A 144,179-nucleotide genomic window follows, 5' to 3' on the forward strand; every position below is an offset into this window, starting at 1 on the left:
CTTGTCCGAAGTGTTGACCCTAGGTATTTGGTCCAAGGTATTGATTCTAAGTGGTTTTTGACCATGGTATTGAGTAAGGCCTAAGAATATCTAATGAGGAGCAAGATCATTAGGCAAAGTCACTCATGAATTGAATATCTAATGAAGAGCAAGATCTAGAATATAGGTTATTGGGTTATGGTGCACAACTGGATCTGAATCAAGGATGAACCTGAGCGCTTGATGAAGGATAAGTTCTATTGATGGGTCGATATCTTAAGGCTTGAAGAGAAGTATATTTGTGTGGTTTTGATCTTTTATCTGAATAACTAGTGCATGTTGTAATCTGTAAATATGATGATCTGGGTATAAATGATGTCTAGAATTGTTGTAAAGTTTAAATCATCATTTATAGATCTGTACGTAGGTTCACTTTAGCAGAGATGCATATACACGCTAGTTCTGCATATCAAAACAGTGTATACGCAGGTTCGCCTTGAGAAAATGGAGTATGTACATAGATTAGACACATTGAAGTAACGTATACCTAATAAAATATGCTTTAGCTACTTCTGTTTGCTGTTGTAGTGTTCTGGGTTCTAGCTTGGGTTCTGGTTACTGTTACTGTATTCTGGTTACAACATTTTGAGAAGTGATTGATTGATTCAGTTTTGGTTGGTGCAAAGGAGATTGATTGATGCAAATATATTTGATGTTTGATTGATGTTATTGATGGATCCAGTTTGAAAATTTATGAAATGTGGTCCCTGGAAGAAAAGAGAAGGTTGTATCCTTCTGTAGGCTAGCACCTGCGTACTAGTAAACACATTAGCTAGTACAAGAGCTAGGGGGTTGTAGCTCCCTTCCAGGAGAAGCTGGAGAACGAGATAAGATTGTAGCCTTCTGCAAGTAGAAGCTTGCGTACTGGTATAAGATGGAACCAGTACAAAAATTGTAAAAATAAGTTTCTTATTAAAAGAAGATAGAGACGATTGTAGTAGGTGGTTTTCACCCACATTGGGTTTCCACCTTATATCTTGTGTTCATGTGTGTGGTTGTCTATTCTGTTTTTACTGCACCTGGTTACTGTTTATATGGTTTTGATGCATAGATTAAAGATCAACATGTGATGAATTAACTAAGTTATAAGTTTCAAGGGTATATGCTAGTTGCCTTAAATACAGTTGCATATACGCACAAGTTTGATTAACTGAAGTAGCATATATAAATCTGAAATGAAATATTATTGACTTGCTAATACTGATTCACCCCACCCTCTCAGTATTATTTCCAACACGAAGACAAGAAGGCGAGAGATGCAACTTCCTCTTCAAAGACATTGAAGAAGGAGAAAGGTTAAGGCAAGGTTGATAAACCTCCTTCACCTCCATCATCTCCATCATCCCCTTCTTCTTATTCTTCTTCCAGTACAGAATCTGAAACAGAAGAAAATCTCTCTTTTGAAACTTGATGTAAAATTTTAATTACCTATTTATGATGATGAAATGAATCCTAAAAGGTTAGATAACTGGATTAAGAAGATAGAAGTGTATTGTCGTATTAAGAACATATTTGACGATAAAATGAAAATTTAGTTAGCTACACTTAGATTGGGGGGAACAACTTTAATCTGGTGAGTAAAACTCAAATAGATGTAAAGCGAAAAGGAAAAATCATCTCTTCATGGTCTAAGTTTTTAAAAGCTCTTAGGAAACAATTTTATCCTTTAGGATACATGTAGCAAGTTGCTATTGATTGGCAGCATCCGAGGGAAGGTAAAGGGTAGAGTGTTCAAGATTTTACTCAGGAATTCAGAAAGAAAGTATTGGCACTTGACATTTCATTTTATACACATGAAACTTTATCAAAATACATCGGCAATTTACATTCATATTTGCAGCATACATTATTGATGTTTAATCTTGATGATTTTGATGAAGTGTGTGTTCAGGCCATATATATTAAATCAGGTGGTAGACCATTCAAGTTTTCATTGCAATCATCCAAAGAGTTGGAAATCAAAGATTCCAATGACAGTAAGGGGAAGAAAAATTCGAAGAGAAAGAAACCATAAATAGCTCAGAAGGAAAGACCTACTTGTTCTCATTGCCAGAGAATCGGTCATGATGAATCTAAGTGTTGGAAAATTCATCCAGAAATTAAGCCCAAAAGGTTCCTTAAGGAGAAGGATGAAAAGAAGGCAATTGCAGCAGTCCAACAAGATCTAGGTTCAGATTCAGGTGATGAAAGGAGGATAACTGCTATGGTTACGACAAGTAAAACTTCTGACACTGGTTCAAGTTCGAAAACTATTGCATCTTCATCAAACATAAATCCTTCAAATGAGGATAAAAGAGTTGAATTGTTTAACATAAGGATAACTTCTAAGCATACAAAGATAGATACAATGTTTGACAATGGATCATAGGAAAATTTAATCTCTTAATATTTAGTGAAAAGTTTGGGTTTGGAAACACGGAATCATGCAAGACCTTACCCATTAGGATGGCTAAATAAATCAACTCAGATAAAATTCACCAAACAATGTCGATTAAGATTTTCCATTACAACTAATTACATTGATGAAGTGGAATTAGATGTGGTTCCAATAGACATATGTGGAGTTGTATTAGGCAGTCCTTATCTTTATGATCGTGATGCAATATTTTACAGGAGAGAACATAAATATCACTTAAGAAAGATGGGGTTGAATTATTGTCAGGGAACATCAAAATAAAATCATTTGAATAGTAATGCTAATCAGATGAAGCAATTAATAAGTTCAAATAAGAGATTTGTAATCATGTGTGTGAAGGAACAAGATAACAATAAACATGATGCTTGTTCAGATTATGAGTCTCAGCTTAAATATAGTTTGATCAAAGAAGTAGAAATTTATCCAGTTCTATTTAAAGGAACCAAACATCTTACTCATAAGCAGGGAATACAACATGAATTACAGTTTGTGCCTAAATCTCCTCTTCTTAATGTCAGAATGAATCAATTTAGTCCAAGTTTGGAAATCAACAGTTATAGGGATACAGGTCAGTATTGGGGAAAGTCAGTGTTCAATTTCTCTTATGTTGTGTCACCATTTCATGTTTTGAATAGTTTGAAAACCTCTTTTCAAGTGGAGATGAAACCTATTTGTTTTCATATCAAAGCCTTTTCTAAAGCAGTGTCAAAGTGTTTAAGGGAAACTTATGCATCAGGGGAAAGTGTTCATCAATGGAAACATCATTTAATAAATGAAGAAAAAGTGGTTCAAACAAATCAATAGCTAATTCAATACTTTCAAAATCAAACTAAGTTGCAGCAGTTTTCACCTTACAGTTTGATGGGTTTATGGCAGCAAGTTCAATTAGTAATCAAGAGTCAGGAAAGTATGTCAAGTCAAGTAGCTAGTTTGATGTAAAAAATATCTTTGATTGTCTCTGTCATTCCACAAAATAGATTGTTAATACATGTCAATGGTATTAAACAATATTTTGTAGAGACTATTTTCAAAGATGATTATAAATCACTAACTCATGGTTCTTCATGGAAAGAAATCAATTGCCATGTTTATAACATGTTGTTTGACAATCGTCGCAAGTTTTTCATACTGCAGATGGATGGAACATGTCACCAATCCAAAATGTGCCATGGTCAACATCATCAGGGTCATCACTTTCAGGTGATTGATCGAACGTATTGTTACATCATCAGGGCAAGGTGGAAAGTGAGGGAGCTCTACCCTCATCAACTATTTGTTTAGTCAAACTTTTGTGGTCCAAAAGTTTTCAAGTGGAGAGGATTGATCCAAGAGGATCTCGTCAGAGCAGTTGCATAGGTTCATCGTCATTGTTCAGTGTTGTCACCAACATTCAGTGTACAGTGTCATCATCAACAATTCAGTCCAGTGTCATTCAATTTCGATAGTGTTGATTATGGTTCAGGTTGTTTAGGTGATGTTAATGGTTTTCTTGGTAATGGTTTTGTATCTGGTTGTCGACAAGTGTTCCTCAACAGTTCTTCCAGGGTTGATCATCAACATGGGTGTGTCATTCGTTGCAGGGGTTCGATATGGGTTGTCATCATGGTGTTAATGAATAAATGTCATATTGTGACAAAGATGTTTGTAATGGCCCTAAGCCTAAGTCTAAGTCCTAACACTAAGCAATGGTGTCAAACCCTAGTGCTAAAGCTATGACGTAAAACATTATTCAAATGCTAAAAACCTAAGTCTCGGACCATAATACAACACATTACAAAATATATTAACACATTAAAACCTAAACCTATGTGTTAAACCCTAAGTTCTAAACCCTCGACCTATTGCAAAAACATTAAAGCATTGCAAAAACAATACCACTGTCTTAACCGCGCGGGAGGAGACCGCGAGCGGTGGTAGCATGTGAACAACGTTGTAGGAACCGCCAGTGTTTACCACATTTCCTAATTGCGACACTAAACCGCATCAGAACCGTAGACATGTGAGTGGTGTGTTGACAATGACGAAGGTTAGCATTGATCGTTCTGGAGTTAACCGTCAGCTTGGATATAACCGCAACATCAAACCACAACAGATCCATGAAACATGTGAGCAGGTGTAACCGCAGTGAATTGAACGCCGGAACCACAGGGGTAAACTATGCAGGTGGTCGCCAAGGGTTAGATCACTTGGTCACATGCTAGGGGTCCACCCAATTCGTGCTGATAGTAACTGTTAACAGTTCGGAGCTAACCCATTGTTATTTATGGGTTTTTTTGTTGGAGTTTTGTGAAAACTAATTTGAATACCATGTAAGCTTATCCCTAAGGTGGCAGAACATGGTTAGAATGAAACCTAAAACCCTCAAATTTAGTAAATTCATGCCATGTTTTATCCAAAGGAGTTCACATGTACCTGTAGGGCTATAAGAGGCAGTTTTTGTTCATTGAAGTAGGGGGAGAGTGATTTTGGTTTTTGTATGTAGATTCTGGAGGTTAGAGGCTGTTTTGTTTTTAGTGTAACAGGAGCATCCAGAGTCAGAATTAGGAACCGTGACAGGAATTGGAAAGCTAGTTCAGAGAGATATCCTTTGACAGTGACTAGAAGTGCATGCATGCACATTCAGTTTAGTCAGATATCTATGTAATCGACCTCTTCTATTTCAATCCTAATAAAGTTTTCACCCATCTTGAAAGTGGACCCCAAGACGTAGTCCATCATGGATGAACTCGTAATCAATTTCCCTATTTGGTATCGCTGTGTTTTTGCTATTTTCACTTCTAATTTGCATCTTACTTATGTTTTATTAACTGTCGTAACGTCTTCTTCTCAAGCAGTTCTATTGATTTTCGCACTTTCAGTTAACATTCAAATCATTAATGGCCAATCAATTCTACATCAGTTTTAACTTATGATCATTTCAGATTAGCGACTGAGTACTTGACCAGGTGGGTGGAGGCACAGCCTGTGAAGGACTGTACAAGCGTGATAACAACAAAGTTTATTTATGAATATGCATTGACAAGATTTGGCTATCCAAAGATCTCGATGAGCGATCACGATACACACTTTCTTAACGAAACAATCATCGCATTGACAGAAGAATTTTAGGCGTATCATCAGAAGAGTATGCCTTATCACTCGTAGGCCAATGAGACAGTGGAAGGATTTAATAAGATACTAGAGAACGCACTGACGAAGGTTTGCAGCTCTCAGAGAAATTACTGGGATGTGCGCATACCAGAGGTACTATGGGCCTACAGAACGAATTGCAAGAAGTTGACTGGGAAAACACCTTTCAGACTCGTGTATGGCGTAGAAGCTGTGATACTAACGGAATACTACCTAGTCTGCGCATAGTGGCACTCATAGGAATGATGGATGGTAGAGCTCTGGAAGAGAGGCTCACGTAGCTAGCAGAGCTTGAGGAGGACCGATTTCTAGTTGGATTTCATCAACATGTTCAAAAGGAGCGTGAAAATGCATGGCACTATCGGCATATCAAACTGCACACCTTTAAGGTAAATGATCTGGTCTTGTTATATGACAGTAAATTTGATTAATTTCCATGGAAATTTCAGATGCACTGGCTAGGGCCATATGCCATCAAGGAGATTACCAATGGTGGAGCAGTTCAGTTGGTTAAATTGAATGGAGAACCCTTCCTAGGGAAGGTGAATGGTAGCTGATTTAAGCCATACATCGGTGATCCATCTAGGTGACTATACGATGGAAGCAAAGTCTTAGCGCTTCAAGTAGGTGAAAGGAAGCGCGGGACTCTAAACTACATTACCCAAGTTCGAGAGCTACGTGAACGGGGAACTGCGCAGAACGAAGATATGTCACAATGCACACAGAAGCATGCAGGGGGCTGTGCTACCAAGGAAGCAACAACGCAAAGCAGCCGGAACGTGACCATTAAAGTCATTGTTCATGATTTAACGATGAAAAAATAGCCAAATGGAGCGGGGGGCTGACATTTAAATTAGAATTTATGGGCAAGATTTTGGGAAATCTGCCACCAATCTAGCATTAATGAACCGATTTTGGGGGGAATGGTCAGATTTGAATTTGAAAGTGCCTATAAATTACAGGTGGTTTCCCAACAAAAAACACGTGGCGTTTTGAGCATTGAGTTGTTGAGATCTCAGGCACACATGAACCATGAAACCTTAAAACTTTTGCTAGCAAGTTATGTGTTTGAGACATTGCCACAGGCGAATTAAGAGTTATTACATAGCATTATGTCGACACCTATTGAAGCTATGAGCGCGAAATTTGCGACAACCAAGGGAGTTGTTCCAGATGTGGCTATGGCAGCAAAAGGAGCTGCCCCAGAGGTTGCGCCTACAAAAATACCAGCTCAAGTATCCAAGTCTCCACGGATGCCTAGGCCAAGGCCTACCTTGACCATGGAGGGCCCCAATATCAAGAAGGTCAAGCAGGCTGTGCCACTGTAGCCGGTGCGCACATCTCCCAGAAAACACCCACAGAAGGATAAGCCCACCGCATAGGAAAAGGGCAAGATGATTGACCTGAAGTCGAAAGAAGAGGAGATTGAGGATATCCCAATGGATGATGATGATGTTGGGGTGGAAACAGAGGATTTTGAAATTGTGGGGTCTGAACCCATCATTAAGCTGCTTGAGTATGTTCCTCCACGCAAGGGAAAGACCAAGGTGTCGAAAGACATTGATGAAAGTAAGGTCACCCTGCATACACCCTTCTTTCCAGACCAAATTGTGGTTGAAGGACCGTGCTTGGGGCGTGTCCCCCTTTTGAAATTAGAAGAATGGAATTTAGCGGACACAAAGTGGTTCCTTCACTTAGCAACAGACCAACTTATACACTGGGTCCTCCACAAAAACACTGGAGTGATCATGTTGGAACCGCGGAAGTGGCTAAGAGGCGTGGATAAGGCAAGACTGCTCAACCTACTATGGGTGCCACATTACAACCGCGCACCCATCACAATAGTGGTAATCAAGCAGCTGTTGTGCTTGGTACATGATGGGTGTCTGTGGCTGGAGGAGCCAATACCCATCACTGATAGGCTGATCCACAGGATCACGCGACTGCTGCACATAGCAGAAAATCCAGGGATGGCATTTGGTGGAAAGGCTGGTGAGCATGTCCTCCTCATGGAGGCCATGAAGTAACAGTTCAAGTTAGTGAAGAAGCCGCGTAGCTACACCATTTCATGCATCTGTGACCCTGCAGTCAAAGTAGCCACACAACTCTTGGTAGGGAAGGCTATGCAGAAGTGTCGTGCAGATGAAGTGTTGGCACCAGTCGTAGCTTTGGTAGCCCAATGCATGGAGGGAGTTCAATTTAATTAGGGTGCTGCTTCTACGGTGAGTTCCTCGTGAACTGCCATGAGGCGCAGGATGTCAGCAAGCCATTCTACTATGCATGGCTCTTGCTATCTATAATACTGGTAGCATGGGAGCTACCCAAAGATAGTCAGTTCCCTCCGGTCGCACCAGACCTACCGGAGGCAACAAAGTACGCTTTGCTGTGGCGGACCAAGGATCCTCAGCGGATAAAGGACAACAAAATATTTTGGACCTTGATGGAGATGAACATGCACATGGCCATCAACCACAAGCCGCAGTTGTCGCCTACCAATTTTGACAGATTACAGGAGTACGTGGAATTCAAGGCTAATTTCCACCATGTCTCAATAAGGGCATAGAAGGACCCCAATCAGAAGTTGCATGAATTTCCCTACTTGGCGACAAATGACATGATCGATGTGATCCTTGATCACTGGCCAGTAGAATGGTGCACTGCCTCAGACTTGGCTGCAAGATCTAGCAAGACCGCCGCGCAGTGGAAGAAGGAAGAAGCCAAGCTGAAGATGGAGCAGCTGGCTGTGAAAAGGAGAAAGGAGGCTGACGCTAAGGATAAGGCAAAGCGCACTACTATGCAGGAGACAAGTGGATAGGTAGGAGGAGAGGAGCACAACTCTGACAAAGAGAAATCGCCCTCACCAGAGACAAAGGAAGAAGAAAACAAATAGACATAGTAGGGAGGATCGGACCCAGAGACGACTTTGTTCCATATCAAGCACACTAGGGGTCCAGAAAAGATAGGGTCATGGAAGAAGTCCAAAGCGAGCAAGACGTCTTTGGATCCGATCACCCTGACAGATGAGGATCTGAATGATATAGGGGATATGGTGCGGGATGCCACCACATAACTGCTGCAACAGTTCGAGCAACAACAATAGTAGGCGTTGGGCGCTATTCAGATGGGTCTACGCGAGCTGTAGATCCATGCCTCACACATGCAGACTAGTGTGGTGCCCACTAGTGTGGCCATTGGCACCTCAGAAGTTGCGAAGATGCTGCGCGCTAGGGACCCTCGAGCCATAGTGTTTCCAGACAAAGCATTGATGACGACGAATGACGCTGATAGACTCACTGCCAGCACCCTCAAGGGCATGGGACTTAATATGGCAACACTTCCTAGCGAATTTATTTACCTTTTGCAGGATGGTGTGATCGTCGAACTTTGAGCCCGCGATCACTGCGCTTTGCAGGTGATAAACAAGAAAAAGGTCAACAATGCTCAAATGGATGTACAGTGCGACTTCGCCATCAACCTTGTGACCGAACTCACAGATAAGAATCGATGCCTCACCAAGGTTGTGGATGAAGCATGCTAGACTATCCTAGAGTTGGAAATCCCTAAGGCTGATCCAATCGATGTGCGGGTTTGAAAACTCGCTGCGGTAGTGTGCGATGCACACACAAAGTTGGCCAAGGTTTAGCTGGAGATGAATATCAAGATCATGGAGTTGCAGTTGAAGGCCCAACCTTCGACTTTTCCAGAAGTCAGGGAGCAGTGCACGACTGCTGTGTGGAAGATGCGGTAGTAAGTGCAGTGACGGACTGTATGACACTTTTTGAGTAGTCACTCAAGGTCCTCACCAGCCTACAAGAGGACCCCAATGTACATAGGATTGGGAAAGAAGTGCGAGAACTACAAAAACGCTACGATGAGGTTAAGGCAACAATGCAAAATTTTGCCATCACGCAGAGGCTCGCGAAGCTATAGGAGGCAAAGGCACTGAAGGAACAGGTAGACGCAGTGCAACACAAGGAAGTTGTGCTGAAGGATCGCTTAACGCCTTGGTTAGATGAGGCCTATGAGATCACGACCACCATTGAAGGCAAGTTGGCCAGTCTACAAGAGACACAACAGAAGATACAGGCTAATAGCTTAGGGCTAGTGACAGAATAGTTGGTCGAGGAGCTGAAGCAAGCGGCAACGCAGTGCGCCGCCGAGGTAGCAGTTGTCCAAGTCGAGATGGGGGGTCTTCGTGATAAAATCTCTGTGCCATCTGAGTGACTCGAGGGTGAGTCACCATGTTTGTTTTGGGGGTCTATTGGGAACAGGTCCCCTGGGGGTCAATTTTGGGTTTAAACACCCAAGTTTGAGGGTAGAAGGCCCAAATTTTGTGTAAATAAATGTAAAGTCTCTGCATTTTGTGGTCGTGGAGTGTGAGGATGTCTAAATTTAAAAGGGTTTTCTGCCCTTAGTCTAGATAAGTTGTGTCAGTTTTGGAGATATACCCATGGTTCTCGGACCATGGGATTGTATAAAAAGGGAAGTATTAGAATATCTAAGTAGACAGTATAGTAAGTAAGTTAGAAATCATGAGTCATTGGTAAGTTTGGGTGAGCTAAGAGCGAGAGTCTTAGCATAGGAAGAGGCTCTACAGCTGAGTGCATAGAGGCCTAGGGTGGAGGTCTGCAGATGAGTGCACGAACCCTTGCAGCTGTGTGCATAGGGCGGATAGAGTCTATACTGGGAACTTGAATCATAAATAAAGAGAAGTATTCTGGAATCATTGTGTTTTTTGTCTCTGATTATTGCATCCAATTATGATATGTTAAGTTCTAGGTTTACATTATAATGTTAAATTGATGCACGAATGTATATGTTTCTATTCGTTATTCGAATGCAAGTAATAATATATGTTTACATGAGGGTAACTGTAATTGCATGATAAAGTTGGCTAACCACTAAGATAATTAGGGAAACATGATAGTAACATAGTTACAGAGGCGCGTAAGTGCCTGAATCATTGTTTCAGGTTGCTTGAAGGACAATCGGATACCTTTGCGGAGGTTCTGAAAGACGAAAGAGGGAATACATCGATAATCCCTAAAGGCTTATCGATCTGCACGAAGATAGGAGTAAGGGTATAAAATCAACATCAATACTATCTTAGGGTGTGGAAACTTAGCTCCTACATCCCCCCATAATGCTTCGGGTGAGACTTCAGTCTGTGCTCTGCAGATTGATGCCGAAATGGCCAGTAGTGTAGGGATTTGCTTGGCTACTTAACGCTAAACCTGGGTCAGGGCCCATCAAGCCAAAAATGACCAATTGGGAATTTCGTCATAATTTTGGGGAAGAATGCATACACAAGTCTCAGAGTAGTGCAGGATTCTGGCGGACAAGGAGGAGGGTTGATGACTGTGCTTGAGAAATGCGTAGTTCAGTTGAACATGGAGGCAATTTCTGCACAATTCTGGGAGGTAGACAAGTTTCCCACCTTCAGGATTACATAGTGAAGCTGACTTGGAGGACAACCTCAAGCATTATCCAGTTCTGAGTAGCATAGATGGGTCACTGAGGGCTGAGACTATGCAATGCATCTCAGTCGGGGTTTGATGGAAGAGAGTTGTCTGGTCAGGCATATTTTCAGGAAAATGGCTAAGTGTCGAAAGAAAGTGAACTTGTGTAGACTCACATTGTGATCATACACTTAGCATACTTGATGACGGGATAAAATAGACCACCATGACAACAACACAAAACATGCCCTCATTGAGATTGTGTTGGAGTTGAGAGCACCAAGCGCAACATTTGTGATAGATATTGGGACGAATGTGACGACACTCATGCGATAATGCTTACAACTTTGTGTGTGAGTACGACAGTTGTTTACATAGTGAAGACAACCCAAACACACAAAGACAAACCTTCAAACTCACTAGAATTATATCACAAGCATGAAAAAGCAATCAACATGCTGAAAGACAACCGTTGGTCAAACAATCAAAAGGTGAAAATACTTCACAAGAGCTCATTGGGTGAGCTTGATTGTTTGCAACTATCAAAGGAAAAACCAAGGAAGGCTCCAAAATTTGGATGCAAGCCAAACTTTTGGAGGGTATTGCAGGCACTACAACACATCCTTAATAGATCACTTGAGATCCTTAGTGAAGAGAAGAAATGAAAACAAAATGAAGAAGGGGATATTTAGATAGATGAGAATGGTGAGAATGTGAATGAAAATGTGAAAAAATATAAGAGGGGGAAATATATTCAAGAGAAAAATCCCACCAATGAGGATGCACTTTAACAAAGATAGGAGAAAGCATGGGTGAGATTCAAAGTTCAACATCAGAAGAAGTTGTAAGGAAGCATTTGAACTCTCCAATGCTTCCAAGAGGCAAGAAATCCAAAAGGAAGACTTAAGAAAGGGAGGAAAAATAAAACAAGGCAATGGGATATCAATGCTTGATATAGAAATATAACCACACCCTAGGAGTTGAAGAGGAGGCTTAGGTATGTGCTTTCAATTTATTTTTCTTTGCAATGATTTCATGAAACAATTCATAGTCACTAAAAGTACCCAGTGTAAGAAGTTAAGAAATAAATAATTCTCATATCAACCAAATATCAATATGAATTGGGGTTGGGAGTAAGAGAAGTCAGGAGAAAAGCTCATTTTTTTTTTAGATGGTTATATATCTATGGTTGCTTAAAATGCCTTGATTTTATGTAATACAACTCATAATGAATTTCATAAACAAGAAATGGTGTATTTGTTAACTACATCATCATAATGTGTTTCATTATGTGGATCTTATGCATATAATGAGATGTTAAACTTGTGTTGGACCAACAAGGTGCATTGAATAAATATTAGTGTGTTGTGGATCATCCATCCCGTATAATGATGCATGCTCCTATCTTCATTTTCCTACTGTAGCTAATCACCACATCTCCCCCATAATAGCCAAAAATCGAGATGCTTAAGTGGATGCACACCAAATTAAAGATGGAACCACCTCATAATAAGGGGATATGGTTTCTATTTGTGTTTTCTTCATTACATACCATTTTTTTAAGAGAAGTGGAAAAGAAACATGAATAAGATGAATATTTTCAAAGGAAATCCCAAAGTAATAATTTCAATTCCGATCACTTCATCGCACTAGTTAACTTGAATATCATGTATCAAATTTCAATATTGTTCTGTTTTATCTTTGTTTAAGGGTTTATGGAGTTAAATAACCTATATTATGTTGCTAAATTGGTTTACGACATGAAAAAAAAGGATTTAGCTAACAAAAAAAACAATGATAAGAATTGGAATCTTCTATAAAATTCATTGCCAATTTCATTTAAAAAATCATCCAACTAAGTTAGATTTACCCTTGAATCACCATTGATAAGAATTTTTGGAATTGTTACAAAAAATGTGGGCATTGACACAGGAAAGTTCAACAAGAAGAGCACTAATAAGGATAGTGTCTATGAGTTGTTTGTTAACAAGGAAAGTGTCAGCAAGGTGGATGTCTTCAAAAGGGTTGTTGACAATAGAATGATTAAAAAGGGTTATCAATAGAGTGTTCATAAGCACAATTATGTTTGACCCAAAAATATGATTGACAAAGAGGTCATCGATGTAGAAAGCATAACCGTATGTGTTGTCAATGTTGAAAAGATTTAGAGTTGAGCATAGGTTTGTTGATGATGATGGAGATGCTGTCGACAAGGAAAATGGTGGAGTGTGAGCATCAAGTAGTTATTGAACAAGAAGTTCATTTACAAGAGGTAATCCTTAACAATAAATTCATTGATATAGGATGGTCACCATAAAATGAAGTTGTTGACCATGAAAATGATTGATGGAAAGGTTGTATAGGGGATGATCATTGACATAAAAACTAGCATTGATAAGGTGAGAGACCATTAAAAGGGCATACCAATAAGATAGTGGTTTACAAGGAAATGATTAATGGGGCCAAATAAGGGAAATAAGCCCTTACTAGTACATGTGGTAGAATATCATTAGATGAAATGAAAAGTGAACTTAATGATAAGAATAAGAATGGTAAAGGATAATAACTTGAAGAGTAGAGATATAAGTGGCAAGAAACAAGAGTAAAGGAAGATGATAGATAGTCTACAGATAGAAATGTATTCTATAAGAATAAGATAAGGCCACAATGAAGTATAATAATTTGAAGAGTGGAGGTATAAGTGGAAGTAACGAAGAGTAAAGGACGATGATAGATAGTCTAGAGATATGTATTAACCCTATATGGGGCCCCAAAATTCTGCTCTAACTTTTTCTTTTCTTTTTATATTAAGACTAAATAGTTGACATGTACTTTTAAAAAGAAAAATTACAATTAGATCAATTTCAATCATTTTCATTATATATATTGCTATACATACATCTATAAATTGTAATAACAACAATTCTATAACTTCAATATGTAATGTCCCTTTCCGAATGATTAAATAATTTAATTATTTAGTATCAGTTGGGTGGAAAAGTAACATTTCTAAGGTGATGTAATTAAGTAATAATAATAAAAAAGGGTGTTATTAAGTGACTATGGATAAATAAGGGGAAACATTTATAAACTCACTTTATATTATTATTGAGCAGGAAGAAGGTAAAAAGTGGAAATTCATGGTATTTTGATGACCCATCGTATTAACTCATGATATTGTAATGACCCATGGTATGCTAATGATAATAGTTATAAAAGGGGAATTGGAGCCCACTTTTGGGTATGCATTGACGATTGTCTTTGATATTGATTTTGAGCTCTTTAAGCTTGAATTTAAGGGTGTGAACTAGTGTAAGGAGGATAGTTTTGGTTGTGCGAGATCCACCCTAGCTAATTTGACCAAATTGGTCTCGGTGCGGCAACGATACACCCTAGCCAGTTGACAAGGAGGGACCACTTCAAATCTCTCAATTGTGCTTTAGACCAAGGGATAAGGAGGAATTACATAGTTCCACTCACAAGAATTTAGTGGAGAAACTTATTTGCAAGTGTTCATAGAGATAAAAAAGAGCCTTTATTTCTCTCATCCATTGGGGCCAAACTTCCTATTGCAGCAAAATGAATTGTCAATTGGAAGGAAAAATTTACAGTGGCAATAATTGTTGAAGGTATGAAGGACAAGGAGAGTTTTGAGTTTATTATTTGCAGCAGACCAATTTTCCAATTAAATTGAGGAAGTGTCAGATTTTGTAGCCATATGAGTTTATGGGAGTTGAAACCCCTACAATGTTGGACCATGGAATAGATATGAATCTTGCAAAGTTGTATATCCTTTAGAAGAATATTAAGGATTTAAATGGTTGAGTCATTTTCTTAGAGCACAAAAGAATAACAAAAGGTTGAATACAAGACTTCTCAATTAAGTTATGGTACTCTCTTTTTCTTTTTTGGGAAGATGAATTCTTGCAGCCAAGCTAATGGCATGTAATTACTCGTTATCCTCTTAATAAAAATAGCAGGTGGTTTGATGTTCAAGCAACCAATTTAATGTGTCATTTCATGAATATTATTGAGCAAGGGTCTTATTTCTTTGTGTGTCAAACATTGAATACAAATATTGGTTATAGAATTAACTCTGAAGGGAAGAGTACAAAATTTTCAATTGCTTGAAGAATTGCCTCCATTTTAATCGTTTTATTTATTTTCTTACAAGTGGTTAATGAAATATAGGTGTATTAATTGTTTGATGAAACTCATAAACAAAAACCTAGTATTTTGGGAAGATAAATGTGATTTTCTCATAAGGGAACATTACACAATAGTCAATGTACATTATCACTTTAAATTTTCTACAATAATTTACAATATATAATATATGTAATACAATATAGATTGATCAAACATTTTAATTCCAAATATATGGTATTGTTTACCAAATACAAACAATTGTAGGGAAGTTTATAAATATTATATTGGTGCTACTCTATGGTAGTAGAGGACAAGATTTCTAGACTCTATGATGTCTAAGAGGCTAAGTAATATGAGATATCCAAAACCCGGAAAAGGTTTTACGAGATAAGACTTATAAATGCCTTAATTAAATTAATTAGCCAATAATTTAATTATTTTTTAAGTCTAATTTAGGGAAGTTGGTTAATTAAGGTTAATTAATTAAGGTAATTTGATTTTTCTATAGAGACATCTATTAATGGACAAAGTGATCTAAGCCATTTATCATGATTATATCTTGACTGTTGGATGCCTAAAATAAGATTATAAGAGCAAGTTGAGGGCTTGGAGAAGAGACATTAGTTATCAATTATGTTGTGAGTAATTTGATTACCCAATTTGCAGTATTCAGCAAGGGCACAATTGAACCTAGGGAAGAGATAGTAGTGGGGTGTGCAGTAGTGAGAATTTATGGAGAAATTATCATGAGGTCTAGGGTCAAGAAAAGAGGTTGAATTATCTAGCAGATGAGGTCATATTTTGCAGAGTGAGTTAACCAAATTCCTAGTGCAACCTACTAGAGGAGACTTTGTTTTAGTTTCTAGAGGCAAAATCTATTTATGGGAGACAAAGCAAGTGGATTCAATAGGCAAAGGGAGGTAGGAAGACTTGCTAGGAAGGGTTCCTAAAGGTTGAACGAATTTCTAGAGCAAGCAATGTGCATTTCTAGCCAGGCTATGTGAATTGCCACGAAAGTGCGAGTTTTCCAAAGATGAGATTTTGTGAGGGAAAAGGATTTTCCCAGTATATTTCCAGTTGAGATAAATTACTGGAGCTAAGATAGAAAGGATAGAAATTTTAATTCTCTACTTTTCTACATAAGAATAAAACCCTCATCTACTACACTGGTTTTGCCCTTATAGGTTTCTCTAGGGACATTTGTCCAAAAACAACGATGTTATTTTTTGTGTGTGTGCATCTATTTATCAATTCCATATCTTTATATTTCAAAAACCTTTTTTATTGTGAAAAATGCATCAATGTTTTAATCATTATTTTCCGAATAACAATTCAGAAGATAAATAAACTATTGACAGTTAGAATACTAAAATCTTGTTGTTGCATTCAAGGAATTATCACATGGTATTAGAGTAGAAAATATTGGATCAAAGGATCTAGGCGAAGGAAGAAAAAATTGTGTAGATTCAGAGGGAGATTTGAACCACAAATTTATAGATCAGTGTAGGCCAATGAGGCAGTGTGAATTGTTGGAGGAATAAATTCAATTTGCAGATCCAGTGTGGAGGAAAAGTTTTATTTTCCTTAGGACCAATAGCACTAGGCAATATGATTGTCGGAGAGGGTTTCTAGTGAGAAGTTCAATTGATTCATAGAGAAAATCTAGCGCAATGATTTTTCATAAAGGATTTTCACAGCAGGAAATCAACACAAGGCAAGGAAGAGGAAAGCACACAAAGAGGGAATTTCTAGAAATTCTCAGAGGGTTTCCAGTTTTCTAGTAGAAGGAAAGGAGGTCGTGATTTCTAGTAGAAGAGACCATTGGAGATAGTTTAATTTCTAGTTCGAGTTACACAATCAACTAGTGTGTGTTGCAGAGGTTGCATATCATGTGCTAGCACTAGATCGAAGGTAGAGAAGGCATCTTCATTGTTCACTAGTAGGCAGTGATAATGTCGAAAAGGTTTCTAGAGGCAAGATCAAAGATTGAGGGTAGTGTTAGGATTCCAAGAAACTCTCATAGGTTGTAGCTTGAAGATGCCTGGTAACATATAAATTCAACTATTGTTGCAAGTTGAATGGAAGGAATGAAGGTTTAGTTCAAGCCAGATGTCCACTTCTACTTTGTTACGCTACAGACATGCATGAACACCCTCAAACTACAAGGCTTTATACCACCAATGTTCATAGTTTTAGATATTAGGTGAATATGGAGAATACTAACCACACCAGCAGATACACAAGACCGTGTGATGGCCATATGCAAATAGTAAAGAAACCTGTAAATATAATCTATTAATGCAAAGACATGATGAAAAATCTCCTGCATTAGATAGAAAGAAACCTGAGAAACTTATTCAGTGATGCATTCGAGATTCTAACACAGAGATAAGATGACAATTATCTAGTGCTAAACATTAAGAGATCAAGAAAACAACATATCAAGCACAAGCTTAGAACAGAGGAAAAAGGACAGTGAGCAGTTAACAACAAAAGAAGCTTGTATTTGCTGAAAATGAAGATGAGACACTGCAAGTGAAAAAATGTCTACAGTCTCAAGAAGTTGAACCTTACATCAAATGCCAACCTTGATTACATCTTGCTTCTGGATATTTAAAATTTTACAATACTAGGGCACTTGGCCGTTTAGGTATGGAGGGGTCATAATTGACCACCAACTGCATTTAATTGCCTAATGGAGTCTCTGGATGAGGTTGCTTGATTCAGTGGGTGAATATGATCTGTTTAGGTGTTGTGCTGTCCTTTAGGTGGTTGGAGTGCTCATATCGGTGGAGTCTATGACTGATAAATTCAGTTACAAGGTCGTGCTGCATCTTTTTCCCCTTCGGCCATTCTTTCTGTTAAATATGGTTGTTGAGGGTTTGACTGTGACTCATACTGGTAGAGCTGGTCATCTCCTTCTTCAAGCAACAGAATGGTCAAGGACATGGGATGCATGGGCAAATGGATAGTTGGGATGAGAGAGAAGGATGACCGTCAGATAAGGAAAATGGACGGTGAAGATGGCTCGGCGGAGGCTATCGACCGAGATGGGAGTGGGGTGCGTTAGGGTCGTTGGATCTTTAGTGGATATATCGGATGGTCATCGGGCTACGGAGCTGCACAGATGTTTAATGGGCGGGGCAGATTGGTAGGGAAGTAATGGTTTTCAACGCACCGCTTTCGGGCATGAAGTGGTAAAAGCCCAGGCTCGAGCGATTCCATTCAACGATCGACACGTAGCAGCGGATGAGAGAGAAAAACCACTCTCATCATGCGCTATCGCTCGATCAAGTTACCAGCGTGATGAAAGCGAAGACTGTCAGATCTTGGCGGAGATGATCTGACGGTAGGGAGTGGTAGAGAGGGTCACCTTTATCGGATGCGACGGGAGTCGTTGGATCGGCTAGGGTGATCAACGGTGGGAAACAGATGAGGGGCTTACGAGCACGTGAGGGTGTATGGGTAAGGTTTTATGGTGGGTTTGGGGTTTTACGCTTGGGGATAAAGCCAAAGGGGGTTACTCTGTCGGGTTTAGGAGACAAATAGGGGAATGAAGGTGGTGGAGAGTAAGCGGGGTAGGAATAAAAGGAAGAATGACCAATTGTGAGACCTCTTTTGGACACAAACCAATAGACCATGCTTCTATTTGACCTTAGAAAGTCAGAATTGCGTAGTAGAGCTAACACTGGCACCTTCTGGGGATGAAATCCTCCCTGTGAGGTTTCACGAACCGTAGACCATTGCCTTTCATACAAAAACAAGATCGACAATATTTCCTAGTGTTCCATTGGGCATGGAGTCTAATTAAGCCTACACTAAAAATTGTAAAAAGAACATATTTACAATGTTGAGGCCTGAAGGCCTTAGACAACATAAAACTTCAAAAACTGCCCATTGACTGGGCCATCAAAAACTGTTTCTCCTTGCATACTTTGCAGCATGAAAGTGTTGTTCCCCTGGACCTGAGTAATGACAAAAGGTCTGGTCCACGGAGCATCGAACTTCCCATGATTTCCTTTCTTTTCCTTCAGTGCATCCCATTTAAGCACCAAGTCCCCAACTTTAAAATTGTCCATCTTTACCTTTTTGTCAAAGGCTTCCTTGATTCTCTTTTGATGTGCTACAGACTTTTCAATCAATTGATCTTTGATTTGATGCACTTCGGCCAAGTCACTAATCCTCTTTTCCATGTCATTTTCCTCATTCTGCTCTTCCTGCAAGAACTTGGCCACAGGGAGGGTCAACTGGATTGGAAATACAACCTTATTTCCATATACCAGCTTGAACGAAGAATTCCCTGTGGATTTCTTGGTGGTCACCCTGTCAGCACACAATGCAAACTTTAGTTTGGAATCCCAGTTCCTCTTGTTGTCTTCCAACAGCCTTTTGATTATCCTTATCAGGCTCTTGTTGGATGATTCTGCAAGACCATTTCCTTGAGGGTAATATGAGGTGGAATGCACTAGCTTAATCCCCATTGAGTCACACATTTCCATCAACTCTTTTGCCTTGAAAGCTGCTGCATTTTTTGTAACTAATTTGTGTGGACAACCAAACCTGGTGAAAATGTTTTCTGTCAAGAACTTCATGACCACATGGTGATCATCTTTCCTAGCAGGGATGGCCTTAATCCATTTAGTGAAGTAATAAATGGCTACTAAGATCCATCTGTGCTGGCCACTAGAATGTGGATTAATTTCCCCTATGAAATCCAAGCCCCACTGCTGAAAAGGGCCACTGACATGTATTGGCTTCAAGGGTAAGGACTTCAACTGTTGTTTTCCTTCAAACCTCTGGCACTTGTCACAAGATTTTACAAATGAAAAGGCATTATAAAACAAAGTGGGCCAATAATACCTAGCCCTGAGGATCTTGTGGGCTTTGGTTTTCCAGTAGTGATGTCCTCCACGGATGTTGGAATGAAACTGATGTATGACCTCCATAGATTGTTCTTTGTCCAGACATATTAAAAGGATTCCAGAGGGATCCCTCCAGTAGAGCAAGTTTTCATGAATACAGAGCTTAATAGTTCTAGCTTGGCTTGAACTAAGGCCTGGAGGAACTTCTAGCTTCAACAAAAATTGAGCTATTATAGAATACCATTCACAAGAAGCTAGATTTTCAACCAACAACTGGTCATGTCCTACTGTTGCTTCTTCTGTTTGTCCATCCTCTGAATTTGTATCCATGCAATTTATGTCCAGCCTCCTACACTTTTCTTCAGCCATCAGCTTGGCAAGGCCCTGACCCTTGACAAGCTTGGTGGGCTTCAGTTCTATGTTGAATTCAATAAGCTTTGCAATCCATTTAGCCCTTCTTCTATCAACATCTAGCTGTGTTAGTACATATTTTACTAAAGCAGAGGGCATGTATGCAATTAACTTGGAGTGCATAATGTATATGCGGAAAGCTTTCAAAGATTTGATAAGGGCATAGGCCTGTTTTTCAATAATATCATACCTTAGTTCAGCATCCATTAAGGTTTTTCTGAAAAATTCCACTGGATGCTATGAACCCTCCTCATCTTTCTGCAATAAGACTGCTGTAAAGGTGTCACCAGAAGCAAAGGAGAAGATATGGAACTCCTTGCTGTAGTCTGGGCTGATCAAAGTGGGAGCTTCCATAATAGTCTCTTGATGGCTTCAAAAGATCTTCTTGCTGCATTAGTCCATTTGATCTCTGATCCCTTTTTTAGCATGGAGGTGATGTGATTTACTAGTTCTGCAAAATTAGGAATAAACCTCCTTAAAAAAATTATTTTGCCCAAAAGGGATTCAATGTCCTTTTTTGATCTTGGGACAGACAATGTCTATATCGCTTTCACTATTTGTGGGTCAATCTTGACACCTGCAGCAGAAACAATGTGTCCCAGAATCTTGCCCTCTTGTAAAGAAAATTGTGACTTTTTAGGATTCACTGATATCCCAAACCTTCTGCACTTCAGTAACACTTTCTTCAAATGCTGCAAATGATCTTGATGGCTACTGGAGTATACTGTTATATCATCCAGGTAGACAAGGACAAATTTATCCTTCTCTCCTACAAATGCTATATCCATGGCTCTCTGAAAGGTAGCCCCAACATTCATCAACCCAAATGGCATCTTGGAGTACATAAAAGTGCCCCAAGGAGTGGTGAAAGCAGTCTTTTCTTGGTCATTTGGATGTACAGAAACTTGGTTATACCCTGAAAATCCATCTAGGAAAGACATAACTTTGGCTCCTGAGACTTTCTATAGCAAATGCTCCATCTTGGGCAAGGGATATTTGTCTTTCTTAGAGCATTTGTTCAGGTTCCTGAAATCAACGCATAACCTGATTTCTCCAAGTTGGCTACCCACTTTGAATATCTCATAGGAACTATGATTTTTGCAGCCAATAACTTCTTGATTCCTTTTTCAATCAGAAGGAGGAACAAATGATTTATGGGTCTCAGCTTCTATTTGAAAGGAATGGTGTCTTTCTCCAATGGGATCTTATGCTGAATGATATTTTTGTCATAAGTTTTAAGGTCGCTGTATTCCCAGGAAAAGACATCAAAAAATTGATTCATTAAGGTGCTGTACTCAGAACTTTGGGCAGCAGACAAATGGGTGGATAGATTTATATACTTTGGATGATCTAGACTCCCTATGTTGTGCCTATGGACTGCAGACTAATTTTCTTTTTGGGAAATATTATGAGGCACATCATTATGGTCAAACAGCTTCTTAAGAGGCACTATCTGTTTAGGTATATGATTGCTAGGCAACTGTACAATACTGTCTTGGCCAATTCTGTTCCTTAGCTGGGGTTGGGGAAATTTCTCCAAGGTTTCATTCTCTTGATCAATTTGTATTTCAGAGAATTCATAAATGACTTACGGAAACCTATTTACTTCATCATCATCCTCGAAAACTTTCCAGTGCTGGACATTATCAGGCAAGGATGGTCTATATTTTATCTGGACTTCATAAGCCAATTTAGGGGGCATGAGAGGGGTGAACATGCTAGTAGACACAGCAAGGGAATCAGCAAGCTGATTTTTTACTCTAGGGATATATGAGATACAAAAGCTATCAAAAGATTCTTTGAGTCTCCATACCTCATCTCTGTATGCTTTCATCCTTGGGTGCTTTGCCTGGAACGTTTTGTTCACTTGTTGACTGATGAGATCAACATCTCCAAACACCTTTATGTCTCTAATTCCCATGTCTTTGGCCTTGTTTAAGCCCAATATCAGAGCCTCATATTTAGCTATATTGTTGGTGACCTAAAAAGTCAGTTTGAAAGATAGCTGTGTGCTTTCTTGTTTTTGAGACACTAGCACCACTTCTGCTCCTGCAGTTTCCTTTGAACAGGCTCCATCAAAGAAAATATCCAAAGCCTACGTCCCTTCCTCTTCTATGGCTTGGCATACTGGTTTCTTGAGTTGCACCAAGGCCCTATGGGATTCTTAATTTGGAGAATACATGCTCCAAAATTAGTGTCCACAACGTAAATGGGATGATTAGTGGGATTCTTCTCATCACTAATGATATAGGTCAGATGGGCTTCCCTGTATAGTATTCTGGTTTCTCCTCCAAAAACTGGGACAGTGGCATAAGATAAGTCATTTTGTAATGTCCCACCCAACCTCTTAATCCACCCTCTGGACAGTAGCATGCCAAACTTAGGGGGGACATCTGCTACCACAATATCCATCATCATGCTTTTCATGGGCAGCTGAGTTAGGGTGATAGCCAAGTCTTTGATTAACCCCAGACATTTCACCTTCCTCGAATCAAAGGAGAACAATTCATGATAAGGTCTTGTTGTAGGGAAAAGTATCCGACTCGGATGACCCTATCCCACTCTAAGGGTGATAGTTCCTTAGCAACAACTGTAAAACAAACTACTTAAGGTTTACTTCTTTATGAAAGCAAAAGAGAATGGAGAAATGCACTAACCGTTGCCTTGCGCTTAATGTCGAATCCAAACTCTTCTCTTTGGCCGCTTGCTCCTAGCTCCTTGTTCTTTTGCTTGCCCAGCTACAATGAAATCCTGCAAAATAACAAAGAAGGAAACTACAAGAGGCATGCAATCATAACTGGTTCATGGATTAGTGTAAACCAAACATGCAATCATCACAATATATTATTGAAACAAGAGCACATAGAAGAACCTCAATAGCTTTTATTAATGAAGAAGTAAAGGTTCTGAGAGTATTACAACCATTGAAGGCTCCAACCCAGCAACACCTCCCAGCAGAAAGAATTGCTCCTCTTCACCTCTCTCAAACAATCACCCAATAGCTCAATAGTGAAACCAACAGCATATCATTACTTTGCACAAAATTCCAGCCTCCTGAGCTCATAGGAGAGAGCTCAATATATAGATGAATTGAGAAAGGATGAGTCAGCTTGCAACTGATGTGTAGCTGCCTTGTGTCCTCTCTCTCTTCAGTTAATCTTTAGTTGATCTTCAGTTCTTGAGTCCACTTGGTGAACTTTGCTTCCACTTGGAGAAACAGAGCCTCTGACTCATCACAAGGCGAAATCCCTGATCCAAGTGTCATTTTTGGAAGATTCCAAAACAATGACTCATTGTGCCACTTGTCCCATCTCGCTCAGCGCAGGTGGCCTTTGTTCCACTTGCTTTGCAACGCAGGTACACCATGGAGCAACTGAGTTTCAGCGCAGAAACCTAGTGGAGCACCTGCTTTGATTTCAGGATTGCTTGTTTTTGAGTGTTTTCAGGTGGAGAACTGATCTGAGAGCTGTTGGTTTGCTGACCTTGTTCCTCTAGGGGTAGGAACATCATGTTTAGGGAACTTTGGATCCCTTGGATTATTGACAATTCATGCTTGTTGCTGTAAGGCACAAAATTGTCTATAACAGATGCCCCCTAAAGTATGAGGTCATTTATCGGGTGAAATGCTTTATTGAGAGGATCCGAAGTTCATTCAATCTGCCGAGAATTGTCCTGTAATAAGATACAATACAATACATTATTTTTCATACATTTTCATGATCTAGCTGAGGCGGGCATTCCCATGCTCAGCTTTATAAATACATTTTGGTACATAGAACAGACGATCGTCTGATTGTAGACTGATAATTCTCTGCTGAAATTATCATCCTTTGAGAAGGATGATCATCTGCTGTAATGATGTACATATCAAATGTCTTTATGTCCTGAATATATATCGCAGCCCGGATGGATGAAACTAGATCTGGGGTCTTCAATCTCTTCCGATCTTCACTCGATGTACAAGTCGATCCATGTGAGAATTTCTTGAAGTCGAACATGGAAAGACATCACTTGATTACCGGTCAATGATGTAAACCGTTAACAAGCGCGAGAGGAATCACCGATAAGGATGATGACCCTCAAGGTACGGCAGTACAATCCACATGGTGGGAATAAAGGACTTGGCGTCGACCACCATGCAAAATCTTCTGGTCGAAGGTCATTGATGTATACCTGTCGCCGGAAGTGAGAAACTTGCCATTGAGGCATGCAAGCTTCAAAGTACTGAAGGGTGTGTTCCTAGATCAACTCCTTGGATAATGAGCTGATGTCGACAAGGAGCGATCCGTCAAAGGAGGGCCTTAATGAATCCCACATCAGTGACACGGAACGGAGCTAATGATTGTGATGAGGTGAAAACAAACTGTGATGTATGATTCAGGGTGGCGGTCATGAAGTGGATGAAGGATAATGTATGGCAGTGGATGGGACACGGTTGACTCTTTGCAGAACCACATCTCTTGAACATATAACGACACTGATGTGATGGATTTGGTAGCATTACCCCAATTGTGGATGGTGTGGCGAGGACCATGGTTATGAGACCGGTGAATGAAACAACCCAACCCGATGTGATACGGAGGACAAAGTGTCATGTTCAAGAGCGACTTGCTACCATTAATGCTGTGAGGTCCTCCCAATTTTTCCCCAGTCATTGCTGACCAGTACCTCTTTATTTTTGTCAAGCTTGAGGAGGATAACATATGCTTGTTCTATAACCTGCCCTTCGGGCAAGCCCATCGCTATGTTTTAACGAGCCTAGCGATAGGGAAACTCGTTCTCGACTAAAGACAAGTTTGTCGCTATTTAATCATTTTAACGAGTCTAACGACAAGGAAAACTCGGTACTTTTCATTTTTAGAGAGTCTGAAAAGGTACGAAAAGTTAACTCCAAAATTCCTTTTTCGTCTTCTAATCCCTTAAGTCCAAAAAAGTATAAAACCATACATAAGGGATGAATTTTCGATTTCTTTAACGAGCCGAACAAAACAAGCGCTCGATCTTTTTGTGCAATAATCCCTCAGGTCCAAAAAGATTAAAATCTAGAGGAGGGATAGCTCTTCCGGTCCTTTTAACGAGTTGGAAGGCCAAAACTCGGCAAACTTTTCATATTTTACGAGTCAGTGAAAAGAGCTCAAAGAAGACTCGTCTTTTGAGGAACGAGTGATAAATAGGGATAGCAGCAGATTCCAGGTACAGGTTGGAATTTTCCAATCACGGCAGTGTCACAAGGATGGCTAAGTGAAATCACTCTTCGCAACTGTTCCTCAAAATGGGTAAACACACATATGGAGATGAACTATTGGCCAAATGAACGGATGGAAGTGAGACTGCAAGAACACGACCAAAGGTTTTTAAAACGGCTTTCAAAGGTTACATTTCTCCAGGTTATTTACCGGTTCATTTTTTCTGGATGAGCTTGAACTGTAGGGAAAGATTGCTCACAACTTGTGTTTATTTTTTAACGAGCATGAACTCTGTACAAAACTGCTCGATTCCTGCGTTTATTTTTTAACGAGCATGAACATTGCTAAAACTGCTCGATTATACTAGTCTTAATACAAGGAATGCTTTAGGTGAGGTAATCTTATTTAAGGAGCGATACCTCACTAATTACTCCAATTTGGCAGGTTTTAACTTTTGCCTTTCATCCTTTCTTTATGCAAGCTGGAAACGGCTAATCCTACGAGTTTAACGGGTTAGACCTACGGGTTTAAAGGGAGGACCTAAAAATTTAAAAAATAAATAGTCGTCCCGTGCTTGCACTCCAAAAGGTTTGCATGCCCCCAGGTATAAAGTATAATTTCGAGATTCTGTCCTCTTACTTATTATCCGAAAAATGGTTTTGTTTGCTGCCGCAAACTAAACTCTCTTTTCGGCGACGTCTATCATTAGGTTGCTAAGGATGGTGACTACTTGTTGCCGCAATTTCCTCTCTTTCTTTGAAGACTGCCCCTACTCTCTTTCAAAACATATTGTTTTAATGGGTGAGGCTTGACATTCAAAGATGGTGCCTTCTTGCTGCCACAAATAGATCCCCTCCTTAGGAGAGCCTACTTTTTTAGACAAAGGGAGCGATTCTTCCGCTTCAACATAACTTTAACAAAAGAATTTTATCCTAGAACAACCCTCTCTTCCTTTTTCGGACGGGGTACGGACTAGTCCATTCTTCTGCGGAAATTAACTTTATACCCAAGGTTTTCTCTGCCCAAGGCAGGCCAGGGTGCATGCCCCCTGGGTCCCAGTTCTTTTCTTTTCGAATTACTCGCCTTCATCGGGAAGTAGAACCGGGGGGGGTGGCATTCCTTGAGTGAATAAACCGTTAAGGGATGGTATTTGACTATTTGCAATGCGTGATCCTGGAAATGAAAGTTGGTCTACGAGCTTGACCATCCTTTCTTCGTGCGGAAAACAGATGACTCTAAAGAGCGAGGACACTATTGCCTCCATGCAATATATATAGTCTCGTCCAAGGAGTAAGTTATAAACCAAGGGTCCCTGGACGACCATGATGTTCATATGAACTGTCTTCCCTTTCAATGTAACTGGAACATTGGGGAGAATCCCTAACGGGTGACTGGTTCCTTTATCAAAACCTGATAGATTTCTCATCTCAGGTAAAAGCGCCGGGCAACCCAGTGCTTTCCAAGCAATAGAAGAAAGGATACTCACAGATGCCCCTTCATCAATGATAGTTCCAGCCATCACCATTCTGTAGATTTGGACTATGATTCTGAATGGGATACTGGCTGGTAACCGGGGTCTGCCTAGTTGGTTCCAATCAAAGGATACAACTAGGTTGCTTGGTGGTGGGACCGAATATACGGCCGGATACGACTCTGACGATGTTCCTTCCTGCGATAAAGGAATGGGCGCATTGCCCTGATGCTCATCAGAGTCTGTGTTGATGAAAAGAATATGGACGGTGTCATCCTTATCCTCTTCAGTGAGGGTGTCATTTGAAGATGGGTCTTCAATGACGGAGTCATTGGAGGATGAAACCTCTGAAGGAAGAACCGGGTCAACTGCCGTTTCGACCTTTAGACTTTTGTCTGGTCTGGATTCAGTAGGTTCATTTTCAATGACCGACACTTCAGCCGACCACTTGAGCGGGTCAGCTGGATTTTCAACTATCGAGGGATTAGGCGCGAGTTTTTGGTATCCAGGAGGAAGTCGTAACGGTGAAACCGGACGATCTTCCAAAACTCTCTTTGCCTCATCTAAGAATGGACATCGGTGGATGGCATGATCGCCTTCACACAACACACAGGGTGATCTTGGTCTCCCTCTTCGTCCTTCACTCTCGCTAGTTGACGGACTGCAATCAACATGACTACCAGAGGTTGATGCTACCGGATTGTGCAACCTTGGGGACCAGTCCCTTAGTATCCGGGGAATACAAGGACAATCACGATGGAAGTGGGTCCCTTTGCAAATGACACATGGCGATTTAGGCCCGGTCGGTGCAGTGTGTGGGTTTTTGTCAGCTGTCTTTTGCTTGCCCCCAGTCGCCTTCGCCATAGGCCCCTTCTGCTTCTTTTCTCTCTTCTTCTTTTCCTTCTTCTCCATGGGAGGCTGACTTTTGCCGGCTCTACCTTGTGAAGATGAAGGATCAGAGGAAGAATTGTAAGAAGTGGAAGGCTGGTGGGTAGCTCTAGACTGTTCTGACTGTTGATTCGACTGCTCAGGATTAGTGGCGTTTTGGACTACATTAGTTGAAAAGAGCCATACAGGTAGGCCAATTGTCAATCCTGGAAGTGACAATGTTGCCATATGAGGCGCACCAACATCTCCCCAAGAGGAGAAGGGATTTGGACTTCCACCAAGGTTATTTCCTTGGTTGGTGGGCTCCATACTTTTCAACTGAAAGATCAACGTGGGAATAACAGGTGATTATGTTCCGCTTAAAATAAATTTTATTAACGACGCTTTTAGACACAAACTTGCTTTTTCATGTTTTAAGAGTCGAGAAAAAGCTAAAGATGACTCTAGTCGCCTTCGATGTTTTAACGAGCCCGAAGTGACAAATGCTCGGATGGACTTTTTCAGTTATAGAGTTTGAAAAAGGCCAAAAGAAACTTCTCTGGAGTTCTAGGCAGAGGGTGTGCCAAACTTTTCGCGAAACCACAGAATACGTTTTACGGTACGGGTGGTCGATCTTCGTGAATGCTGTGTTCACTGCATTGCGATCAGTAGGGCGGCCGACACGGCTTCCTATGGATAAAGGATAATTGCCTATAGGGGTATCCCAATATATACGCGACGGTACGTGGGAGCACAAGTCCGTATTAGTGCCACCGACTCTCAGGAGGAATCACCCACCTTCGTAGAGATCGACAGTCACTATGTTTAACGACGCCAGAACACGTCTCTACCTAGACCTCTATGTGTTTGCGTTATGTTACAAAGCGTTGTTATGTAAATTGGATTTATTTTAATGTTGATCTTGCTTAGCAGTTTGCCTTTAAGGATCACCACGAGATGTATATAACAAATTCCTGAATGCAGTCTAAGATGAGAAGCAAACTTTTCAATCTTTCAACTTTGAAAACCTTAACTACTGAGGGAAAAGAAAGGCAAATCTTTTCACACAGATCATAGAGCACACACTAAATGCAAAATTTTTCCTAAATCGTCAAGCAAACAGTCAAATGCAAAATGCACAATGCATGTATTTTCTTTTCCCTTTCTTAATGTGGATGGGTTACAAAAAGAAAGTGGTTATATAACTTTGATTTCGATTTAGAGCGAAAACAAACAAGTTTGTCCAAAATCAAAAGACACCTTAAGATTCACTTGCTTAATCACTGGAAATACATGAAATCAAACCATACTAACGAAAGTAAAATGACTAATCAGCTATGGACAACAAACAAGCTAACTCTTTAGACTAGCAAAATGCCTAACACAGGTTCAGATCTAAGAGGCCAAAAGCAAGACTAGTTTACTCTTCGTTATGGGAAATTGTAAATGAGTAAGAAATACAAAGAACAAGTACAATTTCGTTATATAACAGAGGCAGAATGATGGCAAGTAATATTGGTTTCAGAACAGGTGCAAGACTGGTAACTGGCAGCCAAATCAATGGTGAAAACAGGCAAGAGAAAGGGAGGAAACCCCAAATGCACTAGGCAAATTTGGGCCAACGCAGGTGCTGCACAGCCAAACTAGCTCTCAGCGCAGGTAGCCCCTTCGGGACCTGCGTTGCAAAGCAGGTAGCTTGTGTACTACCTGCTTTGGAAAACGAGAATTGCGTTTTCACAGTTTCCGGGTCATAATTTTCTCAAAAATGCACGGTTTTTGCTCAAATCAGAAACAATCAGTCAAGCACACTCAAAGGGATGATTAGGAAGGTAAAAATCTATCACTAAGAGCTTACAAGGATCTTTGTAGATCAGCTCTTCAAATCATGAACTTGCTCAGAAATGAGCCAGAGTAGCTGCCCTCTACTTCGCTTTTGATATAGTCAAAAGCTTTTCGATTTGGTACTCTTTTGTTCAGGAAATGAATAGCAAAATACTACAAACACAATCAAACGGATACGATTCCCCAGCGGAGTCGCCAGTTTTTTGTAGGGAAAAGTATCCGACTCGGATGACCCTATCCCACTCTAAGGGTGATAGTTCCTTAGCAACAACTGTAAAACAAACTACTTAAGGTTTACTTCTTTATGAAAGCAAAAGAGAATGGAGAAATGCACTAACCGTTGCCTTGCGCTTAATGTCGAATCCAAACTCTTCTCTTTGGCCGCTTGCTCCTAGCTCCTTGTTCTTTTGCTTGCCCAGCTACAATGAGATCCTGCAAAATAACAAAGAAGGAAACTACAAGAGGCATGCAATCATAACTGGTTCATGGATTAGTGTAAACCAAACATGCAATCATCACAATATATTATTGAAACAAGAGCACATAGAAGAACCTCAATAGCTTTTATTAATGAAGAAGTAAAGGTTCTGAGAGTATTACAACCATTGAAGGCTCCAACCCAGCAACACCTCCCAGCAGAAAGAATTGCTCCTCTTCACCTCTCTCAAACAATCACCCAATAGCTCAATAGTGAAACCAACAGCATATCATTACTTTGCACAAAATTCCAGCCTCCTGAGCTCATAGGAGAGAGCTCAATATATAGATGAATTGAGAAAGGATGAGTCAGCTTGCAACTGATGTGTAGCTTCCTTGTGTCCTCTCTCTCTTCAGTTAATCTTTAGTTGATCTTCAGTTCTTGAGTCCACTTGGTGAACTTTGCTTCCACTTGGAGAGACAGAGCCTCTGACTCATCACAAGGCGAAATCCCTGATCCAAGTGTCATTTTTGGAAGATTCCAAAACAATGACTCATTGTGCCACTTGTCCCATCTCGCTCAGCGCAGGTGGCCTTTGTTCCACTTGCTTTGCAACGCAGGTACACCATGGAGCAACTGAGTTTCAGCGCAGAAACCTAGTGGAGCACCTGCTTTGATTTCAGGATTGCTTGTTTTTGAGTGTTTTCAGGTGGAGAACTGATCTGAGAGCTGTTGGTTTGCTGACCTTGTTCCTCTAGGGGTAGGAACATCATGTTTAGGGAACTTTGGATCCCTTGGATTATTGACAATTCATGCTTGTTGCTGTAAGGCACAAAATTGTCTATAATAGGTCTGGTAATATCAAGGCCTAATTCTTCCATGAGAGCTTTGGGCATCATATTATCACTAGCACCTGTGTCCAACAGACAGTTGTGGAGGATTTTGTCATGAATGGTCAAGGAGACATAAAATGATGGGGAATTTTCATCAGCAGGTTTAGTCATTGGGCTAAGCACAACTGTAGGCTTATCATGTTGTAAATTCACATAGTCATTGGATGCTTGTGTGGCTTTCAGCTCAAGGGCATCAAGGATGGGCTTCCTAAAGACCTCACTCTTTACAAGTTCTATCAAAAGTACATATATTTTTAACTTCTGGACTTCTGATTCAACACTGAAAGAGGAAGGGGACTTTTCAGGGCCTCTTACCTCTTGAGCTAGTGCTTTCAGGATGGTAGGATCAGCTGTCGGCCGCTTCTGCTTGCTGATCTGCTGCTCTGTGGGGACAACAGCTCTTTGGGTAGGATTCTCTTTGACATTACTCATTCTTGACCTTAATTTATATCTTTCCTGGTCCTCAGTCTGTAGAACAGCTTCTTTGTCCCACTCTTGACTGTTCTGGTCCCTGAGTAATGACTCTTCGTAGACAGCTAATGTCAAAAAGGCAGCACCGTCGTTGTCTCCCATATAGTGAATCTCATCCTCTTCATCGAACTGCTCCTCCTCCATGACTACGTTCTGGAAAGGAGTCTTAACTCTTTGTTCTTCAGAGATACATAAGATTTTTTAGTCTTACCTAATCTTGATGCTCCTTTTCGTGATATCTTACTTTGCTTGACAGTATTCTCAGGGTCAGGCACTGGGTCACCTGGTGATTTCTGAGGATTTCTCTGAGTATGTCTCACGAACTGAGCCAGAACTGTGTTGTGGAGTCTCCAAGAGGTTCGGCTCCAGTAGACTCGCCAGATAGATGATTACAACAAAAAATGTGTCCAGAATTTGTCTACCATCAAAGCTAGATCTGTATCATTCTCCCAAGGAAGCTGAGCTTCAATCTCCTCTCCCAGGCAACGACACCAATTATGTTAAGATTCCAAGAAACTCTCCTAGGTTGTAGCTCGGAGATGCCTGGTAACATATAAATTCAACTATTGTTGCAGGTTTAATGGAAGGAATGATGGCTTAGTTCAAGCCAGATGACCACATCTACTTTGTTACACTCTAGACATGCATGAACACCCTCAGACTACAAGGATTTAGATCACTAATGCTCACAGTTCTAGATATTAGGTGAATATGGAGAATACTAACCACACTAGCAGATACACAAGACCATGTGATGGCTGGCTGCAACTAGTAAAGAAACCTGTAAATCTAATCTATTAATGCAAAGACAGGATGACAACTCTCCTGCATTAGATAGAAAGAAACCTGAGCAACTTATTCAGTGATGCATTCAAGATTCTAACACAGAGATAAGATGACAATTATCTAGTGCTAAACATCAAGAGATCAAGAACATAGCATATCAGGCACAAGCTTAGAACAGAGGAAAATGGACAGTGAGCAGTTAATAGCAAAAGAAGCTTGTATTTGCTGAAAATGAAGATGAGACGTTGCAAGTGACAAAATGTCTACAGTCTCCAGAAGTTGAACCTTACATCAAATGCCAACCTTGATTACATCTTGCTTCTGGATATTTATAAGTTTACAATACTAGGGCACTTGGCCATTCAGGTATGGAGGGGTCATAATTGACCACCAACTGCATTTAACTGCCTAATGGAGTCTCTGGATGAGGTTGCTTGATTCAGTGGGTGAATCCGATCTGTTCAGGTGCTGTGTTGTCCTTTAGGCAGTTGGAGTGCTCGTACCAGTGGAGTCCATGACTGATAAATTTAGTTATATGGTTGTGCGGCATCCTTTTCCCCTTTGGCCATGCTTTCTGTTAAATATGGTTGTTGAGGGTCTGACTGTGACTGATACTGGTAGAGTTGGTCATCTCCTTCTTTGGGAAACAGAATGGTCAAGGACGTGGGATGCATGGGCAAATGGATAGTTGGGATGAGAGAGAAGGATGACTGTCGGCTCAGGAAAATGGATGGCGGAGATGGCTCAGCGGAGGCTATCGGCCGAGATGGGGGTGGGGTGCGTTAGGGTCGTTGGATCTTCAGCGGATAGATCTGATGGTCATTGGGCTACGGAGCTGCACGAACATTTAACGGGCGGGGTGGATTGGTCGGACGGTAATGGTTTTCATCGCACCGCTTTCGGGCGTGAAGTGGTAAAAGTCGGGGGCCTAGCGATTCCATTCAACGATCGACACGTAGCAGTGGATGAGAGAGAAAAATTGCTCTCATTGTGTGCTATCGCTCAAACAAGTTGCCAGCGTGATGAAAGCGAAGACCGTCAGATCTTGGCAAAGATGATATGATGGTGGGGAGTGGTAGAGCGGGTCGCCTTTATTGGATGCGACGAGAGTCGTTGGATCAGTGGGGGTGATCAACGGTGGGAAAGAGATGAGGGGTTTACAAGCGCATGAGGGCGTATGGGTAAGGTTTTATGGTGGGTTTGGGGTTTTGCATTTGGGGCTAAAGCCAAAGGGGGTTACTTTGTCAGGTTTAGGAGAAAAATAGGGGAACAAAAGTGGTGGAGAGTAAGCGGGGTAGGAAGAAAAGGAAGAATGAACAAATGTGAGCCCTCTTTTGGACACAATCCAACAGACCATGTTTCTCTCTGACCTTAGAAAGTCATAATTGCGTAGCAGAGCTAACCGGCAGTACTACGTAGTCCCATGCAAGTTGAAGGATCCAATGTGTGTTGCAGGATATAATTGCAAGGAGTGCGAGTAGGAGGGAGTAGGTAGAGTTAATTTTACTAGAAGGAGAAGGATATCTCCAAGTTTATTTCTCTAGTTTTCGAGTTTCATAAGGATGGCCATAGCAAGTCACAAAGATTAAGACAGATTGGACTGAGCCTCAAATATTGGTGTTTGGAAGGCTAGGATGCAATTCCTTTTGGACAAGCATCTCTTGGAGGAATATGTGACAATAGTTATAGCAAATCCAACATATCTAAATCAACTTCATGAGTTCAAGAAGGAGATGGCCAATGCAAAGAGGATGGTCCTAGATGGAGTTCAGGATCATATCGTCTTGCATAATACAAATAATATTACAACATAGGAAATGTGGGCTTTCATTGTGAAGTTGTAACAATATTCGTTTGAGAAATAGGAAATGATTCTCAAGGAGAAGTTGATGACAACTAAAATACAGAAGGGTGAGAACATTACTTCTTATATCACCACCATTCAGACAATCAGAAATGCACTTGTAGCCATTCGATAGAAACCATCATTTAGTGAGTTGGTGTGCACACCACTTAATGCATTTACCAGGGAGTGACATATATTCATCCAAGTAATTTGTAATGACACAAACTTCATATTTTGGGATGCCTATGGAGTGATTTCACTCAGGAGGAGAAAAGGCTCAGTCTTGTAGACGACATCACCAAGAGTGGTGGCAAGGGAAAAAAGGTGGAGAAGGAAGAAGAGAATGTAGCCCTTGCAAGAAAGGGACAACTGAAGAAGGGTCCCAGTCAGGGACAAGACTCAAAGGGAGAAAAGAAGAAGAAGGACATATTGAAGGTCAAGTGATTTAGTTGTGGTGTGTTTTTTCACTACATCACCTAGTGTCCAAAGAGGAAGAGAGATGAGAAGGGGAAGAAAAAAAAATTTCAACAGATATTGATGACTTATCTGCTAGATTAGAGGATGAGTTCCCTATGATTGCAACATTATCCTTATATGGAGGAGGAGTATGACACTCCAATATGTCAGATTAGGCAAGATTTGCGGGATGCGCAACAAGAGGCCTAGATCTAGCCAAGAAAGTCTTAATTAGTAGATCATATCCAATTGTTATATATCCTTCACATGGATTAGTACCTCTGCTACGAGATCCCACAATATCGAATAACACAATTTGTTACTCAAGTGAAAGTTTGAGATCTAGGCACAATTAGAGGCTTGAGAGATAGTTAAAAATCTAGTTGTAGTGGCATAATAGATATAGGAGAGTTTTGAGACTCACATGGAGTCTATATTCAGAGGGAGATGCCCTATGGAAGCTTGATCTTCAGGTTTTGAGAGACCAATAAACATAAGTGGAGTGACAACTTTAGCACAATGGCATCAACAATGTGAGATCAGAGTATGTGTAATACTGAGAGGGCAGGGGGTAAACCAGTATTTACAAATCAATAACTTTTTCATTTCCATAGTCAGATTTATATACGCTACTTCAGTGAAGGGAACTCGCATGTGAACGTAACCGTTCTCAAGGCAACCAACGTATATCCAGTGAACTTATGATTCAGTTAACTCATCATATGTTGATGTGTAATCAATACATCAATACTTTATTAAAAATTAAAAAATAACCATGTGTAATAATAATAGAATAAACCATCACACATAAGAAACACACATGAACACCAAGATTTAAGGTCGAAACCCAATGCGAAAGAAAAACCACATGCTGTTGTTGTTTCTGTCTTCTTTTAATATAAAGAATAATATGTTTACAATCTTGTACTGGTTCAGATTCATACCAGTATGCAGGCACCCACCTGCAGAAGGATACAACCTTCTCTCGTTCTCTAGCTTCTACTGGAAGGGAGCAACAACCCCCTAGCTCTTGTACTAGCCGATATGTTTACTAGTATGTAGGCGCAAACCTATAGAAGACTACACAACCTTCACTCATTCTCCAACTACTATTGGAAGGGATCTCCAACCCCCTGATCAAATCACCAACCACTACTTAGAGTAGAAAGCTTCGACTTCCTTATTGAAGGCTCCAACCCTCAGTATCCTCCGGGGACCATGTTTCATAAATTTTCATACTGGATACTCCTGGTACACAACAACACAATATGTAGGCCACATTTCATTAAATTTTCACACTAGACCCATCAATAACATTGAAGCTCAAAATCAATCACCACTGCAATACATCCATCAAATACATTTGCATCGACCAATCACTGAAACTTAATCATCAATCTCTGACATAACTAAAACCCAATCATCAATAAACCATAACTGAATCAATCAATCACTGAAACCTCTAACATACTGAATCAAACAATCACTAGACCTCTAACATATTGAATCAAACAATCACTGAACCTTTGACATACTGAATCAAACAATCATTAAACCTCTGACACAACTGAATCAACCATTCATTCAAACTTAATCAAATTCAACCAATCGACTGGAACAGACAGATCACTATAACCAATACATAGATCTGAACCCATAAAACTGCATCAACAACTAGAACCAACTGTAACCTCAAAATTCATGTGATATACGCTCCTTCAATGAAGCCAACTTGCGTGTATACGCTACTTCCTTTAGCCCAACCTACGTATACCTCTAAAGATACTGAATCATAAAACCTATGAACCATAAATTGTACCAATTAGTGACATTATGAAGATCTACTGTCATATTACAGAGTTATAAATAGATAGCAACAAGGATCACCCTTCTTTCTCAATCAATCAAACTCAATTTCCTTATACATTCAGTTCTACTTTTAGATCTAAGAAGACATCATTTAAAAACAACAGTAAAACAACAACATTGATCCGATAGATTAGTCATCCTTTAACATCAAGCTTTTATTTTGGAAGAGTCGAACTAGTGTGTACACGCATCTTCACCAAGCGAACCAACGTATAGATATGAAAATAATTACTTATAACTTCACTGCAATTCCCGACTTCAGACATACCTAGATCATCACATATAAAGGTTAAAATGTTTGATAGCAATTAGATCTAGCCTATCCATTATCAGATCACATAATGATAAGTCATTATGATCCTAATCCATCATTAGATCTCATCCATCATCAAACACTCAGGTTCATACTTAGTCTAGATCAAGCAAAGCATTAGAAACCCATAACATGCATATTTTCTTTTGATCTAACACTTCATAAGATATTCATTACTTGTCCTTAGCCCTTTGAACTTCTCCTCCTTATATACTTAGATCCTTTTTTAATACCTCAGACAAATACCTTAGGCCAATACCTTAGACCAATACCTCGGACCAAAAACCTCGGACCAATACCTCGGACCAAAACCACAAACCAATACCTCAGACCAAAACCTTGGACCAATACCTTGGACCAAAACCTTGGTCCAATACCTCGGACCAAAACCTCGGACCAAAACCTTGGACCAATACCTCGTACCAAAACCTTGATTTTCCATCCCATACATGCTTTTCCTTCTGTGAAAGTACATGCATACACATACACTCCTTTTGTTCCATGAGCCTGCATGTATACGCTACTTAGACAAGGTGAACCGATGTATACTTCTTAAACCATTCTCTTTCTTCAATTTCTTGATTCTGATCTGTAGTCCTTTGTTCCTTCATCCTGTTGTTTTGTACCATTACTTTGTTCCCTCTGAATAAACTTGTTATAATGTGATTTTCCATATTACTTCTGAAATGATTCCTTTGAACTGCTCTGCATTTTGTCACATATGTAAATACAACTGCCATGCATTCTGTCACATCTGATATATCTCCAATATATTCATCTAGTTACCATATGTAAGTGAGTTGTTTTGCTACAAGTGGGTTGCCATCAAGTACAACACATGCATAATAATGCCAACAATCTCCCCCTTTGGACTTGATGACAACCATATTGGTGTTGATTACTTCAAGCTGTAGAACATGTTAGATGTATCAAGCAACACCAAGATACTCTCCCCCTTTGACATCAAGGGCAAAGGGAGGACCAAGATATTATCTCCTTTTGAGATCAAGGGAAAAGGGCTGACCAAAATGAATACTTCCATATCAGAACAACTGAATATGAACATTGGTCATGCTCCCTGTAGGCACAAACTAAATTATTTCATTAAACTGTTGGGTTGTGTTATATTCTTTCCACGACTAGCCCACATAGTTAACCGGGGGGTTAGAAGGGGGTGGAACCCCCCATTCGTTGCACCGATTGCATAGAGAGGGGAGTCACAAGGGGTTTGAGGGGTGCAGGTAACCCCACTCTATGGGTTCTGGGGCAACGTCCCAGAAAATTTTAGTTTTGGACCCTATATTAGGTTGCGCGGACCTACCTATGGTTTTGTGCATGTTTTTCACACACGGTTTTGGACGCGATGGTTTTCGGTCCATGGTATTGGATGCTTCGGCATGTATAAATATGTATTGTAACATTGGAAGGAAAATAATGAAAAATCAAGTTGGTAGTCCATGTTTTGGGATCCAAGGGAAAATCTCTGTGTATATGTGTTTTATGTGTTATGCTCTCGCATTGTTTATTTTCTATGTTTTATAATTCGTATGCAGGTAATTTCCGTATGGGGTTAAAACCAACATTTGGTATCAGAGCTGTTTTCCCTTCAAGGGGACACCTTTATTGCTGAGAGGTTTCGCTTGGGCCTGTGGTAGACCCTGTTCAGTGGGAGATCTGCAAGATCGATTCTGGTTGTGAAAGAAGATGGTGAGTAGAGGAAACATAGAGATCGAGAAATTTAATGGTCAGAGTTTTGAGTTGTGGAAACTCAAGATGGAGGATCTGTTGGTGGATAAAGATCAGTGGATCATGGTAGATCCAGGTACTAAACCAACAAGAGTGTCCGATGAAGAATGGAAGAAGTTAGATTGGAAGGCAAAGAGCACAATATGATTGTGTGTCTTGGATTCAGTATTGTTGAATGTGTCAGGGGAAGCTACAACTAAGGATTCGTGGGACAAGTTAGGGACTTTGTACCAATCTAAGTCTCTGGTGAATAAACTGATCCTATGGGAAAAGTTGTATAACCTGAGGATGAAAGATGGAGACTCGGTGACAGAGCATCTGAACGCATTTAATACTGTGGTAAGTCAGTTATTATCTATTCATATTAAAATTTCAAATGAAGACAAGTGCATTAGTTTGTTGTGTTCTCTACCAGATTCATGGGATAGTTTGGTTATTGCAATAGGTAGCAATACAACTGCCTTGCAGTTTGATGAAATAGTTTCATCCTTGCTGACGGAGGAGGTGAGACGGAAAAATATGGAGAGCCAAAATGGTGATGCCTTGTCTATACGAGGACGGTCCCAGAACAGAAACAAAAATAAGTCATCGAGTAGGAGATCTAAATCTAGAGGGAGATCTAAATCTCTAGGAAAACCTGTAAAGGTGGTGTGTTGGAAATGTGGAAAGGAAGGGAACTACAAAAGGGAATGTAAATCTAAAGCTCCTGACAAAGGAAAGCGATCTGATGATGCTCCTTCTGTAGAGGTGAAAACCACCTCAGATGAAGGTGGGGATGTGTATTTGGCTTCTTCAAGTACACATGTAGATCATGAGGCATGGTTGATTGACTCAGGTGCATCCTTTCACTTCACTCCCCATAGAGAGTGGTTCTGCGAGTATGAGAAATATGATGGTGGTGATGTCTTCTTAGGGGATGACAGGAAGGCTAGAATCATTGGTCGTGGAAAGTGAAGTTGAAGTTGCAAGGTGGAAGGGTTAGAACACTTCCGGGTGTTCTGCATATTCCTGCATTAGCGAGAACTCTGATTTCTGTAAGCAAGCTAGATGATGCAGATGTAAAAACAGTGTTCGAGAAGGATACCTACAAGATGGTTTAGGGGGAACTGGTATTGATGTGGGGAGCTCGAATTGGAACTATGTACAAGCTGCAAGGTAGCACTATTTTTGATGGGTGGAATAGTTTAGTGGTTCCTGAAAGTGGAGCAGAAAATCTAGTGGTCTTTGGAGAGAAGACCATGATCTGGCATCAAAGGCTTTGACATATTGGAGAGAAGGGCCTTCGAATACTTCATGGTAAAGGTATAAGTAATAGCTCTCTAGATTTTGATTTCTGTGAAAATTATGTATATGGGAAGCAAAATCGAGTGAGTTTCCCCTTTGGTGGTAAGAGGGCAAAACAGATATTAGAGCTTGTGCACAGTGATATGTTTATACCTGTGAAGGTTCCATCACTGGGTAAGTCTGGGTACTATGTATCCTTTATAGATGACTTCTCAAGGACTACATGGATATATTTCCTTAAAAAGAAATTTGAAGTCTTTGATAGGTTTAAAGAATTTAAGGCTCTGGTGGAAAACCAGACAGAGAAGAAGATAAAGGTGCTGAGGACAGATAACGGTGGAGAGTTTTGCAATAAGGAATTTGAAGAATTTTGTAAGAAGTATGGTATAGTGCGACAGAAGACTACTCCATACACACTTGAGCAAAATGGAGTTGTAGAAAGAATGAACAAGATGTTGATGGAAAGGGCAAGAAGCATGCTTAGTGGTGTCGTGTTAGGATAGGAATTTTGGGCAGAGGCGGTGGAGACAACATGTTACCTGGTCAATAGATCACCTTCATCAACATTTGAGGATGAGACTCCACAAGAGGTATGGACTGGTAAGAGACCCTCTCTTTCACATCTGAGGGTATTTGGATGTGATGCATATGTACATGCTCCAAATTAGAAATGAACCAAGTTGGATAGTAAATCTGAAAAGTGCATCTTTATTAGGTATAAGGATGGTTTAAAGGGTTATACGCTTTGGAACCTAGTAACAAGGAAGGTTGTGTATATCCGAGATGTGGTGTTCAGAGAGGTAAAAGATGTTATTAAACATGAAGTCCAACCAAAGGAACCTGAGAAGATAGAGTTTGAGCTAAAGGAGGAAGAATCATACTCTACAGCAGAGGAGGAATTAGAAGATGAAGAGCCTCAAACTCCGAATGTGAGAAGATTAGTTTGAGAAAGAAGGTAGCCAGAAAGGTATAGTCCATCTACTTTCTGTTCAAATTTTTCTTTATCTATTACTGATGATGATCCCAGAACTGTGAAGGAAGCAGTAGATTCAGAGCATGGAAAACTCTATAAAGAGGCCATGGTTGATGAAATGGCATCTTTGCACAAAAATTAAGCTTGGTATCTCGTGGAGTTGTCGGCTGGAAGGAAACACATTGGCAGAAAATGGGTGTTCAAAAAGAAGACAAATGCAGAAGGAAAGGTCGAGAAATACAAAGCTCGGTTGGTAGCAAAAGGTTATTCCCAGGTGTTGGGAATTGATTTTGTTGATATTTTTTCTCCTGTTGCCAAGGTAACTTCTATTAGATTACTTTTATCTGTTGTTGCTGCTTTTGATATTGAGGTAGAACAGATGGATGTGAAGACAACATTTCTTCATGGGGATCTAGAAGAGGAGATCTACATGAAGCAACCTGAAGGCTTTGCGATGAAGGGTAAGAAAGAACTGGTATGCAAGTTAAAGAAGTCTCTGTATGGGTTAAAACAGTCACCAAGGATGTGGTATCAGAAATTTGATACATTTATATGGGGACTTGGCTTCACCAGTAGCAGAGCATATCACTGTGTGTATTTTAAATTAATTGGTGACCGTGTTATTTATCTGGTATTATATGTGCATGATATGTTGCTGGTTGGAAATGACAAAGAAATTATCCAGGATTTGAAGACCCATTTGTCCTCCAAATTCGACATGAAAGACCTTGGTGTTGCAAACTATATTCTGGGCATGAAAATTAAAAGAGATCGGACAAAGAGGAAGCTCTGGTTAAACTAGAGGAAGTATTTAAGGACAATATTGCAGAAGTTTAATATGCAAGATAGTAAACCAGTGAAGGTTCCTATTCCTTTAGGTGTAAAGTTATCTATTGCACAGTGTCCCATAGCCTGATGTATGTGATGGTCTGTACTAGACTAGACATTGCACATGCAATGGGAGTATTGAGCAGGTTTATGTCAAAACCAGGGAAGGAGCACTGGACAACAGTGAAGCGAGTTTTCAGGTATTTGCATGGCACTAGTGATTATGGTTTGTGCTACCAATGAAGACCAGGATTGGACAGAGTGTTGGATATTCATGGCTTTGTTAATGCAAACTGGGTTGGAGATCTGGATCAGAGAAGATCTACAAGTGGGTATGTGTTTAACCTCTTTGGAGGTGCAGTCAGTTGGATGAGTAAGAAACAATCTGTAGTGGCATTGTCAACTACAGAGGCAGAATACATGGCAACCACTCATGCAAGAAAGGAAGCAATTTGGTTGCAGATATTGTGTTCAAGTATGGGGTTAGTATAGGGAGCTATAAGGATAAATTGTGATAGCCAAAGTGCAATTTTCTTGGCAAAGAACATTGCATATCATTCAAATACAAAGCACATTGATGTTCAGTATCACTTTGTGAGGGATATGATAGAAGACAAAAAGGTGTTGCTGGTAAAGGTGGACACTTTGAAGAATACTGCAGATGCATTGACAAAAGCTATGAGCTCTGAGAAGTTCTATTGGTGTATAGAAACAATGGGCATTGCAGGGCTGGATAAATGACTAAGCTCTCTTGTGGCCCCCTATGGAAAGAAAACAACAAGTGGGAGAATTTTGGGTTATGTTATATTATTTCCACGACTAGCCCACGTAGTTAATTGGGGGGTTAGAAGGGAGAGCGGAGCCCCCCTTTCATTGCACCAATTGCGTAGCGGAGGGAGTCACAGGGGGTTTGAGGGGTGCAGGTAACCCCACTCTATGGGGTCCAAAGTAGCGCCCTGATTGTTTTTGGTTTTGGACCCTATATTAGGTTGGGTGGACCTACATATGGTTTTGTGCATGTTTTTCACACATGGTTTTGGATGCGATGGTTTTCGGTCCATGGTATTGGATGCTTCGGCGTGTATAAATATGTATTGTAAAATTGAAAGGAAAATAATGAAAAATCAAGCTGGTAATCCCAATTTTGGGATCCAGGGGAAAATATCTGTGTATATGTGTTTTATGTGTTATGCTCTCGCATTGTTTATTTTCTGTGTTTTAGAATTCATATGTAGGTAATTTCTGTACGGGGTTAAAACCTACATAAACTCCCCCTTTATACATGTTGAGATGCACCAAACCGTCCATGCTCCCCCTGAGCACTTGCAGAGTCCACAAAAATATTTTCCAAAAGAATAACATGACTCTATAACTCAACTATGTGAGTATGACCTTCCTATCACCAATGACTCATACATACATCAATCCCCCAACCAAGTAGGTACAAAATTGACTCATCCCAACCAAGTCGGGATATACCAATTGTTTATACATGACTGAAATATAACAATTATTACATCATCCTTCCCATGCATAGTGGGGGTACAAATTACATCATATGACCAAAAAGGACTCATTAAAATACTATGATAGACAGAGACATATTATTACATCATGGGCCTTTATATGACCTTTACATCAAATGATATACATGACATTTATAACAGAGACCAAAGATCTAAACAAGACCATGATAGTCATCAGCAACTATCATACACCATATATGATCTGCACCATAAGCATCTATCAGCAACATAATATCCATAAGCAGTTCCCAAGATATGACAATGTAAATATCATCAACCTGTGACAAAGTATGCCACATATAGATATCAACTCATCCTCTTGATCTCATCAAGATCAACTTGCTTTGTTTCCTTAGTATAAAGAGCCTTATCATGATCTTCCATGAATCAACTAAGCATATGTCATATCCACAAAATCATTCACATCATATCATATGTATGTGAAAACACCATAGTCATCATCTATGATCATAACATCATCATCAAGAACTGCATGATCTTTCCACAAGAACCCTCAATATATCAACCATGTATCATCACTAGGGAACATCCCACGCCATGATAATCAACATATGTGAATATCAAACCTATCATCATAAAGTGAGTGAGCCATGTCTCTAAATATTTATTTCTTCAAATAGTTATGTCTTCATGATACCTGCAATAACACCATTCTCTTGGCCAACTAACAATATTTATCAATATGCAGCTTAAGTAATCATCTATGTATCCAACATAATGTGTATCCATCAAAGAGATAGTAATATGAATCTAGCAAACCATGAGCTCATATTCATTTGTCAAACTTTTTGGATACCATCAAGAGCAACAATCTTCAACCAATATATAATGTGAGAGCTAAGAACTATGGGAATCCTGCACCTTAACTGCACCATATGAATTTTATGCATCTTTGAAGGCATGGTGATAACAACATAAAATAAATGAGTGACTCTTATCAACATGAAATTGTGTACTCAAGCTTTGTTCTTCTCCTTGTCCTTATGAAGATCACTATGTAAGAAACATACCATATGTACTATATGCATCATCAAAAGAGTCATCCACAATCATCCATAAATATGATATGGATAACACTATGTAACCCCAAGCAAGACAAGTATCATCTGAGACTTAATCATAGGAAACTCATAACCACATCATAGCATGATGTATCATTTAAACACTTCAACAACATAAGCATCCTCACTATTGATAAGAATAGTTATATACCAAAGACTTCTAAACATAATGACAACAATGCATTATTAGAAGCATAACATATCTCCCCCTGAACCTGTGCCAACTGTCCACTCTCAGATATAATCATTGCAAATATCAATATGAATCATCAAGGCATCATCATCAATCAGATATACATCAAGTCATCAACAAATTATGAGGATCAAAAGCACTTCTAAATAACATCCACAAACTATAGTCATCAATAATCAAGACAGAAAATATAATTGATAATTATCTGAACCACATCAGATCATTTTTCTGAGTTTGTCCCACTGTTTCTTCATCAAACCAACATATACGCGACTGTGCAGCTTCAAAATCGCGTATATACACGACTTGTCTTCATGATAAATGTGTATGAGAATTAGAACACTGAAATTTCATACTTTTAGTACCTCCTGAGTCTGTTTTGTCTATATACTGAGTTATGCCACATATTTCTGATTGTACTTCCTTCTTCTTCCATACCTTGGAGTGTGATGAAGTTTTCTCCTTTTGGTATGTTGGCTGAAATCCGCTCCTATATTCTTTTGCTATATGCCCAAACTTGTTACTAGCATAACATATTATATGTTTCATATTCCCTCTATAGTAGTCAATGGCTTTTTGACTAAACATATTACAAGAAAAACAATATCCCTTAAATTACCTGGAAGCTGATGATCTTTCTATGTGACGGTTATTAGCTTGAATCATTATACTTCTGCATTTGGCTACAACATGTCCAAAATTATGGCATATAAAACATTCAACATTATTCTTCATAGGAAATAACCGATTGCCACTTCCATAGTTAGGAGTAAATGATTTTCTTTGAAGTCTTTCTTTCCTTGGTTGTTGATGGGGTTGACCTCTTATCTCCTTATTGAGAATTTCAGATTTTTCATTAGAGTTCCTTGCCTCATCTTGTGAGCTAGATTCACCTTCAATAGTTTCATGAAAACCAAGACCCTCTTTGATGATAGGAGACCTTTGACTACTAAGAATATTATCCAAAATCTTAGTACTATCTTGAAATCGTAACAATTTATCATTTTCTTCTAATTTACCTCTTAGGATATTTACCTCAACTTGATATTTCTCTTCCTTTTCCAGATACTGCTTCTTCATGATTTCTTCAACTTTTATTCCTTCTTCCACTTGTTGTTTCAATTTTAGAATCTCTTTTTCTTGTTCTTCATCTGCTTGCGGTAGTTCTTCATTCTTCTTATTTGAATTTTCAAGATCTTCTTTTAGAGAGACCATCTCAGCTTCAAGACTTTTATAGTAACTCGATATTTCTATAAGTTTCTTGATTGTTCTATCCTTTTCATTTATTTCATTTCTCAACGATGTCACTTCATCTTGTAGCGTTTGACATTAATATTCCTTTTCCTTATACTGCTTCCTTACTTTGTTTCCTTCCTCCAACTGAGCTTTTAAACTAGTAACTTCTTCTTTGTAGGCACATTCCCTTTTATCAATTAGGTCTTTTTTATCTCTAATTGTGTTTGTGAGCTTTTAAAATTCTGCCTCTATTTGATTTCTTTCTCTTTCACTCATGAGATCAAATTTAGTTGTTTCCCTGTTACATATATTATCTTCAAATGAACAGAGAAACGTATCACCAGAGGACAAAAAATTCGTACCTGATAATTATTTTGCTTGTTCATCTTCATTCTGAGGCGATTCTGAATCTAAAGAGTTTCTTCCACATAATGGCCAATCGTCTCTCCCACTGTCACAGTTCCTTTGAGATGTCTTCTTCTTTCGAGGTGCTTTCTTCTTTAGCTTCTTTCTCATTGTTTCTACGGATCTCCTTCAAGCGATCAAGATTTTGCCAAAGGACTTGCTCTGATACCAATTTTTGGGAATACTACTGATAAATGGGGGTGAATTAGTATTTACAGATCAATAGCTTTTTCATTTCCATAGTCAGATTTATATACGCTAATTCAGTGAAGGGAACTCCCGTGTGCACACAACTGTTCTTAACGTAACCAATGTATATCCAGTGAACTTATGATTCAGTTAATTCATCATATGTTGATCTTTAATCAGTGCATCAGTACTTTATTAAACATTAAATAGTAACCATGTGCAGTAATAACAAAATAAACCATCACACATAAGCAACACACATGAACACCAAGATTTAAGGTGGAAACTCAAGGCGGGAGGAAAACCCCCTGCTGCCGTTGTCTCTATCTTATTTTAATATAAAGAATAATTTGTTTACAATCTTGTACTGGTGCAGACTCATACCAGTACACAGACACCCACCTGCAGAAGGATACAACCTTCTCTCATTCTCCAGCTTCTACTAGAAGGGAGCTACAACCGCCTAGCTCTTGTACTAGCCGATATGTTTACTAGTACATAGGTGTCGACCTACATAAGGATACAACCTTCACTCGTTCTCTAGATGCTACTGGAAGGGAGCTCCAACCCCCTAATAAAATCAAGAGCCACTATTGGCAAGAAGCTTCGACTCAGTATCCTCCAAGGACCACGTTTCATAAATTTTCATACTCGATACTCCTGGTACACAACAACACAATATGTAGGCCACTTTTCATCAAATTTTCACACTGGACCCATCAGTAATATTGAAGCTCAAAATCAATCACCACTACAATACATCCATCAAATACATTTGCATCAACCAATCACTGAAACTCAATCATCAATCTCTGACATAACTGAAACTCAATAATTAATCTCTAAATAAACCATAAATGAATCATTTAATCATTGAAACCTATGATATATTGAATCAAACAATCACTGGACCTTTGACATAATGAATCAAACAATCACTGAACCTTTGACATACTGAATTAAACAATCACTGAACCTCCGACACAACTGAATCAACCATTCATTCAAACTTAATCAAATTCAACCAATCAGCTGGAACATATGGATCATTGTAACCAGTACATAGATATGAACACATAACAATGCATTAATAACCAGAACCAACTGTAATCTCAAAATTCATGTGTCAAAATGTATACACTCCTTCAATGAAGCCAACCTACGTATACCTCTAAAGATACTGAATCATAAAACCTTTGAACCAAAAACTGTACCAATCAGCGACATTCTAAAGATATATTGTCATATTATAGAGTTCTAAACAGATAGCAATAGGGATCACCCTTCTTTCTCAATCAATCAATCAATCATACCCAATTTCCTTATACATTCAGTTCTACTTTCATATCTAGGAAGAGATCATTGACAAACAACAGTAAAACAATAGCACTGATCTGATAGATCAATCATCCTTGAACATCAAGCTTTTCTTTTTCATACGCTACTTGGAAGAGTCGAACCATCATGTATACGCACCTTCACCAAAGAAAACCAACGTATAGATCTGTAAATACTTACTTATAACTTCGTTGTAATTCCCGATTTCAGACATACCCAGATCGTCACATATAAAGGATAAAACATGTATTTGCAATCAGATATAGCCTATCCATTATCAAATCACATAATGATAAGTCATTGTGATCCTGATCCATGATTATATTTCATCCATCATCAAACTTTCAGGTGCATACTTAGTCTAGATCAAGCAAAGAATCAGAAACCCATAACATGCATATTTGCTTTTGATCTAAAACTTCATAAGATATTGATTACTTGTGCCCTTAGCCCTTTGAACTTATCCTCCTTATATACTTAGATCCTTTTTCAATACCTCTGACCAAGACCTCGGACCAATACCTTGCACCAAAACCTTGAACCAATACCTCGGACCAAAACCTTGGACCAAAACCTCGGACCAATACCTTGGACCAATACCTCGGACCAAAACCTTGGACCAATACCTCAGACCAAAACCTTGATTTTCCATCCCATACATGATTTTTATTCTGTGAAAGTGCGTGCATACGTATATGCTCCTTCTGTTCCATGAGCCTGCGTGTATACACTACATGGACAAGGTGAACCAGTGTATACTTCTTAAACCATTCTCTTTCTTCAATTTCTTGATTCTGATATGTAGTCCTTTGTTCCTTCATCTTATTATTTTGTACCATTACTTTGTTCCCTCTTAATAGACTTGTTATAATGTGATTTTCCATATTACTTCTGAAATGATTCCTTTGAACTACCCTGCATTTTGTCACATCTGTAAACACAACTGCCATGCATTCTGTCACATCTGATATCTCTCTTATAGATTCATCTAGTTACGTAGATTCATCTAGTTACCATATACAAGTGAGTTGTTTTGCTACAAGTGGGTTTCCATCAAGTACAACACAAGCATCATAATGTCAACACTTTTATTTCTCAAAATATAGTAGGATAGAATAGGAAAATAAAACCAAGCTCAGAGAGTTTTTTTTTGAAGTTTTTGATTTTCAAATTTGATTTCATTTACTTTCTTCAAAACTTCCATTGTGGTGCAGTAAGATCCACTTCATTCACCAACCATTAGAAAGAAGATTTATGAGGAACATGGACATTCATGAAAGAGGAAGAGCTAAAAATTTGAGATTTGATCTTTTTCCTATGCTTTCTAAGTTTCATATTTCAAAATGAAAAAAAAAATTGTTAAATTTCAAAGAATGATCTCTTCTTGCACCTTGTTGTGACCTAGAAGATCAAAAAAGTAGGAATCAAATAAATGACTTTGAAAAGTTTTCAGGAATGGTTTAAGTTGTTAACGATGTAAAATATACCTAAATTAATTTTCGTCTTCAATATTCAATTTGATTTGTATCACTTAATTAAAAACCTGTAATTATATCTATATATATATATATATATATATATATATATATATATATATATATATATAACAAAAACAAAATAAAAAATGTAGAAATTAAATTGAAGATATCTCACAATCTAGGAACTGGTTTCTCGTAATTTTTGGACATGAAATGCATAATATGATGATGAACAATCCCTGTAAATTTTAGCTCAATCCACTTCACGGTTTACAAAATAATAAGGATAATCACTTTCAGTCATTTCACTTATATCTTGAGATCCGTGCATTGGATTGATCATATTTTTGGTATGAAGAAACATTAGGAACATAGGAACCTTATTACAAAATTTCAGCCCAATATGATTTGTTTTTTGTGAGAACATATTTTTTGAAGTTTACAAAACAAAATGTTGAAACACATCGTCACCTATAACCATTCTGATTATATCTCAAAATTTGAGCATTGGATGGTGTTTATTTTTAGTGTACATTAAAAATTATAACAACAGGAAAATGTCTACAAAATTTAAACAAAATCCAATGGATATTTCATGAGAAAATGACCAACGATTTTTGCTGTAACAAGCCTCGTAGCAACCTGCAACAACAATTGTTTTTTGAGTTTTAGCTTCACTATTTTCCCAATTTTTATAGATTAAATTAGTTGTGAGATCTTTTTTTTTTTGAAAGATGATGAGTTCAATTGAAAATCAAACATTTTGGTGGCATTAAATTGATTGACAAGTGCCTTGGGGCAGTTAGACACTTGATTTCTCCTAAAAATATTGAATTTTGTTTTGCTAGGCATTTATCAAATTGTTGCCTCGTTAGTCAAATTTGTCGAACGATTAATATTTTCGACTTTAAATAAAATTTTTATGGATTTTAATTCACAAATTTGAATGTGGTTTAGTGGTAAGCCTTTGAATTTGTAATAGAGAGGTGATGAGCTCAGACCAAAATTTGTTAACTATTCTACAATTTTGACAACCCTTAACTAGACAACAAATTTGCTCTCACATGGCGACATTTGATTGGTCCACGTGGCATCTTACTATTCGTCAACATTGCACTGTCATCACCCAATAGTCTTCCATGTCACCTTATCAGTGAGCAGACCACTTCACTCTGCTAACTCATCGTGCCACATCAGTAGTTGACCAGTCAATGCCACATCATCGTCATGTAAGTTGTCCACATCACTACCACATCATCATCTTTTGGGTCATCATGCCATGTCATCAATCCATGTCAGCATCACACTACCATGTGGCATCTTCTGGAGTTGCCACGTGGTACTCCTTGGTGTTTCCATATGGCACTCTCTGGTGTTTCCATGTGTCACCCATGCCTTCAATTTCACTGTTTTTCTAAAACTTCAAAAAGCCATAACTTTCTCATACCACATCCATTTGAGACAATTCAAGTGTCGTTCGAAAGATATCGGTGAGCTCTACATGATGAGATAGGTTTCAATAGCATTTGATGTTGAAAAGTGTGCAACAAGAAATGCTTGTTGAGATTGCAACAAGATGATGGAGCTTAGTGAAAAGAGTCGCCTTCACTAATTGGGCCCGCAGGCTATTTTTGGCGCAAGTCTATTTTTAGACATATGGATCATGTCTATGTTTATGGATGATTGATCAAGTTGGAAAAATAGATGGATTTCTATTTTTGATGAAAGTGTGAGTGATCACAGTGTGAGTGATCAAAGTCTATTTTTAGACTGGCTGTCAAAAATAGAAAAGTCAAATATTATTATCTCACAATAATATTTGGACTATAAACTTAATCTTATTCTCTTGGAGCACTTCAGTTTGAGCTACGGAAGTGGCACATGCAGCTGTCAGAAGGAAATTCGTTTTTCTTATGAGTCAGTTGAGTTGTTGCATGCATGACTTCAGTTAGAACTCAAGTGAGTTGAGTTTAGTGGACTGGAGGTATAGTTGATGGAGTTGTGTTCAATTTAGCTTTGTTAAACTGGTTGTATTTAGTCTAACTGATCAATAGACTAAAGATGAGTTGGGTGAATTAGTTATTAATTAATTCACAAGTTATTAACTCATAATGCAACTATAGAATACATCAGTTAACTCAGTTGCATGTCAGTGCATGTTCAGTTCAGCAGGGACAGGTGTTAGAGGATCAGATTGCTATCAGTTGTGACTATAGTTGTGCATGATGATTTGCACAATCAAAGGATTGAGTATGCCAATGAGTTTGCTCACGTATCTTCATGATATTATAGCTGTTGCTCACGTCCAACATAGTGTGGGTGACTATTTTGCAGTGTAAAATCGAGTTTGGGAAGCTATTCTCATCAGTTCTCGAGCAGGTTTGAGCAGTGGAGGCAGGCAAGCAGCGGGAGAGATTTGGAGATCAAATCTGAGCTGTATTGTGTGTAACAGGTGGAGATACTTGTGAGAAGTATTATGCTTTGTATTGTTACATGATTCAATCAATATAATATACAGATAGTGTGGGGTTTTTAGCAAGATGCTTTCCCCGGGATACATACTGTGTTTATGAGTTTGATTGATGCTTCTATGTGTGCCTGTGAATGTTTCTGCTTCTGTATATTGATGATCAACGTAGAGGAGCTTATGTATTGTGTATGTATTCCACAATAGTACATGATCAGGATAATCTCTGTTGAATATGTGTTAAATTATTCAAAATTTCTACATTTGAGACACAAAAAATGGTCATTTTTTTTTATGGATTTTATAGCAATAGGACTCGGAAAAAACATCAAATCATTAAAAACATGTTTCTGATATGAATTTTCTTTAACCTAGTTTTTGAATCACTCAAATTCGATATCAAATGAAGAAATTATCAATGAAACACAAATGATTAGTCCAACGTACACCACTTCCTGGCAGGTAAAAAGTGAATTTCATTTTTATTTATCTTCCTTGATTTTTTTTATGAACACTATATATCAATTTGTTACGTATATATCGTATGAAGACAAACTAATCACCTCTCTCCTTAGAGAATCTTATGTTTTATTGCAGATTATTGCTAAGTTTTTTTAGGTTCCAGGATGATCAAAGAAGATCAATTTATGCACAAGTGGTTTTCAAAGATCAATTTATTTTTCAAAAATAACATGAAGAACTCAACTCCATTTCAAATCACATCCATAATACCATTCCTACTCATTCATTTCCCTCTTTCTAAGCTTACAATCCATCCATCAATTTCCATCTTCCTAGAGCATAACTTCAAACCATTTTTCCTTTTCAAGTTTCACACTTTCCTATCTCACTTACATTCCATACCTAACCCATGAATGAAGTCATTCAGCTCACTTACAATGCTGAATTACCTCATTGTCCTTTTCATTTTGAAAAATAAAACCTGCTTAATAGATGCAACTCTTTCATCTATAATCCTATGAATCATTACTTTATGCTCCTATTAGATGATGGGGGATTCATTTAGGCCCTCCTTCTAGCAAGTCTTGACTCATCAACTTCAACACATTATCTAGGTTTGGGACTAGAGATATTTTTAGTACCTTGAGGCTTGCATGTCTTAATGGCAAGTTCTCTCGCCAATGAACAATGGGAATACATCAATGTCCCCTGTTTGTCAGATCTTCTAGGTGACTTGAATTCAACTTATTTATTCATACCCAATCAGTTGTACTTGAGAATCTTGACTCTCATTGACATTAATGGTGTTGGTTAACGACATTCATTAATGGTCGATAATCCAAAAATTTATTTCTATGTTCGACATCAGCAAAATTTATTCACATAGAGAAGAATTATGCGACGATGTAGATATGAATGAAGACTATAAGGTTCCATAACACTTACAACAACTTGTAGAAATGTTCCAATAAATCAAAATTTAGCTCTAGAGTTCATCACCAACAACTTAGTTCCAACAATAAGATGGTACAAATGTATCAATTTCAATTCTCATTCTATCTTCATACGACCAAGCATATCAGGTTGTTTCACTTGAAAATCGATGATCCAATAGTAGCAGCCAAAAATATTCCAGCCATACAAAGATCACTCATATGCATAGCTCAAGACCTTCTCAGGTAGGTGAAGGTATGTTGTTTTCCACTCTTTAATCAATAATTCCTTGAATGCTAAAATACATGTATTTGAAAAAATTCTCTATTTTTCCTTTCGTATCCTTCTCTATTTCATGTCATTATTGTTGGCATTATTGTCATTGATTGCAAAGGAGTAGCACAAGACCAGTATGACAAGACATAGGAGTAGCACAAGACCAGCAAGGCAAGGAGAAACAAAAAAGTATGAAGAAGCATGGAAAAAGAGAAACACAAGGAAAAACAAGCAAAGGAGCAACAAGGTATGCAGAAGCAAGGGACAAAAGAGAAACAGATAGATTGATGGGGCAAGGAGCAACAACAAGGTATGCAGAAGCATGGCAAAGGAGCAACACAAGGAACAACAAGCAAAGGAGAAGCAAGGTATGTAAGAGCAAGGGACAAAGGAGCAAGAGATACATTGATGGGGCAAGGAGCAACAACAAGGTATGTAGAAGCATGGAAAAGGAGTAGAACAAGGAAAAACAAGCGAAGGAGAAGCAAGGTATGTAGGAGCAAGGGATAAATGATCAGTAGATGCATTTATGGGGCAAGGAGCAACAACAAGGTATGCAGAAGCATGGAAAAGGAGCAACACAAGGAACAACAAGGAAAGGAGCAAAAAGATATGCAGGAGCAAGGGACAAAGGAGTAGCAGATACATTGATGGTTTGGTAGAACATTGATGTTGGCATGTTGATGGCTTGATGGTTAGATAATGTTGCAGATATTGTTTAATGAATAATTTGCAGTGACACTAATTTGTTGGCAAGTTGAATTGTTGTGATGCAAAGGCAAGACTCCATGATAGGAAAGGAAAGACTCCAAGACAACAAAGGAAAGATTCCATGACATCAAAACAAGATAAGACTCAAGGAGGTTGTGGCAATGGCATGAAGAAAAGATGAATTTGAACATATAGATGGTTGTGGAGAGTGAATGTTGCATACATATGCTTGCATTATTTTCATATGTTGTGTGCATATTGTTTACATTGGAGAATGCTTGCATGTGTTGTGGTGGTATAATGTTGTTTTTAAAACTATGTTGATATTGAGGAACCTTATCATTATAGATGGACAAAATAATATGTGGTGGATCACTTATTTATTTTATAATATTCAAAATATGAAGAATTTGGAAACAAATGAGTGGAAGGCAAAGAGTCAAGCCTATTCACTTCATATTCCTATGTGGAATACAAACAACCATCAAATTATATTTATAAAATATATGATTTTGGAGGGAAAAATGAGGTTAGAGAGTGGGAGCTGATTGAGGTATTATGCAATAGTTACTTGGCACATATGAAGCTAATGTGAAGCATATTTGAAGGGACTGAGGCAGAAATGAAGATGGAGATACACATAATTTATGACCAGGTAAACCAACACATTGTTGTTCCTTATTTGTATTAGGGGACTATGGTGTCCTTTCAAGTAGTGGCTTGATAAACATCAGATTGGATTATGTTGAGGTAGGAGCCTGCTAAGGGTTGTAGCCTACAGAAAACATATGGGTGTTGGAGCTTCCTTGCATGTTGCTTCTTGCAGAAAATTGAGGTAGCAACCTCTAGTAGGTTGGAGCCTACATAAAATCAGATGTAATAAGGAGTAGGGGCTTTCCGTTGCATCACAACAATAATAAAATCGTGGTTTTCTCCCTTTATGAGTTTCCACATATGTCTAGTGTCAATATGTGTTGTTATTATGTGTTCATGTGATGTTTTGGTTTGATTATTACTTGTTGTTCACATATTCAATCTGCTGGTCATTATTTGTTAAAATGCTCATGTAATGTTTCAGTTAATGAGTTTAAAGAAAAGAATTTTAATGTCCATGAATATGCTAAAATGATTCACCCCTCCTCTCATTTTATTTAAGTTTTCATCAATTGGTATCAGAGTTGGTTCCTTCTTTATAAGCCTAACAACTTTAAGGTAGATCTAGTTGATTCATGGACTATCAAAATGTACCTGTGTTGAGTGCATCAAACTTTGATGAATGGAGAGATAAGGTAAAATTTGAACTGATATCTTACGAACCTGGTGTATGGAAACTAGTATGTGATGGCTACTGCAAATATTCTCCCTCTTTGCAAGAACAACAGTGGAATGCTAAATTAAAATGTGTCATGTATACAAATCTTCATAATAAGGATCTTTATACAATATTAGATTTAACTTCTGCAAAAGAAATATGAAATAGGTTGCATCTCATGAATGCAGAGGCTAGTAGCAGTAGTGCAGAGAAAGAAAAGAGAGAGGAAGGATAACCAAACTTTTCAAAAGGAAAGTGTTCAGTTAAATGAAACCTTTACCTGTATGAATGTACCCATCCCTCATGAAGAAAAGACATATGAAAATCAAGCTAGGCTTGACTTATCATTGACTAGTATAGAAAGATTGAAGAATAGAAACAAATTTTTGAAGACATTGGTGGAGATATGTGATGAGAAAGATCATGAGTTAAAGAGGAAATTGTCAGTGTGAAGACACAACTTGAAGAAGTAGGGAGACTAGAAGAGGTGATGAGCAGTAATTTCAAGGAGAGAGACCTACAATGTAAACAATTAGAAGTTGAGGTTGACTAAGCTAGAAGTAAGCTAGAAGAAAATAATAGGTTGTGTAAGCAACTAGAAGAGGACCTTTCCTCCATGAAGAACTCAACAAAGGAAACCATTAAAGATGATAATGAAGCAACTCTAAAAGGATCTATAAAAGAAAAGTCTAATAGAAACATGCTTTGTGAAGGAAAAAAACCAAGTAGCAATATCAAAATCCAATGAATGAGTTGAACAAGTTTAGAATATCTCAAAGGAGATTCTTTGCTTCTGGGAAAAACATCACATGTTTTCCTTGCCATGAAGATGGACATGTGAAAGATCAAGACTATTCAGTGAAACATGCAACAAATAAGAAGATAATATCCAACAAGAAAACAAAGGAGAACACCGACAACGAGGTACATAAAATATTTCTATGGTTATTGTTATATGTGTCATGAATTTGGACATAAATCGGTTGAATGCAAAGTGTATATGAAGAAAAACATGAACGCAAAAAGAAACACATAGTTTTCTCTATTCTTTGGAAACATAAGATGTTTTGTGTGTAATAATCTTAGCCAAAAAACCAAGGATTGTAAGTTTCCATATATTCTAAAGAACACTAGACAGAAGATGGAAGCAACTTCAATAAGAGAAAACTGTGAAAGAAATGCAAACAAAAGAAAACGATCTATGAAAGTGTGGAAGAGGAAGAGAAAGGAATAACTTTTTACTTCAATGACACAATGAAGGCATCATGGTTTCAGGGGGAGCTTCTCTAAGAAGCAAGGCAATGATCTAGTGAGTGTTAGAAGAGTAGCAACATCCCAGGGGGAGAGAAGACCATAAAACGTTTTGGAATGGTGAGATCAAAGCTAGATGTTGGCAGAACGGCTTTACTTGTGGATTAGCAAAATTTGAAAAGAAAAAAAGAAAAAAAGGAAAGAAAGAAAGAGGGAGGAAGAAGAGGAAAAATGAGGAGGGATCGCACATAAAGGCTCTATAGGCCTTGCATCTAATTTTGAATAAATGGTAAAAAAATTCACGTATATATAAGGCTTCAGCTCACTATGTGGAATAGTTTAGGTTGAAATGCAATCCCCTGCGGTGCTCTAAATTCAATATCAATACTAGTTGAATTGAAACATTTCAGTTTGCTAGTCAGCCTCTTCAACCAATTGGAGTTTACTGAATTAAAAGCCATATGATAAAATTGTTAGACGATAGTGTCATACACAAATAGTTATGGAGAACTTGTTGAAAATTGCATATATTAACAATGAAAAATTCCATGAAATATTTTCATACATGATGGGAGTGCATTTATTTAGAGTTGTAAGAGCGTGAAAGATGGTTAAAAGAGAGGATTGAAAACTTGAGTACGATGGTTTTATATTAAACCATGGATGAGAGAGAAAAATGTGTTAAAATTAAAACCCACCGTGAAACCTAGTGCCCATGTGTTGTGCTGAAGGAGCTTACAGAGGAGGAGTTTAATCATCCTGGAAAAGGACCTCCAAGTGACCTAGTTCTGAGAAAAAAAACAAGGATTTTCCATCTCCTTTTCAGAAATTATGTGAAGAGAAGGGATCAAATACACAACACTTTTCAAATGAATCTGGAGCTGCTCTTGATCAAGCATTCCAAATCAACAATTTGGATGTATCCAGTTCTTTAGTGGAATATTATTTTCCAGGTGCAAGTGATTATGTTCATGTAAGAGGTCAGAAGAAGAAATCTTCAATAAAGAACATGTCATTAAATGAGATGAGGGATGATATTTTAGAACTATAAACACGATATCAGGACGTGGAATGTGAAGAAAATCTGAGGAAAATTAAGAACTGTGAAATAGATGATTTGAAGAAACAGATGTTGATAGATCCGTGCAAGCAGATGATAGAGAATCGTGTTAAAGATAAAGCATCCAAAGGTCGTGCATTATATTGGTGGGTGTAATATGATATGATGGAATTGATATATTTGGCAAATACGTTACTAATACATTTTGCAACATTGATGCATATTGGAAGGCATTGGCAAATTTGAGGAATAGGAAGTTGATGTGCAACATTCATTATATTAGAAAATGAAATGAATACATGGCATTCAACATTGAAGAAAATATTCCTGGCATTGAGGATGTCAGTGTATGCCAAAAATTGCGAGATAGAAGCCAAAATTAGACATATTTTATAAATTTCACCAAAGGTACATTATGGTGAATTAAAAAAGCGTTATGGTCAGAGGAACATTATGTTAAATCAGAAGGTACATTACATGGTGAAAGGCATGCTAGAGGCCATGCAGGGGCATGAGGCTCATATCTTCAAGACCTATATTCTAGGTTTGAGTAAAGAGGACATCAAAACTCTAATGGACTAGTGCAAACAAATATTATTAATAAACTGTGCATTGTCAGAGGAGTAACTAGTGAGAGAAAATAGTAGGCTTCATCATTTCAAAAGTTTGCATGACAGTTTCTCTTGGCGGTCCTAGCTCTCCTAATAATGTTAGACTCTGAATATGAAGATTTGAAATGTTCATTGCCAAAAGTGATACGCATCATGTGGATATAATTTAAATATTTGATTCGCTAAAATGAAGCGTGGAGGTGGAGATTTGATGCATGTTACAACTAACTCTATTAGAGTAGCATCAAAGTACACATTTTGAGTGTGGCATTTGGGAATTGTGTGAGTGTGTTTCTTTTCTTTTTCCAAGAAAACACTGCATCTTGATAAAAAAAAACTTGTAAGCTTGGTAGGACTACATCTTCATCATGTCCAATATATATCACCCTGATCAAGGCTGGGAATTAAATCGATAACTTCACATCAAGGAGTGACTTAACAAAGCACTCCATCACCGTATATCCAAGACCCAATGTACCTGCACCTTGCTATTTTGAAATCAAAGGATGCATACAATAAAAAAGGGATATACATACTTTGTGTATCGACATCAAGTATAGTTTATAACAATTGGAATATTAGTGTCGTGTTAGCGGTATATGGAGTGTCTATTTTTCATGCATGGAACGTTGATACATGGACTGTTGATATGAATTTGACTATGGAGCATCGCGTTGGAGTTATTTATATTGTTGAAGTGGACAACTAAAGCACCTCGAAAAAATTTACATCAGGTTACCCGAGGAGAATAATATGAGATCATTGCCAAATTAATTCTGTCAGTTGTCATCGTTGAAGCGGTTTGAGTTAATAAATGCTTGGAAAATGAAGTCAGTGGCAGATTTATTTGGCAATTTGGTCAACCTCGAACACCTTCCAAATTCCTTCGAGGTTTTAATTAGCCTTAAATATCTTGATCTAACAAGAAGTGATAATTTAATTATGTCGATGAAATCCCATGGAAATATCTTGGAAAAGCTAGCTGAAAGGGTGGTGTGGTTAATGGAATTGGCCATGTACGACCAGAGCGTTCAATTCTTTCGACGCTCTTCGAAAAACGTTCATTTAAATTGGTATTAATATCTCCAAAAGTGACCACACATAATTATATAATCCTTGACATTCTCAGTTTCTTTCTGAGTAGGTTCTTGGAAATATTGATTTAGAAAATCCATTGTTACTACTCCAACAAAATGAAACCAAGAGGTGTAAGATGATATGATTGGCATCCACACATCCCTTGCAAACGCATTTCGACTCATTTTATTGCACAAGAAAGTTCTTAGGTCTTTTTTCAACTTTCATGTTAAAGTATTGACATGTGTTGGTAGCGTCAAATGCTAGAAGGAAGGTTGTTAATGCAGGAGTAAAACACATGGAAAATAATCAAATTTGGTGTTATATATTGACAAATATTTGAAAACTTTCAAAATTGTGTCACTCCCGCATGATCTAAAGTGATTTAAGGGAATATTACCAAATTTTCAACCTTGCATGCTTCAAGTATGTTAAAATAATAATTACAATTATTATTTGTTCGTGTGGCAGATTATCTATTACTGGTATAACTAATTATTGTTCAAATCTGGAAAAATCCTTGATATCTCGGTGCTCTGTATAGCTTCCTTATGTGTGGGTTCTCTTCCTGCACAGATGAATTCACTATATGGCCATGAAGTTGTGCATCTTATGAAGGAGAATCCTCAACAACATTTCCTTCTTTACTGCTTCAGTGTGGTTTCTCGAGCCTAGTAGTGTTGGTGGATATGTGTAAGGGAGTTCAATACTTGAATGAAATTAACCAGTGAGTGGTTGTGCATTCTAATTCTAATGAATGTGCTCTCGTAGAAGAGAACATGTGTGGTATTTTATTTGAGGTTTGTGACATGGTTTTTCACACTTATGCGATCCATAGAGGAGGTGGCCAGATTATCCCAATGACTAGAAGGGTTATGTATGCATCTCAACTTACTACCAAACCACGACTTCTTGAGCTAGTATATCTTGTTGAGATTCACGCTCTTGCGAATGCCCTTGGTGGTATTTATGGTGTGCTAAACCAGAAGAGAAGTCATGTTTTTGAAGAAGTGCAGAGGCTAGGAACTCCACTATACAACATCAAGGCATATCTACCAACCGTTGAATCATTTGGATTCTCAAGTACTCTTCATGATGTAACTCCCGACCACGCTTTCCATCAATGGTTGTTTTACCACTAGGATACGATGGATCTGATCCATTGGAATTTGGTTCCCGAGCTAGGAAACTTTTGACTGATATCCATAAGAGGAAGGGTCTTAAGGAGATTATGACTCCCTTGTCAGAGTACAAAGACGAGATGTAGAGCCTTGCTATGTTTTCATGTCAGATGCTGTCAATATTGAGGAACTTTCGTGAGTATTAAAACACAATTTTATGTCCTAGGACTAGTTAAATTTATGTTATTCAACAATTTGTATTGGTATCCAAAGCTTATGCATTATGCAATGCCAAAACATGATATATGAACTCATGATACGTTGTTGTATCGGTGTTTAGTACCCTATGGGATATCAAGGAGTAGTAATGGGTCCAACCACACTGCCTAATGGAGATGGTTATGTTGGACCAACAATGGTTCTTTGGTTCTAACATGGTAGGCAAATTTTCAATTTTGTTGATGATATGACTCTTAATGATCTTGAATGGGTCGGGATTGTATATAAACACGTTCTAGTAAAAAAAGTACATTTTTGTGGAAAATATTAGGAATCCTCACCCATTTACAATTCTAATTTCTCAAATTAAGGATGTTGTTAAAAACACTCTTGAAGATAGATATATTGTCTTGGGGAATTGAGATTTTGAAGTTGCTACAAACCAGCATCTCAAAAACACATTCAAGAAGAATGTTCAGGGGTATTTAATCCTTTGTTGATGCCTTTTTGTTGGTACTCAAGACTTTGGAATAAAATCTAAATTATTGGTTTAAATCATCATACAAGAGAGTCTTGTTCCTGCTTTAATATGTTTCTTTAAAAATTCTTTAATACTATCATTTGGTATTAAATATGTTGCATTTTTTTAATATCAAGAAATGCTCAATATAATGCATTTCTCATGCATACCATGTTTTCCTTACAAAGTGTTCTCTCAACAATATTCTTGCTTTCAAAGTGTTCTCATGTTAAAATTGGAAACTAGGGCCAAAATTCATGTGGGTTATCTTATTTATGGCAGTCGATATTTTTATTGGATCCCTCTCATCGAGAGGTGTAGGATTGATCTAAATATCGTCCGATTCCGATAAGTATTTATGGAGTTATGAATTTATTTATGTTATAAGACAAATTGTCAAGTCGGCCAACAACTTGAGTAGGCTCAGAAGCCCAATAGTCGTGTCTATTCATCATCTATGTTTTTAGTATAAATATAGATGACTTGAAATCATTTGGAATACACACCTCTTCATGTGTGGTCTCCTCCTCTCCACGTCTTTGGGTTTTGGTGAAGGAGAGACACAATGAAGATACGCTAGCCTAAAGGATATGCCCTAGCCGCAGATGAAGCCCTAGCTGTAGTCACAAAAGAGACATAGAAGGAGCCTTAGCACAAGACCTATTTACAACCCTATATCCACAGACAAAGAAGGCTTCTATACGCTACACAAAGGAGGACTAAACAAACCTAATCTATCCACAGTTATGGAGTCCTTTATCTGCTGGACAAGAGACCCTTACACGCAGTTAGGAGTGTTAGAGTCAGTCTAGTAGCCCTCCACCAGAGATCAAAACTCTTTTCATTTCATAATTAGGTGTCTCATCAGTGTGATCATGTTGCATCCCGTTAGGCATGCCATAACCCTGGTGGAGAAGCTTATGTCTTTTATTCCCCTCTTGTTTGGCAATGCTGGATCATGTTTTCTTGAGTAAATAAAATCTTCACAAGGTCATTTCCCTGTTTTAAATGTCAAGGTCTTAGGTCTAGGGTTGAGTCAAGCTTTGTCTTGAGATGTCATAAAGGACCAACAGGCCAGAGGGATGTCTGTCATAAAGCATCATTTTAATAACTCTTATCATTGTACAACTAATTTTTACCTTGTTTTCAAAAACCCTGTTTTTGAAGACAAAGGTCATTATCTCATTTTTGTAAAAATTTGTAAAAAGTTCAAATTCTACGAAAGTTGGCATGCAGCCTTGGTCTCCTTTGCCAAGACATCTCAGAAGCTATCCCTGCAAAAATTTTCAAGAGAAATCATCATTTCAACCAATTTATTTTGAAAAAAGGAAACCAGAAGTCAGCAGCAATTAATTCAAAAAAGTGTCATTTCAAAAACATTATAAAGTGGGTTTTGGGAAAATTAAATTCAAAAGTGAGCCTATAAAAGCCCCTCCCTCCTCATTGGTAACTCATTTACCTCTCAACACTTCAAGAGAATACTTGTCAAGTCAATTTCAAAGTTCATTGGGCGAATTGGGCAATTACAGCGGCGCGCTACGCATCAGAGGAGGCGCGCTACGTGTTGGGGGCACGCTACGCATCAGCGCGCATTTTCCAGTGAAAATTAACTCAGGTGCTACGCGTTGGAGGCGCGCTATGCATCAGGCTGGGCGTGCTACGCGTAGGGTTTCTTGCTCAGGAAATCGCCAACAAGCCACCAAAACTACTTCTCTCTCAAAATCTTTTCAGGTAGGCCTCTAATCCATGGTGATTTTGGTTTGGCTAAGATGAATGAGAAATGAACATGCAAAAAATGCCATGCTAATATGGAGTAAAAACCCTACCTTGCTGTGTCAAAATTTAAAAATGTAAATGTGCTAGGGTTTCATTGAAATTTGCTGCCCAAGGTTACCCATTTTCCATTCCTCTTTCCCCATATTTTCATCACCATTTTCCTTGACATTTTTCCATGCAATAATATAATTTCCCTATTAAAAATCATTAAAATCCCTAAACCCTACTAATTCCTAAAACCCTATGTAAATTTCCTAAACCCTACTTCCCATTAAAATCCCACAAATTATGATTGTATATGTTCCATGTTCCTTTCCTAAAATTTCCTTTCACATTTGTTTTCCCTAATCCCCTCAATGTTCCCTTTTCCCTAACATTTCCCATGTGTGTTTGTCCCCTTGGTAACAACATTTAAACAAGTCAAAACAACAGTTCATTGGGTGCACAGTCAACATTATTTTTCAGTCACTTGCCTCCAAAACCATGTCAGAAACCGAAACAGATTATGAGCAAAGTGATGACCGTGAATCAACACCAGAGGTAGAGGTGCCAAGGAGGCATCACAGGGGTGGCAAAGGTGGTCAGCATGTCAGGGAGGAGCCCACCTCTTTGGCTTATCTACAAGCTTGTCCACTTGTAGTGACATGTTTCCGATACCAATCATGTTATGAATATTGCGAGAGAATCTCCCAAATTCAACACCACAGGGAATTGGTCCACTTGTTTGTCCTACATTTGCACAATGGGCATGTGAATCTTGCAGGAGTGGACTTCACATTGTCACCCGAGATTGTTGCTCAAGCAACAGGGATACCCAATATTGGAGAAGAGTGGAACAAGCGCCAGCAGTTGGACATATTTCATTATGAGCCATATATCAAACCTGTATATATGAGGCACCTAACTGCTGTTTTTCCCTTCAGATTCTTAAGAGACGAGTATGCACCTTTGATGAGGATCATCATTCGCTATTTCACTTGCGAGGGCAGATTTTCACGTTTATATTCGTACCATATCCGTTTGTTGATGCATTTCACACAGGTACGAATGATGAACATTCCATTCTTCATGTGCCGAAATATAGAGAGGATGGTGCCCTTGGTGCAAAGAAAGAGCCCAACACAGCAACATAAGAGCATCTATCATTATGCACTGATCAAGATTGTGGTCATGCATCAGTTGGCACAACAGGGTATTCCATGGGAGGATTTCATTTCTCGTGACTTGTTCACAGTGCCACAACCACCTCCTGAGGTTGTCCATGATGAGGGAGGGCCTTCACATCAGTTTGACATTCCAGAGCCCGAGCATGTCAGCTCCCCTCCATTTGTTACATATCAGAGAGGCCACAGGGCCTTATTTGCATATGCACGACAAGTATTATCTTCACACCAGGTGAAAGGGGTCTCACCTTCTTCATCATCACAGCGAGTGTTATCTCCACCTCATGTGGAAGGGGCCTCGCTTTTGACAGCAGCACAGGTACCGGAGAGAGGCAAGCAGCCCATGATTGAGGAGGGACTGTCAGGTGATCCAGACATTGACATTATTGACCTTGACATCAGTTCTCTTAGCTCGGAGCTAAAGGAGATCATTCAGCAACAAAAGGCTAAAAATCACTTGTTGCAGCAGAAGTTGGAAATGGAAAATTAGACAATCACCTACTTAGAGCAGCGCAACAAGCAACTAGAGGATGAGCACACTCTTGATGAGTTGCGGAGGATCCATGAATACCGCAACTTGGCTCGCAAGAGACCCGGTGATTTGACACCCATTGAGTGAGAGGCTATGCTCATCCGGGTCAATACTCATTTGGAGAAGTTGCTGGCCAAGGCAAACAGGGAAAAGGACATGCTCCGACACATGAAGAATCACTATTGGGCTCGAATGCATGTGTGTAAAGCAAGAATGAAGGTACTCAAAGGACAATTGGCCAAGGCACTAAAATGGAGAAAAAGGCCGATCCCCTTCATATTTTGGCTGAGGCTTTCTTGAAGGAGCATGGAACTAAATGACACACCTTCAGCTCAAATTTCAGAGAATTTGGAGCAATTTTGGTCCTTTTTGAATTTTTTTGGTCAAAAAACAGTTTTTTGCCCTCAACGCGTAGCGCGCCGCGCGCTACCCTGAAGATGGGCAAGTCCATTTCTCAAAAACTCAGCATTTTTGGATTTTTCATGACAAATTACACTTGCTCAGCAATTTCCAAGACATTTCATTAGGTTTTGAGCCCTCAGAAGGTCAAAAAACATGCAAAAAATGACTTTCTGCCACTTTTTGGACACACAGGAAGCAGTCTTGGGAGATTGCAATTTTGGAGGGGTGGATGGACACCAAATTGAGAAATTCCACTTGGGTTGAAAAGTAGACATCCAGACCTTTCCAACAAGCCTACTTTTCCCTCATTTGGATGATGGGAAGTGCCTCAAAAGTTGGCTCAAAGGCACGCTACGCGTAGAGAATTGGGGCGCTATGCATTAGGGAAATTTGCCAGATTTTCACCTACAGCTCAACAAAATGCAGATTTGACTAGTTTTGACTTTTTGGAGTGATTTTTTCATCCTACTTGATGTAATTGATGTAATTTTATGTTGGAATGACACTTTTTAACCTATTCTAGAAGATTCATTCATAAAATGGCAAAAAATTAATGAATGAATTGGTTTCCTAGCTTATAGAGGCAAGTTGTTTTGACTGCCTAGATTGTAGTGCTCAGTTTAGAATTGGTTGAAACAGCTCCTAGGATGATGAGCTCGACCCCTAGAGGCAAGGAAGTGTGTTATCTTGCCTATATTATGTACTTTCTTAGTCATTTTCATGGTTGGACTCTTGAGGGATAAGCTTCTATTGTATTACACTTTGTATCTCTGCAATTTTGGTAAAGGAAAGACCAGGGTTTTGCAGCCCTCTTTGGGATTCCTGTGGTTTCTTGTGTTGATGGTTTGCTTCTCTTATGTACTTGTAAGTTTTATTATGTGTATCATTTTCTCACTTTTCCTTCTGCAAATTAGGCAAATGGAGTGATAAGGTAGAATTCATGATTGCTATGCTCTGCCTTTAAGTTTGCTTAATATCAATGTTTTCATCTGTTTAAGGAGAACTCATGGTGATTTCTTGCTCTCCTTAGCTCCTCACCAGTCATTCCTATCCACCCAACTCTTTCAAAGGCATCAAGACAATCTCCTACCTTGCCCCAAAAAGACCTCTGCAAAAGCTGTGTCCCATCCCCGCACCCAAAATTGCTTTCCCCCTGTTTTCCACCAAAACCCTAAAAATCTGAAATCAAACCTTCTCTATCAGTTTACTAGCCTAAAATCAGTGTTCTTTATTGGTTATCTCTACCCTTTGAAGATTTTTTCTGAGATAGACCCGGAGAGAGCCCTCTCCTGTCCTCGTAGGGCTAGCTACGAGGCTAAGTGGTTTGATGTTGCCTTGGATTTTGCCTTTTTCAGCCTGAGGCCAGATTCGAGCGCTAACAAGGAGGAGCCCTAATACACTGATACACAGTCAAAGATGGAGGCCCAACACTATCCTAAATGAGAAATGCCCTATTGCTGTTCTAATTAAAGCACAGTCATAAAGATAGATCCTATTGTTGTCATGAAGACTATCTAAACACAAAGATCTGGTTAATGTCTAAATGCAGTATCCTAGCTGTGACACTTAAGGTTAAGGCCGCAATCCATGAGGGCATATATGCAGCAAGAAGGGACACACTGGTGCCCTAGACGTAGTCAAGGAAGAAATGTATACACAGTCCATGAAGGGATCTAAGTCGCAGCTAAGGAGGGTGCTATGGGCAGCTCAAGGTGGCTCCAAACAACAACATTTAAACATGCATTAGGACACTGCCATTAAAGGCCTCAATCTGTAGTTGAGGAGGACTGTTCAAGGTAGGCTGTTTTCAGGAAAAAAGCAGTTGGGTGTTGTCCTAAAAGAAGCCTTGCACATGTCACTTGTTGTAAGTAACAACATGGTCATGTTTTGGTATAATATGCTAGGCATAAGTATCCACTGAAGAGAAGCTATGTGGTTGTTGTTTGAAGATTGAATGAGACCTGTTGGAAGAATAGACTGCTACAGCCAGTTGCTTTGCTAGGCTACAAGCCATAGCAAGCAACTAAGGCTATTCCATGGGAATAATGTACCATGCAGGTGGCGGTATGGATTAGGAGGGGATCTCCTACATGGTTTGCAGACCTTGAAGGACTCAACTACCTAATAGCTTGGGAGCAGCACTATAATGAGAACAACTCAGTGACGGATGCAGAAAAGTGCAGCACATGGGTACAACATGATGCAACACCGTGATAATGAATGGTATGATGAAGGCAATATACTATGATAGGTGAAGCAGTGACCTTGGAGAACCAGTTGAAGCAATATGTCTTCAACTGATCTCATGCAGATATCAAAAGTCAAAGTGTTGACTTCTATTGTAAATGTACTATCTTTCTCTCTCTTTCTCTGCTGAACTTTAAAGAACATAAAATAAGAATTGATCAAGGGTTTCCCTACATTGGGGTTCGTCCCTGGCTGGCGCCACATCTTGTGTCCTCTTGTTGTGGCTTGTCTTCTGCGATTTATATTTATGTTCTATCTATAGTTTACTTTAATGCTGATGTGATTGCTAATCAGGAAAAGATATTGGAAAATTAAAATAAATTTCTCTAGCATAGAACATACCTAAAATTAACATGGTATTAGAGCTAAGGTGAAGACAATTCCCAAGTAAGAGTGAAAGAGAAATCACCGAAGATAGTTGGGAAAGGACAAAAGTATCAATGGGTCCCTCATCCCTCCTCAAATTCACCGAGGGTGAAGTGGAAGCAGAGAATATTATTAGAATGGCACAACGGAAGATCAGTTCATTGGGAAGTTCAGATCTAAGGGTGGAAGGAAAGATGGATGCCTTGATTGCAATAAGTTCGGCCATTATGCGAAGGAGTGTCCGATTGGTAGAGACACATCTCTTGATGAAGATAATAATCATTCCAGGGACATCTTTAATGATAAGAGGAATGATAAGTAATTCAGGTCATCAAGGACACGACCGACTCTTCAGAGAAAGCAAGGAACCCCAGGTATGAAGAATCAAATTTTGTTTCTGATAAGATAAAGAAGCGTTATCTTGTATTGTCCCTCTCCTTCAGACTCTTTGGGAATCTGGCTTATTGATTGTAGTGCTTCAAGGAACTTCATCGGATAGATGGGTACACACTCTAATTTGGTAGAGATGGAAATAATTGTGGGATTATACTTGGAGTCGATGCCACCTATCCCGGAAAGGATGTTGGGAATGTTATCCCTCAACTGAATGGGGGTAACTCAATTCATTTACAGAATCTCTTTTATGTACCTGATCGCAAGAAGAACCTGGTGTCCATTTCAGCAATGGAAGTCTAAGGTTACGAGGTGGCACTCATTGATGAAAAGCAGGTCCACAGGCTTGGAACAACCCAAGGAATTTGAGATTGATGATCAGGAATCTCACGTATGCAAGTGGAAGAAAACCCTCTATGGCTTGAAGCAAAACACCCCAGGCGTAGTATGAGAGGATTAATAGTTGTCGGATGAAGCTAAGATTCACTAGGAGTGAAACCGATCCAAACAATTACCCGAAGGTTGTGGATGATAGACCTCTCATACCGACACCTATGTTTGATAGGTGCAGACCCTCTCATTTGTAGAAGATAGAGGGACTTGGATTCTGAATGTGGAAAGATAAATTGCAAGCCTGTGACTACCTCGAGGATCTTAACTTTTAGAAGTTATATGGTAGTGATGTCGGACCAGATTTGGGAAATGCCTCTGAGTTTCATAAACTCATTCGCATTGATGTTCTTGGTGAACATCCGAACATATGTTTTGCAGTTAGCATGGTGAGCTCATATTTGGTTGAGATTCACTGGATTGGTGCCTAGAATCTTCTAAGATATCTTCAGGGCACAATCTCTCATGGATTGAGATACACTATCTGGAATATGAAACCACATGATTATTCGAATGCTGAGTGGGCAGGCAGTGTGGAGGATCACTAGAGCACTTCTCAGTGCCAGTTCTCCTTGGGTTCTGCTTCGATATCATGGATGAGTAGAAAGCAGAAGTCGGTTGCTATAAGCACCACCGAGACCAAATACATAGCTACGAGTATGATCTTGTGTGAAGTTGCATGGTTGCGGAAGCTTTTAAGTGAGCTGTTTGTTCACATGATGAATACCACTGTGATTCTCTGTGACAACCAGAGGTGGGATTCGATTATTGAGGAATCCTGTATTCAATGACTGCTCCTATCGATGAACATCAGATATTGCCTTATCTGGGATATGGTAAGTCGATGAGCGAGGAGGCTCCATCACATTGAGATTAATGTACAGGTCATAGACATTTTGTCAAAGCCTCGGAAAGGTCAAATCTTTGACTTTCCTGAACGACTTGGTGTCATTGATAGACCTTCTTATAAGGGTCCTGCATGTTGCATGCACTAAGATTTGGGAGCTCTGGGGGGTACGGGTCACTTCTTGGAGAAACATATGACCACAGGGTGACTCACCATTCCCTGGTGGTGCACTTGTACGGGGTAAAAGAATCAAAATTTCCCTGTGACACCCCGTGGCGACTATGTAGCAGGATGATTAGTTCTCCTGTGAGGTCTGGATGATGTGTTTTCCATGACAATTGTGTAGCAGGATGATTAGTTATCCTGTGAGGTCTAGATGATGTGTTCTCCATGACGATTGTGTAGCAGGATGATTAGTTCTCTTGTGAGGTCTGGATGATGTGTTCTCTATTAGGGCTTGAAATTTCACCTCAGGCTGAGAAAGGCAAACTTCAAGGCAACATCAAACCACTTAGCCTCGTAGCTAGCCCTATGGGGCAGGAGAGGGCTCTTTCCGATCTATCTCGGTAAAGATCTTCAACGGGTGAGATAAATCGGAGAGAGCCCTCTCCTACCCCGTAGGGCTAGCTACGAGGCTAAGTGGTTTGATGTTGCCTTGAAGTTTGCCTTTCTCAGCCTGAGGTGAAAGCCCCAACATATTGGTGACCATACTGGGGAGAACAAATTGTTTGTTGATTGATGTGTTTATTTCATAAGTCTTAGACGGAGTTTGAAGATACGCCAGGTAGTCTTCGAAAACGCTCTTGCTTTGCATCAGCACAAGTAGATAAACACTGCTTCAGTCAATCTCCGTGAGCTTGTGAATACAACACTTCATTTTCATTTTACCCCAGTACATGTATCAAGTTCAGATCTGATTGTTGATAGTGGACAATGATTAGACACTTGAAAGGCTGAAACCATTCACTTGGCGACTCTAAATCATTTTCTAGATCAGATCCAAAGACTCCACTGGAGGATGATCCCGACCAGCAAAAACATGAAAGGACAATATGGACATATCATATATTAAAGTTGGAATTTCATCCAAGACATTTTGTTCTTTGTTCTAAATTATTTCTTCTCTTTTCCCAAGAATGTCAAGAAGGCTTTGCAAAGTATACTGTATTTGAGAAGAGATCCTCGGCCTGCAGTTGATTCTTCCCCTTTGAAGATTGTGAATACCAAAGATTTGCATGCCTTTGAGCTTGATCAAGACCTTTCTTCTAAATTTTGTGATGACCATCTTCAAATTGATGAACCTCAAGAGACCAAGACTGATTCTATACCTGCTGTACCTACCCCTACACCTTGTAAAATTCCAGATCGGTATAAACCTCTTGTTTTACCTTCTGTTCTCCATGCTTTCCCCAAAAATTATGATCTATACTTGCCGAGGTTTGATGGTGAAAGTAAGAATGTCAACGCTGAGCAACATGTGCAGAATTTTGAGAATTTTCTAAACCTTTTTGAAGTTGATGAAGAAGATGTCAGTATAAGGCTTTTTGCTCTTTCTTTGCAAGCCAAAGTGAAGAGTTGGTTCAAAGCCCTGCCTGATGCAAGCATTTCAGATTTCCAGCAGTTTGTCAAAGTTTTTCTCGACAGGTGGATGATCGGACAGAACCTTCTCTTGATTGTAGAAGAGTATAACCAGCTGAAAAGATTGCCAGGGGAGACAATACAACAATTTTCTGCCAAATTTAACCAAGTTTATTATTCGATGCGAGTTGATATAAGGTCTACTCCTAGATCGGCTCTCTTGCACTATCCGGGTGCCTTTGATCCAGAAATGGAGTTTCAGCTGAGAGAAAGGGATATTGCAACACTTCACAAGATGCAAAACAATGCAATAAATGTAGAGTCACATCTGCTGATCCGACGGGCAAGGTTGAAGGAAGAAGAGATGAAAAACATAGATCCGGCTGAATCAACATCTCTAGAGGTGAAGCTTGACATTTTGGTAAGTGCAGTGGAAAATTTGACGGAGAAGGTCACCACAAGGAATGATTATGATGTTCATGGCGCGCTGATTGAAGAAGAACAAGTTGCTGATCCAAAACATTTTGTTTCTTATCCTAGTTGTCATGGATCTGATAATTATTGTTTTGTAGATCACCTTGGCGAAGAAAGAACTATTGATATGACCTGCATGCTTGATGATATGTTTTATACCGATGATTTGCCTCGGTTTGTTCAGTATGATGATGATTATGTTCTCCAAAAAGAAGCTAATCTTGCAGACGAATCAACAGCTAGTTTGTGGGAGGAAGAGGTTCACTTACAACAGCTCGAGTACAATGATCAACCGATGCATATTAGCTATGACATTGATGAGGAAAGTGCAGCAAAGTTTGAAGTAAGTGAAGGATCTTTGCCTTTTTGTTTTGATTCGTTTCAGTTCATCAGAGATAACTACCATGCAATCAGAAATCAAATGTCAACAAGTCTTGATTTGAATCATCTTGAGAGCAATGAAAATTTTGTTCAAGACTTCTCATATTCAGATTTCCAACCCCCGAAAGCCATTGATTGTCAAGTTGCAGATGAAGACTTGGAAGTGCACACACATGATTTAATGATTCAAGGTGACTTCGTACCATTCTGTTTTGAATCATTTCAGTTTTTGAAGGGTAGATTGCATAGTAAATCTTAAAATGAACAACCTATAACAAATCAACAATCTCTCAGTGTTAATGTTGAGGATGAGACAGATAACAAAATTCTTGAGCAGCCTGTAGCATCAGATTTGCAGCCACCAAATGAAATTGAAGGACAGATTACAGATGAAGATGTGGAAGACGAAATACATGATTTAATTATGCAGGGAGATTCTATACCCTTTTGTTTCGAAGCATTTCAGTTTATAAGGCAGAATCTTCATAAAATCTCTCAAGAAAAAGATGAACAGCTAGAAGGATGTCATACATTTTCAATGGATACATTACAACAGTCTTTTCAAGTTTTTCATGATCCAATAGTTGATGTTTTGGATGAGGTTTGCAGTCAAAGTCTTTCTCCATTGACTACATGTGAGCTTGAAACATGTGCTGACATGAACTTGATCCGGCAACCGGTTTCTTTGTCATTTTCAGTAGAGGTCTTGTCACAAGGCTCAGATCAAAGTTTGCATTCATGGTATGAGGAGAAGAGAAGTAATCCATTGGATGAGCTAAGTTCCAGTGTGCATGAACTTCAAGATCCTTATGCAGTGTTTTTGGAGGCGGATAGAGAATTCATATCATTCTACGGATCTGTTTCCAAGTTATCATGGGAGTTGTCGTGCAGTAGTTCTCTCTTGTTATTCATAAGCGAGAAGTTGTGGAGACTTCGAACAGAAAACGGGATACTTACTTGGTTGCACTGGTTGTTGCATTTCACTTGATCAGGTGATGAATGAAACTGTTAGAGTAGGTTGTGATGAATAAGCTCCCCTTTGAGCATCATTTCCAGTTTGTCGGTTGTGTTTAAGTATTGAGTCAATTTTTAGTTGAGTGAGAGTCAATTTTTGTTGTCAAGTCGTCGGTTTTCAGTCATGCATTTTAGTTTGAGTTTTTGACTCCATTGCCCAATGGATGAAGGCACTGCCTAGCTCTTACAGAGATCTGCGGTTCTTGGCACCTCCAAGGAGCTACCATCCCCATTGGAGCCAATGTTAGTGTTAGTCTTTCCAGCCTTCCTTGAGTGATCAAACGTGCTCTTACAAAGTGATTTTGAAGTGTCAAGGTCAAATTTTGTCATTTCAGTGAGTCTTCAAGCAAAATTTGGTCACTAGGCATTAGGTCTAGGGTTTGCTCTCACTCTTTTCAAAGTTTCCCAAATGCCAATCTATGTCACTATTCAGCTGAGTCTATCATCATTCATAGGGTTTTCATTATCATCTTAGTGTCTAATGAGTCTTTTTACACCTTGTCCATGCTTCAGTGGCACCTAGGTAAGGTCATATTCCTCTCCTAGGGTTTTGAAGCCAATTTCTCTTGGACGGTCAAATCATTGGCAAAACTTGTATCTTGATGTTCATACACCTTCCCCTATCCTTAAAGTACCTTATCAAATGCTTCCCATCACTAAGATCTCCCAAATACCTCATTTTTCCACAAACCCTAGTTTCTTGCTACAACCTGGCAATTTTCTAGGTTGGGCCTGTGTTTTGCCATTTTGGACCCCTTCCCCTCACTCGATCTCTGTGATTCCAATTTCCCCTACTTCCTAACATCCCTCCTTACTTCCAAAAATTTCCCCAAGAATTTAGAAGCCTCTTATCCCCTTCATTTCGCTTCATTTCGACAAAATCCCTTGTTCCACACATCGGGATAAGTTTCACTCAAAAGATGTTTCAGACCAATCAAAGATGAATTTTAGAAAAATGAAAGAGGTTTTTGTCCACAACACGCCAAAGAAGAAAAACCTCCTTCACTTTTTGCACAGGTGTCATGGTTTTAGAGAAATGTCAAAAATACAATCGCTAGATCCAAGGAGGTTGGCCAAGGCACTAAAACGACGGAAAAGGCCCGATCCACTCTAAATTTTGGCCAAAGCCTCTTTGACTGAGCATGGTACTTTATTGGGGACTCCTAGCCTAAATTTCAAGAAATTTGGAGAAAATTTTGTCAATTGTGAATTTTTTGTGCCAAAAACAGGTTTTCCTCCCCAACAACGCGCGACCTATTCGATGGGAAACTCCATTTCGGGAAAACTCAACATTTTTGGAATTTTCATGCAAAGGTACACCTGCTCAGCAATTACCAAGATATTTCATCAAGCTTTGAGCCTCCAGAAGGTCAAAAAACAAGCAAAAAATGACTTTCTGCCACCTTTTTGACACACAGGAAGCAGTCTTGGGAGATTGCAATTTTCGAGGGGCAAATGGCCACCAAATTCAGAAATTCCACTTGGGTTGGAAAGTCGACATCCATACCTTTCCAAAAATCCCACTTTTACCTCATTTGGACACCTGGAAGTGCCTCAAAAGCAGCTCCAAAGAAGCACAACCTATCAGGATTAGGGCGCGACCTGTTGGGCAATTTTCAAAATTTTTCACCTACAGCTCAGGAATTCGCCCAATTTTGGCCAGTTTTGACTTGGGATGGGATTTTTCACTCTATTTGATGTAATTAATGTATTTTCATGTTGATATTACACTTATTTACCTATTCTAGAAGATTCATTCATGAAATAGCAAACATTTAATGAATGAATTGGTTTCCTAGCTTATAGAGGCAAGTTGTTTTGGCTGCCTAGATTTTAGTGCTCAGTTTAGAATTGGTTGAAACAGCTCCTAGAAGGATGAGCTCGAACCCTAGAGGCAAGGAAAGATGTTATATTGCCTATATTATGTACTTTCTTGGTCATTTTCATGGGACGACTCTTGAGGGAGAAAGCTTCTATTGTATTACTCATTGTATCTCTGCAATTTTGGCAAAGGAAGAAAGACCAGGGTTTTGCAGTCCTTTTTGGGATTCCTGTGGTTACATGTATTGATGGTGTGTTTCTCTTTGTACTTGTAAGTTTGTTATGTGATTCATCTTCTTAATTTTCCTTCTGCAAATTAGGCAAATGAAGTGTTAAAGTAGAATTCGTGATTGCCATGCTCTGCTTTTAAGTTTGCTTAATATTTATGTTTTCATCTGTCTAAAGAGAACCCTTGAAGGTTTCTTGCTCTCTTTAGCTCCTCACTGGTCATTCCTATCCATTCACTTAATTCAAAGGCATCAGTACAGTCTCCTACCTTGCCCCAAAGAACCCCCTGCAAAAACTATGTCCAATCCCTGCACCCAAAATTGCCTTTCCCCAATTTTCCATCAAAACCCTAAAAATCCAAAATCAAACCTTTTTATTAGTTTACTAGCCTAAAATAAGTGTTATTTATTGGTTATCTCTTCCTGTTGAAGATCTTTTCCGAGATATACCGGAGAGAGCCCTCTCTTGCCCTGTAGGGCTAGCTACGAGGCTAAGTGGTTTGATGTTGCCCTGGAGTTTGCCTTTCTCAGCCTGAGGTGAAATTTCAAGCGCTAACATTCTCCATGACGATTGTGTAGCAGGATGATTAGTTCTCCTGTGAGGCCTGGATGATGTGTTCTCCATGGCGATTGTGGAACAGGATGATTCACTCTCTTATGGGATAGGATGATTAGTTCTCTGTGGCATCCACTGGATAGAATGATTCACTCTCATGTGGACATGATTATTAGTTCTCCTGTCGAGGCATCCTACCCATGCAGTATGGGACTCATGGGAAGTACCTCTCATCTTATCAATGAGCAGTGAAATGAGGATAGGGACCATAGTAGTACCGATGGACGCATCGATGTATCTACCGTACTCCCTATGCTAGGATGAACTTCATTGATCTGGGATCAATGATACTGGTCTAGGACCAATGGTAGGAGTTGTACCTACTATGACACTGACTTCGGGTCGGTTGAGGACTAGTCTGGGACCAGTGGTACACACTCTAAGACTGACTTCGGGTCAGTGGAGAATGGTATGACACATTCTTGATCAATTCTTCTTCTTCATGGTTCAGCAGAGCTAAGCAGAGAAAAGCTAGCAGAGCTGAGCAGAGCTAAGCAGAGCCAGCAGAGCTGTGCAGAGCAGAGAAGAGCCAACAGAGCTAAGTAGAGCCAACAGAGCTAAGTAGAGCCAACAGAGCTGGGCAAAGCTAGCAGATCTGAGCAGAGAAGTGTAGGGCACTGATGGCAGAGACAGTACAGTCGGACATATGGATCAATGGATGGAGTTCTCCCTAGTTAAGAGAGAGTGTTAAAATTGGAAACTAGGGAAAAAATCCATGTGGGTCATCTTATTTATGGTATCTAATATTTTTATTGGATCCCTCTCATCGAAAGGTGTAGGATTGATCTAAATATCATCCGATTCCGATAAGTATTCATGGACTTATGAATTTATTTATGTTATAAGACAAATTGTCAAGTCGGCCAGCAACTTGAGTAGGCTCAAAAGCTCAATAGTCGTGTCTATTCATCGTCTACTTTTTTAGTATGAATATAGAGGACTTGAAATCATTTGGAATACACACCTCTTCATGTGTGGTCTCCTCCTCTCCACGTCTTTGGGTTTTGGTGAAGGAGAGACACAATGAAGATACGCTGGCCTAAAGGAGATGCCCTAGCCGTCGATGAAGCCCTAGCTACAGTCACAAAAGAGACATAGAAGGAGCTTTACCGCAGGACCTATTTACAGCCCTATATCCGCAGACAAAGAAGGCTTCTATACGCTGCACAAAGGAGGACTAAACAGACCTAATCTATCCACAGTTATGGAGTCCCTTATCTGCTGGACAAGATGTCCTTACATGCAGTTAGGATGAGCCCTAATACACTGATACAAAGTCAAAGATGGAGGCCCAACACTATCCTAAATGAGGAATGCCCTAACTGTTGTTCTAGTTAAAACGCAGTCATAAATATAGATCTTATTGTTGTCATGAAGAGATCTAAACACAGAGATCTGGCTGATGTCTAAATGCAGTATCCTAGTTGTGACACTTAAGGTTAAGGCTGCAATCCATGAGGGAATATACGCAGCAAGAAGGGACACACTGGTGCCCTAGACGTAGTCAAGGAAGAAATGTATACATAGTCCATTGAGGGATCTAAGCTGCAGTTAAGAAGGGTGTTATGGGCAGCTCAAGGTGGCTCCAAACAACAACATTAAAACATGCACTAGGACACTGTCATTAAAGGCCTCAATCCGTAGTTAAGGAGGACTGCTCGAGGTAGGCTGTTTTTAGGAGAAAAGCAGTTGGGTGTTGTCCTGAAAGAAGCCTTGCACAACCATCTAGCCACTTGTTGTAAGTAATAGCATGGTCATGTTTTGGTATAATATGCTAGGCATAAGTATCCACTGAAGAGAAGCTATGGGGTTGTTGTTTGAAGATTGAATGAGACCTGTTGGAAGAATAGACTGCTACATCCAGCTGCTTTGCTAGGTTGCAAGCCATAGCAAGCAGCTAAGGCTGCAAGCCATAGCAAGCAGCTAAGGCTGCAAGCCATAGCAAGCAACTAAGGTTGTTCCATGGGAATAATGCAACATGCAGGTGGCAGTATGGATTAGGAGGGGCTCTCCTAGATGGTCTGCAACCCTTGAAGGATGCAATTACCTAATAGCTTGGGAGCAACATTGTAATGAGAACAACTCAGTGATTGATGCAGCAAAGTGCAGCACATGGGTGCAACATGATGCAGCACCGTGATGATGAATGGTATGATGAATGCAATATACTATGATAGGTGAAGTAGTGACCTTGGAGAATCAGTTGAAGAAATATGTCTTCAACTGATCTCATGCAAATATCAAAAGTCAAAGTGTTGACTTCTATTGTAAATGTACTATCTGTCTCTCTCTTTCTCTACTGAACTTTGAAGAACATAAAAGAAGAATTGATCAAGGGTTTCCCCACATTGGGGTTTGTCCCTGGCTGGTGCCACATCTTGTGTCCTCTTTTCTTGGCTTGTCTTATGTGATTTATATTTATGTTCTATCTGCAGTTTACTTTAATGCTGATGTGATTGCTAATCAGGAAAATATATTGGAAAATTAAAATAAATTGCTCTAGCATAGAACATACCTAAAATTAACATCTCACAACAATATTTTTCACCTCTCTTACAATGTTTATATGTCATATAAAGAATCGTTCACTTTGGAGCAACATTCATTCAATATGGAGGAGCCATAATAAGCCATCTAGAGTTTCATTCATTAAATGATAGTGTCAACATTATTTATGAAAAAAAATACATTGCAGGTTATAAATCATTAATGCAATGATGACAACTACACTGAGGTCTCTTTTATAGGCTACATGAAATTTGTATCCCCCTTGCAATTGATGTCAAAGGGGGAGGTAATCAGAGGAAGGAAGACACTACTCAAAATGAAAGGAGGAGGACAAGTGTGTTTCCATAGAATGTTGGCATTATTGTCATTGATGGAAAAGGAGTAGAATAAGACCAACAAGGAAAGACATAGGAGTAGCACAAGCCCAACAAGGCAAGGAGTAGAAACAAGGTATGCAGAAGCATGGCAAAGGAGCAACACAAGGAACAAAAAACAGAGAAGCAATGAACAAAGGAGAAACAAATAGGTATACAGAAGCATGGGAAAGGAGCAGCAGAAGGAACAAAAAGAAAAGGAGCAACAAGGTATGTAGGAGCAAGGGACAAAGGGGAAACAAATACAATGATGGGGCAAGGAACAACAACAAGGTATGTAGAAGCATGGAAAAGGAGAAAGAAAAGGAACAACAATAAAAGGAGTAGAAAGGTATGCAGAAGAAAGGGACAAAGGAGCAACATATACATTAATGGTTTGGTATAACATTGAAGTTGGCATATTGATGGCTTGATGCTTGGATAATGTTGCAGATATTGTTTAATGAAGAATTTGTGGTGACACTAATTTTTTGGTCAGCTGAATTGTTGTGATGCAAAGGAAAGACTCCATGATAGGAAAGGCAAGACTCCATGACAACAAAGGCAAGACTCAATGACAACAAAGTTAAGATTCCATGACGGCAAAAGAAGACAAGACTCAAGGAGGCTGAGGCAATGACATGAATAAAAGATTAATTTGAACATATAGATGGTTGTGGAGAGTGAATTTTTCATACATATGCTTGCATTATTTTCATATGTTGTGTGCATATTGTTTACATTGGAGAATGCTTTCATGTGTTATGGTGGTATAATGTTGTTTTTGGCACTATGTTGATATTGGGGCACCTAATCATTATAGATGTAGGAAATAATATGTGTTGGATCACTTATTTATTTTATAATATTCAAAGTATGAAGAGTCTGGAAATGAATGAGTGGGAGGCAAAGAGTCAAGCCTATTCACTTCATATTCCTATGTGGAATACAAACAACCATGAAATTATCTTTATAAAAGATGTGATTTTGGAGGGAAAAAGGAGATTAGGGAGTGGGAGAATGAGTGAGTGCTGATTGAGGTATTATGAAATAGTTACTTGGCACAAATGAAGCTATTGTGAAGCATATTTGAAGGGACTAAGAGGCAAAAAAGAAGATGAAGATATGCAGAATTTATGACCAGGTAAACCAACACATCGTTGTTCCTTGTTTGCATTAGGGGATTATGGTCTCCTTTCAAGTAGCGGTTTGATAAACATCGGGTTGGATCCTATTGAGGTAGGAGCCTCCTGTGGGTTGTAGCCTACAAAAAACATATGGGAGTTGGAGCTTCCTTGCATGTTGCAGCTTGCAGAAATTGAGGTAGAAGCCTCCTGTAGGTTGGACCCTACACAAAATCAGATGTAATAAGGAGTAGCAGCTTGTCTTTGCATAAAAACAATAATAAAATCATGGTTTTCTCCCTTTATGGATTTCGACATATATTTTGTGTCAATATGTGCTGTTATTATGTGTTCATGTGATGTTTTGGTTTGCTTATTACTTGTTGGTCACATATTCAATCCGTTGGTCATTATTTGTTAAGTTGCTCATGTAATGCTTCAGTTAATGATTTTAAAGAAAATAATTCTAATTTCCATGAATATGCTAAACTGATTCACCCCTGATCTCAGTTTAGTCAAGTTTTCATCAATTCTACATCTTCCTTATTTGCTACATTTTCCAAGGATGGAAAAGACCTTCAGTTTGGGGGGGTATATTCATTACAATATTTGTCGATCCCATATTTCATAACCTCATATACTATTGACCAACATGTTTTTCCCAATTGAAAGTTGTTTTTCTTATAAACACCTTTATTGACTTCCATAATGCATCAGTTGTTTTCATATGAAGCATATATTCCTAAGAAAAACTACCATGTGGAGGATGTTCCAAATAATTTTTGCAGCCATAGAAACATAAATTTTCAATAAGTTATCCATAATTTTGTGTTTTCCTATACATAGCCTATTTAAAGAGCATGTTTTGCACAACAATTTCAAGAAAATGAGGCTAAAAAGATTGAATGGTTGATGCACAAATTACTGAATCATTATTTGGAAAGTATTCATATGGTTTAATATTCAAGATCATTCTTTATTGTAGTAAGAATAAGAGTAAGAAGGAAAGTGTTGTCACACAAGAACCAACGCTTGCAATATTTATGGTTGTCACACAAGAACCAACCATAAGAAAAAATGTTGCTACACATTAGAAAAAAGACTCCATCACGCAGTTCAAGAAAGCCAATGCAAGGTTGCATGAGGACATGCAACACCTTCAATTGGGGGGAATGTTGGGTCATCCAAATACCATATTTTTAGCAACCTTTCACTTCACTTTCACTTCAATTTTAAACCACATTTCCATTTCCCATACCCTTACATTAAAATATTTTCATGATTACACTGGGTTTAGACTTATTATTTTCCAATGCATCTATTTTAGTGTTTTTGAGTGAATTTATGATTAAATATTGGAAAAATAACATGTGTTCACTTATATATGAAAGTGGGATGAGTTTCATGATGTTTGTAGGTGTATTTGAAGACTTCAACAAAGTCATATTTGACCACCAAGCCTCGAATTCGAATTTCTTCTTCAACCCCTTGAAGATTTGATGAAAATTTGGGAGATTCCTTCAAGGATACTTCATGGAGAAGAATCATGGAAGTTTTGATAAGATTTCTTATCAAATATATTAGATATTTGTGAGAGGATTGGTAGAGATGTTACTTTCTAAGTGTTAGCACATGGTTGTACTCACATGAGACATTTGTGGATTTAGGAGAGATTTGTGGATCTCAAATCTTTGTTAGTTATCTCAAGTTTATGTATAAATAGGAGTGCCTCCTCCATTCCAAAGGGAGGACTCTTGGAGCATGTATCCAACTTATGATGGAATAGAATAAAACTTCCTTTTACATAAATTTCCATCCTATAGTTTTAGGTGTAAATTTGTTTAGTGTAGTGTATGAATTTATGGAATAGTTTGTCACTTTGCTCTTAGGAGAATTGAGCTCACTCCAAATGGATCAATGAAGCATTTTATTTCATTATAAATAGTTGTGAATGTTGGTTAGATTTATATGTTGGGTTATAATCTTGATTGTTGATAGGTCCTGTGGAACATTACGAAGAGACCTCCTCTAAGGGAGATTAGTGTTTTCATGCCTAAAACAACTATGTCATGTAACTCATCTTAATGATTTCTATAGGTTTATATTATTTACTGTTTTCATTAGGAATACTTGATAATTTTTATTGTTGATAGGCCTTGTGAAACATTAAAGAAGGACCTCCTGTAAGGGAGCTTAGTGTTTTCGTGCTTACAACAACCAAGTTTTCTTAGATTAGAGTCAGTTGCCTAATCCTACATATATTTTTTTGGCATCATCACAAGCTTACGAGTATCCCTCGTTTATAATTTAATGAAATCAATTTTAGAAATTGAATTGCCTGACACCCATCTTCCAGATTGGAGCCAAACCCTTGTTTGGTTTTTCTAGGTTTTTGAGGATGATTTGGTGGGTGTTTTTCAAGGGTGATATAGGCATTTTCGAGATGAGGTCGTCCTCTTCTTCAACTAGTATGTAATAGATTATCCTCGGGACAATGCATATTTTCATTTTGGGCCTTACTTCATTTGGGCCAGAGAGATATTTCTGGGTTTCGCTTTACCTGCAAAGCAAGCCTAGGTTCTATTTCCCCATCTCATTTTATATATTACTCAGATTGATGATTAATAAAATGACTCAATGATTTCCAGATTATGTTGTGTTATTTTGGTTATTTATTAGTTACTATTTTTTGTTTCAAATCCATCTATGGTATTCACTACATTTTCCCAAAAAGGGATATTACATTTTGGAATTTCATCATTGAATGTTTTTTATACAAATGTTTTGGCTAATGTGGTCCTCACAGACATTGTCAATTATTATTTATATTTAATTGTAAATATTTTGGAAGTATTGGTTTTAGGGGGGCAAGACTAAAGTTTGTTGGCAGATGTAAATCTTAATATATTGCTACGAATAAAGTATTATTTTACATTTTTGTTATTTTGAAAATACAACACGATACACCACATGAGAAGTTAGGCCCCAACTGTTAGGAAACAATTAAAAATAATTTGTAGTCCAACAAAGGATAGTGGGCATAAAATCTCTGATCTTCCTGGGGATGAGGTCCACACCACCAGAATTATCATGAATGGAATATTATTTAGAAAACAAGATTACATGATAGAAAGGAAATATGTAAATAAATTCAAGGTTTTGATGGGAGATAAACATTAGACTTACATATACAAATTTCAAACCAGATATAGTAGGACATTGCTAGGGATTGAGGAGGAAAAGTTGTGAAAGTTATTGATTTGTTTCCTAATATAAAAAGGTCTAAGGCTCAAGGGAAAATTATTGAAGGAATAAATTCATCGGTTGGGAGTAGTGTGGTTATTCCTATTATATTCTCAAAAAAACAGATAAGTTTTTTGAATTATTTGATCATGTGTTGTGGACAACGCGAATTGTATATATATTATTTTTGTTGCTGTGTGATAGACATGGATGATCATAAAAGGATTATATAATAAAAGGTTATTTCACTGGAAAAGTTTAAGTTTTTTTATTTTTAATTCTATGAAAGTAATCTTGCATTTATTGTTAAACAAAAGGTAGTTACTTAAATTCTAAAATAATGTTGTACCAAAAGTAAAAAATATGTTTTCAGCAAGGGAATTTGTACACACATATGTATATGAAAAATATGATAGGGTTAGCATGCGAAAGGGTTAAATTGAGGAGAAATGAGCTCTCAAATTATCCTTTATCTAGCATGCAATCCATGCCTTATGACAGAATCATTCAGAAAGTTAGAATATTGAATCCCAAGAACCAGGAGTTGTGTGGTCTAACTTTTACATATAAGGAATATCATTGATTGATTGATATATATATGCATAAAAACTAAGAACTACAAGTATGAAAACCCCGAGAGAATTATGTATAAGGCTTGAAGGTAAATACATACATAAATATCTTTCTCTCTCTCTCTCTCTCTCTCTCTATATATATATATATATATATATATATATATAGATAAGTGTAGAATTGGCAGAGTCATATGAACAATGAAGTGAAACTTCTGGACATTTCCATTGCCTCTGTAGTCTTTACTCAATTAACCTTTGAGAGAATTGGATGAAGAAACCCAACACCAATAGCCAAGCACCAATACCTCAGTGATTCAAAGGTTTTTTTGGTGGAATGTGGTAACCTATTATGAATAATTGTTTTATGTATGCAGATTCCACATTTATAACTCATTACAACAAACTCCATCGAGTATTCTAGAAATCAAATGTATAGAAGAATATTCACAAGAGGTAATAGTAGAAATAAGATATAATAACTAGTTCCTTTGTATAGAAGTCATCTAACAAAGTGAACCAAAAAATAATTCATTCAAGTACAATAAAATCAAGATAATGTAAGGAAACCAAATGTAGTCTACTTATATCTAGAATGTATAAATCAAGCCATTGAAAATTAAAAGGAAGGATTTTTCCCACCTAGTATGTATAAAGGAAAACCCCTCAATTAAATGAGTGGAGGGTTCAATAAAAGGAAAACTTTTAAAACAAATGAGCAACTAGAATTCGGCATAGTAGTTAGAATAAAGAGAAAATTATACAATATCCTTTAAAGTAATCACTTGTAAGAAGTGACTAGAGATAGGAATGAGGTTAGGAGATGTTTAAGCAATCAGGAACAAAGACAAAATAATTCAAATGAGGTTAAATAACCCCTTGGAAAAAAGTTGGAGGTAAGTGACCTGAGGATAAACTCCTCATTTCCTTGAAACAATTGCTTGAGGTAATTACAAATTAATCCTGCAAAAATGTATTTCAAAATTAGGGAATAAATCTATGGTGAATAAATTACCTTAAAGGTACTAGGAAATTCAAATGTGCAAGATTACATGTAGCCATTGAAATGTAAAAACATTCAAAGGAAGAAGCTATACCAATAAGACTACTCGGTTCACAGTGTAGAAAGGATAACAAGGTGTGCCCTAATGAGTTTGAAGGAAAAATTGAGGCCTGACTAAGGAAAAAACTTAAAACAAAGACCAAATAAAAACGTAATTGAGTTGTAGAGCTATTCTCTCAAAGAGCCAGAGTGCAAATGGCATGGGTGAACAAGTTTTTTGGGAGGTGAGGGTAGTCAACCTAACCACCCACAACTCAATCTCCATAATTAAAATTAGTAAAGGATCGTCTGAACCATAGAAATCATGTTGTCCTCATGAAGACACAAATGTTTCCACTCAGATATAGTCACATAGTTAGGTCACGTTGTTTAAATATAAAAGAATTTACATTATCACAACTAGCAAGGTATATTTTATTTTTGTGGGAGAGATGAGAGACAAAGTGAACTACCTTAACATAATAAGATCATTCATAGAGCACTCTCCCTTTATTCATTGATATCATATATGAAAAAAACTTTACCGTAATATACATAAACCTATGAAAATGTTTAACCTAAATAAATAGAACTCTGGAAATATAAGGAAAGGGGGGAAAGTTAATAAACAAATATAATAATACATTTTGTTACATACCCATTGTTTTGGTTCTGCGATATAACAGAAGGTTGTGGAAAACTACAAATTTAGTATATATGTACATTTAGATATTTGGTTTTATTAGAAAAATAAAAATAAAAATATGTTTTGTTTCAAAGATCTTAACGGGATATTAGAGGATGGGATATTGAGGTAAATTACATTTGTATGGTGGGCATGCTTATTAACCGAGACTTCCAAGTTCTCCATAAGTAGGCCAAGAAATTTCATTTCACGAAGATTGATTACTCCATGGCTCTCGTATGGAGCACAATAGCATGACAATGTTTTAACATTTCCATCTTTGTTGTTACATCCCTAGTGAGATCGTTTTTGAGTGAAGTCATCATTTCTATAAATCACTCATATTAAATTATATAAAATGTTTATTGGTACAATAATTTTATTATTTTTTGCTTGGTTATGTGAGTCTAAGATGACCCACATGCCTAATTTTTTGTTTGAGTAGCCGCGACCCAAGGGCATCTAAGCCATCAAAATTGCCTGAAGATCACATTTATCATAGGCCACACCAACCTTTAGCATGGTTGTATTTTTTCCCACGAAGTTTTGAACCGATTACCTTCATTCACATCATGGAGTGCCTGAACAGACACACTATCACCATGTGCTCTACACCCGTGGGCTTTATTGATACAATAATTAGAATTTTAAAAATATATATATTTTAAAAAATCATTTGAAAATGTTTTTATAATTACATAGGTGATCCAACATTTTTCTATGATAATCCCCTCTATCTAAGATAACTACCGCCCCGCCTTCGTCATCTTTGAGAATAAAAATGTTAGGGATATTTTTCAGAGTCTTGAGGGCTTCGAAATCAGGCTTGCTAATGTTTCTCTTAAGAGGTTTAGTTTTTCTAAGAACAATCGCACAATCCTTCCTAATGACATATTTTATGTTATATGGTAAGCCCCTAATTCCATATTGAACACAACAAACAATATCCTCCATTGAGATTTTTCACGGAGTACTTAGTATTATAATACATATTGTTATATATGATCCCTTATTATTTTTATTTTTATTTTTATATATAATCCTTTTATTGTTATTTACTAATTAAAACTCTTTAATTTTTATAAATAATTTAATAATTGGTAGGTTCCTAAACATTACATTTAACTGTTGCTTTGAAACTCATTGATTGGGTTCCTTCTTGACTTGTTGTAATTTCTTCTATCATGTTTTATTGGTATTATTCCGCTTTTTTTGTATCATCTAATTTATTTTTGGTTCTTATTCTTTATTTAAATTATTTTTTCATTTTTTATTATATATGATTCTTTTAATATAATTTTTGATTAAAGTAATTTCTATAAAATAATTTAAGAATTAATTGGTTCATAGGCATTACATTAAGAAACTTTTAATATAAATTGACATGTTGTTAATACATTTGATCACTGTTGTGATTTAACTTTGGAATTATGTTTTCTTTACATCTCTATACTATTTAATTGCAGGATTGGATCATACTCTCTATCTTAGTCCTAATGATGAACCACATTGGGTGGTTTGAAACTGATGAGCCCCAATATTGTATCAAGGATGCTACAACTCCTAGGGAAACCAACTTTACTTTATCAACACGGGGTACGTACAAACTTGGAGGTGAGAGTGTTATATGCACATCAGATGTAACAATCTACTCTTGTCACTTCTCAACTGGGGCATAGACCACCAAGGTTTTTCAAACCAATCTTCCATTAACTAGAAGGAGGCTGACTACTGACACTAAATGTAAAACTATCTTTAATGCAGAAAGTAAATGATTGCCTACGTTAAGGAAATGAAAGTGATAAATAGAAAGTGCTATGAAATGTCATGAAATCACCTAGCTAGGAATTAACACACATTACTTGCAAAAGAGACCTAATATAACCTTTCATTCTATCATCTAGTTATCTAGACTAAGTAAGCATGGAAATGATCCTCACATTGCTAAGAATGATGTATGCATGCACTAGCTAAATATTGCAGAAAAGAGTCTTTTGGTTTTCAATTTAGAAATGTAAATGTTAAGCTAAACAAGCTAATATTTTGCAGGGGAGGAAGGTATGGGAAAACTGTTCAAAAATGGCATTGAGGGGTATGGAGGTCAAGTTGAAGGCCTACCCTAGGCTCTGATCATCATTTCTTCCCAAAACAGTCTAAAACAGGTTGCTACAGGGTTTCCTATAGTTGCTACATGATTTCCTAAAGTTGCTACAGGATTTCCTGTAGTTACTGTAGGATGTCCTAGTTTACTACAGGAAACTTAGCTGAAAGATGTAGGAAGGTAGGGAAGGTGAAAGGAAGTGATGGGATGGTAGATGATGGTGGAATAAGGTATGGGGAGGTGCACAATACCCAAGGATCAACCTAACTCTTTAGGATGGTTAGATTTGCTCGAGGTGGTTGCCCACGGTGGCTACAAAATAGAAATCTGAATTGGTGGTTGGTAGGGTTTGGCGAGAGGTGGAAAAGACTAAGATGAGGCTAGTGGAATGAGTTCCTCCCTGCAGATCAATAACTCTTGCAACAACACATATTCATATCGTCATTTATGTACAACTTCATGTAAATGTGGAAAAGATGAGTTGAATTTGAGAAACAGATTTATTGATGGCTATTGGATCAAATCAATGTAATGGAATGATTTCTAATCTACATAAAACTTAAGGAACCAAAATGACAATTGTAGGTGCTTCTAAGAAATCATTAATAATGATCTACTCAACAAGAAATCCTGAGCTATGTAATAACCAAAAGATAACTCTGTTTTTGGGGCTGTGAGAGTGGGGCCCGCAAATCATGATCCCATGAGGGAGATGAGGATGATGCCATTGTCACAAGATTTACTGAAGTCTTTTCTTTCACTACAATAACACTGATCTACTTCTCCAACTAATGGAAGCAAAAATAACCAATCATGAAAAGATCTGTAATTAAACAAAACAGAAATAACTTCAACAACTAATCTATGATTCTAATCTTAAGATACATGTACAAAAAGAAGAGGAACCTCTACTGCTAGGGTTGGGCTCTAACCCAAGAGCTTCAGCCCTCTGATTCAACTCAGTGCTAGATTAAATAAACCCTTTTCATTATCACCAAAATGTCAAAAATAACATGAGAATAACAGTCGCAATATCTTATCTCTAAATTTCCACTTGGATACAATGAAAAGTTGAATCCTAATGAGGCCCTAGGCCTTCTTATTTATACAACTAAAGCTACCAAAAAATTCCTTAAAATCAGGGAGGCTTGGCTCCCAAAAGTGAGATGGACTTGCCTTCAACTTGTTGGCATTATGGCTAAAGTGTTGTCCTTGATGGCAACCCATTCAGGTGATAGATCACAGTACTTCAAGTCAGCAACAGAGATTGATGATCAACTATCAAATATTGAAGAAAATAAGGGGTATGCAGGTACACCTTACATAAGGTGCGTACACGCAGGTCAGTGTTACATAAAGTGCGTACATACCCGCAGTTATCCCGTTCAGGAGGTGCGTACCCCCAGTGCACACATTTCAAGGCAAAGAAATTCACATGTGGGGTTTTCTTATGTTTTACTCTTGGTATTTAGCCGACGGTATTGGGTTATTATGGTGTCGGCTCATGGTATTGATCCATGTTTTAAGGAAGAGCTTTCCTATATAAAGTAAAGGAGATCATTTGGCTTGTGCATGTTTTGGGTTGAATATCTTACGAGGGCTAGATCTGGTCTAGATCTAAATAAGGCGAATCTATTGATGGACTGAGATCTCTTCGGCGCATGTTCAGATCTGTAGATCTGACTGTCTGGGTTATTTCTGAAGTCTTGAAATCATCTATGCCTGAAGGTATGCAGGTACAGTGAAAGAAAAGTGCGTACGTACACAGGAACGAAGCGTTTCAGGTGCGCCGGTACGCAGGCACAGAAGGGTTGCAGGTGCGGAGGTACGCAGGCACAAAAGGGTTGAAGGTGCGGAGGTACGCAGGCACAGAAGGGCTGCAGGTGCGTACATACGCAGGCACAGAAGGGTTACAGGTGCGTACATACGCAGGCACAGAAGGGTTGCAGGTGCGTACATACGCAGGCACAGAAGGGTTGCAGGTACGGAGGTCCGCAGGCAGTTCAATGGACTCAGAGCGAGGTACGCAGGCTAGCAGTTGAGCAGGGTGCATACATAAGCAGGCTAGCAGTTGAGCAGGGTGCGTACTGTAAGCAGGCAAGCAGTTGAGCAGGGTTTTGTAGGGAAAAGTATCCGACTCGGATGACCCTATCCCACTCTAAGGGTGATAGTTCCTTAGCAACAACTGTAAAACAAACTACTTAAGGTTTACTTCTTTATGAAAGAAAAAGAGAATGGAGAAATGCACTAACCGTTGCCTTGCGCTTAATGTCGAATCCAAACTCTTCTCTTTGGCCGCTTGCTCCTAGCTCCTTGTTCTTTTGCTTGCCCAGCTACAATGAGATCCTGCAAAATAACAAAGAAGGAAACTACAAGAGGCATGCAATCATAACTGGTTCATGGATTAGTGTAAACCAAACATGCAATCATCACAATATATTATTGAAACAAGAGCACATAGAAGAACCTCAATAGCTTTTATTAATGAAGAAGTAAAGGTTCTGAGAGTATTACAACCATTGAAGGCTCCAACCCAGCAACACCTCCCAGCAGAAAGAATTGCTCCTCTTCACCTCTCTCAAACAATCACCCAATAGCTCAATAGTGAAACCAACAGCATATCATTACTTTGCACAAAATTCCAGCCTCCTGAGCTCATAGGAGAGAGCTCAATATATAGATGAATTGAGAAAGGATGAGTCAGCTTGCAACTGATGTGTAGCTGCCTTGTGTCCTCTCTTTTCATTAATGGTAGCAAGTCGCTCTTGAACATGACACTTTGTCCTCCGTATCACATCGGGTTGGGTTGTTTCATTCACCGGTCTCATCCCCAGTGGAGTCGCCAGTTTGTTGTAGGGAAAAGTATCCGACTCGGATGACCCTATCCCACTCTAAGGGTGATAGTTCCTTAGCAACAACTGTAAAACAAACTACTTAAGGTTTACTTCTTTATGAAAGCAAAAGAGAATGGAGAAATGCACTAACCGTTGCCTTGCGCTTAATGTCGAATCCAAACTCTTCTCTTTGGCTGCTTGCTCCTAGCTCCTTGTTCTTTTGCTTGCCCAGCTACAATGAGATCCTGCAAAATAAAAAAGAAGGAAACTACAAGAGGCATGCAATCATAACTGGTTCATGGATTAGTGTAAACCAAACATGCAATCATCACAATATATTATTGAAACAAGAGCACATAGAAGAACCTCAATAGCTTTTATTAATGAAGAAGTAAAGGTTCTGAGAGTATTACAACCATTGAAGGCTCCAACCCAGCAACACCTCCCAGCAGAAAGAATTGCTCCTCTTCACCTCTCTCAAACAATCACCCAATAGCTCAATAGTGAAACCAACAGCATATCATTACTTTGCACAAAATTCCAGCCTCCTGAGCTCATAGGAGAGAGCTCAATATATAGATGAATTGAGAAAGGATGAGTCAGCTTGCAACTGCTGTGTAGCTGCCTTGTGTCCTCTCTCTCTTCAGTTAATCTTTAGTTGATCTTCAGTTCTTGAGTCCACTTGGAGAACCTTGCTTCCACTTGGAGAAACAGAGCCTCTGACTCATCACAAGGCGAAATCCCTGATCCAAGTGTCATTTTTGGAAGATTCCAGAGCAATGACTCAGTGTGCCACATGTCCAAACTCGCTCAACGCAGGTGGCCTTTGTTCTACCTGCTTTGCAACGCAGGTACACCATGGAGGAGTTGTGTTTCAGCGCAGAAGCCTAGTGGAGCACCTGCTTTGATTTCAGGATTGCTTGTTTTTGAGTGTTTTCAGGTGGAGAACTGATCTGAGAGCTGTTGGTTTGCTGACCTTGTTCCTCTAGGGGTAAGAACATTATGTTTAGGGAACTTTGGATCCCTTGGATTAATTGACAATTCATGCCTGTTGCTGTAAGGCACAAAATTGTCTATAACAGATGCCCCCTAAAGTATGAGGTCGTTTATCGGGTGAAATGCTTTATTGAGAGGATTCGAAGTTCATTCAATCTGCTGAGAAGTGTCCTGTAATAAGATACAATACAATACATTATTTTTCATACATTTTCATGATCTAGCTGAGGCGGGAATTCCCATGCTCAGCTTTATAAATACATTTTGGTACATAGAACAGATGATCGTCTGATTGTAGACTGATAATTCTCTGCTGAAATTATCATCCTTTGAGAAGGATGATCATCTGCTGTAATGATGTACATATCAAATGTCTTTATGTCCTGAATATATATCGCAGCCCGGATGGATGAAACTAGATCCGGGGTCTTCAATCTCTTCCGATCTTCACTCGATGTACAAGTCGATCCATGTGAGAATTTCTTGAAGTCGAACATGGAAAGACATCGCTTGATTATCGGTCAATGATGTAAACCGTTAACAAGCGCGAGAGGAATCACCGATAAGGATGATGACCCTCAAGGTACGGCAGTACAATTCACATGGTGGGAATAAAGGACTTGGCGTCGACCACCATGCAAAATCTTCTGGTCGAAGGTCATTGATGTATACCTGTCGTCGGAAGTGAGAAACTTGCCATTGAGGCATGCAAGCTTCAAAGTACTGAAGGGGGTGTTCCTAGATCAACTCCTTGGATAATGAGCTGATGTCGACAAGGAGCGATCCGTCAAAAGAGGGCCTTAATGAATCCCACATCAGTGACGCGGAACGGAGCTAGTGATTGTGATGAGGTGAAAACAAACTGTGATGTATGATTCAGGGTGGCGGTCATGAAGTGGATGAAGGATAATGTATGGCAATGGGTGGAACACGGTTGACTCTTTACAGAACCACATCTCTTGAACATATAACGACACTGATGTGATGGATTGGTAGCATTACCCCAATTGTGGATGGTGTGGCGAGGACCATGGTTATGAGACCGGTGAATGAAACAACCCAACCCGATGTGATACGGAGGACAAAGTGTCATGTTCAAGAGCGACTTGCTACCATTAATGCTGTGAGGTTCTCCCAATTTTTCCCCAGTCATTGCTGACCAGTACCTCTTTATTTTTGTCAAGCTTGAGGAGGATAACATATGCTTGTTCTATAACCTGCCCTTCGGGCAAGCCCATCGCTATGTTTTAGCGAGCCTAGCGATAGGGACACTCGTTCTCGTCTAAAGACAAGTTTGTCGCTATTTAATCATTTTAACGAGTCTAACGACAAGGAAAACTCGGTCCTTTTAATTTTTAGAGAGTCTGAAAAGGTACGAAAAGTTAACTCCAAAATTCCTTTTTCGTCTTCTAATCCCTTAAGTCCGAAAAAGTATAAAACAATACAGAAGGGATGAATTTTCGATTTCTTTAACGAGCCGAACAAAACAAGCGCTCGATCTTTTTGTGTAATAATCCCTCAGGTCCAAAAAGATTAAAATCTAGAGGAGGGATAGCTCTTCCGGTCCTTTTAACGAGCTGGAAGGCCAAAACTCGGCAAACTTTTCATATTTTACGAGTCAGTGAAAAGAGCTCAAAGAAGACTCGTCTTTTGAGGAACGAGTGATGAACAGGGATAGCAGCAGATTCCAGGTACAGGTTGGAATTCTCCAATCACGGCAGTGTCACAAGGATGGCTAAGTGAAATCACTCTTCGCATCTGTTCCTCAAAATGGGTAAACAAACATATGGAGGTGAACGATTGGCCAAATGAACGGATGGAGGTGAGACTGCAAGAACACGACCAAAGGTTTTTAAACTGGCTTTCAAAGGTTACATTTCTCCAGGTTATTTACCGGTTCATTTTTTTTGGATGAGCTTGAACTGTAGGGAAAGATTGCTCACAACTTGTGTTTATTTTTTAACGAGCATGAACTCTGTACAAAACTGCTCGATTCCTGCGTTTATTTTTTAACGAGCATGAACATTGCTAAAACTGCTCGATTATACCAGTCTTAATACAAGGAATGCTTTAGGTGAGGTAATCTTATTTAAGGAGCGATACCTCACTAATTACTCCAATTTGGCAGGTTTTAACTTTTGCCTTTCATCCTTTCTTTATGCAAGCTGGAAACGGCTAATCCTACGAGTTTAACGGGTTAGACCTACGGGTTTAAAGGGAGGACCTAAAAATTTAAAAAATAAATAGTCGTCCCGTGCTTGCACTCCAAAAGGTTTGCATGCCCCCAGGTATAAAGTATAATTTCGAGATTCTGTCCTCTTACTTATTATCCGAAAAATGGTTTTGTTTGCTGCCGCAAACTAAACTCTCTTTTCGGCGATGTCTATCATTAGGTTGCTAAGGATGGTGACTACTTGTTGCCGCAATTTCCTCTCTTTCTTTGAAGACTGCCCCTACTCTCTTTCAAAACATATTGTTTTAATGGGTGAGGCTTGACATTCAAAGATGGTGCCTTCTTGCTGCCACAAATAGATCCCCTCCTTAGGAGAGCCTACTTTTTTAGACAAAGGGAGCGATTCTTCCGCTTCAACATAACTTTAACAAAAGAATTTTATCCTAGAACAACCCTCTCTTCCTTTTTCGGACGGGGTACGGACTAGTCCATTCTTCTGCGGAAATTAACTTTATACCCAAGGTTTTCTCTGCCCAAGGCAGGCCAGGGTGCATGCCCCCTGGGTCCCAGTTCTTTTCTTTCCGAATTACTCGCCTTCATCGGGAAGTAGAACCGGGGGGGGTGGCATTCCTTGAGTGAATAAACCGTTAAGGGATGGTACTTGACTATTTGCAATGCGTGATCCTGGAAATGAAAGTTGGTCTACGAGCTTGACCATCCTTCCTTCGTGCAGAAAACAGATGACTCTAAAGAGCAAGGACACTATTGCCTCCATGCAATATATATAGTCTCGTCCAAGGAGTAAGTTATAAACCAAGGGTCCCTGGATGACCATGATGTTCATATGAATTGTCTTCCCTTTCAATGTAACTGGAACATTGGGGAGAATCCCTAACGGGTGACTGGTTCCTTTATCAAAACCTGATAGATTTCTCATCTCAGGTAAAAGCGCCGGGCAACCCAGTGCTTTCCAAGAAATAGAGGAAAGGATACTCACAGATGCCCCTTCATCAATGATAGTTCCAGCCATCACCATTCTGTAGATTTGGACTATGATTCTGAATGGGATACTGGCTGGTAACCGGGGTCTGCCTAGTTGGTTCCAATCAAAGGATACAACTAGGTTGCTTGGTGGTGGGACCGAATATACGGCCGGATACGACTCTGACGATGTTCCTTCCTACGATAAAGGAATGGGCACATTGCCCTGATGCTCATCAGAGTCTGTGTTGATGAAAAGAATATGGACGGTGTCATCCTTATCCTCTTCAGTGAGGGTGTCATTTGAAGATGGGTCTTCAATGACGGAGTCATTGGAGGATGAAACCTCTGAAGGAAGAACCGGGTCAACTGCCGTTTCGACCTTTAGACTTTCGTCTGGTCTGGATTCAGTAGGTTCATTTTCAATGACCGACACTTCAGCCGACCACTTGAGCGGGTCAGCTGGATTTTCAACTATCGAGGGATTAGGCGCGAGTTTTTGGTATCCAGGAGGAAGTCGTAACGGTGAAACCAGACGATCTTCCAAAACTCTCTTTGCCTCATCTAAGAATGGACATCGGTGGATGGCATGATCGCCTTCACACAACACACAGGGTGATCTTGGTCTCCATCTTCGTCCTTCACTCTCGCTAGTTGACGGACTGCAATCAACATGACTACCAGAGGTTGATGCTACCGGATTGTGCAACCTTGGGGACCAGTCCCTTAGTATCCGGGGAATACAAGGACAATCACGATGGAAGTGGGTCCCTTTGCAAATGACACATGGCGATTTAGGCCCGGTCGGTGCAGTGTGTGGGTTTTTGTCAGCTGTCTTTTGCTTGCCCCCAGTCGCCTTCGCCATAGGCCCCTTCTGCTTCTTTTCTCTCTTCTTCTTTTCCTTCTTCTCCATGGGAGGCTGACTTTTTCCGGCTCTACCTTGTGAAGATGAAGGATCAGAGGAAGAATTGTAAGAAGTGGAAGGCTGGTGGGTAGCTCTAGACTGTTTTGACTGTTGATTCGACTGCTCAGGATTAGTGGCGATTTGGACTACATTAGTTGAAAAGAGCCATACAGGTAGGCCAATTGTCAATCCTGGAAGTGACAATGTTGCCATATGAGGCGCACCAACATCTCCCCAAGAGGAGAAGGGATTTGGACTTCCACCAAGGTTATTTCCTTGGTTGGTGGGCTCCATACTTTTCAACTGAAAGATCAACGTGGGAATAACAGGTGATTATGTTCCGCTTAAAATAAATTTTATTAACGACGCTTTTAGACACAAACTTGCTTTTTCATGTTTTAAGAGTCGAGAAAAAGCTAAAGATGACTCTAGTCGCCTTCGATGTTTTAACGAGCCCGAAGTGACAAATGCTCGGATGGACTTTTTCAGTTATAGAGTTTGAAAAAGGCCAAAAGAAACTTCTCTGGAGTTCTAGGCAGAGGGTGTGCCAAACTTTTCGCGAAACCACAGAATACGTTTTACGGTACGGGTGGTCGATCTTCGTGAATGCTGTGTTCACTGCATCGCGATCAGTAGGGCGGTCGACACGGCTTCCTATGGATAAAGGATAATTGCCTATAGGGGTATCCCAATATATACGCGACGGTACGTGGGAGCACAAGTCCGTATTAGTGCCACCGACTCTCAGGAGGAATCACCCACCTTCGTAGAGATCGACAGTCACTATGTTTAACGACGCCGGAACACGTCTCTACCTAGACCTCTATGTGTTTCCGTTATGTTACAAAGCGTTGTTATGTAAATTGGATTTATTTTAATGTTGATCTTGCTTAGCAGTTTACCTTTAAGGATCACCACGAGATGTATATAACAAATTCCTGAATGCAGTCTAAGATGAGAAGCAAACTTTTCAATCTTTCAACTTTGAAAACCTTAACTACTGAGGGAAAAGAAAGGCCAATCTTTTCACACAGATCATAGAGCACACACTAAATGCAAAATTTTTCCTAAATCGTCAAGCAAACAGTCAAATGCAAAATGCACAATGCATGTATTTTCTTTTCCCTTTCTTAATGTGGATGGGTTACAAAAAGAAAGTGGTTATATAACTTTGATTTCGATTTAGAGCGAAAACAAACAAGTTTGTCCAAAATCAAAAGACACCTTAAGATTCACTTGCTTAATCACTGGAAATACATGAAATCAAACCATACTAACGAAAGTAAAATGACTAATCAGCTATGGACAGCAAACAAGCTAACTCTTTAGACCAGCAAAATGCCTAACACAGGTTCAGATCTAAGAGGCCAAAAGCAAGACTAGTTTACTCTTCGTTATGGGAAATTGTAAATGAGTAAGAAATACAAAGAACAAGTACAATTTCATTATATAACAGAGGCAGAATGATGGCAAGTAATATTGGTTTCAGAACAGGTGCAAGACTGGTAACTGGCAGCCAAATCAATGGTGAAAACAGGCAAGAGAAAGGGAGGAAACCCCAAATGCACTAGGAAAATTTGGGCCAACGCAGGTGCTGCACAGCCAAACTAGCTCTCAGCGCAGGTAGCCCCTTCGGGACCTGCGTTGCAAAGCAGGTAGCCTGTGTACTACCTGCTTTGGAAAACGAGAATTGCGTTTTCACAGTTTCCGGGTCATAATTTTCTCAAAAATGCACGGTTTTTGCTCAAATCAGAAACAATCAGTCAAGCACACTCAAAGGGATGATTAGGAAGGTAAAAATCTATCACTAAGAGCTTACAAGGATCTTTGTAGATCAGCTCTTCAAATCATGAACTTGCTCATAAATGAGCCAGAGTAGCTGCCCTCTACTTCGCTTTTGATATAGTCAAAAGCTTTTCGATTTGGTACTCTTTTGTTCAGGAAATGAATAGCAAAATACTACAAACACAATCAAATGGATACGATTCCCCAGCGGAGTCGCCAGTTTGTTGTAGGGAAAAGTATCCGACTCGGATGACCCTATCCCACTCTAAGGGTGATAGTTCCTTAGCAACAACTGTAAAACAAACTACTTAAGGTTTACTTCTTTATGAAAGCAAAAGAGAATGGAGAAATGCACTAACCGTTGCCTTGCGCTTAATGTCGAATCCAAACTCTTCTCTTTGGCCGCTTGCTCCTAGCTCCTTGTTCTTTTGCTTGCCCAGCTACAATGAGATCCTGCAAAATAACAAAGAAGGAAACTACAAGAGGCATGCAATCATAACTGGTTCATGGATTAGTGTAAACCAAACATGCAATCATCACAATATATTATTGAAACAAGAGCACATAGAAGAACCTCAATAGCTTTTATTAATGAAGAAGTAAAGGTTCTGAGAGTATTACAACCATTGAAGGCTCCAACCCAGCAACACCTCCCAGCAGAAAGAATTGCTCCTCTTCACCTCTCTCAAACAATCACCCAATAGCTCAATAGTGAAACCAACAGCATATCATTACTTTGCACAAAATTCCAGCCTCCTGAACTCATACGAGAGAGCTCAATATATAGATGAATTGAGAAAGGATGAGTCAGCTTGCAACTGATGTGTAGCTGCCTTGTGTCCTCTCTCTCTTCAGTTAATCTTTAGTTGATCTTCAGTTCTTGAGTCCACTTGGTGAACTTTGCTTCCACTTGGAGAAACAGAGCCTCTGACTCATCACAAGGCGAAATCCCTGATCCAAGTGTCATTTTTGGAAGATTCCAAAACAATGACTCATTGTGCCACTTGTCCCATCTCGCTCAGCGCAGGTGGCCTTTGTTCCACTTGCTTTGCAACGCAGGTACACCATGGAGCAACTGAGTTTCAGCGCAGAAACCTAGTGGAGCACCTGCTTTGATTTCAGGATTGCTTGTTTTTGAGTGTTTTCAGGTGGAGAACTGATCTGAGAGCTGTTGGTTTGCTGACCTTGTTCCTCTAGGGGTAGGAACATCATGTTTAGGGAACTTTGGATCCCTTGGATTATTGACAATTCATGCTTGTTGCTGTAAGGCACAAAATTGTCTATAACAGGTCTGGTAATATCAAGGCCTAATTCTTCCATGAGAGCTTTGGGCATCATATTATCACTAGCACCTGTGTCCAACAGACAGTTGTGGAGGATTTTGTCATGAATGGTCAAGGAGACATAAAATGATGGGGAATTTTCATCAGCAGGTTTAGTCATTGGGCTAAGCACAACTGCAGGCTTATCATGTTGTAAATTCACATAGTCATTGGATGCTTGTGTGGCTTTCAGCTCAAGGGCATCAAGGATGGGCTTCCTAAAGACCTCACTCTTTACAAGTTCTATCAAAAGTACATATATTTTTAACTTCTGGACTTCTGATTCAACACTGAAAGAGGAAGGGGACTTTTCAGGGCCTCTTACCTCTTGAGCTAGTGCTTTCAGGATGGTAGGATCAGCTGTCGGCCGCTTCTGCTTGCTGATCTGCTGCTCTGTGGGGACAACAACTCTTTGGGTAGGATTCTCTTTGACATTACTCATTCTTGACCTTAATTTATATCTTTCCTGGTCCTCAGTCTGTAGAACAGCTTCTTTGTCCCACTCTTGACTGTTCTGGTCCCTGAGTAATGACTCTTCGTAGACAGCTAATGTCAAAAAGGCAGCACCGTCGTTGTCTCCCATATAGTGAATCTCATCCTCTTCATCGAACTGCTCCTCCTCCATGACTACGTTCTGGAAAGGAGTCTTAACTCTTTGTTCTTCAGAGATACATAAGATTGTTTAGTCTTACCTAATCCTGATGCTCCTTTTCGTGATATCTTGCTTTGCTTGACAGTATTCTCAGGGTCAGGCACTGGGTCACCTGGTGATTTCTGAGGATTTCTCTGAGTATGTCTCACGAACTGAGCCAGAACTGTGTTGTGGAGTCTCCAAGAGGTTCGGCTCCAGTAGACTCGCCAGATAGATGATTACAACAAAAAATGTGTCCACAATTTGTCTACCATCAAAGCTAGATCTGTATCATTCTCCCAAGGAAGCTGAGCTTCAATCTCCTCTCCCAGGCAACGACACCAATTATGTTAAGATTCCAAGAAACTCTCCTAGGTTGTAGCTCGGAGATGCCTGGTAACATATAAATTCAACTATTGTTGCAGGTTTAATGGAAGGAATGATGGCTTAGTTCAAGCCAGATGACCACATCTACTTTGTTACACTCTAGACATGCATGAACACCCTCAGACTACAAGGATTTAGATCACTAATGCTCACAGTTCTAGATATTAGGTGAATATGAAGAATACTAACCACACTAGCAGATACACAAGACAATGTGATGGCTGGCTGCAACTAGTAAAGAAACCTGTAAATCTAATCTATTAATGCAAAGAAAGGATGACAACTCTCCTGCATTAGATAGAAAGAAACCCGAGCAACTTATTCAGTGATGCATTCAAGATTCTAACACAGAGATAAGATGACAATTATCTAGTGCTAAACATCAAGAGATCAAGAACATAGCATATCAGGCACAAGCGTAGAACAGAGGAAAATGGACAGTGAGCAGTTAATAGCAAAAGAAGCTTGTATTTGCTGAAAATGAAGATGAGACGTTGTAAGTGACAAAATTTCTACAGTCTCCAGAAGTTGAACCTTACATCAAATGCCAACCTTGATTACATCTTGCTTCTGGATATTTATAAGTCTACAATACTAGGGCACTTGGCCATTCAGGTATGGAGGGGACATAATTGACCACCAACTGCATTTAACTGCCTAATGGAGTCTTTGGATGAGGTTGCTTGATTCAATGGGTGAATCCGATCTGTTCAGGTGCTGTGTTGTCCTTTAGGAAGTTGGAGTGCTCGTACCAGTGGAGTCCATGACTGATAAATTTAGTTATATGGTTGTGCGGCATCCTTTTCCCCTTTGGCCATGCTTTCTGTTAAATATGGTTGTTGAGGGTCTGACTGTGACTGATACTGGTAGAGTTGGTCATCTCCTTCTTTGGGAAACAGAATGGTCAAGGACGTGGGATGCATGGGCAAATGGATAGTTGGGATGAGAGAGAAGGATGACTGTCGGCTCAGGAAAATGGATGGCGGAGATGGCTCGGCGGAGGCTATCGGCCGAGATGGGGGTGGGGTGCGTTAGGGCCGTTGGATCTTCAGCGGATAGATCTGACGGTCATTGGGCTACGGAGCTGCACGAACATTTAACGGGCGGGGTGGATTGGTCGGACGGTAATGGTTTTCATCGCATCGCTTTCGGGCGTGAAGTGGTAAAAGTCGGGGGACTAGCGATTCCATTCAACGATCGACACGTAGCAGTGGATGAGAGAGAAAAATTGCTCTCATTGTGTGCTATCGCTCAAACAAGTTGCCAGCGTGATGAAAGCGAAGACCGTCAGATCTTGGCAAAGATGATATGATGGTGGGGAGTGGTAGAGCGGGTCGCCTTTATTGGATGCGACGAGAGTCGTTGGATCAGTGGGGGTGATCAACGGTGGGAAAGCGATGAGGGGTTTACAAGCGCATGAGGGCGTATGGGTAAGGTTTTATGGTGGGTTTGGGGTTTTGCATTTGGGGCTAAAGCCAAAGGGGGTTACTTTGTCAGGTTTAGGAGAAAAATAGGAGAACAAAAGTGGTGGAGAGTAAGCGGGGTAGGAAGAAAAGGAAGAATGACCAAATGTGAGCCCTCTTTTGGACACAATCCAACAGACCATGTTTCTCTCTGACCTTAGAAAGTCATAATTGCGTAGCAGAGCTAACCGGCAGTACTACGTAGTCCCATGCAAGTTGAAGGATCCAATGTGTGTTGCAGGATATAATTGCAAGGAGTGCGAGTAGGAGGGAGTAGGTAGAGTTAATTTTACTAGAAGGAGAAGGATATCTCCAAGTTTATTTCTCTAGTTTTCGAGTTTCATAAGGATGGCCATAGCAAGTCACAAAGATTAAGACAGATTGGACTGAGCCTCAAATATTGGTGTTTGGAAGGCTAGGATGCAATTCCTTTTGGACAAGCATCTCTTGGAGGAATATGTGACAATAGTTATAGCAAATCCAACATATCTAAATCAACTTCATGAGTTCAAGAAGGAGATGGCCAATGCAAAGAGGATGGTCCTAGATGGAGTTCAGGATCATATCGTCTTGCATAATACAAATAATATTACAACATAGGAAATGTGGGCTTTCATTGTGAAGTTGTAACAATATTCGTTTGAGAAATAGGAAATGATTCTCAAGGAGAAGTTGATGACAACTAAAATACAGAAGGGTGAGAACATTACTTCTTATATCACCACCATTCAGACAATCAGAAATGAACTTGTAGCCATTCGATAGAAACCATCATTTAGTGAGTTGGTGTGCACACCACTTAATGCATTTACCAGGGAGTGACATATATTCATCCAAGTAATTTGTAATGACACAAACTTCATATTTTGGGATGCCTATTGAGTGATTTCACTCAGGAGGAGAAAAGGCTCAGTCTTGTAGACGACATCACCAAGAGTGGTGGCAAGGGAAAAAAGGTGGAGAAGGAAGAAGAGAATGTAGCCCTTGCAAGAAAGGGAAAACTGAAGAAGGGTCCCAGTCAGGGACAAGACTCAAAGGGAGAAAAGAAGAAGAAGGACATATTGAAGGTCAAGTGATTTAGTTGTGGTGTGTTTTTTCACTACATCACCTAGTGTCCAAAGAGGAAGAGAGATGAGAAGGGGAAGAAAAAAAAATTTCAACAGATATTGATGACTTATCTGCTAGATTAGAGGATGAGTTCCCTATGATTGCAACATTATCCTTATATGGAGGAGGAGTATGACACTCCAATATGTCAGATTAGGCAAGATTTGCGGGATGCGCAACAAGAGGCCTAGATCTAGCCAATAAAGTCTTAATTAGTAGATCATATCCAATTGTTATATATCCTTCACATGGATTAGTACCTCTGCTACGAGATCCCACAATATCGAATAACACAATTTGTTACTCAAGTGAAAGTTTGAGATCTAGGCACAATTAGAGGCTTGAGAGATAGTTAAAAATCTAGTTGTAGTGGCATAATAGATATAGGAGAGTTTTGAGACTCACATGGAGTCTATATTCAGAGGGAGATGCCCTATGGAAGCTTGATCTTCAGGTTTTGAGAGACCAATAAACATAAGTGGAGTGACAACTTTAGCACAATGGCATCAACAATGTGAGATCAAAGTATGTGCAATACTGAGAGGGCAGGGGGGTAAACCAGTATTTACAAATCAATAACTTTTTCATTTCCATAGTCAGATTTATATACGCTACTTCAGTGAAGGGAACTCGCATGTGAACGTAACCGTTCTCAAGGCAACCAACGTATATCCATTGAACTTATGATTCAGTTAACTCATCATATGTTGATGTGTAATCAATACATCAATACTTTATTAAACATTAAAAAATAACCATGTGTAATAATAATAGAATAAACCATCACACATAAGAAACACACATGAACACCAAGATTTAAGGTCGAAACCCAATGCGAAAGAAAAACCACATGCTGTTGTTGTTTCTGTCTTCTTTTAATATAAAGAATAATATGTTTACAATCTTGTACTGGTTCAGATTCATACCAGTATGCAGGCACCCACCTGCAGAAGGATACAACCTTCTCTCGTTCTCTAGCTTCTACTGGAAGGGAGCAACAACCCCCTAGCTCTTGTACTAGCCGATATGTTTACTAGTATGTAGGCGCAAACCTATAGAAGACTACACAACCTTCACTCATTCTCCAACTACTATTGGAAGGGATCTCCAACCCCCTGATCAAATCACCAACCACTACTTAGAGTAGAAAGCTTCGACTTCCTTATTGAAGGCTCCAACCCTCAGTATCCTCCGGGGACCATGTTTCATAAATTTTCATACTGGATACTCCTGGTACACAACAACACAATATGTAGGCCACATTTCATCAAATTTTCACACTAGACCCATCAATAACATTGAAGCTCAAAATCAATCACCACTGCAATACATCCATCAAATACATTTGCATCAACCAATCACTGAAACTTAATCATCAATCTCTGACATAACTAAAACCCAATCATCAATAAACCATAACTGAATCAATCAATCACTGAAACCTCTAACATACTGAATCAAACAATCACTAGACCTCTAACATATTGAATCAAACAATCACTGAACCTTTGACATACTGAATCAAACAATCATTAAACCTCTGACACAACTGAATCAACCATTCATTCAAACTTAATCAAATTCAACCAATCAACTAGAACAGACAGATCACTATAACCAATACATAGATCTGAACCCATAAAACTGCATCAACAACTAGAACCAACTGTAACCTCAAAATTCATGTGATATACGCTCCTTCAATGAAGCCAACTTGCGTGTATACGCTACTTCCTTTAGCCCAACCTACGTATACCTCTAAAGATACTGAATCATAAAACCTATGAACCATAAATTGTACCAATTAGTGACATTATGAAGATCTACTGTCATATTACAGAGTTATAAATAGATAGCAACAAGGATCACCCTTCTTTCTCAATCAATCAAACTCAATTTCCTTATACATTCAGTTCTACTTTTAGATCTAAGAAGACATCATTTAAAAACAACAGTAAAACAACAACATTGATCCGATAGATTAGTCATCCTTTAACATCAAGATTTTATTTTGGAAGAGTCGAACTAGTGTGTACACGCATCTTCACCAAGCGAACCAACGTATAGATATGAAAATAATTACTTATAACTTCACTGCAATTCCCGACTTCAGACATACCTAGATCATCACATATAAAGGTTAAAATGTTTGATAGCAATTAGATCTAGCCTATCCATTATCAGATCACATAATGATAAGTCATTATGATCCTAATCCATCATTAGATCTCATCCATCATCAAACACTCAGGTTCATACTTAGTCTAGATCAAGCAAAGCATTAGAAACCCATAACATGCATATTTTCTTTTGATCTAACACTTCATAAGATATTCATTACTTGTCCTTAGCCCTTTGAACTTCTCCTCCTTATATACTTAGATCCTTTTTTAATACCTCAGACCAATACCTTAGGCCAATACCTTAGACCAATACCTCGGACCAATACCTCGGACCAAAACCACAAACCAATACCTCAGACCAAAACCTTGGACCAATACCTTGGACCAAAACCTTGGTCCAATACCTCGGACCAAAACCTCGGACCAAAACCTTGGACCAATACCTCGTACCAAAACCTTGATTTTCCATCCCATACATGCTTTTCCTTCTGTGAAAGTACATGCATACACATACACTCCTTTTGTTCCATGAGCCTGCATGTATACGCTACTTAGACAAGGTGAACCGATGTATACTTCTTAAACCATTCTCTTTCTTCAATTTCTTGATTCTGATCTGTAGTCCTTTGTTCCTTCATCCTGTTGTTTTGTACCATTACTTTGTTCCCTCTGAATAAACTTGTTATAATGTGATTTTCCATAATACTTCTGAAATGATTCCTTTGAACTGCTCTGCATTTTGTCACATATGTAAATACAATTGCCATGCATTCTGTCACATCTGATATATCTCCAATATATTCATCTAGTTACCATATGTAAGTGAGTTGTTTTGCTACAAGTGGGTTGCCATCAAGTACAACACATGCATAATAATGCCAACAATCTCCCCCTTTGGACTTGATGACAACCATATTGGTGTTGATTACTTCAAGCTGTAGAACATGTTAGATGTATCAAGCAACACCAAGATACTCTCCCCCTTTGACATCAAGGGCAAAGGGAGGACCAAGATATTATCTCCTTTTGAGATCAAGGGAAAAGGGCTGACCAAAATGAATACTTCCATATCAGAACAACTGAATATGAACATTGGTCATGCTCCCTGTAGGCACAAACTAAATTATTTCATTAAACTGTTGGGTTGTGTTATATTCTTTCCACGACTAGCCCACATAGTTAACCGGGGGGTTAGAAGGGGGTGGAACCCCCCATTCGTTGCACCGATTGCATAGAGAGGGGAGTCACAGGGGGTTTGAGGGGTGCAGGTAACCCCACTCTATGGGTTCTGGGGCAACGTCCCAGAAAATTTTAGTTTTGGACCCTATATTAGGTTGCGCGGACCTACCTATGGTTTTGTGCATGTTTTTCACACACGGTTTTGGACGCGATGGTTTTCGGTCCATGGTATTGGATGCTTCGGCATGTATAAATATGTATTGTAACATTGGAAGGAAAATAATGAAAAATCAAGTTGGTAGTCCATGTTTTGGGATCCAAGGGAAAATCTCTGTGTATATGTGTTTTATGTATTATGCTCTCGCATTGTTTATTTTCTATGTTTTATAATTCGTATGCAGGTAATTTCTGTATGGGGTTAAAACCAACATTTGGTATCAGAGCTGTTTTCCCTTCAAGGGGACACCTTTATTGCTGAGAGGTTTCGCTTGGGCCTGTGGTAGACCCTGTTCAGTGGGAGATCTGCAAGATCGATTCTGGTTGTGAAAGAAGATGGTGAGTAGAGGAAACATAGAGATCGAGAAATTTAATGGTCAGAGTTTTGAGTTGTGGAAACTCAAGATGGAGGATCTGTTAGTGGATAAAGATCAGTGGATCATGGTAGATCCAGGTACTAAACCAACAAGAGTGTCCGATGAAGAATGGAAGAAGTTAGATTGGAAGGCAAAGAGCACAATATGATTGTGTGTCTTGGATTCAGTATTGTTGAATGTGTCAGGGGAAGCTACAACTAAGGATTTGTGGGACAAGTTAGGGACTTTGTACCAATCTAAGTCTCTGGTGAATAAACTGATCCTATGGAAAAAGTTGTATAACCTGAGGATGAAAGATGGAGACTCGGTGACAGAGCATCTGAACGCATTTAATACTGTGGTAAGTCAGTTATTATCTATTCATATTAAAATTTCAAATGAAGACAAGTGCATTAGTTTGTTGTGTTCTCTACCAGATTCATGGGATAGTTTGGTTATTGTAATAGGTAGCAATACAACTGCCTTGCAGTTTGATGAAATAGTTTCATCCTTGCTGACGGAGGAGATGAGACGGAAAAATATGGAGAGCCAAAATGGTGATGCCTTGTCTATACGAGGACGGTCCCAGAACAGAAACAAAAATAAGTCATCGAGTAGGAGATCTAAATCTAGAGGGAGATCTAAATCTCTAGGAAAACCTGTAAAGGTGGTGTGTTGGAAATGTGGAAAGGAAGGGAACTACAAAAGGGAATGTAAATCTAAAGCTCCTGACAAAGGAAAGCGATCTGATGATGCTCCTTCTGTAGAGGTGAAAACCACCTCAGATGAAGGTGGGGATGTGTATTTGGCTTCTTCAAGTACACATGTAGATCATGAGGCATGGTTGATTGACTCAGGTGCATCCTTTCACTTCACTCCCCATAGAGAGTGGTTCTGCGAGTATGAGAAATATGATGGTGGTGATGTCTTCTTAGGGGATGACAGGAAGGCTAGAATCATTGGTCGTGGAAAAGTGAAGTTGAAGTTGCAAGGTGGAAGGGTTAGAACACTTCCGGGTGTTCTGCATATTCCTGCATTAGCGAGAACTCTGATTTCTGTAAGCAAGCTAGATGATGCAGATGTAAAAACAGTGTTCGAGAAGGATACCTACAAGATGGTTTAGGGGGAACTGGTATTGATGCGGGGAGCTCAAATTGGAACTATGTACAAGCTGCAAGGTAGCACTATTTTTGATGGGTGGAATAGTTTAGTGGTTCCTGAAAGTGGAGCAGAAAATCTAGTGGTCTTTGGAGAGAAGACCATGATGTGGCATCAAAGGCTTTGACATATTGGAGAGAAGGGCCTTCGAATACTTCATGGTAAAGGTATAAGTAATAGCTCTCTAGATTTTGATTTCTGTGAAAATTATGTATATGGGAAGCAAAATCGAGTGAGTTTCCCCTTTGGTGGTAAGAGGGCAAAACAGATATTAGAGCTTGTGCACAGTGATATGTTTATACCTGTGAAGGTTCCATCATTGGGTAAGTCTGGGTACTATGTATCCTTTATAGATGACTTCTCAAGGACTACATGGATATATTTCCTTAAAAAGAAATTTGAAGTCTTTGACAGGTTTAAAGAATTTAAGGCTCTGGTGGAAAACCAGACAGAGAAGAAGATAAAGGTGCTGAGGACAGATAACGGTGGAGAGTTTTGCAATAAGGAATTTGAAGAATTTTGTAAGAAGTATGGTATAGTGCGACAAAAGACTACTCCATACACACTTGAGCAAAATGGAGTTGTAGAAAGAATGAACAAGATGTTGATGGAAAGGGCAAGAAGCATGCTTAGTGGTGTCGTGTTAGGATAGGAATTTTGGGCAGAGGCGGTGGAGACAACATGTTACCTGGTCAATGGATCACCTTCATCAACATTTGAGGATAAGACTCCACAAGAGGTATGGACTGGTAAGAGACCCTCTCTTTCACATCTGAGGGTATTTGGATGTGATGCATATGTACATGCTCCAAATTAGAAATGAACCAAGTTGGATAGTAAATCTGAAAAGTGCATCTTTATTAGGTATAAGGATGGTTTAAAGGGTTATACGCTTTGGAACCTAGTAACAAGGAAGGTTGTGTATATCCGAGATGTGGTGTTCAGAGAGGTAAAAGATGTTATTAAACATGAAGTCCAACCAAAGGAACCTGAGAAGATAGAGTTTGAGCTAAAGGAGGAAGAATCATACTCTACAACAGAGGAGGAATTAGAAGATGAAGAGCCTCAAACTCCGAATGTGAGAAGATTAGTTTGAGAAAGAAGGTAGCCAGAAAGGTATAGTCCATCTACTTTCTGTTCAAATTTTTCTTTATCTATTACTGATGATGATCCCAGAACTGTGAAGGAAGCAGTAGATTCAGAGCATGGAAAACTCTATAAAGAGGCCATGGTTGATGAAATGGCATCTTTGCACAAAAATTAAGCTTGGTATCTCGTGGAGTTGTCGGCTGGAAGGAAACACATTGGCAGAAAATGGGTGTTCAAAAAGAAGACAAATGCAGAAGGAAAGGTCGAGAAATACAAAGCTCGGTTGGTAGCAAAAGGTTATTCCCAGGTGTTGGGAATTGATTTTGTTGATATTTTTTCTCCTGTTGCCAAGGTAACTTCTATTAGATTACTTTTATTTGTTGTTGCTGCTTTTGATATTGAGGTAGAACAGATGGATGTGAAGACAACATTTCTTCATGGGGATCTAGAAGAGGAGATCTACATGAAGCAACCTGAAGGCTTTGCGATGAAGGGTAAGAAAGAACTGGTATGCAAGTTAAAGAAGTCTCTGTATGGGTTAAAACAGTCACCAAGGATGTGGTATCAGAAATTTGATACATTTATATGGGGACTTGGCTTCACCAGTAGCAGAGCATATCACTGTGTGTATTTTAAATTAATTGGTGACCGTGTTATTTATCTGGTATTATATGTGCATGATATGTTGCTGGTTGAAATGACAAAGAAATTATCCAGGATTTGAAGACCCATTTGTCCTCCAAATTCGACATGAAAGACCTTGGTGTTGCAAACTATATTCTGGGCATGAAAATTAAAAGAGATCGGACAAAGAGGAAGCTCTGGTTAAACTAGAGGAAGTATTTAAGGACAATATTGCAGAAGTTTAATATGCAAGATAGTAAACCAGTGAAGGTTCCTATTCCTTTAGGTGTAAAGTTATCTATTGAACAGTGTCCCATAGCCTGATGTATGTGATGGTCTGTACTAGACTAGACATTGCACATGCAATGGGAGTATTGAGCAGGTTTATGTCAAAACCAGGGAAGGAGCACTGGACAATAGTGAAGCGAGTTTTCAGGTATTTGCGTGGCACTAGTGATTATGGTTTGTGCTACCAATGAAGACTAGGATTGGACAGAGTGTTGGATATTCATGGCTTTGTTAATGCAAACTGGGTTGGAGATCTGGATCAGAGAAGATCTACAAGTGGGTATGTGTTTAACCTCTTTGGAGGTGCAGTCAGTTGGATGAGTAAGAAACAATCTGTAGTGGCATTGTCAACTACAGAGGCAGAATACATGGCAACCACTCATGCAAGAAAGGAAGAAATTTGGTTGCAGATATTGTGTTCAAGTATGGGGTTAGTATAGGGAGCTATAAGGATAAATTGTGATAGCCAAAGTGCAATTTTCTTGGCAAAGAACATTGCATATCATTCAAATACAAAGCACATTGATGTTCAGTATCACTTTGTGAGGGATATGATAGAAGACAAAAAGGTGTTGCTGGTAAAGGTGGACACTTTGAAGAATACTGCAGATGCATTGAAAAAAGCTATGAGCTCTGAGAAGTTCTATTGGTGTATAGAAACAATGGGCATTGCAGGGCTGGATAAATGACTAAGCTCTCTTGTGGCCCCCTATGGAAAGAAAACAACAAGTGGGAGAATGTTGGGTTATGTTATATTATTTCCACGACTAACCCACGTAGTTAATTGGGGGGTTAGAAGGGAGAGCGGAGCCCCCCTTTCATTGCACCAATTGCGTAGCGGAGGGAGTCACAGGGGGTTTGAGGGGTGCAGGTAACCCCACTCTATGGGGTCCAAGGTAGCGCCCTGATTGTTTTTGGTTTTGGACCCTATATTAGGTTGGGTGGACCTACCTATGGTTTTGTGCATGTTTTTCACACATGGTTTTGGATGCGATGGTTTTCGGTCCATGGTATTGGATGCTTCGGCGTGTATAAATATGTATTGTAAAATTGAAAGGAAAATAATGAAAAATCAAGCTGGTAATCCCAATTTTGGGATCCAGGGGAAAATATCTGTGTATATGTGTTTTATGTGTTATGCTCTCGCATTGTTTATTTTCTGTGTTTTAGAATTCATATGTAGGTAATTTCTGTACGGGGTTAAAACCTACATAAACTCCCCCTTTATACATGTTGAGATGCACCAAACCGTCCATGCTCCCCCTGAGCACTTGCAGAGTCCGCAAAAATATTTTCCAAAAGAATACCATGACTCTATAACTCAACTATGTGAGTATGACCTTCCTATCACCAATGACTCATACATACATCAATCCCCCAACCAAGTAGGTACAAAATTGACTCATCCCAACCAAGTCAGGATATACCAATTGTTTATACATGACTGAAATATAACAATTATTACATCATCCTTCCCATGCATAGTGGGGGTACAAATTACATCATATGACCAAAAAGGACTCATTAAAATACTATGATAGACAGAGACATATTATTACATAATGGGCCTTTATATGACCTTTACATCAAATGATATACATGATATTTATAACAGAGACCAAAGATCTAAACAAGACCATGATAGTCATCAGAAACTATCATACACCATATATGATCTGCACCATAAGCATCTATCAGCAACATAATATCCATAAGCAGTTCCCAAGATATGACAATGTAAATATCATCAACCTGTGACAAAGTATGCCACATATAGATATCAACTCATCCTCTTGATCTCATCAAGATCAACTTGCTTTGTTTCCTTAGTATAAAGAGCCTTATCATGATCTTCCATGAATCAGCTAAGCATATGTCATATCCACAAAATAATTCACATCATATCATATGTATGTGAAAACACCATAGTCATCATCTATGATCATAACATCATCATCAAGAACTGCATGATCTTTCCACAAGAACCCTCAATATATCAACCATGTATCATCACTAGGGAACATCCCACGCCATGATAATCAACATATGTGAATATCAAACCTATCATCATAAAGTGAGTGAGCCATGTCTCTAAATATTTATTTCTTCAAATAGTTATGTCTTCATGATACCTGCAATAACACCATTCTCTTGGCCAACTAACAATATTTATCAATATGCAGCTTAAGTAATCATCTATGTATCCAACATAATGTGTATCCATCAAAGAGATAGTAATATGAATCTAGCAAACCATGAGCTCATATTCATTTGTCAAACTTTTTGGATACCATCAAGAGCAACAATCTTCAACCAATATATAATGTGAGAGCTAAGAACTATGGGAATCCTGCACCTTAACTACACCATATGAATTTTATGCATCTTTGAAGGCATGGTGACAACAACATAAAATAAATGAGTGACTCTTATCAACATGAAATTGTGTACTCAAGCTTTGTTCTTCTCCTTGTCCTTATGAAGATCACTATGTAAGAAACATACCATATGTACTATATGCATCATCAAAAGAGTCATCCACAATCATCCATAAATATGATATGGATAACACTATGTAACCCCAAGCAAGACAAGTATCATCTGAGACTTAATCATAGGAAACTCATAACCACATCATAGCATGATGTATCATTTAAACACTTCAACAACATAAGCATCCTCACTATTGATAAGAATAGTTATATACCAAAGACTTCTAAACATAATGACAACAATGCATTATTAGAAGCATAACATATCTCCCCCTGAACCTGTGCCAACTGTCCACTCTCAGATATAATCATTGCAAATATCAATATGAATCATCAAGGCATCATCATCAATGTTCATTCCGGGGTATTGAGATCCATAACCGGATTGAGGGTAGGTTTGATAATTGAAAGGTACATTTCCCGTACCTTGAACATAAGATTGACCTTGGGGTGGTTGATAACCTTGAGTCGAGTACTGACCTTGGGGTAGATACCCTTGAGGTAAGTACTGATATTGGGGTTGACCTTGAGGAATATATTGATACTGAGGTTGACCTTGGGGTACATATTAAGGCTGGGGTTGACCTTGAGGAATATACTGCACTATGGGTACATACTGTCCTTGAGGTTGCCCCCCAGACGCAATTTGTGTACCTTGAGGTTGTCCCCCAGGCGTTAATTGAGGCTACCCCCCAGGCGGTAACTGGCCACCTTGAGGTTGAGAATAGGGAATTGAACCTGACATCATGTAAATGTCTCCTACACCCAACGGTTTATTACCATTGTTTCCAGTTAATAACCCATGTTCAATGGGTTGAGGAGATGCTCCCGCAAAAGTACCAGAAAGTGACTGATACCTAGAGGGATCAGAAGGACCGCCGTACAAGAAAGATTCAGGAGATTGAGTGAACACGGACGACTGACCAGACATATTTACATGAGTATAAATACCTCCGGGTGGATAAGGAGTACGAGGTGGAGAAAAACTTGACCCTGAGTTGTCCAAATAATTAGTTAACGAAAGATACCAAGTAGCACTTCTAGAAGGACTGTAAAAAATGGATTCACGCTCCCTTAGATCAATAGTAAGTTGATCTTCAGGGATAGGGACGCCTATTTCTTCTTCTGGAGCAAGTTCTTCAATAGCTATCAAACCAGAAGGAAGATTTTCGGTGATGACTCTTTCTACCCTAGGTGAATCAGGAACACTAGAAGTTGGAGTAACAGGTTCAGATATTTCAGGTTCTTCGCCTATATCACTAGTAGATGAAAAACTACCAGCAAGCTCGGAAACCGCAATAGCTTCGGGATTATAACCTGTTTCTAGACCTTGGTAATCTGGATGGACTACCAACGACGACTCTCCTTCTTCAGGTGAGCCTACTTTACTGCCACTAGGAGTTACAAGGACTTTCAAACCTTCGTAATGACCCGGGACGTCTTCAGGAGGTTCGCCCCAAAGTCTACGGGAATTCCTCAACAAATCGGCCACGGTAACAATCTCAGGAGATTGGCCCCGAAGTTGACGGGACTGTCTCGGTAATTCAGCCACATTTAAAAACTTTTAACTACTGCACACGCAAACAAAGTAAAATCTCAAAGCAAACCGCCTAAAGTCTCTAAAGAAACAAACAAATTCGAATCACACGCCTAAAGAATCTAGGGCGTCAAACCATACACAAACAGTAGCCTTCCGGACCGAAAACACTAGTTGGTGATGAAACCCAACATCGCCGAATTCAGTATAGAAGTGGTGGGTGGAACAGTTACCCCGACAACCTGCTTAATGAATAGACCGGCACAAGTTCCTCCACTTTAACCGTCTCGAGTGAAGTGAACCCCCCGGAAAATCCAAGTGAGTCTAGCCGACGTCTGTTCCAGGTACAGTGGGATCTTCCCTCCACCGTCACCTCGGGTAGAATCCTAAAGATAATGGTCACTAAGGTTACCAACAGCAACAAATATACCTTGGGGAACAGTCTACGACCCGATAGCACGCAAGGGCAGAGTAACAAGCTCAATCCCCTTGCCGGCTCCTTGACAATAATCCAAGGTTTACCGACAAGTGACCCCAGGCTCCTTGACAATAATCTGAGGTTTACCGTTTGTAGTATGTGCGTATCTGGTGTCTTTCCCAATGAAGGAGGATTGATCCGCTCACTGGTTTGGACACGGTCTCGTGCTTCTCCTTTAAGAGGAGCTTTCCCAGAGTACAAATGAAACAGTTGGATTTATCCTACCACAAGATGAGCTACTTGTTTGGTTTTACTGTCTTGGAGAGTTAATTACTCTCCTACTCCAAGACACTAGCTTGATCTATATTGGTGTTTCAGATCCCTAGTAAATAAAAATTTACTAAGTTGATTTTACTTTAAGCGTTAATTTTTATGGCTTTTCTTTAGGACAAAAGGTAGCGGAGATGAAACTGATGGTGTGTAGACTCGACTCAAATCCACTAAAAAGATGCACCTAGGATGATTTATACTAATTTTCTTTTTCAATGAATTCCCTAGCTAAGAGAGTTGGAGAATGCAAAATTGATATAAAGACAACTTTCTTGGCAATGAAAATCAAAGAAACAATCTCTTTATCTTTTCCAAAGCATACAACACATGACCACTAATTATTTCATGAAAATTCCTTTTCTTTTCAAAGACTCAAATGATACTAAAGCAAACTTTTCTTCAAAAGAGAGTTTTTGGATTTTTTCCTACTTAACAAAGCATATAAAACTACTTTAACAGAAATCAAAGTTAAAAAATCTATGGCAATCAAATCAACTCAATTTCACCCAAAAGAAAATCTAAGAGAAAATCACCTAAAAGCAAATCTAATGAGGCCAAAACCTACTAAGTATGATTCTAGGATGTTTTACTCAGTCATGATTTAACCAAGGACTAGTTAATGCAGAATAAAAAACCAGTCAAAAACAAAAATCAAAATCTTTTGTTCTTTTTCTTAAGAATGAAATTAACAACTTTAACCAGCAAGCTTTCTCGAAATTCCGGAAAGAGACAACACAAAGGTAGGTTTCTCACACAGGTGGATTTTATGAAAGGTTCGACTCCTAAGAAGACTGAAAAGACCAGGGAGATCCAAGGTTTTACAACTTCTAAAGCCAAAGTCACTACAGGACCAATGCAAAAATCAAACCCTAGGGCTAGAATTTCTATGAATTTCACTAAAACCCTTGACACTAATGAAACAAGCTTAGGTGAAGACTTCTGACAGGTAACCAGTGGATCTGGGTAGGAAAAACAAATTAAAAACAAAATCTAAGAGGCAAAAAAGGAAAAATTGAAATTTTCTCAATTTTGACAGGGTACGCAGGCAACCTGTTTGCACAGGTGCGTGTACGCTCTGTGTACAAAGCTGCAGTGCGTACAGGTACACACTGTGCTCAATGCAGAGGCTACGTACTTCTAGCAAAACCAAGGAAAACTAAAATCTAATTTAACCCTAAGCTATCCCACCCAAATGCATAGTCAAACAGCCAAAAACTAGAAAACCAACGACTTTTCTCAAATCAAAGTTTCACACAAAGGAAAAATCATTCACATCAATGGAGTTCCCCAGTGGAGTCACCATTTTGTCATGTGGAAAGAGTCAATTTTGCGGACAAAACCGACCTCCCTAGAAGCTAAGGCTTTCTAGTGACAAACAAGACAATTAAACACTACCTTTCTCTAAATATGCATTTAGAATACAAGTAATCAGGTGTTTATAACATACCTTTAGTCCAACGCTTTGTAGTAGTCCAGCCTCGCCGATCCGGATGAGCTCCTCCTTCTCTTCGAAACCTGCATTCACTAACAAGCCAAAAGATTACATAGCACCTGAATAACTTATAAAATAAAACATATTCATCATACAGACCAAGGAGTATATGAAACAAATCATGTATAACAATCTGTTGAGAAAAGTGAGCCTAATTGTATTAAGTGGAAACAAAAGAAACCATTACAACTTGAGCCTTGGTGTTGTGAAGGTCCCTCCAGGGTCCAGCAAGAGTTCTCCTTTACTTTGATCAGCTCACCCACTTCCAAATGAAGCTAAGAAAGGATGGGAATCTCTCCTCTCAAGCTCTATAAGGGAGTCCTAATTCCAGCAGCATCTACCCTTAGGAATGTTCAGCTTTAAACCTCCCCTCCCTCTGGCCCAATGCCTGTATTTATAGTGCTTTAGAGGAATTTAATCAGGTCCACCATCAATGGGATAAGCTCCTCTTTGAATGGGATAGCTCCCATCTTGATGGGATAAGTTCCTCTTTCATAGGGATACATGAACCATCTGGAGGCGCTCAATACACGTCAAACAAACTTCTAGAATGCTCTAGAAATGACCACAAGTAACTTTTTTGAAGTGAAACTTGCGCCTTTTGACCTTTACAGGAGTACGCACCCACCCCTTTACAGACAGAGCGTACAAGTACGCAGGTATTGTGAACTTGGGGTGCGTACACGCAGGTAAGGCTAAGAGAAACTGCGTAACCAGAGTTATTTGACTTTTTAAGGACTTTCTCTCTTTCTTGGAGTTTGACATGAGGAGCAGAGGTATGAGACTTTTCCAAGGAGGACAGTATGACAGTTGATAGAGCCATACTGACTGTAGATAGTCATAGTGACAAATTTTAGTGTAACAACGATCTTTAAAAAATCGTTTTTGTAAGTGTATATAGTGATGTTCCTTTAAGGTTTGTCACCAAAGCCATTTTCAATGACACTTTTGGTGAGGTTCGTTAAAGGCCCGTCACTAATTCTCTCTTTGGTGACACTTTTGGTGAGGGTCGTTAAAGTCCCATCACTAATTCTCTCTTTGGTGACACTTCCACCGACAACCTTTTATTGACTGACACCAATGATCTTTTTGGTTACTTTTGGTGACAGACAATAAATGTTCGTCATCATTGATCATTCCAATGAGTTTTTGATGATGCTTCATGTCTCTGACGGACCTTTAAGGTCTATCACCAATGTTGCATATGGTGACGGTCTTTAAAAAATCATTGTTGTAAGTGTATATAGTGATGGTCCTTTAAGGTTTGTCACCAAATCCATTTTCAATGACACTTTTTGTGAGGGTCGTTAAAGGCCCATCACTAATTCTCTTTTTGGTGAAACTTTTAGTGATGATCTTTTATTGACCCTCACCAATGATTTTTTTGGTTACTTTTGGTGACGGTAAAAAAAATTTGTCATCATTGATCAATCCAATGAGTTTTTGATGATGCTATGTACCTATTACTATATTTTTTGTCAAAAGATAATGATTTAAGACCATTGTTTTGGAGTCCTTTTCATTATGTTTCCAAGGCCATAGTGGTTAGCATCAGTCAATTTTTTAAGAAGTAATTAGTGTGTATCATTTACCTCAAGTCATAAGAATATATCATTCCTATTATTCAACACATAATTCATCTCTATTAGGTTTATTATCTAGAAAATACCCTTTAGATAAAGTTCCACTAGTGTGTGTAGGAACTATATTATTTAATACATAATCAAGCTTTGTCAATTATGTTAATGAGAGAGACCTAACACTCCTCAACACTCATGGCACACCTTAACCTACTTTGGAACACATTAACATTCCTTGGCACCTCACATGTCTTGGAACATATTTGTGCTTGGAACATCTTTGTACTTGGAACATCTTTGTACCTAGAACATCTTGCCATGAGTAGGACACCCAAGCACATGCTGGCATGCCCTAGCATACATAGCACTCCCCTAGCATGTGTTGGCATGCCCAATAGTCCCTAGCATGCCCTGGAACACCTTGGCATAATATTGCATTGACATACATTAACACTTGGCACATGTTGGCACTCGGAATGTATTGGAACATATTATTAGCATTCCTAACATTCCCATTTTGAAAAAGATAAAGTCCCAACTTATTAACCTTCTTATGTGTTCATTTCCTTTCATTTTAACTTGGTTATTCCTTTTGTTTCCTTAAAACTCCTTGACACATATTGGCATACTCCGACACCCTACACATCTTAGCATGTCTTAGCACCTGACATGTCTTGGCATGCCTTGGCACTATTTGGCACATTTTAGCACACCTCAGAACTAGCTAGCATACTCTAGCACTTCTTGACATGCCTTGACCATGGCATGCATTACCCATCCTCCTTGGCATGACAACTAGCACTCATTGACACTCCCTAACACACCCTCATATTCATTCACTTCCATGCATTTCGACCTAGTGCTCCCTTGTGTTGTCCTAGTACTCCCTAACACTCCTCAACATGCATTGGCACTCTCTAACACAACAAAGAACTCTTTGACATGCTTTGTCACTTCATAGCGTGCATCACACTCTGTGACACACATTGGCACTTGGCAAGTCTTAGCATGTTTGACATGCGTTGAGATGAGTTGGTATGCTTTGGCATGGTTTAATATTAAAGTTATTTGAGATAAATTATTGGAAAGTAGATGAGAAGCAACAGAGGAATGTTTGGCACTTATAATGCACTAAAACTTGGCACCTATTGGCACCTAGTGTTGGTGTGCCTAGCATGCCCCTCATGGAAAAGGTAAATTGATCACTTATTAACCCTATTATGTGTTCATTTCCTTGTAGTTTAACTTGTTCCTCCCTTTTGTTGCCTTGACAGTCCTTGGCATGCATTGTCATGCCCTTACACATATTGTCATGCCTTAACACTTGGCAAATATTAGCTTGTTTGACATGCCTTCATACTATCTAACACATGTTAGCATGCCCTAACATTCCCTAACTCACCTTGGCAGTAATGCCCTCACAGCTAGCATTACATTTGTCCATGACTTGGGAACCTTAAATTCCCTTGATCACCTTGGCACCCCCTAGTTGTCATGCCCCCATATATAGCCTTACTATTTTTGCGACTTGGGAACCCAACCAATTCATTAGAAAAAAAATATTGTGCCCAACCCAAAGTCTCCCTTTCTCTAAAATCGCTTTTTCCATGCCTTATCACAACCATAAGCTTGCCTCCTGCAAGTCCTATTTTGAACTTCTCCTAAAACAATTCATCCTTGGGACATCTGGAATTCACTAACACTCCTTGGCACACACTCTTATTCGTTCATTTCCAAGAATTTTGACCTAATTCTCCCTTGTGTTCCCCTAACACTCCTCAACATCCATTGACATTGTCTGCCATGTGTTAGCACACCTTTTCATTCCTTGGCATGCCATGGCACTCCTTAACTATGCTGCTCTCACAACTACCCTTGATTTTTTTGAGACTTGGGAACCTAACCAAGTCCTGCCTCGACTACAACAACTTAACTAAGTTATAGTTACTACAAATAGACTACGCCTTGTTCACCTAAGAACTACCTATAACACGTATTACACTACTCATGTCTAATCTCAACTCACCCCACTTAATAAGTTACCAAGTCAAGGCTCACGTCCAACCATGGGCATAAAACAACTAAGCAACATAGTTTACATATTGACATGCCATAACACATGGCATGTCTAACAATTCCTTTTCCCTATTGTTGTGGGGAAAAATGCCTATGCAGGACGATCCTATCCACCTAAGGTGTGATAGTTCCTTAGCAACAAACAGAGACAACTGTTCTAGTATTCTTCCTTTATGAATTAAGAATGAAGAGAAGTGGATGGACTAATCGGTGTCTTCCGTTTGTCCCTCGATCCGGTTTCTCTTCTCTTTGGGAGTTCCCAGCTACTTGCCTTCTCGCTCGCCCAACTTCAAGAGGTTTCTGCAAGATCACAAGAAGAGAACACTACACAAAGACATAGATTCATATTCATAACTAGTTCAGGATTAGAAATAAACTAAACATACTAATGCAATCATACATCCAAGATACATCAGTATATAGGAGAAACCAAGATAGCTTTATTGATGAATAACAAAGTTCAGGAAGAGATACAACCCAGAGGGCTCCAATCCAGCATCTCCTTCCCAGCAAATGAAATTCCTATCTTCACCTTCCCTCAAAGCATTAAGCACCCAATGATTCCAATCTCAAAACAACAACAATTCTTTGCAATAACAAAATTCCAGCCTCTAGATCTCATGGAGGAGAGATCCATATATAGATGTTTGGAGAGAGGATGAGTCAGCTTGAGATCTGACTAGTGTCCTCTCCCTCTGTCAGTTCTTGCTTCCACTTGGAGGTTCTTGCTTCCACTTGGAGATTGAGAACCTCTTACTCATCACTAGTCGAATTCACTGAGGCAAGTGTCATTGAGGAAGATTCTGGAAGCTTCCAGGGTCTTGACACCTTGATGAATGAACTTGCCATTTGTCAATTCTCGCTCAGCGCACCATGGTAGTGCTTCTACCTGCGTTGCAGTGCAGGTAGCCAGTGCAGACTTTGCATTTCAGCGCAGACAGCTAGTGGAGTTTCTGAATTGATCCTGAATTGACTTGTTTTTGATCAGTTTCTGGTGGAGAACTTCTGTGAATTGTGTGGTTTGTTATCCTTGTTCCTCTAGGAGTAGGAACAACATGTTTAGGGACTTTGGATCCCTTAGATTATGGACATTTCATGCTTATAGCTGTAAGGCACAAAAATGTCTATAACAGTTGCCCCCTAAAGTATGAGGCTGTTTATCGGGTGAAATGCTTTATCAGGAGGATCCGAAGTTCATTCATTGCTGGGAGGAGACCTGTAATACAATACAATAAAATACATTATTTTTCATACTGCTTTCATGATCTAGCTGAGGCGGGCATTCCCATGCTCAGCTTTATAAATTCATTTTTCTGTACATAGAACAGACAATCGTCTGATGGTAGACTGATAATTTTGATGAAATTATCATCCTTTGGATAGGATGATTATCTGCTGCAATGATGTACACGTCAATGTCTTTATCTTTCCTGAATATATATCGCAGCCCGGATGGATGAAACTAGATCTGGGGTCTTCAAACTTGTTCGATCTTCACTCTAAGTACAAGTCGATCCATGTGAGAAATGTTCTGGAGTCGAACACGGAAAGACATCGCTTGATTACCAGTCAATGAGGTAAACCGTTAACAAGCGCGAGAGGAATCACCGATAATGATAATGACCCTCAAGGTACTGCAGTACAATTCACGTGGTGTGAATAAAGGACTTGGCGTTGAACACCACGCAAAATCTTTCGGTCGAAGGTCATTGATGTATACCTGTCGCCGAAAGTGAGAAACTTGCCATTGAGGCATGCAAGCTTCAAAGTACTGAAGGGGTTGTTCCTAGATCAACTTCTTGGATAATGAGCTGATGTCGACAAGAAGCGATCTGTCAAAGGAAGGCCTTAATGAATCCCACATTAGTGACACAGAACGTAGTAAATGATTTTGATGGAGGTGAAAACTATCTGATGACATATGATTCAGGGTGGCTGTCATGAAAGGATGAAGGATAATGTATGGCAGTGGATGGGACACGGTTGACTTCTCTAAATGACTTCTCTTGAACATATGGTGACACTTATGCGATGGATCGGTAGCATTACCCCAAATATGGATGGTATGGTGAGACAATGGTGATGTGACCGGTGAATGAAATAACCCAACCCGATTGTGGTACGGAGGAAAAGTGTCATGTTCAAGAGCGACTTCCTACCATCAAAGTTTTCTTGAGTTTCTCCCAATTTTTCCCCAATCATTGCTAACCAGTACCTCTTTATTTTTTTCAAGCTTGAGGAGGATAAAATATGCTTGTTCTATAACTTGCCCTTCGGGCAAGCCCATCGCTATGTTTTAACGAGCCTAGCGATAGTGAAACTCGTTCTCGTCTAAAGACAAGTTTGTCACTATTTAATGCTTTTAACGAGTCTAACGACAAAGATAACTCGGTCCTTTTCATTTTTAGAGAGTCTAAAAAGGTACATAAAGTTAACTCCAAAAGTCCTTTTTCGTCATCTAATCCCTTAAGTCCGAAAAAGTATAAAACAATACAGAAGGGATGAGTTTTTGATAGTTTTAACGAGACGAACAAAACAAGCACTCGATCTTTTTGTGCAATAATCCCTCAGGTCCAAAAATATTAAAATATAGAGGAGGGATAGCTCTTCCGGTCACTTTAACGAGCTGGAAGGCCAAAACTCGGCAATCTTTTCATATTTTACGAGTCAGATGAAAAGAGCTTAAAGAAGACTCGTCTTTTGAGGAACGAGTGATAAAACAGGTTAGCAGCTGATTCCAGGTACGGGTTGGAATTTTCCAATCACAGCAGTGTCACAAGGATGGCTAAGTGAAATCACTCTTCGCAGCTGTTCCTCAAAATGGGTAAACAATCAAATGGAGGTGAATGATCGGCCAATGGAAAAGTGGAGGTGACGGTGCAAACACGACCAAGGCTTTAATGGTTGATAATTTACGTTCGCAGTGGTTATTTACCGGGTAGTTCATTTTTTAACGAGCTTAAACGTGGATTGAAACACTTGCTCGATCTTATGTTTATTTTTTAACGAGCATGAACTATACGATAAAACTGCTCGGATCTTGCGTTTATTTTTTAACGAGCATGAACTGTGTGCTAAAACTGCTCGATCTATCCAGTCATATGATAAGAATGTCTCATTGAAGATGCTATTTTTTATGGAGCTTAGATCTTACAAAGCTTTGCTCCGGATCCTTTCGTTATGCAAGTTCGGAAACGACTAATCCTACGGGTTTAAAGGGTTAGACCTACAAGTTTAAAGGGAGGACCTAAAAATTTAAAAAATAAATAGCCGCCCCTTGCTTGCACTCTAAAAGGTTTGCATGCCCCTAGGTATAAAATATGATTTCAAGGTTACCCTTACTTTGTCCACCAAAACATTTGTTTAAGCAGGAAAGGCCTACCTCTTTCAGGTTACCAAAGATTGCTCCATTCGCGGCCACGAATAAAACACTTCCTCGGCGATGTCTACCGAAGTAGACAAAGGTGAGCGACGATGCCCGCCAACTCACATAACTTTGACAAAAGAATCTTATTCTAGAACAACCCCTCTTCCAATCACGGACGGGGTACAGACTATTCATATTCTCCTGCCGAAACCTACCCTATACCCAAAGTTTTCCTGCCGAAGCAGACTAGGACGCATGCCCCCTGGGTTCCAGTCATATCCTTCCGAATTACTCGCGCTCATCGGGAGGATGGACCATGGGTTGAGACATTTCTTGCGTGAAGAGACCATTTAGGGAAGGTATATGACTATTTGCGATGCGTGATCCGGAAAATGAAAGCTGGTCCACGAGCTTGACCACTCTTCCTTCGTGCAGAAAACACATTACTCTAAAGAGTGAGGAGACGATGGCTCCCATGCAATATATATAGTCTCATCCAAGGAGTAGGTTATAATCCAAGGGTCCTTGAACGACCATCACGTTCATTTGAACGGTCTTCCCTTTCAATGTAATGAGCACATTGGGGAGGTTCCTTAAAGGTCGACTGGTTCCTTTATCGAAGCCTGTCAGATTTCTCATTTCAGGCAAAAGCGCTGGCGAACCAAGCGCTTTCCAAGCAATAGAGGAAAGGATACTCACAGATGCCCCCTCATCAATGATTGTGCCAGCCATTACCATTCTGTATATTTGAACGATAATCCTGAATGGTATGCTTGCTGGAAAATGGGGTCTACCTAGTTGGTTCCAGTCGAACGAGACAACTAGGTTGCTTGGTGGTGGGACCGAATAAACGGCTGGGTATGACTCTGACGAAGTTCCTTCCTGCGATAAAGGAATGGGAAAATTGCCCCCCTGTTCATCAGAGTCTGTGTTGATGAAGAGAATTTGGACGGTGTCGTCTTTATTCTCCTTTGTGATGGTATCATTCGAATATGGAGCCTCTGAAGGCAAAACCGGGTCAACTGCCGCCTCAACCTTTTGACTTTCGTCAGGTATGGATTCAAACGGTTCATCTTCAATGATAGGTGCTTCGGTTGACCGCCTGAGCGAGCCAGCCGGGTTTTCAACTGGTGAAGGACTTGGCAGGAGTTTTTGATATCCAGGAGGAAGTTGCACTGGTAAAACCGGGTGATCTTCCAAAACTCTTTTAGCCTCATCTAAGAAGGGACAACGGTGGATGGCATGGTCACCTTCACACAGTTTGCAGGGAAATCTAGCTTTCCCTCTCTGTCCTGTGACTTCACTTTCACTAGTTGATGGTGAGCTATCAACATGGCTATCAGAGGTTGATGCCACCGAATTGTGCAAACGGGGAGACCAGTCCCTTAGTATCCGAGGGATGCAGGGACAATCTCTGTGGAAGTGGTCTCCCTTGCATATGACACATGGCGATTTAGGCCTAGTCAGTGCTGTGTGTGGATTTCTGTCAGACGCCACTTGTTTTCCCCCAGTCGCTTTTGGCTCCTTCTTCTTCTTCTCTTTCTTCTTCTTTTCCTTCTTCTCCTTAGGAACTTGGTTTTTTGTTTTACCAGTTCCGTCAAGCGAAGAGGAAGGAGGAGAGGGAGAATTAGATGAAGTAGAAGGATGGTGGGTAACTCTGTTCTGGTCTAACTGTTGATTCGACTGTTCAGGAATAGTGGTGTTCTGAACGACATTGGTTGAAAAGAGCCAGACCGGCAGGCCAATTGTCAGTCCTGGAAGCGACAATGTGGCCATATGGGGCGCACCAACATCTCCCCAAGAGGATAAGGGACTAGGATTTCCACCAAGGGGAATTCCTTGGTTGGTATGCTCCATTTTCTCAACCTAAATATCAACGCAGGAATAGGGGTGTTTGTTTCGTTTAAAATAAATTTTAACGACGCTTTAGACACAACTTGCTTTTTCAATTTTAAAGAGTCGAGAAAAAGCTGAAGATGACTCTAGTCTCCTTCGATGTTTTAACGAGCCCGAAGTGACAAATGCTCGGATGGACTTTTTCCGTTATAGAGTCTGAAAAAGGCCAAAAGGAACCGCTCTGGAGTTCTAGGTAGAGGGTGTGCCAAACTTTTCGCAAAACCGCAGAATACTTTTTAGGGTACAGGCGGTCGATCTTCCTGAATGCTGTGTTCAGTGCATTGCGATCAGTAGGGCGGCCGACACGGCTTCCTAAGGATAAAGGTTTTATGCCTATAGGGGTCTCCCAATATATACGCGACAGTACATGGGAGCACAATTCGTACTGGCGCTATCGTCCCTCAGGAGGAATCACCCACCATCAACGAGATCGACAGTCACCAGGCTTTACGACGCCGGAACACGTCTCTAGCCTAGACCTCTATGTTGTGCGTTATGTTGCAAAGCGTTGTTAAGTTCATTCAATTTATTTTAGGTTGATCTTTTTAGAAGTTTGCCTTTTGAGGTTCACCACGAGATGTATGATACAATTCCTAAATGCAGTCTAAAGATGATAAGCAAGCTTTTTATATCTTTTCAACCATGAAAATCCTAGCTACAAAGGGAAAAGAAAGACACCATCTTTTCTCAAAGAGCAATCAACACACTCTAATGCACTTTTCCTAAATCAAACATGCAAACTATCAAGATGCAAATGCACAATGCAGGTTTTTGTTTTCCGCTTTCTTAGTATTGATGCCTACAAAGAAAGCTTTTTGTACAGCTTTGAATTTGCTTTTAAATGACAAATACAAACAAGTTTACTTTTTCGAAATCAGAAAGGGTAGAAGAGATTACAACACTTAACGATTTTCGAAATGAATACTTGTTTTGACACTTAAAAGAGACAAACTCAAACCAAAAGCAAAAGTAAATGTATAATCCACTGTAAACAGCCAATGAACTCTCTCCTAAGATCACAATCAACAGATCTGAATCAAGGGCTACAGGATGACTATTTCACTTTTGCAAAGGAAAACTGTAAATGACGCCACAAACACATAAAAACACTCACAGTCTTTTTGTATAAAAGGAGGTGGAATTTAAGCAGAGAAAAGGAGTTATCAGACAGGTACCTATGCTGGTTACGGGCTACAAAAAACAGAGATCAAAACAAGGCAAAACAGAGCAGAGAACCCCAGCTGCACAAGGCCAAACTGGATCAGCGCACCCTCAACACAGGGGTTTTGACATTCAGCGCAGGTAGCCTTCACGGGACCTGCGTTGAAATGCAGAACCTCTTCACAGGGTCTGCGCTGAAGGAGAAACGAGAGTTTCTCACTGGGTTCTGGGTCACAGTTTGCTATTTAATCTACAGTTTCAGGCCAAATCAAAGCAACAAACAAGGTACAATCAAAGGGATGCTTTGAGGAAGGGCTAAGATCTATCATAAAGGATCATCAACTCATTTGTGAATCCATTGTTCAGATCATAGACAAATCCAGTGATTGGATCAAAGCAACAGCTGTCTACTTTGCACCTGAGAATAACAGATGCAGTTCAATTGTTGTTGTTGAGTCTATGAAACAAACAATGATAGAGACACAAATAAAATGACTAAACATATCTCCCCAGCGGAGTCGCCAATTTTGTTGTGGGGAAAAATGCCTATGCAGGACGATCCTATCCACCTAAGGTGTGACAGTGCCTTAGCAACAAACAAAGACATATATTCTAGTATTCTTCCTTTATGAATTAAGAATGAAGAGAAGTGGATGGACTAACCGGTGTCTTCCGTTTGTCCCTCGATCTGGTTTCTCTTCTCTTTGGGAGTTCCCAGCTACTTGCCTTCTCGCTCGCCCAGCTTCAAGAGGTTTTTGCAAGATCACAAGAAGAGAACACTACACAAAGACATAGATTCATATTCATAACTAGTTCATGATTAGAAATAAACTAAACATACTAATGCAATCATACATCCAAGATACATCAGTATATAGGAGAAACCAAGATAGCTTTATTGATGAATAAAAAGGTTCAGGAAGAGATACAACCCAGAGGGCTCCAATCTAGCATCTCCTTCCCAGCAAATGAAATTCCTATCTTCACCTTCCCTCAAAGCATTAAGCACCCAATGATTCCAATCTCAAACCAACAACAATTCTTTGCAATAACAAAATTCCAGCCTCTAGATCTCATGGAGGAGAGATCCATATATAGATTTTTGGAGAGAGGATGAGTCAGCTTGAGATCTGACTAGTGTCCTCTCCCTCTGTCAGTTCTTGCTTCCACTTGGAGGTTCTTGCTTCCACTTGGAGATTGATAACCTCTTACTCATCACTAGTCGAATTCACTAAGGCAAGTGTCATTGAGGAAGATTCTGGAAGCTTCCAGGGTCTTGACACCTTGATGAATGAACTTGCCATTTGTCAATTCTCGCTCAGCACACCCTGGTAGTGCTTCTACATGCATTGCAGTGCAGGTAGCCAGTGTAGACTTTGCATTTCAGCGCAAACAACTAGTGGAGTTTCTGAATTGATCCTGAATTGACTTGTTTTTGAGCAGTTTCTCGTGGAGAACTTCTGTGAATTGCTGTGGTTTGTTAGCCTTGTTCCTCTAGGGGTAGGAACAACATGTTTAGGGACTTTGGATCCCTTAGATTATGGAAATTTCATGCTTATAACTGTAAGGCACAAAAATGTCTATAACACCTATGTGGCACATGTTAGCATCCCTTGCATTTCTTGGCATGATTTGCACTCCCTAGCACACCCTAGCACTCCCTGATGTGCCCTGACACTCTAGCGTGCCTTGGCACTGCCTAGCATATAACATTGTCACTCCCTCCTTAGAAAACTTGGAACTCATTGACACTCCCTATCACACAATCTTATCTCTTCATTTCCATGTGTTTTGAACTAGTTCTCCCTTGTGTTTTTGTGGCACTCCCTAACATTCTATGACATGCATTGTCACACCTTGGAACCTGGCACATCTTGGCATGTTGCCCTGGAACTCTAGCATTCCTTGACACTACCTAACATAGTTTGCCACTCCCTCCTTACCACACCTATAACTCACTAACGCTCCTTGTCACACACTCTTATTCATTCATTTCCATGTATTTGAAACTAGTGATCCCTTTTGTTTCCTTGGCACTCCATAACACTCCCTAGCATGCATTGGAACACCCTAACACCTGGAACATTTTGGCATGTTTCCTTAGCCTCTAACATGCCTTAGCACTACCTACCATACCTTGCTACTCCCTTAGCACACTTATATCTCACTGACACTTCCTGTCACAACTCTTATTTGTTCATTTGGATGCATTAATATGACCTAGTGCTCCGTTATGTTTCCTTAGCACTCCCTAACACTTCCTAGCACATGTTGACACACCCTGGCACTTGACACATCTTGGCTGCATGTCGCCCTAGTAATCTAGCATGACTTAGCGCAGCCTAGAACACCATGTCACTCTCTCCTTAGCACACTTGGAACTCACTGACACTCCCTTTCACACACTCTTATTCATTCATTTCCATGCATTTTGACCTAGTGCTCCCTTATGTTTCTCTGGCACTCCCTAACACTCCTTAGCATGCATTAGCACACCTTGGTGCTTGGCACATCTTGGTATGCTACCCTAGCACTCTAGCATGCCTTGGCACTGCATAGCATACCTTGTCACTCCCTCCTTAGCATACTTGGAACTCGCTGACACTTCATTTCCATCCATTTAAAACTAATGTTCCCTTGTGTTTCCTTAGCACTTGGCCCTAATATTCCCTAGCATGCATTCGCGCCACAATGTCGCACCTAGCACATCATGGCATGCCTTAGTAGTTGGCTTGTCTTAGCATGCCTAACATGCCTTGGAATTTGCTAGCATGTGTTAGTAATTCCTAGCATTTCCTCACACACCTTAGCACTCCCTAACTGTCATGCCCTCATAGATAGCATTACTATTTTTCTGACTTGGGAACCAAACCAAGTCATTGGCAAGACAATGTTGTTCCCAACCCAAAGTTTCCCTTTGTCTAAAATTGCTTTGACCAACCCCTTATAATTGTAACCATAGGCTTGACTCCTACAATTCCTATTCTAACGTTCTCCTAACACAATTTTTCTTTGAGACACCTGGAATTCATTGACACTCCTTGGCATACAAACTTATTTGCTTATTTCAATGTATTTTGACCTAGTTCTCCCTTGTGATGCCCTAACACTCCGTAACTTTCCTCAACATGCATTGGAAATGTTCGACATGTGTTAACATGCCTTTTCATTCCTTGGCACGCCCTCACACTCAGTTATAATGCCCTCGCAACTACCAACCCTTACTTTTTTTGGGACTTGGGAACCCAACCAAGTCTTGCCTCGACTACAACAACTTGACCAAGTTACAGTTACTACAATAGACGATGCCTTGTTCACCTAAGAACTGACTATAACTCAACTTAGGCTACTCATATATAATTTCAACTTATCCAACTTATATTAACAAGTTACAAGTTACCATGTCAAGGCTCATGTCCAACTATGGCCATAAAACAACTAAGAAACATAGTTTACATCTTGACATGCCATAACACTTGGCACATCTAACAATCCATTGGCACTATGTGGCACGTGTTAGCACCCCCTACATTCCTTGGCATGATTTGGCACTCCCTATCACTCCCTGACATGCCCTCGCAATCTAACATGCCTTAGCACTGCCTAGCATATAACCTTTTCACTCCCTCCTTAACAGACCTGAAACTCACTGACACACCCTATCACACACTCTTATTCATTCATTTCCATGAATTTTGAGCTAGTTCTCCCTTGTGTTTCCATGACACTCCCTAACACTTCCTAACACTTGGCACATCTTGGCATGTCGCCCTGGCACTCTAGCATTCCTTGGCACTACCTATCATACCTTGTCACTCACTCCTTAACACACCTAGAACTCACTGAAACTCCTTGTCACATACACTTATTCATTCATTTCCATGCATTTGAAACTAGTGCTCCCTTTTGTTTCCGTGGCACTCCCTAACACTCCCTGGCATGCATTCGCACACCCTAACACTTGGCACACCTTGGCATATCATTGCCCTAGCCTCTAGCATGCCTTAACACTGCAAATAATATCTTATCATTCCCTCAACACATGTGGAACTCACTAACACTTCCTTTCACAAAATCTCATTCATTCATTTCCATGCATTATTTTGACCTAGTGGTCCCTTGTGTTTCCATGGCACTTTGTAACACTTCCTAGCATGCGCTGGCACACCTTGGCACCTAGCACATCTTGGTCAGATGCTGCCTTCACACTCTAGTATTCCTTAGCACTACCTATCATACCATGTCACTCCCTCCTTAACACACTTGGAACTCGTTTCACTCCCCTATCACACACTCTTATTCATTCATTTCCATGCATTTTGACCTAGTGCTCCCTTGTGTCTCCCTAGCACTCGCTAACACTCCTAGCACAAATTGGCACACCTTGGAACTTGGTACATCTTGGCATGCTTCCCCAACACTGTAGCATGCCTTGGTGTTGCCTAACATACCTTGTCACTCCCTCCTTAGCACACTTGGAACTCACTAACACTCTCTATCACACACTCTTATTCATTCATTTCCATGCAATTGAAACTAGTTATCCCTTGTGTTTCATGACACTCCCTAGCACTCCCTAGCATGTGTTGGTGCCACACCCTAACAACTGGCACATCTTGGCATGCCTTAGCACTTGGCATGAAAATGGGAATGGGGAAGAGACCCTTGTTTCATGCTCAAGGGGCCAGCAAGGCTTCGTTGTAGTCTAGAACAACGTCGACGTTTTCACCTTACCAAGAGAGGGTAAGGAGTCTCACCTGAGGCGTGTCATGACTGAAGTGTGATGGGGTAGAATGAGGCACCAAGGGAACCACAACCCGCAACCGATCTTAACTCATAATAATTAAGTACCTATTGTAATCCAACCATACTATTATACTCACACTACCTTAGGAAATCATACAACATTTAGATAGATATTTAAATTTTTTAAAGAACCAATATAGAACTCAGTTGTCTCTTTCATTACGATTCATAGAAAGAAATACATAAATAAGTGCAGAAGGCTTGAAGCCTGATCATCAACAACAAGAATGACCCAACCCATAGATTAGAGACCAACAGAGCAAGGGTGTACCCACCTTCCACAACTCAGGAAGGCTACATTGGTTCCTAGCTCACTTGGTTCATCAACAACTAGTATTTGCCAACCCTTTCCCATCCTTTCATTTTCCTTTTATCCTATGCTCCGCACCTAGACTGCCAATTCCACTTATTTCCTGCTCGACTGACTCTACCTTTAGCTTCCTTTTCTCTCTACTTACTTGACTACTATTTCTCTCCCCCGCTACCTTTCCAAAAATGTTGGACCACTCGTGGTTCCAGTTCCCCCCTTCATTTGTCAGCTTCGCAACTCGACCGACGTCCCACCACTTGTTCATGTCTTGTCTTCTCGCAAAAACTCAAAATGAAGGCCCCAACAACATGCCTAACATGCCTTCAAACTATCTAGCATGTGTTAGCACTTCTTGGCATTTCTTGGTACATGTTGGCACTCCCTATTTGTCATGCCCTTATAGATAGCCTTACTTTTTTGCGACTTGGGAAACCAACCAAGTCATTGAAAAAATAATGTTTTGCCTAGCCCTGACACTCCCCAACACTCCTTGGCATTCATTTGCATTGTCTGGAATGTGTTAGCATGCCTTTTCATTCCTTAGCATGCCATGACACTCCTTAGCTATGATGTCCTCACAACTACCCTTACATTTTTTGCAACATGTGAACTGAACCAAATCCTGCCTCAACTATAACAACAACTTGACCAAGTTACAATTACTACAACTAGACTATGCCTTGTTCACTTAAGAACTTCCTATAACTTATCTTAGGCTACTCATGTTGAATATCAACTCATACAACTTAACAAGTTACAAAGACAAGTCTCGCATACAATCGTGGTCGTAAAACAACTAAGAAACAAAGTTTACCTCTTGACATGTCATAACACCTGGCATGCCTAACAATCCCTTGGCACTATGTAGCACATGTTCGCATCCCCTACATTTCTTGGCATGCTTTCACACTCCCTAGCACTCCTTGACACTTAGCACACCTCGTACTCGCTAACACTCTCTATCACACTCTTATTCATTCATTTCCATACATTTGAAACTAGTGATCCCTTGATTTTTCCTCGAACTTGGCCCTAACACTCTCTAGCATGTGTTGGCACCACACCCTGGCACCTAGAACTTCTTGGCATGCCTTAGCACTTGGCATGTCTTGGCATGCCTAAAATGCCTTGGAACCATCTAGCACGAGTTAGTACTTCTTAGCATTCCCTGGAACACCTTGGCACTCCCTAGCTATCATGGCCTCATAGATAGATTTGATTTTTTTGCGACTTGGGAACCCAACCAAGTCATTGACAAAACAATGTTATGCTCAACCAAAATTCTCCCTTTGTCTGAAACTACTTTTTACACGCCTTATCACAACAATAGGATTTCCTCCTGCAAGTCATATTATGAACTTCTCCTAAAACACTTTGTCCTTGGGACACCTGGAATTTGCTGACACTCCTTGGCACACACTCTTATTAATTCATTTCCAAACATTTTGACCTATTTCTCCCTTGTGATTCCATGGCACTGGATAACATACCTTTTCACTCCCTCCTTAGCACACCTAAAACTCATTAACACTTCATTTCCATGCATTTGAAATGTGTGCTCCCTTGTGTTTCCCTGGCACTTGCCCCTCACACTCCCTAACATGCATTCACGCCACACCTTGGCACCTAACACATCCTGGCATGCCTATCATGCCTTGGAACTATCTAACATGTGTTAGTACTTCACTTGTAAATAAAGAAAAACATCATTTCGTTAACATAGACAACTGATTATTTAAGTTGTGCTTTCACTTGTAAATAAAGAAAAACATAATTTCATTAACATAGACAACTGATTATTTAAGTTGTGTATGCTATGTCAATTAAGAAATCAACAAGTTTTATTGTTTTGGTCCTTGGAAATGACAGTTTCGTTATGCTGGACAGTTACATCAGATTGAAGATATGTCGCAGACTATGCTGCATAGCATGAATTTGTATGGGTATGAGTAAGACAATTTTGCTCCAATTTACATTGTTCCACAATCCCATTCAATCATATCATAATTTCAGTAATTTGTTTCTCCAAAATATGGTTATGAACTATCTCAAGCGTCCAAGTTTTTTGATTTTTCCAAGGCTTGAGTTTTCCTTTCTTAAGAGTTAATCTAAACAATTGTAGATATATTATCTCAATTGTTATCTTTATAGCATGTACTCCTACAACATGTAGCCAAATCACATCTCAAAAAAACCATCAATATTAGAGTTACTAAATCATAAAAACATTTAGTCATGATATCAAATACTACTACTTGCTTCCTCTAAGATCAACATCCCTTTACTTGGTTTATTTTCACATAATACTTAGAGTTCCCTTTTCCACGTTCTTCAGCTTGCAAACATCAATCAATATGTTCCTGAAAGAAATCAATCAGCAAGCTTCAACATTGTATCCATCAAGGTATTTGCACCTCCCTCTAAAGTTTTCATGGCTCATTTTCATTTTTCAAGAGACCATATTGGATGTTGATCAATATCACCATGTTTTATGTACAACCATCATGCTTCTATACATCGAGTACCCATATGGAAGAGTCCTTATTTCATCTAGTATTTAACCAAGACATACCAAGCACATGAGTCCTTATGCACATCTAATATTTAACCAAGATATACCATACCAAGATATAGGCCCTAACTCCCATATACGATGTGGAAAACCTCATCATGGAACCCTTATCCTGGATGGAGGCATGAAATCCATCAAAGAAGGTTTATATTGTTCTTTATGGTCTTTCTCATGCAGTGTAAGCCAAATAAGTTTCATTTTGAGCTTGAGGCCATTACTTTCATCCCTTTTCCATGGTACAAGCCAAAGACCCATTCTTACTATGTGAAACATATTAAGGTCACTAAAGATCCCCCATAGAGGCCTAAGATCCTCTATAGATGTCATGTGTGGTTCTTTGAGAACTAATTCACAAAGCTTAATCATCAAAGATTCAAATAAGGCATAAGCCCCTTATGTTCCTATTTTTACAAAGCCTACACTTGTAAGCATCATATGTGATTTGAAAGCCTCCTAATTTAATTAAGGTGCAATGATGAGGCTTCAAGACCAAACCATGGTGTGTAGAACCTTTGAATGGTAGACACATCCCTCCTAGAGGCCAATGAATAAATTTCCCTTAGAGAATATAATTATTGTGGTGATTTGAAACCCTTTTAACACCACTGATTATTTAGGATTTAAGTCGCTTTTCTTAATTTCCTTCCTTGACCATAGTAAAGGTCATGAGACCCATTCTTACTATGTGAAACACACTGAATGCCTATAATCCTAGCTAGAGGTCTTGTTCATGGCAATTGAGAATGAGAAATATTAATTTACGGACTAAGGCCCTTGTTTTCCGCTCCTAACCATAACATAGACACTATCTCCCATATGTAGTGAGAAATACCTCATACAATGCCCATATCCTGACTTAAGACCAAATATCCATTAAAGAAGATCTATGTGGTTTTTAAGTTTAACTCATAGCCCTTGATGCTAAAAAGATTCTTATAAGACCTAATGCCCTTGTTTACCTCCCCTACTCATAGTACATTCCTTCATTCCTATACATGGTGTGAAAAAATTCCTAATAAAATTGATATCCTATATACCCCTAAGATTATTTAGAAAAAATCTATATACTTTTTCAATGCCAAATTCATAACCATTGAACATGAAAAACATAATGCCAAATTCATAACCCTTCAACATAAAAAAAATAAAAAAATAAAAAAATAAACAAAAATAAAAATAAAAATACCAAATTCATAATTTTTAAACATAAGATACTTCAGTTTAGAAATAAAAACCTTTTTTCCTTTACCTCACATTAATTTTTATCACACTAATTCTTATTATGCCCTTCACTCCTACTAATTCTTATTATATATTTCTACTATATATTAATTCTTATTATACAAAGAATATTAATGGTTACATATTCCTAGGCTTCCGCCCTTTTCCACGTCCATTGGTAAAGGCCTTGAGGACTATTAGTGTGCAAAATCCTGTTGATCAACAAAGGAGGGAAAGGAGTGCAGCAACGATGCTAATGAGGTTCAACATTTCACAAAAATCCTGTTGATTGGCAAAGGAGGGAAATGAGGGAAATGATGGCAGCAACGGTGCCAATGAGGTTCAACTTTTCACAAAAATCTGGTTGATCGGAAAAGGAGGGAAATGAGGGCAGCAACGACACTAAGGAGGTTCAGTGTTTCATAGGAGGAGTGTGGGCACGTGCAGGAATGGGAGGCTGAGGTGGAGGTGCCAGTGAAGGAGTGTGAAGATACCACTACTACCACAGATATTGAATATAAGCGGGAGGGAGTCCATCATTAGAATGCAAATTCTCCAAAACCTCAGATGGATGATAACTCCTCCATGGTCAGTAGCTGGTATACCAAAGACTCATATTTGGCCATGATTATTTCAAGGACCCGGAAGGATTTGGAGTAGTGGTCCAAGAGCTGTATGAATACTTTTTGAAGCCGTCAGAGCTCCAAGATTTTAGAGACCCACTTCCAGTCCACCATTGGGAAACCCATGGGTACTTTATTTAACTCTCTTTCAATCCATCACAAGTTGTATTTTTAGTGTAATTATGATCGTTTGTTGAATCTCATTTGGGTTTCATTTTGAAGAGAAGTTGAAAAAGAAAAAACCATTTTCTGGGCAATCTTGGCCCAAATTTGGTAAAAAAAATTCTATGATTTCAAACCATTTTTTGGGCAATCTTGGCCCAAATTTGGTAAAAAAAAATTCTATGATTTCATCTATCTATGGAAGACAATATATCTGTGTTGTTTTGTTTTTTTATTTGTATTTCTGGGTCCACTCACAAAACAGAAAACCACTTTGACCATGTCTGGTCTCTTTGAAAGGCAAAGATAGTGACTGAGGTCAGTGGTGCACTTCCATTAGATATCAATGTGAATTTTGCCAAAAACAATGTAGGTAGGTAGGTAGAGCTTGATGCCATCAGCCTTTACCTGTTTTATTGTTCTCAGCAGAATCCCTTTGAAACATAAATTCTTGTATCTTTGCACACAAATGGCTTCTATCAAGAGGTACATCTTCCCAAGAAGGATTCGGTATGACATATACTCATTTTCAGCTTCTGATATTAGTTATACAAAACCAAGTAGTCCTTGTATCCTTTCAATTCTCTCATCCCATTGTGGTTAGGAATGAGAGACAGTCAACATCTTCAAGTCAACGCTTATCACCACCAAGGTTGTGGGTTTTCCATGGCATTTGAATTCCAGACATCAGCATTGAGTAGTATTTGGAGATAATTTTTAAGTATATGAATTTTAGTCCCTTTGTTTTTGTAGTTGTATATGCGTATATCGACCTCTTGTTTCAACTCAATTCAGGGTTTTGGATTACTTCTCAGAATGTACATAGACTTCCGATAACTAGTGTGATGGTTGTTGCCAAGTTTCTTGATGATATTTGACTATATTAGACTTGTTTATCCATTAATATTCTATTGGTGGTAATATTCCAATTTTTTATCCCCGTTTCCTTATTTTCAGGAAAACAAAGAAATCAGAAGTATACAAATCTATTCCATATTTTTAGGAAATCAAAAGTATAAAAATCGTGAATATTTTTAGGATCTTTTTAAAGATCTAAAAAATGATAACAATGAAAAATGATTAGGGATAGTGTTTGAAATCCTCCATAGATTTTAACTTCCTTGAAATGTACTGAAGGTGCCTTGTTCCATATTTATGTTTACAGTCATTTCCTGTTTCTATTTGGCTCAATGTTGTACTTTTGTTAGTGGTGAATATGAGTTAGGGTTTCTCTAATGAATTGTGATTGAATCTCTGGTTAATATCCTACATTAACTTCAAAATAATGTCATTCTGTAGTGGAGGTAGAGTGGGATGTTAGCTTGAATAATATTTGTACCAATACTTTCATTCAACATCTATTAGGAAAATGAAAATTGTTTCATAATGGAAACCCATGTTAAAGTTCAATATTGTAATTCATTAGAGATCCCTAGCCAAAGAAAATGACCTGTAAATGAGACCTTAAATATCAATGTTACTAGAGACCTTGAAATGAATAAAAAATGACTTAAATGAACCGTTTAGTATATTACTTTTGTTTTCCTCATATTTTTTCCTTGTATCTTTCACACAAGCATTTTTCTTTACTATTGGTATCTGAGTAAGGTTGTTTTATATTTTAGTCAAATCTAAACTTTAGCATTTTTTTGAACCCATGAAGCTATGGGTTGGGAACCTTTCATGGAGGAAAAAAACTTAGTGAGCCAGGGTTTCTAATCCTCTACAATCTCATAGCTTTGGCCATGTTTTGCAGTTTTATTACTTTATAAATTATGCAAGTGATATTCTTAATGTTTCTAAGATCTGGCACAAAAACCTTTGTTGTCAATGTTTAACATATGTCTAGAATTGTCATCTTCTTTTTAGCACAAGCTTCAAATTTCAAAATTTTAATGTTTTCTATCAGCCTATTGATTTCAGAGGACTTCGTTTTGTTTATGGACAAGAACTACAACAATGCGTATTATGCAAAAGTAGATGGCAACAAATTCATGAGATGCAATGGGTAATTAAAAGCAAAAGACCTATTGGAAAAAAAACATGAATTTGATGGGCGAAGAACTCCTTATGAAGTTGCAACTACTAATGAGTTAGAGGTTGAAACTGATGCAAGAAGTAGGGATGGCTATCTGACAAGTGATTCATTAGAAGCAGATATTTTTTGGAAATTCAAGGTACCAAATGTGGTTGTTGTGACCCTAGTGGAGCATGTCTCACTAATCAAAAAGCCACCGCAGAGGATGTCAGAGATTCCTAAGAAAAGGTAACTTTCCTTTGTGCCTATTGTTCTGATTATTTTTCTCATTATTTTTGAACATTGGAGGATGAAATCCATAGTTAAATTGACAGTATTTAAACTAGAAAATACTGCCATATTATCGAAAGGATAGAGCTGAGAAAACTATTACAATTTTTTTATGGCATAATGATTTAAAGTTCCTCTTCTCTAGCAATTTTGTCTCAAAGGTGCAAGCCAAGTTGAGACTCTTGTTACCTGCAAAATGCATCAATTTAAAATTGAAAATGGACATTAAACAATTTAAATATTTTATGTAGAATTCCAGGCCAAGCTCAAGGCCCTCTTGGAGCTGTTAATATTGAATGTAAGTCACACCTAATAAGTTTGATCGTAAGGTGCCTTCTGGAGGATTGGAAGGGAAGCAATATTCATTTGGGGGAAATTCAAGGATGATTAATCCAGAGTTCTTCTAAGTAGCTCCCTCCAATAAATTTTAATCAAGAAATTCTTAAGGAAATGTAAGAGCATGAACCCCTAACATCAACCCTCTTCAATAGAACTTGAAACAAGATTGGAAGTTGCTCATGCTATGCAATTTATTTTGATTTCCATTCTTCCCCAGTTACATCTGAATGATCAACTGTCGAATATTATGCACAAAAGACTTTGCCCTGTCTTCTTTGGAAATAGGACATAAACAAGCTTTTAGATGTTTCTAAATGGAGTACTCTTCACCTATGTCCTTCTCCTTTACGCCATGTGATACAAATTCCAATTTTCATATTCTTGACTATGGTGTTCTTCTTTTATACATGTGACCCTTGACTATTCTATGAAATCCTCCAAAATCTTCTTAAAGGATGGGAGCACCTCTCCATGCATGAAGCTAGTGGAATGTGACAATTTATCCAAAATTCCTCGAAATATGTGATTTGTGCCTTGGGAAATGTTAAAGGTACCCTCAATGGAAATACACATAAAGATTTCTGGCCAAGTTCCCTAAATGTGAGATGTTGCCACTTGTGTAATTGTGCCTCCTTTTGATGCTCAAACTGGCACCCTAGTTGTGCAAGGATCACAAGATGTCACTTTGGGTAAACTCAGGGTTGTTGGCACTGCCATCTTATCATTGAATCCTCTCACTTTGGATTACTTATTGAATCTTGGCGGTATCTCAAAGCACAAATTGATGGGGTCTTTTATGTGACTAGATCACTAGCACTAAAAACCATCTCTACATTGCATGGTTCAACATCTTGATTGTCCCTATCCAACTAACCACAACTTTTGTATTCATTATTGCTTTAATTTCAACACTTCCAGTAGATATTGATGGTATTCATGAGCCTATTTCTGGTTCTCTTCTTTATGGAAACAATATTATCTCCAAGGCACATGGTTTTGTGGCTCCAAGGCTTGAAGGAAGCATGACATAGGGTTTTGTGGCTCCACTTGGCAGATTGAGGCTTGAAGAAAGCATGGTATAGGGTTTTATCACTCTAGTTGTTGATGTGGTCTTACCTCTTTCTGGAGATTCATTCATAGAGGGTTTTCATTGGTGGGATTCTATTCAATGTAACAACATGGGTACAACTAGAGATTCAAGTCCTCACACTAGCATCAATGATTTTATAGAATCTTCCATTCGTTGGAGTTTACATTCCTCGGAGGGTTTCTTATTTCCATCTCCCCCCATCTTGTCTATTTTTGATGATATACTTGCATATGGGCCACCAACCGATGTTTTTTCCTTGTGGTTATATTCCCCATGTATTGCTCCTCATGGGTTACCGATTTCCGTTACGTTGCCCTACGTTTATGAAAATATTTCGTTGTTATTGACAAACCTGACTACCCTTGTCACCCATGGGCTCTCTTCCCCCTCCCTACCTCTGGTTCTCTCTATATCGCCTGTTATTTTTGAAGGATTTATTCCTTTTAGTTCTTCAGAAATTGCTCCTCCACCTGGCAGTCTTGCCACCATTCCTTTTTTTTCTCACAATGTAGTCCCCCCATCAATCTCATTGAAACCTCCTCCCTTGACTACAATCCCCTCTGTAAAATCCCACTCATCCCCCAAGCCCAACCCCCCATGTGCTGCTAGAAAATGAAAGAACCCCTCTGTTAAAGAAAAGAAGGGCCAACTATCCTTCATTCTGGGTGTCAGGATCAAGATTTACGAAGTCCTTTAAATATATGAGTTTGTATTGATGGGCATTGATGGGTTGTGCTCGTGGTCGTTATTTTAATGGGAAGACAATATCAGAATGGATGATAAAGGAGTAGGGGGCTCATTCAACTCACTACCAACTTTCAGATACCAGTAAGAGGTTGGCTCATTTTCCTTTTAAACAAGTCTAAAGATGTTCATTGGGATTTGAATAAGGTTTGGAGTATCGACTCCACCCCTTTCATGCTTAATCATTGGACCCCTCTTTTTGGTCCCACTTGGATGGAGGCCAGACAAGGCCCTTATCTGGGTTTATCTTCCGAAACTAAAAATATAATTCTGGTCAGAGTAGGCTCTTAGGGAAATTGGAAACAAGCTAGGGGAATTCTTGTAGACTGACCTCACTTTCAAAGACTTTGTGGAGATGACGGTGGCGAGGGTATCGGTAAATTTGGATATCACATACAACTTATGGGGTGAAATGAAGCTCCAACATCAAGGCATCACTTCTCTTCATAATTTACACTATGAGGGTGTCCCCTTTAGATATCATAGATGTCACAAGCATGCCCACAATGCTATGAATTGTTCACTGGGGTTCCATGGCATCAAAGGAAAGTACAAGCCCTTGTCTCCCAAGATGAAAAAGAAAGGATTTTTCTCAATGATGACAAATCCTTCCGTCATTTCTGTAACTATATCAGCTACCCCTACTATCTTGATGGCTTCGGCTCCCGAACTCACTGCGATTGTTCCTATGATTATTGATTGGGCTTCCACAAAGCAAAAATCTAATCAGCCACAAATCCACTTAGCCACTACTTCGATGGTGCCACCTTTGGGTACTCTCTCTTCACCTGTTTCTTTAATTTCTATTCTTAGTTGTATTTTGGATTTGGGGAAATATTGGAATACAATAGAACATGAACTCCTTCTATATATGTTATTGAAATTTTTGAAATTGAAATGAACAACTTATATATATATATATAACAAAGTTTTTGAAATTAAATCTCATTGGGAAGAATTTTTTTTATATTCTATTAGGAGGGAAAGCCATCTCTTTATCTTTCCTTTTTAATGAACTATCTCACTGTTTGAAACCTTCGCATCTTTTCTCTAATTCATAATTCATGGAGGAAAACTTTTTCCCCCTAGTACCTACTTTCAAGCCCTTTGTTTATGTAGGTATAGTTATGCTCTACCCCACTTTTATAAGGTAAACTCCAAGTCACGCATTTCTTTTTATCTAAACTCAGTGATTGAAAATCATCCATCTATATTCACCATACTCAATTGGTCTAGCGTTCGATGGTACATGAGCCTAGCAGCATAGGTGTGCCTTCTCCGTGTCCTCAACAACAAAGATAAGAAAAGATGTGGCATATGTTGGGGTTCTAAACACCCACAATGGTAGATAAGTAGAAGGAATCTGATCTCTCTCCTGCAAGTCCTTGGACTCCTACAATCTTGGTTTCAACTGGCCCGATTAGGTAGCTGAGGTCGGTGCACTTCGATGAGAAGGGAAAATTTAGAATGAACCCGAGGCCTTGCTACTCTTTAGCTAGTCAGAGGGCCCATCAAAGTTATTCTGTTTGCGACCAAGGGCACATTTATTAGGAGTTCGAGTTAATTTGTATTGGAGGAAAAAACTATTCAAAATTACCAAAATTATCTGGAGGACAAACTCAATTACTGGAATTCCAAGCCCATCAAGTATTGTGACCATATTTCTGAAGAGGCTGAATCTATCTGGAGGTGGATTTATTATCAGAGGGGTCGAATTATTCAGTTAGGGCAAGAACATCATTTTATGAGGCCGTATCCTTAAGAAAAGAGTAGAAAAAGTTGTTGAAGGTTCCAGTGTTTTGGAAGACCAAGATCAGCTTCTTCTCAAGGCCGAGTTGTTTCATTGTTGCTAGATCTATAAACCAGGTTCAACAATGAACTGTAAATATTCATATCAATCTAAATGATCTACAAACTAGTTGAACTCTTTCAAATTAATGAAGCTCCACATGAAATTCTAGAAAATTCCATTGATAACATTCCTACATTCCAAGAAAATAATGTTCTTTTTGCCTTGGATCATTGGCCAAAATTAGGAGTGTGATTTAAAATGGGAGGAGCGAGACACTTAGATGTCACCACAAAGTTGTTTACATTGTGTTATGAATATAATTCATAACAATTAGCTAAATAAAATAAATATAAATATTAAATAATTAAATATTATTTAGGTTAATTAGTCATTAAAATTAAGTGAAAAGGCATGTCTAAAAGACATGCCCGTTCACGAAAGGTCACCTACTGAGTATAAAAGCAGGGTCCTCATTATACATTCAAATCATCTTATATCATCTCATACATTTTATATATATTAATAAATAATTATTACAAATACATGTGTGTATTTTTATATTAAAGCCTTCAAGTTATCAGTCTTTCATGCTTCAGCATAGTTTTTATGCTACAGTGGTATCAGTGCCATGGCACACGATATAATCATGTGGGCCTTTGAACGTAGTTCACCGCACAATGTGCCATTACATTCACATCGGGATTACGTTGAACAATTTAGTATTCAAGAAGCATTTCAACGACTAGAAAATCATTTACAGAAGTTAAATAATGTCGAAAGGAAATTGGTGATCTAGATGAGCATTCAAATAAAGATGATATAGATCAAGAATATTATAATGTTGAAAATCCAAATGAAGTTGATCTTGATGTGGATGAGAATGATGATTCAGATGCAACACTGGCTATAAAGAGAATCTTATTGCTTGAAGGACCAATTGGACCCAATGGACAACATTACTGTCAGGCATTTGAGTATTTGGGCAAAAATCTACTTTCTCTAATTAAGTATTACGATTACAATGGCATGCCTTTGAAAATTGTTAAGAATATTTGTTATTATACCTTGATAGGATTGGACTATTTGCATTGCAGACTTTCTGTCATTCATGAACGAACATCCCCTTTCATGTCAACTGCTTATGCTGAAAATCGGGGTAGTGTTTTCAATGTCAGATGCCCCCAGGGTGTAAAAAGCTTCGAGACATTCATTCACTACATTACCAACATAACACATTATAGCCATTAGCCCTTCGAAGTACCACCTCCTGTGTTCCCAATGGTAAAAATAAGTGAGGATCCCGAAGACGATTCTGAATCAGAATTTGATGAAGTTTTAAGAGAAATGATTCAAGGGCAGTTGATCTACGCAGGGCCACCCCCATGACGCCAATATGCCCAGATCCATCCAAATACGTATTTTGGTATGATTTCCATCCGACCAGTAAAACTTACAGTATCGTCGCCAGAGACTTATTTGCTCTACATTGTTGTTTTCTTACTGGTGTTAAAAAACCCCGCCCGACACTCCCTCAATGTTCCAGTGCACATTCTATCTGTCGGTCGACAAAAAAATCGTCTATATATGTTATATTGCCAAGAGGCATAACCCTTCAATCGTGTCAAACAAATCGTTGTGTTGGAATTTTGGTTCATATATATATATATATATATATATATATATATATATATGTATATATATATAGATATATATATATATGTATGTATGTATATATATGTATATATATATACATATATATGTATATGTATATACATACATATACATATACATATACATATACATATACATATACATATACATATACATATATATATATATATATATATATATATATATATATATAATAAAAAAAATCCAAGGAAATAGTACTGATAAGCTACCTGACGAATCAATGACCAAGTTGTACACATAGACAGTGACTAAGTGAAGAAAACCCCAGTATTAAAGCTTTGAGGACAAAGCTTCCGAAGGGAGAGGCTATGTTATGAATATAATTCATAACAATTAGCTAAATAAAATAAATATAAATATTAAATAATTAAATATTATTTAGGTTAATTAGTCATTAAAATTATGTGAAAAGGCATGTCTAAAAGACATGCCCGTTCACAAAAGGTCACTTGCTGAGGTATAAAAATAGGGTCCTCATTGTACATTCAAATCATCTTATATCATCTCATACATTTTATATATATTAATAAATAATTATTACAAATACCTGTGTGTATTTTTATATTAAATCCTTCAAGTTATCAGTCCTTTGTGCTTCAACATAGTTTTTATGCTACACATTGTCTCCTGTGGATGGTGTTGCGGAATGGTGGAAAGGATTTCTTGATAATTAATTCAATGCATGGCCCCTTCAAAATGCTTTCCTTGAGAAATAGGGAGAACAAAAAGATAATAGATACTTATTGGTTGCTCTTAGTAGTTCTAAAGGAAATCAGACTGAAACTATGAAAGAGTTTAATAAGTGGTTTAACCGGATTGTGTAGAAATCACCATGCAAATATTAAAGGTCTAGAGGCAACTATACTTATATATTACCTTGATTCAATTGATGGAGAGATTTGTTTCCAGATCAAAGAAAATGATCCCCAGAACCTTAAGGAAATCCAAATTTGTTGAGTTTAGGATAACATGTTCTTGCTTAAGATAAATACTTCAAATTCCATACTAGCCCATTTGTTAGTCCATTTCACTTTCATTAGCACTGAATCATTATCCCATTGTTATCAATTTAAGAAAGAACATTTGATCAAATTAGAAGACAAGCCAAGACAAGAGAACACAATAATTGGCACAAGCCAGGGAAAAACCCCAAAATGGGGAAAACCCTTGATCAAATATTCTTATTATCAATATCAAATGTTCAACAGAGAAAGAGAGAAAGAGAGTACAATCAATGTCAAGATTGACTTGCTAATATGATGACTAGAACCACTGACCATGTGCCAAATATACAGCCTAGACAAGTTTGCAATTATGTCTTCAAATAATAGAAGACAAGTTCTACCCTAACCAGTAGACAGTAGTATTCAAAGTTGCAACTCAATAGGTTCCAAAATGAGCTCGGCCCTGGTTTACTTCAAGCAGCTTCCTTTGATGATTATAAAGAGGCCAAGACAATCCCAAATTGAGTAGTGAAGCTTGGTCAAAGGGTTGACGAGTTCTGAGGTCGAAGATCTGC

At 39.0% G+C, this 144,179-nt stretch overlaps 1 pseudogene; it reads left to right on the plus strand.

Annotated features, from left to right (window-relative positions):
• The first annotated feature begins 6,978 nt into the window (after positions 1-6,978).
• Positions 6,979-60,588, plus strand: LOC149168313 (elongation factor 2 pseudogene; annotated as a pseudogene).
• Positions 60,589-144,179: the final 83,591 nt, after the last annotated feature.

The sequence above is a fragment of the Pinus tabuliformis genome, chromosome 4_2 (assembly GCF_031772625.1).
Source record: "Pinus tabuliformis cultivar Carrire ecotype Pingquan chromosome 4_2, CPIR1, whole genome shotgun sequence".
In the NCBI taxonomy this organism is placed as follows: domain Eukaryota; kingdom Viridiplantae; phylum Streptophyta; class Pinopsida; order Pinales; family Pinaceae; genus Pinus; species Pinus tabuliformis.